Raw genomic sequence first — 144179 nt, 5'->3', positions numbered from 1 at the left:
TTTCTCTCACGCTTGATAACAATTCACATCATTGACCATAATCAAGCGAATTTCTAGCATGTTAAACTTTGACACATCTATTCACATGATAGAATTTGTACTTTGACCGGATCGTGTTGAAGCGCAAAACCCTGGGCTCAAATTACAAAAGTCCAGGTTGCGAGGTGATATGACATGATCATGCTTACATACATGTCTCTTTCATATGGATGGTTGTGACCATATCATGAGTCTGTATATATGTGATCCTTCTCATTATTGGATGGTTTTGACCATACCATGAGTCTGTTATATGTGATCCTTCTCATTATTGGATGGTTACGACCATACCTTGGGTTAGATATGATTCTTCTTACTGGATGGCTGCGCCCATACCTTGGATCCATTTACATGATCTTTTTCTGGATGGTTGCGTCTATATAATGATTCATGTATCTTTTATCAAAGATTTCAGTGATGTATATGTATCTATGCTTGCTTGTAGGTTTTCCGATGACAGTTTCCGGTTCCATGCATCTACTCATATAGAATTTCACCCCTCACTCTTGTTCAACCTTCATGCTTTAGGGGGCATCTGTTACACAAAATTTTATCATTGTCCCTGTACTCCCTGTTAGCGCTTGGAATTCACCTAGGCTGAGATAGACAAACTCTCAAGGCTACATCAAACCATTTCACCTCGTAGCTAGCCCTACGAGGTATGAGAAGGCTCTCTCGGGTCAGATTCGGTAGATCTTTCAATACGATAAGCTGACCAATTAGGGATAAAGATTTTAGGCTAGTAAATTGATAAGGGAGGTTGATTTAAAGATTTTTGGGGTTTTTGGTGGCAATTTGGAGGGAGTGCAATTCAGGGTGCGGGGATTGGGCTCAGTTTTTGCAGGGGGATCTTTGGGGCAAGGTAGGAGTGAGTGCTGATGCCTTAATCTGAGATGGAGGATCAGGAATGATAGAGGAGGAGCTAAAGAGGGCAAACAACAACTTTGAATCCTCTTTAGACAGTGGAAAACATAGATATTGAACAAAATTAAAAGCTGAGCATGGCATGCATGAATTCAAACTTTATCACTTCATCTGTTCAATTAGCAGCAAAGAAAGAGATGGAACACATAAACACACTTACAATAACATGTATAGAACACACCATCAACACAACAATCCACAAGAATCCACAATGATGTCTGCAAAACCCTGGCCTTCCTTTTCCTTAAATTGCAGTAATAGATGTACAATATGCAATAATACTTCTCCCACAAGAGTCCAACCATGAAAATGAGCAAGAGAAGGCATAATATAGACCATCTAACTCCTTTCCCCACCTCTAGGGGTCGAGCTCAGCTTCCTAGGAGCAGTTTGAACTAATTCTAAACTAAGCACTAGATAATAGGAAGTCAAAACAACTTGCCTCTAAAACTTAGCTAACTCATCCATGCATTTAATATTCACTATTTACATCAAGGAAGCTTCTAGAAGGGTTAAGAGAGATTAAATCTATCAATGTGCCATGAAAATTATCCATACATCCATCATTTACAAGTACAAATGATTAACCAAGGTAAAAACTGAGTTTTGCAGGCCGAAAAGTCAAAACTGGCAATTTTCAGCTCGAGTGGTCGCGCCCCCTGCTCGAGTGGTCGCGCCCCTTTGCAGCACTTTTTGAGTGGGTTCCAGTTGTCCAAATCAAGTGCAAGATGGCTCATTGGAAAGCTCTATGTGTCTACTTTCCATCCCAAGTGGAATTTCTGGATTTGGAGTTGATTTGACCCCTCAAAAGTCAATTCTCCCAAGGTCACTTTCTGCAACTCAAAAGGTGGGCAGAAAGTCAAAATTTTGATGTATTTTGAGCTTTTGGAGGCCCAAATCTCAAAATCAAGTTGACCCCAAGTATAGGTAATTCTAGTTTTTGCATGCCCTTTCCAAAAATGTCAACTTTTTGTGATTCTGAGCAGTCCTCCCGAGTGGTCGCGCGGGGGGTGAGACCACTCCATAGGCAAAAACCTGTAAATTTCCAAAAAATTTCCAAAATGCTCCAAAACTCTCAAAATTTTTTTGATTTTGCTGCTGGATGAAAGCTAATGAGTACCATGGTGAGTGAGGGATGCCTCAGCCAAGATACGGAGTGGGTTTGTCCTTTTCTTCCTCTTACGGGCCTCGGACAACCTCCTTTGGAACATCTTCATTTTTGCTTTGCAAACATGCATCCTTCTTCTCTTTTATGATGACCACCTTTGCCTCCCCTACGAGGCCTCCGCTGTACCTCAACCCCTGTGGAAGAAGACCGGTCATCACCTTGCTCATAGGTTTCAGTGGTTGACATGGTTCTTTTGAGCAAAGTGGAGAAAATAGATAAAGTAAACTGCTGCCCTTCCCTGCAAAAATACTGAGCTCTATGCTGTTTCAAGGGGGAAAAAGACACGAGGGAAATGTTAGGGGAGGGATCTTTCAACAAGGAATGGGAACGCGTGATATGACAGGGAATTTTTTAAGGGAAAATTCACAAATTGTCATGCATATAGAATCTCATTTTCATCATTGGGAAATCATTTGCAAAGAACATCTTGTAAGGGAAAAAGCATGTATGATAATGACTATGGAAGGAGCATACATGTGTGAATAGGGACATAGGAAACCATACACAATTTACTTATTGGATTTTCATGTGCATCATAAGGCAAACTTTTGGTCATGTACATTTTTGACATAGGGGGAAGGGTTTTATTAAGCAAAGGATGTCAAATGGATACAAGGGGAAAACAGTATGTACATGTGTTTTTACAATATACACAGCAACATGTTTTGTAATTTTATTGTCACATTACTCTTTTCTTCATTGCACATATATCTTTTTCTTTTGGCTTTGTTTTTTTATATGTGTAGGGTGTTGGTGTAGGGAATTAGGGTTTGCATATGCTTGGGGGAGGGATAGGGTTTTAGGAATTTGGGATGAGAGATTTAGTATTTATTGCAAATGAGATAAGATATATATGACATTTGTGAATTTAATAGGAAACAAGGAGGGAATAAATAGGGATTTAAACCTTGAAAAAACATCAACCCTAGCATAATGCCTACATGAACAAGCAACTACCAATGTCTTCTTTCCTTGCATTCTTGGAGGTATAATCACAAGCATGAGGATCCACAACCACCATCAACCAACAAAACAATTTGTAGAGAGCCTACCTCAACCCAATTTGCAAGTTTGAAGGAGATTTTGAGTGAGTTGGAGGTGATTTTGGCACTTACAGCCTGAGTGGTCGCGCACCTCCTGAGTGGTCGCGCACGTTGTAATTTAACACTGCAGGAGAGCCTCTGAGTGGTCGCGCACATTGAGAGGCCTGTTTGGGGGCCTTCCCGGTGTTGGAATCGGGCGCAGGATAGCTCGTTGGAAATTTCTTTGAGTCTAATTTCCAACCCAAGTGGAATTTTTCAATTTGGAGTTGATTTGACCTGTCAAAAATCAAATCTCCCAAGACTGGTCAAAAAGTGCCCAATGAGGCTGCCTCAAGGAAGAGTGTTGTTGCAGTCAACTTTTGAATACCTTCCTCAACCCCAAATTGAGCTCATGATAGCTCATTGGAAAGATATTTGTGTCTAGTTATCATTTTACCCATCAAGAAAGTCATTTGGTCAACCAAGCTAGTTGAAAACTTGATTTTCCCAAGGTCACTTCAGAGGTGCCTTTGATTCTCCTGAGGCAACGGTATTCTTGACATTTCTCTCAAACCATGACACCTGTGCAAAAAGTGAAGGAGGTTTCTCTTCCTTGGCATGTTTTGGACAAAAACCTCTCTCAGTTTTGCAAAATTCATCTTTGATTGCTCAGAACCATCATTTTAGTGAAACTTGCCCCGATGTGTGAAACAAGGAATTTTGTCGAAATGGAGCGAAATGAAGGGGATAAGGGGCTTCTAAATTCTTGAGGAAATTTTTGGGAGTAGGGAGGGATGTTAGGAAGCAGGGGAAAGTGGAATCTCAGAGATTGAGTGAGGGGAAGGGGTCCAAAAGGGCAAAACACAGGCCCAACCTAGAAAATTGCCAGGTTGTAGCTAGAAACTAGGGTTTGTGCAAAAATGAGGAATTTGGCGGATCTAAGGGATGGGAAGTGTTTGATAAGGTACTTTAAGGATAGGGGAATGTGTATGAACATCAGGAAACAATTTTTTCCGGTGATTTGGCCGCCCAAGAGAAATCGCCTTCAAAAACCTAGGAGAGGGAAATGACCTTGCCTGGGCGCAACTGAAGCATGAACAAGGTATCAAATGACCCATTAGACACTGACATGATAATGACAACCCTATGAATGATGATAGACTCAGCTGAATAGTGACATAGACTGACATTTGGGCAAACCCTAGACCTAATGGCTAGTGACCAAATTTTGCTTGAAGACTCACTGAAATGACAAAATTTGACCTTGACACTTCAAAATCACTATGTAAGAGCACATTTGATCACTGGAGGAAGGCTGTAAAGACTGACACTAACATTGGCTCCAATGGGGATGGCAGCTCCTTGGAGGTGCCAAGAACCTTAGACCTCTGGGAGAGCAGACCAGTGCTTTACTCATTGGGCAATGGAGTCATTATTTACACCTTTGACACAAAACTTTGACACATTTATTGAATGAAAACTTGACTGGAAACTGACTGAAACTTAACTGAAACTTGACTCAAACCGACTCGATGGCAAACTGAAATAACTTGAAAAAACTCACTCAATAGACCAAACACAAATGACTCATGACTGACTTAACTAAAACAAGAGAAGGGCAGCAGTCCATCAAGATTTGAAATCATGATGACAACCACCTGTGTTTCTTACAAGACAACATACATCAAACTATATCAAAATGCTAATGCAACCAATCAAGCAGATGCCTTCTTGATTGATTCTCCTGATTAGATCTTCTGGTCAACAATACAAACCTATAACTGAGCATCCAAAAACATAGCTGACCATATTCTCCTTCATCACTGAACACTGCAACAAAAACTATCACTGCTGGCTGCAACAAACTTGCTAGAGGATCGTGAAAAACATGAAGATTTGCCACTGCCACCTCCTGCTGAAAGAACAAGGTGTCTTTTGCTCCAAATTCTGATCTACCTTCATCATGTGCTTCGGTAAAAGTATGCTCATGGGCTTCAAAAAACTCTGAATAGGTAGATGAGCAGATCTCCTCTTGTAAAAACATTTCAGCACATGAGACATAAGAAGAGGAATCTGAATGGAAATCCTGAATGTTATGATCTTCGGTAGTCAGATAATATGGTAGGTGATCTTCAAATGATATGACAGCCGGATTATCATCTTTGTGAAGGAAAACATTATCTATTTGCTGATCTACAAGACAGTCATCTTTTTCAACAGAAGAAGAAGCTTCCCCAACACTTTCCTGACTATGTGTGCATTGCAAATCTGCTGTAGCTTGACCTTTCAAAAGCTGATCTATCTCCTCTTCAGACAAAGGAGACAATGCCTTTTGTTTTCTTTTGCTCAAACAAGTCTTGTCTTCTTGAAATAACATTTCAAAACATGAAAAATCCGAATGACAATCCTGATCTTCTGAAACTTGGAAACATTGTTGATCATCTTCATATGACATGGCAATCAAACTATCCAAATTATGATTGAAAAAAGAGTTTTCACTTACTTGAACAAAGATCTCATCTTGCTGTTCATGAGCTGGCTGAATTACCTCCTCATGCAAGCTCTGTTCTAATGGCATAAGGACATTTGGATCAAGAACTTTGTCCATGATCTCAACAACAAAACTCTCCTTTTCAGGATTCGGCACAAGGTATTCTTGGTCACCATGATCTAAATTTTGATCTGAAATAGCTGAGTTGACTGCATTACATTCTTCAATCTGCATGATGTCTTCTTCTGTGGGCAGATCTGAAACAAACTCTTCTCTTTCATCAATTACAGCCATATGGCCATCTTCAACTTGCTGATCTTGACAAGTATCCTCTAAGATTTCTATGTGCTGCTGAAATGTATTTTCATACAAGGCTTCCATGATCTCTTCATCCATGAAATTATCATCTTCATAAAACTTCTCAAGGCTTTCAATAAAACTATAGGCATGCTTGCAACAGTCTTGAACTAAATTCAATGATGGATAAGAGTCCTTATATCTTTCAATGAACATAGCATGAAAATCCTTTAAATAGTAAATACAAGCAGGTGGCAAACTTTCATACCATGATTGAGATTTACCTTCCAGAGTGGCCAAGAATATCTTCATCAAGCAATCTTCAGGAAAATCCACCTTCAACTTGCGAATATGCATGTGAAATCTAACTAGATGTAAAGCAGCATCCTTCTTACCATCATCATTAAATATAGGCAGATTCCTTGACCAATCTACCTTTGGAATTTTATTTGGAAAACCGGGGATGTGATCTCGGCTCAAGGGAGCATATCTTCTTGCGATTAGGTCCATCATGAAAATCTCACAGCTACTGATCTTCCTGCAGTGAAGTCACCATGAAGCATAGGTTGCTGGATTCTTCAGTGAAAGGAGTCGCCAAGTGAATGATTCAGCCTTGTCAGTGTCTGATCGTTGTCCACTATCAACAATCAGATCTGAACTTGATATATGTGCTGGGGTAAAAGGAAAATGAAGTGCTGTATTCACAAGCTCACGGAGATTGACTGAAGCAGCGTTTATCTACTAACGCTGATGTAAAACAAGAGCGTGTTCAAAGGCTACCTGGCGTGACTTCAGGCTCCGTCTAAGACTTGCGAAACACACACATCAACACACAAACAAGTTTGTTCTCCCCAGTATGGTCGCCAATATGTTAGCGCTTGGAATTCACCTAGGCTGAGATAGACAAACTCTCAAGGCTACATCAAACCATTTCACCTCGTAGCTAGCCCTACGAGGTATGAGAAGGCTCTCTCGGGTCAGATTCGGTAGATCTTTCAATAGGATAAGCTGACCAATTAGGGATAAAGATTTTAGGCTAGTAAATTGATAAGGGAGGTTGATTTAAAGATTTTTGGGGTTTTTGGTGGCAATTTGGAGGGAGTGCAATTCAGGGTGCGGGGATTGGGCTCAGTTTTTGCAGGGGGATCTTTGGGGCAAGGTAGGAGTGAGTGCTGATGCCTTAATCTGAGATGGAGGATCAGGAATGATAGAGGAGGAGCTAAAGAGGGCAAAAAACAACTTTGAATCCTCTTTAGACAGTGGAAAACATAGATATTGAACAAAATTAAAAGCTGAGCATGGCATGCATGAATTCAAACTTTATCACTTCATCTGTTCAATTAGCAGCAAAGAAAGAGATGGAACACATAAACACACTTACAATAACATTTAGAGAACACACCATCAACACAACAATCCACAAGAATCCACAATGATGTCTGCAAAACCCTGGCCTTCCTTTTCCTTAAATTGCAGTAATAGATGTACAATATGCAATAATACTTCTCCCACAAGAGTCCAACCATGAAAATGAGCAAGAGAAGGCATAATATAGACCATCCAACTCCTTTCCCCACCTCTAGGGGTCGAGCTCAGCTTCCTAGGAGCAGTTTGAACTAATTCTAAACTAAGCACTAGATAATAGGAAGTCAAAACAACTTGCCTCTAAAACTTAGCTAACTCATCCATGCATTTAATATTCACTATTTACATCAAGGAAGCTTCTAGAAGGGTTAAGAGAGATTAAATCTATCAATGTGCCATGAAAATTATCCATACATCCATCATTTACAAGTACAAATGATTAACCAAGGTAAAAACTGAGTTTTGCAGGCCGAAAAGTCAAAACTGGCAATTTTCAGCTCGAGTGGTCGCGCCCCCTGCTCGAGTGGTCGCGCCCCTTTGCAGCACTTTTTGAGTGGGTTCCAGTTGTCCAAATCAAGTGCAAGATGTCTCATTGGAAAGCTCTGTGTGTCTACTTTCCATCCCAAGTGGAATTTCTGGATTTGGAGTTGATTTGACCCCTCAAAAGTCAATTCTCCCAAGGTCACTTTCTGCAACTCAAAAAGTGGGCAGAAAGTCAAAATTTTGATGTATTTTGAGCTTTTGGAGGCCCAAATCTCAAAATCAAGTTGACCCCAAGTATAGGTAATTCTAGTTTTTGCATGCCCTTTCCAAAAATGTCAACTTTTTGTGATTCTGAGCAGTCCTCCCGAGTGGTCGCGCGGGGGGTGAGACCACTCCATAGGCAAAAACCTGTAAATTTCCAAAAAATTTCCAAAATGCTCCAAAACTCTCAAAAATTTTTGATTTTGCTGCTGGATGAAAGCTAATGAGTACCATGGTGAGTGAGGGATGCCTCAGCCAATATACGGAGTGGGTTTGTCCTTTTCTTCCTCTTACGGGCCTCGGACAACCTCCTTTGGAACATCTTCATTTTTGCCTTGCAAACATGCATCCTTCTTCTCTTTTATGATGACCACCTTTGCCTCCCCAGGAGGCCTCCGCTGTACCTCAACCCCTGTGGAAGAAGACCGGTCATCACCTTGCTCATAGGTTTCAGTGGTTGACATGGTGCTTTTGAGCAAAGTGGAGAAAATAGATAAAGTAAACTGCTGCCCTTGCCTGCAAAAATACTGAGCTCTATGTTGTTTCAAGGGGGAAAAAGACACGAGGGAAATGTTAGGGGAGGGATCTTTCAACAAGGAATGGGAACGCGTGATATGACAGGGAATTTTTTAAGGGAAAATTCACAAATTTTCATGCATATAGAATCTCATTTTCATCATTGGGAAATCATTTGCAAAGAACATCTTGTAAGGGAAAAAGCATGTATGATAATGACTATGGAAGGAGCATACATGTGTGAATAGGGACATAGGAAACCATACACAATTTACTTATTGGATTTTCATGTGCATCATAAGGCAAACTTTTGGTCATGTACATTTTTGACATAGGGGGAAGGGTTTTATTAAGCAAAGGATGTCAAATGGATACAAGGGGAAAACAGTATGTACATGTGTTTTTACAATATACACAGCAACATGTTTTGTAATTTTATTGTCACATTACTCTTTTCTTCATTGCACATATATCTTTTTCTTTTGGCTTTGTTTTTTTATATGTGTAGGGTGTTGGTGTAGGGAATTAGGGTTTGCATATGCTTGGGGGAGGGATAGGGTTTTAGGAATTTGGGATGAGAGATTTAGTATTTATTGCAAATGAGATAAGATATATATGACATTTGTGAATTTAATAGGAAACAAGGAGGGAATAAATAGGGATTTAAAGCCTTGAAAAAACATCAACCCTAGCATAATGCCTACATGAACAAGCAACTACCAATGTCTTCTTTCCTTGCATTCTTGGAGGTATAATCACAAGCATGAGGATCCACAACCACCATCAACCAACAAAACAATTTGTAGAGAGCCTACCTCAACCCAATTTGCAAGTTTGAAGGAGATTTTGAGTGAGTTGGAGGTGATTTTGGCACTTACAGCCTGAGTGGTCGCGCACCTCCTGAGTGGTCGCGCACGTTGTAATTTAACACTGCAGGAGAGCCTCTGAGTGGTCGCGCACCTCCTGAGTGGTCGCGCACATTGAGAGGCCTATTTGGGGGCCTTTCCGGTGTCGGAATCGGGCGCAGGATAGCTCGTTGGAAAGGTCTTTGAGTCGAATTTCCAACCCAAGTGGAATTTTTCAATTTGGAGTTGATTGACCTGTCAAAAATCAAATCTCCCAAGACTGGTCAAAAAGTGCCCAATGAGGCTGCCTCAAGAAAGAGTGTTGTTGCAGTCAACTTTTGAATACCTTCCTCAACCCCAAATTGAGCTCATGATAGCTCATTGGAAAGATATTTGTGTCTAGTTATCATTTTACCCATCAAGAAAGTCATTTGGTCAACCAAGCTAGTTGAAAACTTGATTTTCCCAAGGTCACTTTAGAGGTGCCTTTGATTCTCCTGAGGCAACGGTATTCTTGACATTTCTCTCAAACCATGACACCTGTGCAAAAAGTGAAGGAGGTTTCTCTTCCTTGGCATGTTTTGGACAAAAACCTCTCTCAGTTTTGCAAAATTCATCTTTTATTTCTCAGAACCATCATTTTAGTGAAACTTGCCCCGATGTGTGAAACAAGGAATTTTGTCGAAATGGAGCGAAATGAAGGGGATAAGGGGCTTCTAAATTCTTGAGGAAATTTTTGGGAGTAGGGAGGGATGTTAGGAAGTAGGGGAAAGTGGAATCTCAGAGATTGAGTGAGGGGAAGGGGTCCAAAAGGGCAAAACACAGGCCCAACCTAGAAAATTGTCAGGTTGTAGCTAGAAACTAGGGTTTGTGCAAAAATGAGGAATTTGGCGGATCTAAGGGATGGGAAGTGTTTGATAAGGTACTTTAAGGATAGGGGAAGGTGTATGAACATCAGGAAACAAGTTTTGCCGGTGATTTGGCCGCCCAAGAGAAATCGCCTTCAAAAACCTAGGAGAGGGAAATGACCTTGCCTGGGCGCAACTGAAGCATGAACAAGGTATCAAATGACCCATTAGACACTGACATGATAATGAAAACCCTATGAATGATGATAGACTCAGCTGAATAGTGACATAGACTGACATTTGGGCAAACCCTAGACCTAATGGCTAGTGACCAAATTTTGCTTGAAGACTCACTGAAATGACAAAATTTGACCTTGACACTTCAAAATCACTATGTAAGAGCACATTTGATCACTGGAGGAAGGCTGTAAAGACTGACACTAACACTCCCCATTCCTCGATCCTGGAGGATCTCTTAAGTGACCCTCATGTGTTTTCCTATCATGAAGAACATGTCTTTACATCACTCTTCATCTACAAAACATTTCCCTCTTACATCATTTCTAGAGAATATTGCATCAAACTCAGTTTTCAAGGCCGACACTATCCCTCAGTTTCTTCCCCGCACAGATTTGTAGAGTTTAACACTAAGCCTAGCATCGATCGGCGCTAGTATCCATCCATTACCCACACCAATCCTCTTTTGGAAAGTTTTTAAAAATGGATTCGAAGCTTCCAGGTCTAGAAGCTTCGTGAATGGAAGTCTAGTAAATGGTTAGTTGAGATAGAGCCGAGAGATACTGTTTGGGCTCCTTTCCCCTAATAAAATGGAACAAACCAAAAGGGATAAGATGTCCCTCATCATGATAGGATACATGTCCCCTCTCTCAAGCTATATAAACTCCTCCTTTTCCAACCTCATCTAGCCAATGAAAGCGCTGGAATAATCTGCAAAATCTTGATAGCCAAAACAGTTCTTGATAGACTTAGCCTTCTAGTTTGTGCTTGTAAAGGGAGAATAAGTTTTTAGTTTGTTTGGTTTGGAGAAAAGAGGAGGATGCCTTGAACTTCCATTTTTTGAGGTGAATCATGAGATGCAAACAATGGTGCTGGAACCCAAACATGTCGAAGGAAACCTGCAACGCTAAGGTGAAGGTTGTACTTTCCTTTTTGTCATAATAATACAACTGATATTTTGCTTCCTATATCAATTGCATATGCTATTTGGTATCTTAAGACTCCTTAGCCTCTTAAGTAGGTTGAATCTATTGTATGTTACCATTTTTGCTTTGGGTTCTTATTTATTTGTTTCAGGTGCTTGATTAACATTAAGGAGTTGATCACTGGAGCAAAGACACAAGGACTTCATCAAACAAGGATTAGCAATACAAGATGTAGGATCTTATCCATTCTCAATCTAAGGGAACTTATGTCAGATTGTCTTGTTTGTGGCTAGACCCTCTCCCTTGGGCTAGATTGATTGTCTTTTTCCGCGGAGAGAATCTTCCTACTCCACACCCACTTATGACGTAATATCGCTCCTATGACCTGGTTGTCACAAACCCTGGAATTCCATCCCGATCACATCATAAGCGAAACAAAAAATGAGAATATTACAAGTCCTACCCCGAGATTTCTTACCCTTAAGCAATCCACATCTTTCAACTATAAAGGAATATATACATCAATACCAAGATCCCATATGAACCATTGTGTCGCATCATGCTTCTATGTGAACCAATCATGAATGGATCCCTTGATACTTGTATCCCAAACAAGCCTCTTACTCATCCTGCCACCAATAGATCCACTTGGATCCCATATCCAACTCATGCATATTATATCCCTCATGTACAATGGTTCCTATTGTGTTATGCCCCTGACTAAAACTATCATCCCAAGAATCACCCCATCAACATAAAACCTACTCATAATATCTCGCCAATCCATTCTGTGGAAAGGATCGAATGCATGAAAACTTGTACACTGAATGAATCCACTATGACAATGTTTCACCATACTCAACTCATGTTCCTCTACTTGGTCAACCCATAAGATCCATCTAGAAAACTCAACCCCTCTCTCTAATATACATAGGATAGTGTTGCAAGCCCTATCTATGTACTCTTAAAGAGGGTTACATTGAAACTCCAGAATATGCTCCCTTGGATGCCTAGTTAGGGATGTTAGTTATTACCCAATGATAGATATCTTGGCCATTAACTTGGAACACCTAACTCCAATATCCTCGAATTCAATGATTTGTTGCAAGATGGTGACTCAGACTGTTTGGGTCTTCTTCTTCATTGCCATAAGATTTGTCTTGAAATGCTCAATCATCTCCTAGAATCTATCATATGGACATCACTTAGCCTTGTTGGATACCTCTACATTTACTTGCACCTCATCAATGGCTGGCCCCAAATATAGATGCTCAACTTCCTTGACCACGGCTCCAACTTGATCCTTTAGCAAGCTCTCCAAAGATGGCTTATAATGCACACTATGTATATCATACTCCTCATGTTCATGCACCTTTGACTGCTCTTCATGTTGGATCATCACTAGTAGCCCATCCCTCAAGTATTGAGTATCAATGGACAGAGTCATGGTAGAAGGACCCATATTATTATTGTTAGGATTATCAAAAGGAATCTTCTCTTGCTCTATCATTTTACCCAAGCATGAGTGATTAGACACCGAAGGTCCCTTGCGACGAAAGCAAATATTTTTCCTCCTTAATTCATTCTTTCTGCTTGTTTGAACCATTTCACAGGAAGCATCCTTATCTTCACCACACCACTCAAGTGATCATATGGACAAATTTTCTCCTTCACCCTCATTAGTTCCTTCTTATTCAACTTCCTTCTAAACAATCTCTTGTTCCTTCTCAACCAAAATTTCTACTAGTTCATAAGCAGCAGTGAGACAATTTGTTCCTTCCTCCAAATGGCCAACAAATTTCACTACAACAACTTGCAAATGGAATCATGGTTACCCATAACTTCGGCCACGATCTCTAAAATCTTGAGTTTCTTTCCCCAGGTAGGACCCATGGTGTTATGCAACCCCTGAAAGTTGTCTACTATCAGCTAGATAAAAATAAATAAATAAATAAAAATAATAATAATAATAATAAAATAAAAATTCATAATGTCATCCTTTTAAGGAGGTATAGTTGAAGTTATCATTATGATCTCACTGAGACAGGAAACAACCATAAGTCTTACCCCTTCACAAGGGTGTTCTAAGAAATTTTGTTGTATCAAGGCAAACATGGATGGTTTTAGGGCCAAATTTAAACTCCTCAAATTTGATTGGCTCACTTTGGAAAGATGGGAGTCTAATTCCTTTAATTTTAAAATAGCTTTAACTATAATCTTCATAATCTTCAAATCTGACTAAAGTGCAAGAGCTTGTTTCCTATTTCATGTTCTTTCTTCATATCCCTCGAGTGCTCCTGTTGTAGAATAGCATGGACCCTTGAGAAGGATTTATTGTTCTACCTTTTTGTCTGGTCCAAAGGACCAACAAATGTAATACATTGTTGTTACCTTTTCTCTAAGTTATCCATGATATTTCTGAGGTCTTCTAAAGTATTTTTCCATCTATCACTCTTGAGCAAATTTTCAGCAGCCATCTAAATTCCTATTCTTTTTAAATTCTTCTCTAATATGGAACAAACGTATTAGCTAACAACTTCAACATATATCATTAACAACAACCTCTCTACTTATCAAACCCCCAACATACACTATGTGACTCATACAACCATATATCAAACCCTAGTACAGCTTACTAGCACCAACAACACAAATACTACTAACATGCAACTCATTGTCAACTCAACTAGCATCATACCATGACTACATAGGCAGTTGTCCTCTCAAAAGCATTCACCTCTGCAACTCTCAGCTCATTACATGACATTACATAAATGCTCTAACAACTTCTCTCACACTCAGATAGACAAGACAATAACACCATCCATAAAATCAACATACAACGCCATGGCATCGATGGATCTCAACACCATCATCAATACTAAAATACCAAACCTCTAGACACTTAGCCATACAACTTTCACACAACTATATCTAGCTCTTGCTCAACCATAATAGTAACATAGCATAATCGTGAGCTCTCAACCTCAACTAAAGACATCAATATTCAGTCAATAAAAAGTGAGCACTAGAAACAACAAGTCATCAATCAACACACTAATCTTAGTTTCATTATTGTGCTAATACCCCACTAGCTATACGTGGACCCTTAGTCGCACTATATCCTTAATGAAATAATGCACACAAATTGTCTTTAGGGGATCACGAAGGATATTGACGCACAACAAGCAATCGACTCAGAAATCCACTTGGAAATTTAGACTCCTACAGGGATTCATGCCCACTGAAATGTGATATAACTCCACTTATATAATCAGACCCTTCTATTCATAAAATTTGACCCAAAGAGCCACTTGATTTGGCCCAACAGCTCTAGTGAAATTCAATTCCTACTAAAAAATGGCTCGACTTGCACTCAACCCCAAGAAAAAATTATTCCAGCCATTATTTGGAGATCACGACATTACACTCTTGTTGAATGCACATAGGTTCACATTCAACCTCACTTCGATCTCACACAACTCTTATATAAACAACGCACAACCATAGCATTATGATCCACCTTATGCACTACCTACTCATATTTCATTACAATACTAAGTGCAAACAATATTCGATCCAAGGATGAAAAAAATGTCAAGCATCTAAAACTTCAAATCAATCCATTGTTATGTTAAGCTCAACAATCAATCAAACCCCCATACACCACCACGAGTATAGAAACACAATAATGCATAGCTAAATTACATTATCTATCCATTGACCAACTACACACATGAATTATATAATCAATCTCATGCACTGGATGCAATCCTTAGTTCGATGCCCAACATACAATACAAGTGTATTTTCATTTAATCGCTATATCTAATGCACTCTCAAACCCTTATTCCATACATAAGCAACATTGAACATGAAAACAATGTGTACTTCGTCCATCAACACGCATTATTCTTATCCATCAATACAAATCGCAGAGCATCTTAAACCTTTTTGGCTCCCATGCAATTTTTGGCGACACTTAACGACAATACTACAATCCACATAAGTCTCTTGAAATTGTAACAATACACAATCTATGTTGGGAATCACAATTATTGTTACACCAAAACACGTAGGTGTTAGTCAAAGACCACATCACCAGAGAGATCCATGAGAGGCAGTTATGTTGATTTTTGAGTAGGTTGGGAGGTACTCCAAGCCCAAGGGTTCGGGGATTGGAGAAAAAATTGCCACAAGAGTCACCTCTGGGCTTGGAACCCAAGGTAGGGGTTTTGCACCCATCGATATTTGGGTAAAAACCATGATTAATTTGAGCATGATAAGATTTGAGGTGTAGAATTTGGTGTGTAGATTCCAACACTCCAAAGATCACTCAAATCAGAGCTCTAGAAATGAAGTTATGAATTTTTTAAGTTGTTACTAATATTTGGACAAGACAAGTCATGTAGGCTTGAGGAATTCATCTAATAGACATGATTCTTCATCAATCCGTGGAGCCTTTCTATTGGTGTATAAATAGAAGGTGATGGAGGAGTCATTTCCTCATCCATTTTGGGCAACGCAAGGCAGAAAGGGAGCATAAGAAACTCGGAATACCTACCTTAGATTGGGTCGCAACTAGGAGACATCCCAGTGTGGAAGAGTGGAGGGTTACCACTGTTTGGACACAGGAAAATAAGAAGACCAATGAAGAGTTAAAGGATTGTTTGGGCATCCTTTTGTGACTGTGTGGGCGTTGTTTCATCTTGTAGGAGGGACGAGTTAGAGAAGTTGAGGAACAAGTCTATTAGGGCATCGTTGGAGGGATAAGGAACTAGGATTATACTTCCAATAAGCTACAGGAATACTGTGTGTTAGGCCGCATGCCATAACACTACAGTGAAGGCTTACGTAGGGGTGTTTTGGGGCTTATACATGCCCATATAAACAACATAATTAAGGAGGTGTCCTACGAGGTAATGTCGCAAAGTTTTAGGGTTGTTTTGATGACTGATTGAGGGTTATTACAACATTGTTTGGTACCCTAACCAGTCACTGTGATAACAACAGCAAATCAGACTTGTTGCAGCAACTGAACTTGTGTTGGGTCAAGGATATTCACCAGATTGGATCGAATTATATTGCAGCTTGTGGAAGCCATGTATTGGAGTTGACTTGGTTGGCAAGAAGACTTCAATTAGGAGTAAATTATACAGTGAAGGATTGGGCATCATTGGTCTGGTGGAGGGCAGTGTGTTGATAGCCAAAAGTAGCCCTAGATGAGCTATCTTGAAGTGACAAAGAGGAGTTAAATATTGGGTGAATTTTGGTGCCGAAGTGCAACACGTTGATGGACAAAGGTGGTTGCTAGCCTGGAAGATTGGATCTCGAGAATTGGCCAGCCCAGAGAATAGATTGGATTAGCCCATGTACTGTGAAAATTCGTAACTTGGAATCCCTATTGCAGCGGCTAATGATATTACTCCTATTGGTTAAATTCCTTTAAACAAATTACTTGTAGTTTCCTATAGAAAATATCGTAATACATACACTACAACCTTCACTTAATTAAATATTATGCGGAAACAAGATACTAAGAAAGAAATAAAATACAACACAATAGACACCGTTATTTTTGGACAAATGTCCCCGTGAAAAACCAATGTGGGAAAACCAGTGCCGAAGATATGAGGGTTTATTATTATTAAGGAGTAGAAAATTTAGAATACATCTATGAATACCTCTCTGGTTATTCATTTATAGAGAGAAATACTAGCAGAAATATTTGTGAGATTACCTCACACAATCACTGAGAAAATCTCGGTTGATCTAGACTCTGGATGAAGTGCCTCTAGCAGGCCCTACACTTCCTATGCACAGTCCCCACACAGTCCCTGTGTTAACCTCTCGAGGCACTGCATCACCCAATTTGTTGATCAATTTGCTACCTAGAGTCTTTGATCTTAGCCTCCTGGTCTCACACCCTGACTCCCGCTTCTGAAACTGACTCTCCCCAACAAAAACTCGGACTCTCTCTCACCCTCCAAATTGCCTCTACATGGACCTTCATGGCCCTACTTCAGCCTCTGCACCTGGGCTACTGGATCACTCTCTGACTCTCTCTTCTGATGATTCTCTGGCTAAGAAAATCTCTCTCTCTCTTCGTATGCTATCCTTGCCCCTCAATTGCAAGAAATCTCCTCAATCATAACTTCCTCCTGAGAACTTATCACTTCATAAATTCAATTTCTTGATCTCTCAGTGTCTTCTAGAAGTTACACCCACAATTAGATTAATACCCATTAATATTTTTAATTTCCTAAGTTTAGACTTAGGGTCCCATTAAAAAAATATTAATTATTTTAATAAAATTTTCTCTGGGTGGAATTTCCCAAAACGCTTTCTAGGTTCTTTGAAATACATGTGCCCAAGCCTCCCTAAAAAATTTGAAGCCTAGAGAATATCCTATGCTACCCCAAATCAACACTCCCTCTTAGCGAGGAATGTGCTCTAGCAATATACGTTGTTGCATATTGCTCTGACTCTGAAACATCATCCTCTGTGCTGCTAATGTCTGACATGTTGTCCACCAACTACTGCACTCTACTGTTGTAACTGTACTACTACCTTTGACACTACCCCTGCCAATGCTACATTTGTACTATATCTCCCTCTCAAATGTTGCATATATTATGTTGCTAGCACTACCACTGCTAACACTGCAAAACAGTGGCTGAGAGAAGAAACTGAAAAAACATCCAAAATAATTGAAATAAATGTGTTCAGTATGATACCATGTGAATGTTGAACCCTGGTTGTTGCTAGTCTCTACACTGACCCTCTAAATATACTACGTTGTTGTTGACCTTTGCTCTGTGTCTTTTGCACTGCTTCCAACTCTGCTCTACAATGTTCAATCTCTAGCGCTCATATCCACTACAACTGTCTCCCCGACACTTCTCAGCACCATCCGATACTAGTGCATCCTGCTACTGCAAAACTGGGCTCCCATAGAAATTTATTGATCCAAGAGGTTTACTTCTCAAGGATCATGCCCATTTCTATCTCTTTCAAACTACAACTCCAAATCAGCCCACCTCCCTCCTAAATGTATCTCGGTTGTCATGGAAAAATCCTCTTCTTTTATCTTCATGAGCGCATCCTTTGGATCGTATTTCTCATCCTTGTCCTTCTTCCTGAGAGGAAACTAAGTAGCATAGTGACCCATCTCACCACACCTAAAGAAATTTATCTTCGAGACGTCCTTCTTACATCTCCACTACTCCTGATGTCCCTTCGATGCAAGGGCTGCATTCTCCTCCTCCTCCTTGGGCTTCGACCCATTGCTTCTAATGCTTCCGTCAAGTTTGACCTTGACTAAGTCTCTCCTCAGTTCCTCTTGTCTTATATTTTCCCACATCTCATCCCAATTTGACAATGTTGCTATGCCCAAGATACTCTGGACAAAGACTTGCCACTCATCTGAGACAGAATTGAGGGCCAGTCTAACCAACTCTAAATCCTGAGGCGTATGCCCCGCAGCAGACAACTCATCATGGGTTTCCTTCAACTTTGTGAGGAATGGATCCACATGCTCTCCCTTCTGCATCTGAGCATATCTCAGCTTCTGCTCCAAGTACATATTTCGTTGCTCAGAAGATCCCTGATATAACGTGGCTAAGGCATCCCACATCTCCTTAGCAATCCCTCTGATAGCAACGTGACACACCATGTGATCCTTGACTCCATCCAGGATCATCCTCTTGGCCTTCACCATATCATCGATGTACTTCTTCAATGGATCTGCATCTGCAGGGATAGCCACCACGATGTCGATGTATGTCTTAAGGGAATGCTCATATAGAAGGAATGATATTCTATCCTTCCGGATGACGTAGTTGGAGGCTTTGTCCAACCTGTCCTGATCCCTCAAGCCACTGGTTTCCATATCTGCCACAAATGTCAAAAATATCCTCTCTGCTTCTCACTATTGTTGCTCAACCAATGAGAAAATAGACTTCTTGGTGGGAAGTATGCTTGAGGAAAAATTCCCTCACTGTGTTTCTCTTCTCTATTCTTACGTTTTTCAACCCAACAATCTGCGTGCTGAAGATCTGTCTCCCACCAACTCTGTCATGCTGAGGCTTCAACGCTGCTCCCTCTGCCCTGACAAAAATTTGAACTAGGAGTCCTTCTCTTCGTCAACTCACTCGGAGAGAGACTGCCTCAAAAATTTTCGCTTCAACTAAGAACTACATCAACCCTCTGGGGTTTCAAATTGCTGCCTCCTGTAGCTTTTTCAAACTCCCTCTTCTGCTCAGCACTAGATCTATTGGCTTTGTTCTTCTTGCTTCACCTACAACTCTGACACCATGTGAAAATTCCTAACTCGGAATCCCTGCTGCAGCAGCTAATGATATTACTCCTATTTGTTAAATTTCTTTAAACAAATTACTTGTAGTTTCCTACGGAAAATATCGTAATACATACAATGAGCCTTCACTTAATTGAATATTATGCGGAAACAAGATATTGAGCAAGAAAGAAAATACAACACAATAGACACCGTTATTTTTGGACAAATGTCCCTGGAAAAAGCCAATGCAGGAAAACCAGTGCAACAAATATGAGGGTTAAGCAGTAGCAAATTCTAAATACATCTCTGAATACCTCTTCGGTTATTTAGTTATAGAGAGAAATATTGGCATTAATATTTGCGATATTACCTCACACGATCACTAAGAAAATCCGGCTGATCCGAACTCTGGATGAAGTGCCTCTGGTAGGCCCTATGCTGCCTCTGTGCAATCCTCACGCAATCCCTATGTCAACCTCTCTAGGAGCTGCATCACCCAATTTGTTGATTGATTTGCTGACTGGATTCTTTGCTCTCAGCCTCGCAGTCTCACACCCTGGCTTCCGGCTTCTGAAACTGACTCTCCCCAGGAAAATTTTGGACTCTCTCTCACCCTCTGTGCTGCCTCTGTGTGGCCCTTCATAGCCTTGCGTCAGCCTGTGCATCTAGGCTACTGGATCAATCTCTGCCTCTCTTTGTTGATGATTCTTTGGCTGAGAAAATCTCTCTTCGGATGCTATCCCTGCCCCTCAACTACAAGAAATCTCCTCTATTAGAACTTTCTCCTGAGAACTTCTCAATTCAAAAATTTGATCTCTTGATCTCTTAGTGTCTTCTAGAAGTTACACCAACAATTAGATTAATACCCATTAATATTTTTAATTTCCTAAGTTTAGACTTAGGGTTCCATTAAAAAATATTAATTATTTTAATAAAATTGTCTCTGGGTGAAATTTCCCAAAACGCTTTCTGGGTTCTTTGGAATACATGTGCCCAAGTCTCCCTGCAAAATTTTAGGCCTAAACCACATTCGATGCTACCCCAAATCAACATGTACATGCTACAGAAGTGACTTGTAGCAATGTTAGGTGGTAGCCCTCTTCGAGTCTCAATGTGTTGTCCTTTGAAGGACTAAAGGGCAGCTAGTGAGTAGTACGAAAGCAAAGGACCAACAGGACAAGATACAACATCGAGTTTGCACAACATGTTTGTCACTGTATCTTTTATACCATAGATTGTTGTATTATTCAAATTTGGTTTAATATAAGGAAGATTAGGGTTATACATAATGTACAATTGGTTAAAATTTGTGTATGTTTGTGCATGTGTGATTTATTACTTTATATTTCCGTTGTGCAAAGTAGTTTATGGTTGAGATTCTTGGTTTGGTAGCATCAGTGATTTTAAGACTCTAACCTAGACCCAAGGTCGTGGAAATTCAACATGGTATCAAAGCATGTCTGAGCTACTTTGAAAGTCAGTGAATCAAAATTGTGCACAATGAAGTACAACTTAAGAGGAAGTTGGTCACAGTGTAGGTGAAAATGTCGAAGTTGCGGGCTCGTATCCAATATGAGGACGGGTTGGAGGGGTTGTCCAACTATATTCCATCGAAGGAAAGGATCGAGTTGGTCTTGCAGGTCAACATGATCTAGGAGTTTTCTGAGAAATCCATCAAGAAGCCAACTGACCCAAAAGGAGCTGGAATTGTACGAAGATTTGGATACGAGGGCGAGATTAATCATACTAGATAGTGTGAAGGATGCCCTAATACCTCATTTGTTCAGGAAGAACACTGCACATGAGATGTGGATGGCTCTTCAAAATTTTCTCCAGAATAAGAACGAGAATTGGATATTGGTATTGGAGGATAAGTTATAGTCCACCAAGATGATAAAGGGTGAAGGCGTGACTTCATATCTGACAATATTGTCTCAGGTAAAAGATGAGCTTGTTGTTGTCAATGCGACTATTTTATATGGAAATATAGTGAGGATTTCCTTGAAAGGCTTCACTAAGGAATGTAATCCCTTCATCAAATCGGTTGTTGCTAGAGAGAAGTTGCAAGACTAGAATAGGTTGTGGGACAACTTCATTCAGGAAGAGTTGCGAGACAAGGATCTTCATCCAAAGAAGAATACTTTAGATAATGACACGACACTTGCAACGCGAATGAAGGGTAAGTAGAAGAAGGACTTCAATAAGGTCAATTGTTTCAACTGTGGCGAGATGGGTCATTTTTCATCGATATGTCCAATGAAGAAGAAGGGAGATGATGAGAAGAAGGAAAGTAGGTCGTCTGTGTTTCCACTTCTGTTGAGATAAATGATCTCACCAAGAGATTGGAGGAGGAGTATTTTGCCATGATCTCTCATTTCTCGCAGGGTATTGTCGATGAGGATGGATGATACATGGACAGTGGTGTGACAAAACATATAACAAGGTCACAAGAGGTTTTTGAGACTCTAGTTGAATGGGACTCAAAGTTGCACATGATTTTGGGTGACAAGAGTCAGTTGGAGATCTGAGGATCGGATGTTGTGCCATTCAGGATGGAGACATGATGTGTGATGCGGGTCCAGGATGTATTGTTTGTACCAGGACTCAGATATAGCATGATTTATGTCTCTATGATCGAGAGGAAGGGGTTTTAGGTCTTGTTCCAAGATGCAAAGGAAATACTCAGTCCTAGAGGCTCTAAGTCCGATGGCATTGTACTCGGAGATAGAGGGCATGGTCTCTACAGGTTGACGGGAAGCCTATGGATCATGGAAAGAAGCAAGTGGAGCAGGTGCAGGCGCAGGCTTCATAGGAGTAGGTACATATTCTCGAGAAGAAGGTCCAGATTTCACAGACTCAGAGGGATTCGAGCTCGAGAGGGAGCTTGCAATTTCAGAGGGATTAGGAGGTACTCCAAGCCCTAGGGTTCAGGAATTCGAGTACAAAGCGCCACAAGAGTCACTTGTGGGCTTGGAACCCAAGGTAGGGATTTTGCACCCATCGGGATTTGGGTCAAAATCATGATGAATTTGAGCATGAGAAAATTTGAGGCAATAGAGTTTGGCATGTCGATTTCAACACTACAAAGATCACTCAAATCAGAGCTCTAGAAATGTAGTTATGAATTTTTTAAGTTGTCATTAATATTTGGTCAAGACAAGTCATGTAGGCTTGAGGAATTCATCCAATAAACATGACCCTTCATCAATTCGTGGAGCCCTTATATTAGTGTATAAATAGAAGGTGATGGATGAGCCATTTCCTCATCTGTTTTATGCAACGCAAGGCAAAAATGGAACATAAGAAACTCGGCATACCTTCCTTAGATTGGGCCACAGCTAGGAGACATCCCAGTGTGGAAGAGTGGAGGGTTACCACTGTTTGGACGCAGCAAAAGTGTAACAACCCTAGCAAAAATTTCATGTAAAAATATATAAATACCACAGATCATGGGACATGTATTCCAAGCTGAATGTTGAGCAGGACATCCTAGTGGGTGTTCATTTGGTTGTTTATGGTTAAGGAAATTGGCAAAGGCAATGACTAAGGCATTAAAGAGGCAGAAGGTATTTTGGCACATTTATTAATGAAAATAATGGAAATTAGGAGAAAAATGAGGTGAAAGGTCACAGGTTTCATGTGAGGAGGAAATTGAAGGAAAATAATGAAAAATGAAGAAAATAGAGGCTTCATTAATAAAAAGGATTCTAAGGATCAGTTGGCAAGCTTCTTCCTTTCAGTGTGAACATTTTGTTAGTTCGGTTTTGGAGATCCCTCATTATTCTCTCTCTCCCTCATACTCTTGGAGACTTAGATTTTTCTTGGAGCACTCTTGGTGGGTGTGGCATACTTGTATTCTTGGAGCAAGAAGGCAAAGGAAGAGTGGGAAAGTGCAAGAAGGAATCGGCATCAGCAACCACATCAGATTTTCTTGTAGGTACCGAGTTGCATGTATGATTTCTTCACTATTTTGGCATGCATGGCACATGCATGTGGTTTCTTGGTTGTGATCTGTCATTGGCATGGAGGATTGCTTGGTTCTGTTAGTGTCAGTCTTTCCAGCCTTCCTCCAGTGATCAAATGTGCTCTTACAAAGTGATTTTGAAGTGTCAAGGTCAAATTTTGTCATTTCAGTGAGTCTTCAAGCAAACTTTAGTCACTAGGCATTAGGTCTAGGGTTTGCCCAAATGTCAGTCCATGTCATCATTCAGTTGAGCCTATCATCATCCATAGGGTTTTCATTATCATGTCAGTGTCGAATGAGTCTTTTTACACCTTATTCATGCTTCAGTTCCACCTAGGCAAGCTCATTTCCCTCTCCTAGGGTTTTGAAGGCAATTTCTCTTGGATGGTCAAATCACCGGAAAAACTTGTTTCTTGATGTTCATACACCTTCCCCTATCCTTAAAATACCTTATCAAACACTTCCCATCCCTTAGATCCCCCAAATTCCTCATTTTTGCACAAACCCTAGTTTCTAGATACAACTTGGCAATTTTCTAGGTTTGGCCTGTGTTTTGCCCTTTTGGACCCCTTCCCCTCACTCAATCTCCGAGATTCCACTTTCTCCTGCTTCCTAACATCCCTCCCCACTCCCAAAAATTTCCCCAAGAATTTAGAAGCCCCCTATCCCCTTCATTTCGCTCCATTTCGACAAAATTCCTTGTTTCACACATCGGGACAAGTTTCAATCAAATGATGTTTCAGAGCAATCAAAGATGAATTTTTCAAAACGGAGAGAGGTTTTTGTCCAAAACATGCCAAAGAAGAAAAACCTCCTTCACTTTTTACACAGGTGTCATGGTTTGAGAGAAATGTCAAGAATATCATTGCCTCAGGAGAATCAAAGACACCTCTTAAGTGACCTTGGAAAAATCAAGTTTTCTCCTAGCTTGGTTGGCCAAATGATTCTTTTGATGGGTAAAATGATAACTAGACACAAAGAGCTTTCCAATGAGCTATCATGAGCTCAATTTGGGGTTGAGGAAGGCATTCAAAAGTTGACTGAAACAGCACTCTTCCTTGAGGCAGCCTCATTTGGCACTTTTTGACCAATCTTGGAAGATTTGATTTTTGACAGGTCAAATCAACTCCAAATTGAAAAATTCAAGTTGGGTTGGAAAGTAGACTCAAAGACCTTTCCAACGAGCTATCCTGCACCTGATTCTTACACTGGGAAGGCCTCCAAAAGCCTCCTGAAAGGTGCGACCCGTCAGAGGCGCGCGACCCGTTGGGGATTTCTCCACAGAACTTTGCCAGTGAGCTGCCAAGGAACCACAAGTTGTTAAATTTGTTCAAGGTAGGCTCTCTACACATCATTTTGGTGGTTGGTTATGAATGTAAGCCCTCATGCTTGTGTTTTAACCTCAAATCATGCAAGTGAAAAGACACTATATGGCTGCATTGTTAATGTGTAAATGTGCTAGGGTTTGTGTTGTTTCAAGGTATTCCCCTTGGTAAATTGTTTCCCTCCTTCCCTTTTTACTCATATTTGCATTCATATCTATTTTCCCCATGCTATGTTGTAAATAATTGTAAACCCTTTCCCCCTCCCAAAGCATCAAAAACTCAAACCCTACTCTTGCTTCACCATATGCATGCTATAAACATAAAAATTTCTTGGCGAATATGTGAAAGGTTTTGTAAATAAGTTTCCAAATGTCCCCTTGTTACATACATGTATTCCCTTATGTTCACTGTTTATACATGTATTCCTATATGCAGTGATTTTGTAAATGATTCCCTATATCCTTGTTATGTACATGTATGCCTGTATATATGCAAATATTTGTTTGCAATGTATTCCCTAAATTCCCTGTTATTCATATATTCCCAATTCCTTGTGCAAGAGGTCCCTCCCCTAACATTTCCCTCATGTCATTGTCCCCTTGAAACAGCATAGAGTTCAGCACTTTTACAAGCAGAAACAGCAGTACATTTTGTCCACTCTGCTCCTCAAACATGTCAGAAACCGAAACATATGAGCAGAGTGATGACCAAGCATCAGTGTCAGAGGTTGAGGTACAGAGGAGACTAGAGGGTGCACAATGGACCATCACCTACCTTGAGCAGCGCAACAAACAGTTGGAAGATGAGCAGGCACTTGATGAGTTATGGAGGATTTGTAGTGACCGAGTCTTGAATCGAAGAAGACCCGGTGATCCATTGCCCGCTGACCGAGAGTCTATGCTTATCTAGGAGAACGCACACTTGGAGAGGCTGTTGGCTAAGGCCAACCAAGATAAAAAGTTGCTGAGGAACATGAAAAACCATTACTGGGCAAGAATGCATGTGTGCAAGGCCAAAATGAAGATGTTTCAAAGGCAGTTGTCTGAGGCCCTGAAAGGGAAGAAGAAGACCAATCCACTCCGTATCTTGGCTAAGGCTTCACTCAAAGATCATGGCACTCAATAGCCTAGCCACAACTCAAATCCCAAAAAAATTTGAGAATTTTGGGTAATTTTGGCATTTTTTGGTAATTTACAGGTTTTGGCTCTTTAACGGGTCTCACCCCCCGCGAGACCCTTTGTCATGGCAACTCCTTTTCACAAAAACTCAGCATTTCCTGATTTGTTATGCAAAGTTACATATGCCCATGGATGGACTTGAGTTTTTATGGAGTTTTGGGCCTCCAGAAGGTCAAAATACATGCAAAATTTGACTTTCTGCCACTTTTTTGAACTGCAGAAAGCTATCTTGGGAGAATTGGTTTTTGACAGGGCAAATGAACTCCAAATTCAAAAATTCAAGTTGGGTTGGAAAGTAGACTCACAGACCTTTCCAACAAGCCCACTTTTTCTTAATTTGGCCACCTTCAAGTATCCCAAACAGAGCTCCAAAGGGGCGCAACCCGTCAGGCAGGGGGGCGCGACCTATCAGGCAGTTTTTTGCCAGATTGCACTGTACAGCCCAGAAAACGCAGATTTGACTCAGTTTGACTTTTTGGGGTTGAAGATGATTATCTTTGATGTAATTATTGTAACTCTAAGATACTTTTACTCTTGTTTAACACTTCTAGAAGATTCATTCATGTAATGGATAAATATGTAATGAATGGATTGGTTTCCAAGTTTATAGAGGCAAGTTGTTTTGACTGCCTAGTTTGTAGTGCTTAGTTTAGAAGTGGTTGAAACAGCTCCTAGGATAGTGAGCTCGACCCATGGAGGCAGGGAAAGAGGTTAGATCATCTATATTATGTACTTTCTTGCTCATTTTCATGATTGGACTCTTGAGGGAGAAGCTATCATTGTATTATTTCACTGTATCTCTGCAATTTTTGGCTAAGGAAGACCAGGGTTTTGCAGTCCTCTTTGGGATTCTTGTGGACTCATGTGTTGATGGTGTGTTTCTCAATGTTCTTGTAAGTGTGTTTATGTGAATCATTTCCTTTCCTTTACTACTGCACATTAAACAAATGAAGTGTTAAAGTAAGAATTCATGCTTGCCATGCTCTGCTTTTAAATTTGTTTAATTTCTATGTTTTCTACTGTTTAAGGAGAATTCAAAGTATTATTTGCTCTCCTTAGCTCCTCACCGGTCTTTTCCATCCACTCACCTCAATCAAAGGCATCAATACGGTCTCCTACCTCACCCCAAAGAACCCCCTGCAGAAACTGTGTCCAATCCCCGCACCCAAAATTGCAATTCCTCAATTTGCCACCAAAAACCCAAAAAACCCCAAATCAACCCTTTTGATCAGTTTACTAGCCTAATATCAGTGTTACCTTGTTGGTCATCTCATCCCATTGAAGATCTGCCGAGATTGACCGGAGAGAGCCTTCTCCTGCCTCGTAGGGCTAGCTACGAGGCTAAATGGTTTGATGTAGCCTTGAGGTTTACCTTTCTTAGCCTGAGGTAAAATTTCAAGCGCTAACAGGTTCGACAGTGAATTTCCTATCCTTGCCATTTCCTAGATAGCCATGGTGATTGTGGGTTTACTTTCATTGTTTTGTTTTGGTTGGTTCTCATGTTTCCTTAGCTTGGGTTGAGTTATTAGTCTTGGAATCCCTGGTTGAAAAAATGCTCTGAAAGCCCTGTAACAGCTTGGGTTGATTTACTAGTCCTAGAAGCCCTGGTTGGACAAACACCCTGGAAGCCCTTGGTGGGTTGAGTTACTAGTCCTGGAAGCCTTGGTTGGTCAAATGATCTGGAAGCCCTGTATAAGTTGTGGGTTGAGTTACTAGTTCTAGAAGGCTTGGTTGGACAAATGCTCTAGAAGCCCTGGAAGGCTTGGATGGAGACTAATCTAATGATCGTTGTTTTTGGTGATGTCTGACCGTGGGGTGGAATCATTTTTTGATAGTTTGAGGTGGATGGCCTCTAGAAACCCTGGATGACTTTTGATTGATATTTTCTATGAGATCCCATATTCATGCTTGGAATATGGCATGGGGGTGAATGGCTGAAGAGAGATTTGGCTCAACCATTCTATGGTCGGGTGGAACGTGGTAGTCCCATCTTTGGTTGGTCCATTACATTCATTAATGAGATATCCATTCCCTTTATTTTCATGTGTAAATTTATTGATGTATTTATGGATTTGACGGTTGATATGTTTATTTTATTTATGTTCCTATTATGTGGGTTATATGCACATTTTATGACAACAACTATGTATGGCTCTCATCACGTTTTTACTTGTATGTGAATGGATAATTTTTCTATGACTTAATGGAAGATAATGCAACAAATAGCACGAGGGAACAATGGTTCATGGCGATTTTCAGATAAGTATGAGATCCCTACACTTAATTCTGTTATTTACGCCTGTAGATTACATATCGATGATATGTTTGATGAAACGACTGTCATGGCTAATGGGGTTCTTGTTATGACCTTGTTCAGTTTATTGTTTTTTTAATTCCATTTCCTTAAAGTCACCAAGGAGGTTGAATATTATCCATAGTGGCCTCTTGTCGCACGTTTACCCTAGTTGGACGACTGCTTGAGTAGATATGGGAGGGTGTTACAAAGTGGTATCAGAGCTTCCAAGTTCAAACACTTGGACTGGATGGGCTCTATCATAGGTGAAATGAAGAACAAAGGTTTAAATTTTAGACCTTTCTTTCATATATGTTATAACTTTTCTTCTGTGGCATATTAGAAGTTGAACCAATACTTTAGGAATTATGATCTAAGGAAGATGACCTTCCTTAATGCACCTTTAAACAGGTCATGTTGGCATTTCTGCAATAACATATCTTATGTAGGCTTTCAGAAGCTGAAAATTTGTCCACATTTATGGGACATACCACTTATTATGTGGTAGAAATTTCAGATATTGGGTCGCAATATTTTAGGAGATAAGAGTATAGGGAGTCAAGCCTTCTGAATGCTCCTAAAATCAGGCCTCAAACAGGTCACATTGAGAGCTTTGTTATAACTTTTCTTCTAGGAACTCTCAAGATCTGAAATTTTTTCCACAATGAGAGGAAATCCCATTGATATTTTGATAAAAATTTCATACATTTATTCTCTATATTGTAGGAGTTATTACCAGTGGAAGTCGAGATTTCTGGATACTCCTAGAATTGTGCACCAAATAGGATTATGTTGGTATTTTTGTTATAACTTTTCATCTATGAAATCTCAGAAGTTGAAACTTGAACCATAGTGAGGGAAAATACCATTGATCATATGGTTCAGTTTCCATAACTTTTACTACTACATTTTAGGATATATTCATTGAATCATTCGATATATTAGTTTGCATGCAAAGTGTTTAATGAAATGCTTCAATGGTTCAATGATTGATTGAATACAACTATTTGATGAAATGCCCCAATGAGTATGTTGTTTGTGGTTGGGGATAGTATTGATATGTAATATTATTTACGTAGTTTATATATGCTTACTTGTATGCAAATAGTTTGCTATATTAGTTTGCATGTAAAGCGTTTGAAGAAATGCTTACATGCAAATGTAATAGTATAGTAGTTGTTTGAAGAAAATGTAAAAGTATGGTAATTGTTCGAAGAAAATGTTATTTTTTTTGGATGGGATAGTATTGTAGTATGATAATATGGATGTAGCTAATCTATGTCTATTTGCATGCAAATAATTTGAAGAGTTACATGTAAGGAATTTGAAAGGTTGCATGCAAGGAATTTGAAAAGTTGCATGTTTTTAGTTATTATGTTACAAGTGGAATAATTGAAATGTTTTGAATTAATCTCATACAAAAATGTATGAGAAATGAAAATTGATTAATTTTCAAGTGTGGTCAAATTTAGTAGAGCTTTGAAGATCCCATTTCCATAGTTCGAAATTGGAGATATGTCCATTATGGTAGCTTCCTCCTTCTACCTTAGTGTGGATCATGGATAGTAAGGGGGTATTTTTATAGGTTGTTTGAATGCTTGATTAAGTGTGTGATATGTGTTTGTGCTTATAAAATTGTATGAAGGAATGCTCTTTTTTTAATATGGTTGTACTAACACAATATGTGTTGAGACAACTGATATGCACTTGCGCGCAAGTGGGTGCTAGTTTTAGTATTATGACTATGATTGTGAGTTGATTACCGACTATGACATTGTTGTTAGTATTGGTGAAGGATGATTTCAAATTAATAGACACGATGTCTTTAATTTTGGAACATGTGATTGACATGTGTGAGCAGTTGTAGGGAAACGTGTTTGGTATTATCTTGACAAGGTAATAGTTGATTTGTTTATATAACTAACATATTGGTGAATGTGATAGAACATAATAGGACTCAAATACATCAAGATAAAAAGGTAAAATAAAGGAATTGGGTGAGAATTCCTTTGGCTATGTTTGGAAACCGCAATTCTAAATGAATGAGTGCTTTGCATGAATACAAAATGTTTTCTTAACCTTGATTTTGTTTGACATTATGTGGATATGCGCTATATTCATGAATATGTATTTGATAGGTTTTTATCTTAAGGTTGATATTTGAGATAAGAGGCTGAGTTCTAATATTGTAAAGGAATGATTAAAAGCATGAGTTAATGTTGCACGATGTAGGGAATCAAATGACAAAAGAGACTGTCACAGATCTTGAAGAAGGCTCGAGCTGAAATTCCACTCATGAATCCTTGTAAGTATTGGGAAATCATGGGGGTTGAGTCATGGTGTTTTTTGGAAGTCTTGTGCTTTCAGTGTTTTATGATTTGTTTATGCTTAATTTGCGGTTTTTATTATGTATGGTTCATGGCCATGCCACTTTGTTTTTGGTGTTGTATTGTTGTTGGTTTTCCATGATCTTCTTCTTGTTTGTTTCTTGACCTGCCTTTTATTGTTTCGAGTCTTGGGAATTGGTTGGGAAAGAGGAAAGTTAATGGAGCTCGGGGAGAGTTGTGTGGTATCCGATAGGTAATGAAAGTAATGCAAGACCCGGATGAAGCTCAATGTATGAGTAAGCGCAAAGGAAGGTAAGATTATGACAATCGGATTAGATTGGTTCGGTCCATTGGTGTAAATGGACAGTGGCAGTATAGTCATGAAAAAGGTAACCATAAAAGGTAAAGTAAATGAATCTAAGGTGTCATATGCCATGGCTGTGTTGGGAATTATTGTTCTCAATATCGTGCATGTTGTGTATGCATAATGGAAGTTCTCTTAACCTTGACCTTGATAGTTGGTAATTATTTTATGATAATGATTATGTTGTTGTTTATATATGAATACATGTATGTATGTATGTCATATTTGACAAGGTGATCATGAATCATGATTACTTTATGTTAATGTTTATATGTACATATGTATCTATGTATGACGTTGACTGACGATATCATTATTATTTTATGGTGTATGTATGTGTACATGTATCTATGTCACTGTCTTACAGGATCATCAAGAATCATTCTTGTGGAGGAATTATTGCTTATGCACATGAATGGCATGAAGAGGTTCCTGGTCTCATGAGGAATCAAGTGGAAGAGCAGCCATGACAAATATATGAGGTCAGTTGATTTGAATTGGAGCAGATTAGTAATGTTGTGCTAATTCAGATTAGAAATAAACCCAAGATGCTTATCATTTTCTTTTTAAAGTGCTTAAGGATTCAAAACTTTTTCATACTTAACATATTCCCATGAGAGTTTCTTATGTAATGTTATAAACAGTTTAACATAAAAACATATGCTAAACAATAGTAATATAACAGCAAAGAACATCAAAATATAACACACAACAAGCACATGATAAAGGATTTCACCCCTCCTAGGCTACATCTCCTTGGTCCAGCTTCCAATGGCTTGGGCCTCTCTATTATGCTCAAATTACATCAAAAGTGTGTTTATAATGCTCAGATGCCTCTAAAACTTGTCTCAATGACTTTAGAATGCTCAAAACTATTAGGATTGACTATTTTTGCATCAAATTTGGATAATAATTGAAGGAGTTATGACTTCTCCTAGTTCTCCCACTATTCTTTCCACAAAACGTTCAAAATCCGGTAGAAAAATACAAATTAGCTCCAAAATCTGCTAACCGGACAATAATTTCTCCGCACCGTGGGCCATATCCTGTCGGTCGTATCATAAATCTCAATTGGTGAGTTCAGGCAAGTGGAAGGTCTTGTTTAGCGATGGAACAACGCGATGCAATATAGGCGAACCCAACAGAATATTAAACTGTGGCATAAAGAACCATCGCGTCTGGGGTCTTATCACTCATCGCATTCGATAATTATCTATGAGCTCTTTAATATAGTGAAACATTTGCGATGCGATATCACGGACCCGTCGGAACATAAAACTGCAACACAATAATATATCGTGTCTGAAACTCACACTTGTCAGGCTAGGAGTAACTCCAGTTTGGAAGAAAACTTATTCGATTTATTTCATTAGGTAGCTATTGTTATATACAAAGGATGTGACTGCTCAGTTCATCCCCTGGTGACTATTCACATTCCTAATTTAACTATTTACACAAATTCACCCAATCGCAGAGGACTAGGTTTCAACATTCCCCCCCTTAATCTGAAGGGATGTTAGTGAGTCCAAGCATCGTTTTGAATCTTTCAAGCTTTTCTCTTCCAAGCTCTTTGGTGAAGATGTCTACAATTTGCTCATTTGTGGAACAATGATGGAGATGGATTGTTTTGCACTCAACATGATGTCGGATCAGATGATATTTAGTATTGATGTGCTTTGTACGATCATGGAACTTTGGGTTCTTGGGCAACTTTATTGCAGAGGTGTTGTCAATCATGAGTGGAGTTGATTGTACTTGTTTTACCTGCAAATCTTCAAGAAATTTCCTGAGCCACACAATTTCTTTTGTTGCTTCAGTTGTTGCCACGTATTCTGCTTCTGTTGTGGAATCTGCTGGAACTGATTGTTTGCGTGATCTCCAGGAGACAGCTCCTGATCCAAGACTCATAGCATATCCCGAAGTAGATACCCCAGTTTATTTGTCTCCATCGAACTCTGAATCAGAGTATCCAATCAAGTTGAAGTCGTCCACCTGTCTATACTTGATTCCAAGGTCTTGAGTTCCCTTCAAGTACCTTAGAACCCTTTTTGCAGCAGACCAATGTCCCTCACAAGGTTTTTGCATAAACCTGGAGAGGATTCCAACAGCAAATGAAATGTCTGGTCTAGTAGTAGTGAGGTAGATGAGACTTCCTACAAGCTGTCTATACTTTGTTGCATCCTCAAATTCCTTTCCTTCAATAGATGTGAGCTTTAAGTTTTGTTCCATTGGAGTAGAAAGAGGATTGCACTCTGTCATGCCAAATCTGTTTAACAAATCTCCAATGTATTTCTTTTGAGAAAGAAATATGGATTTTGGATGTTGGGTTACTTCAATGCCAAGATAGTAATGAACATAGCCCAAATCATTCATTTCAAAACTTTTCCCCAATTCCTTCTTTATGGATGCAATGTAGCTTTCATTGTTCCCTCTCATTAAAAGATCATCTACATATACCACAAGATATACAACTGTTTTGCCAACTTTCTTGACAAATAAAGTTGCATCATCAAGATCAAAATGGTTGAAGTTGAGTTTCAGAAGATGCTCAGTTAGTTTTTCATACCAGGCTCGCGGTGCTTGTTTGAGGCCATACAAGGACTTCACAAGTTTGCATACTTTATGTTCATGTCCTTTCACAGCAAATCCTTCAGGCTAGGACATAAAAACATTCTCTTTTAGATCTCCATTGAAGAAGGCAGTTTTTACATCCATTTAATGGACTTTCCAACCATTCTGAGCTGCTAGTGCAAAGAGTGTCCGGATGGTGGCCCATTTTGCTGTGGGGGAAAAGTTTCCTCATAATCGACCCCTTCCTTTTGTGCAAAACCTTTTGCCACAAGCCTAGCTTTGTGCTTGTCAAGTGAGCCGTCAGCTTTGTACTTGTTCTTGTAGACCCACTTGCAGCCAATTGGTTTGGTTCCAAATGGAGGATCAACCAGCTTCCAAGTGTCGTTCTTTATGAGGGCATCATACTCCTTTTGCATCGCTTCTTTCCATTTATCATGAGAAGCAGCTTCTTTGAAGGAAGTTGGTTCAAAATCTGTAGACAAGTTCAATTCACAATCATAAGAAACATCCATATCAACAGGTGAATTAGGGTCATCTACATCACCTCCATTTTGTCAGTTTGAATTTCTGGTTCCTGTTTTTCCAATTTCATCAGGATGAACACTTTCAAGTGTCTTTGTCAACCACTTTGGGGGACCTTTCTGAGATGGTCTAGGCTGCTCTGTTGATTGAGTTGGGACTGAATCAAGATTGAGTCTCCCAATTCTATCAATTACATCACTTAAAGCATCATCCATTGTTGGAGTTTCATTCGGGAGAGAGTGTTCTTCAGAAGAAGATTCCACATGTTGATCTAGAATAGGAATCCCCCCTTCAAGATGTGGAATCTGATTATCAAATTCTTGAAATGATTTTGTTTTAGCGAATCTATCCAAGCGATCAAATTGCCGCTCAACAACATTGTCAGTTTTGGATGATTCAAGAAAAATTACATCTCTAGATACAACAAACTTTTTATTTACTTCATCATAGAGGCGGTATGCTTTGGAGGTGTTTGAATACCCCAGGAAGATACACTTACGACTTCTAGCACCAAGTTTGTTTCTATGTACCTTTGGTATCAAAGCATAACAGGGGGAACCAAAGACCCTGACATGTTTTACCGAAGGAACATGTCCATACCACAATTCATAAGGAGTCTTGTTTCTTATAGCATTAGATGGACATCTATTCTTTATATATGCAACACATAGAACAGCATCAGCCCAAAACATTATCTTTACATTTTTGAAGAAAAGCATGGATCGTACCATATTCAAGATTGTTCTATTCATTCTTTCAACTACACCATTTTGTTGGGGATTATAAGGCACAGTTGTTTGATGTTTGATCCCATGTTGGCGAAGATAGTTTTCAAATTCATTTGATGTATATTCTTTTCCATTATCAATGCGAATAGACCCAATATGAGATTGTGCATCATTTTCAATCCATTTATGAAAATTCTTGAATGTTTGAAAAGCATCAGATTTGTTCTTCAATAAATAAACCCAACACATTCTGGTGTAATCATCAATAAATGTCATGATATATTTATTTCCATTTTCAGAAGGAACAGGCATTGGACCACATAAATCTGAATGAATGAGTTCAAGCTTCCTATGTGCTCTTGAATGTGAATCATGAAAAGACTGTTTGCTATGCTTTCCTAGAATGCAAGCATCACATTGCTTATGTTTCCTAGGAATTGTAGGCAAACCAGCAACACCATTGTTCTTCAATAAGCGGAGACTGTCATAGTTTAAATGTCAAAATCTAGCATGCCATAATAAACTTGATGGAAGTGTACCTTCTTCATGATGAGAAATATATGAGAAATGTTGTGCATGAGCAGAGGTTACTTGCAGTTTGAGAAGCCTTTCTTCTTCTATTCCCCTCATGACAAGTGAGTGGTCAGATGCTTTTCTTACCTCAAGCTTGCCATCAAACATATGAATGGAGTGACCTTGCTGGCGGATGTGGACCAAGGACAGCAAGTTTCTTTTGAGCTATGGGAGATATAGAACATGATCCAGAAGAAAGTCTGGAAGACCATGCAGTTTAAGTCTGATTGTGCCAAGCCTTGATGGCTTGATTTTTGACTGATCTGCAAAGTATACTGCTCCATCAACATTGTCAGTGAAATCTTCAAAAAAATATTTTCTATGAGTCATGTGACAGGTTGCTCCTAAATCAAGCAACCAATCATTTTTCAAAGAAGCAAGTGAAGCATTAAACAAATATTCATTTACTCCAATGTTACATTGTGCCTCAATATAGTGAGCGGATTCAGGTGCTTTACCTTTGTCTGTATCATCAGTTTTACCTTTCTGTTGGTTTCTTTTCTGCTCAATTTTGTCCGATGGTAGCTTGCATGTAGAGGCATCATGTGATCCATTTCTTTTGCAGCGAATGCAGTGTAAGTCTGTCTTTTCTCCTTGAGAATGTCTGCCCCCCCCCACCTCTGAAATATCTTCCTCTTCCTCTTCGTCCACCTCTTCCTCTTGTAGAATCTTGAGCAGGATGTTTTTCTTTATGAGCAAGGCACACAGTCTCTTCAGAAGATTCACGGGTTGTCTTCTTTCCAAAGGCTTTCTCTCTTTCAGCAAACTTTTTCACAAGAGAGTCAAAGGTTATATCTTTAAGATTTCCATTTGCTTGTAAAGACTCAAGATAATTGGAGTAAGTAGGATAGAGTGCCTTGAGAAAAGCAATAAGAGGGATATCCAGCTCAACCTTAGTGGATTTGATATCATGCATTATAGACTTTACTTCAGATGCAAGAGCAAGAGGATCATTATTTTTCAGTTCAAGAGTGAAGAGTTTAATCATGAGCTGAACAACTTCAAGTGCAGAATGTGAGTCATAGAGTTCTTTTAGCTTTTGTAAAGCTTCAAATGCAGTTGAATATGATGAAATATGGCGACTCACCTCTTCATTTACAGATGCTGCGATTAATGCATAGGCTTTTTTGTTCTTGTTTTCCCAAATGACGAGCTCTTTGTCTGATGTAGGTTGTACTGGGTCATTGTCTCCTTCTCCGACACACACTCCTTTCCACAACTCATTGAATATGAGGGTGTGTTTTATCATCCGGGACCATTCAGGATAGTTCTCCCTGCCAATGAGAACTATTCCTACCATAGAGTTGATTGAATGCATTCTGTAAAAAAATACTTCTGCTGATAAAAAAAAATACTTTTGCTGATATACAGTGAAATTGTACTCAAAAATTTCTGTGGGAAACAATTTTGGTTGTTTAATTCATATCACAGTCAATAATCAATCATTCACCGCGAGCTCTACAAAGTTGGAGCAGCAACGGCATCAACCGCGAGCTCTACAAAGTTGGAGCAGCAACGGCATCACAATTTCAAAGCTCACTGAAAAGACTAAAAAAATCACCATAAATCCCTTTGATTCTCTAGACTTTGAAGCCAGTAATAAAAATATGGCAGCGTTAAAGTGTTGGACAGTGTTTAAAATATGGGACAGCTTTAAAGACGTTTTAAAGACATACTAAAAAAATGCGCTGTCCAACCATATGCCAATCAATATATACCATTCAATATACCGCATTCAACGCATTCAAATGGGAATGCAGAAACCCTTCCGCACTCAACTGATACCATATACCGCATTCAAATGTCGATACCAGGTTGTAAATGCTTCGTTGAACAGTTTGAGAATACCTCCGGAACTGGTCGCACAAATAATAGCCGCAGACCCACAGTATTCAATATGATTTAAATATGGAATAAGCACCTCTTCGCTCGTGTTTTGGTTCCTCCGTGCCCTGAATTTAACCGCATCGCATTCCAAATCAGGCTTTCATCCTTCTCTTAATCGGATTATTCAGGAGAAAGAAATCGGATTATTCTCTTAATCTCTTATTCAGGAGTTCGATCAACGGCAGCAATAAAATGCAAGAAAAAGGCGGTACTCTACAGTACCCTGCTCATCATTCAGTCGTGTTGTTCTGCTGACAGCACGGGGTAATGTGAGGTTTCCTCTCGCATTTAACAATCTTTGATAGTTATGCTCTGAATTGATTTGAGACTCAACGGCGCCAATTTCCAACACAGCTCGGAGAGACAGTAGTTTGTTTTTCAAGATTTGTATGCTATAGACTTCAAAGCCTCATAATCATATCAAACAGCAGAATGAGAGAGACGAATAGACTACGCAGAGATTGGAATCTAGAGAGGGCTCGTAGACTGCAACTTTCTAGCAAAGCCTGCGTCCATGGCAGAAACGTTTATGAATCAGTCATCCGCACAGTCAGGCAGGCAGGCAACGCATTCAAACGGATGATACCATGTCAGGCAAGCACTCAACGCATTCAAACGGATGGTCAGTGGTCAGAGAATATGAAACGTTTATGGAGTCTGAGCGTATTCAACTGAAGAGGGTGCAGGAATCATAAATAGAATATGTCAGGGCAGCGCAGGTGTGGCAGACAGAACGCAGGTATGGCAGACAGAATTATAGAGAGAGCAATGGAGCAGATCAGGAGTTACAAAGACATTAAGACTAAACAGGGAGCTGGCTCTGATACCATGTCAGGCCAAGAGGAACTCCAGTTTGGTAGAAAACTGATTCGATTTATTTCATTAGGTAGCTATTGTTATATACAAAGGATGTGACTACTAAGTTCATCCCCTGATGACTGTTCACATTCCTAATTTAACTATTTACACAAATTCACCCAATCGCAGAGGATTAGGTGTCAACAACACTGCGTGGGTGTCGGGGTTGATACCTGTTCGTCGATCCCTTTCACCGATTGTGATTTTGATTTGATCGCATCGCAACCCAACCTATCGAGGGCCGATTTGAGACACCTTTTCTGCCTACCGCTGTGATATGCGATTTGTGATGGCCAATGGCGGGCTGCCACTTGGCACCTCCTTATTGGCTGGATACCTTGCCACATCATCCCATTCCCTCCATGTAGGCAAGTCAAATTTGAACTTTGACTTGCTCTAACTTCTTCATACAAACTTAGATTTCAGTTTCATTCTCACCATTAGATTTAGAATGACGAGCTCTTCAATCTGAAGTTGAATTTGACAAGATTCTCATACTTTGATTTTTTAGCATAATTTTGAGCACATGATCACTCCTCCCCACTAGAAGCCTTTTGGACCTAAAAAGGATCACTTTTAATTATTGAATAGATGAGTGTATTATTCCCTCACCTTCCCCACTTCAATCCATTTGGCTTTTGATGGATGTGTATCTTTGAGACCCACCCGAAGATAATCAATACTTCCCATATTTGTTGTCCTTGTCCTTTTGTCAAGTATAGTGTCTTGCTGAAGCACAAGAATGAATTTTGGAGAAAAATCTTCAATAGATGGAATTTGAACATTCTCTCCTTGATCTTCAACCAAAGGAGGTTCATATAATTTCAAATTTTCAACATTAACAACGGAATAGATTTGCATATATGAAGGCAAATCAAGCTTGAAAGCATTATTACCAATCTTTTCCAGAATTTTAAATGGACCATAACAAATTGGTTTCGGCTTTTTACCTTCACCTTGAAGCCTTTCCTTGCTAATGTAAAGCCAAGCTTCATCACCTACTTGAAACTGGTGATTCACACAATGCTTATCATGCCTTGCCTTATACGTGTCTTGACTCTTTTCTAGTTGTGCTTGAACTGTTTGGTGAATCAACTGAATTTTCTCAATGAATTTCTTTTCTCTGTCTATGTCACTATGTCCATCTACAACTACATCTTTCTCAAAGATGAAATCCAAAGGCTATTTAGGCAAATAACCAAGACATGTTTCAAAAGGCGAAGTTAGAGTAAAAGAGTGTTTTGCTCAGTTGTAAGCATGTTGAATATAATGCAATTGTTCATCCCACAACTTAGGATGTTTGTTGTAATATTCTCTTATAAAATGAATGGTTGTCACATTAACCACTTCAGTTTGACCATCTGTTTGCGGATGAAATGATGTACTTTTTTCCAACTTGGTGTGACCCATCAAGTTCCATAAAATTGACCAAAAATTCCCAACAAATCGAGAATCGCGATCACTTACAATGGAAGTAGGCAATCCAAAATGAACCCATACATTTTGAAATAAAAGTTGAGCTGGTTGTTCAGCTGTAATTTGATTTTTACAAGGCATTAACATGCACATCTTGCTTAACTTGTCCATAGCTACATACAAATAATCATGACCTTTCCTTGATAAAGGAAGACCTCCTACAAAATCCATAGAAACACTTTGTCATGGTCGTGAAGGTAATGGAATTGGTGTAGACAATCTTAGTTTCCTATTACTGGGCTTACTGACTACACAAAATGAACAACCTCTAATAAAATGTGACACACTTTCAAACGTACGAGGCCAGTAAAAATATTGTTGAAGATTTGCCATTGTTTTACTTACACCGAAATGTCCAGCAATAAGGGAAGTGTGCACTTCCCTTGTGACATTTACTCTCTCTCTCTGTATAACACAAATTTTTCCAAAATGAGATAACATATTATCATGTACATGGTAGTCTAATTCTTCAACTTGTTGGCCTTGACTCAAGTTTAAATACACCTCTTGAAAGTCAGCATCCTGTGTGTATTGTTCGACATAACTTTAAGGCAAAACAAAATTATTCTTGAGTAAAATGGCTACATTTACAACCGGTCTAGAAAGCATATCAGCAACTCTATTATAAATACCTTTATTGTACCTGATTACCAAGTGGAATCGCTGTAAAAATCCCATCCAACAAAAGTGCCTTTACTGTTGTAATTTGATTTGAGATTGCAGAGGTTGATGATCGGTGTGAATAATGGTATCTTTTCCCATCAAATAATGCTTCCATTTCTTCACACTTTGTACAAATTCATAAAGCTCTTTATCATACATAGGATAATTAATAACAACACCATTAAAAATTTTAGAATGAAATGAAATGGGCTTACCATGTTGTAAAAGAACTGCACCCATGGTGTAGTCACTTGCATCTGTTTGTATCTCAAATGGTTGTTTCAAATCCGGCAATGCTAAAACTGAGGTTGAATTGATCTTTTGTTTCAAAGCATCAAATGCTTTTTTGTGTTTGCCTCCCCACAGGAAGACAACCTTCACGCTAGTCAACGCATGTAGTGGAGCTACTATGGAGGAGAAATTGGAAATGAACTTCCTCCAGTGCTGCGCTGCTCCTAAAAAACTCCATACTTTTGTAACTGATTTGGGTATTGGACAATTCACAATGACTGAAACTTTAGAGGGGTCAATCTTCAGCTCACCTCCTCCAACTATGTGGCCCAAATATACTAAGGAAGTTTTCCTGAATTCACATTTAGACATCTTCATAAACAATTGTTCTTTCCTCAAGACATCAAACACTTTCCTAACATGCTTGACATGCACTTCTCATGATTTGTTGAATATAAAAGTATCATCTAAATAGACAATTACAAATTCATCAAGAAATGATCTTAAAATGCCATTCATAACTCTCATGAATGTAGCTCAAGAATTACAAAGACCGAAAGGCATAACCAGCCACTCAAACAATCCATGTTTGGTTTTAAAAGCAGTCTTCCATATGTCCTCCTCATCTATTCTAACTTGATGATATCCACTTCTCAAGTCTAATTTAGTGAAATAATTTTCATTTTTCAACTGATCTAGCAAATCATCTATTCTGGGCAGTGGGTATCGATTCTTTATTGTAACCTTATTTAAAGCTCGATAATCTACACACATGTGCCAGGTTCCATCTTTCTTGGGTACCAATAAAATTGGTGAACCACATGGCGAAGTAGAAGGACGAATTACTCCTTTATCTAACAATTCCTAGACTTGTTTCTTAATTTCTAAGCTTTCCAGAATTGACATTTGATACATACCAATGTTTGGGAGTGGACAGTCCTATTGTAGCTTAATTTCGCGCTGAATTCCTCTTTGTGGTGGCAATTCTTTTGGTTCTTGAAACATGTCTCCATATTGATTGACCACATCAACCAATTAAGCTTTTAACTTCACATCACAGCCTGAAAAGGATTCCTACTTCATGTCATTCTTTTGCATAATCGTAAGGAGAACAAAATTCTTACTAGAATAGACTGGTCGCTTCATTTCCCCTACACTTGCCAAAGACAGACTAAGATTTTTTCGATGAGCTCTCACAATGTACTCCACTCCATCTTTGAACATTGGTATTTGTTCTCAAATTTGTGGAAAATAGCTCTCCTGTGTCATACATATGCGGGCTTCCCAATACAATCCCTGAGATATCTAATGGCACAACGTCTAATTCAACTTCATCAATGAAATTAGCGGTGATTGCAAACCTAAAAACACATTTTCGTGTGACCTGCAAATTAGCATCCTTGGTTATCCAACCAAATGGATACGGTTTATGATGAGGCACGGTTTCCAGATTCATTTTCTTAACCAAATCCATAGAAATTAAGTTGGCATGAGATCCACTGTCAAACAGTGTATCGATCTTCGTATGTTTGGAAATAACTCGGATATAGAACAGCTTGATTTGGTTTTCCTCATTTGAAACGCTATGGGAATTACTTTTTGCGCTGGTGCTTGCCACCACTGTCTCTTTGCTTTCTTTTGCAATGGATTTCCCTTTGGTGACTGTGGTTGTGACCTTGGTTTCAGCTCCTGAGTCAGAACCCAAGTCTTGTTGTGTAACAGCGTTGGTCCTTTGTTTCCCTTTATTGTTGAATTTCTTCGATCGTAATTTTGGATGAAGCTTCCAACAATGAGATTCATCATGTCCCTTCTTGGAACAATTCTTGCACATGGGCTTCTCCCCTTCTTTCTTAACAGAAGTAGTTTTCTTTTGCTTTCTTTTAAACTTCTTCCCTCTTTCACCACTTTGAAATGGCTTCTTCTTACCTTCTTCCCGTATATTTTTCCCTCCTTCGAGTTGTGTAACATGAACTCATACCTCATCAAGATTCGTGGGACTGAACATAAGAATGGTATGTCAAAGATAATTATGCAACCCTCCTATGTATTTCAGCAAGGTATCTTGTGAATATAAGTCTACTCCTAGCATAAGAGCTCTTTTCCTAAACTCTTGAGTATACTCTTGCACATTTTGACCTTTCAACTGTCTGAAATTTTTCCAATTCATAATGCCTTTCTGCATATGAGCTAAAGGGTAGAACTGTCTTTTTATAACAACAATGAAATCAGACCAAGAAATAGAAATCTTACCATGTTTTTTGATCTCGTCTTGAGACCTTTCTTCCCACCATACAAGTATTGCACTCTCCATTCTCAATGAAGCCAACTGAATTTTGATATCATCCTCTTGAAGGTTCTGAATTCTACCTGACAAATCCAGTTATCCAGTTTCTCTACATTAACTTCACCATTGTACATAGGTAACTCGAATTTAACATCAAGCTTCAGAAAATGTGATTTACCAATTCCTTTCGAAGAATGATGATGAGTATGAGTAACGGTGGTATTTATGGAAGAGTGTGAATATGCTTTTGAAGAAAAAGATGAAGAATGTGGTGGATATGGTGGAGGTTTGCCTCCATTCCCATTACCTCATTTTCCATTACCTCCTCCTAAAGAACCTTCTCCATTAGGAAGCTTGGAGCTTTCTCTTTGCAATCTGTTGTTCCTCTCTTCATAGAGGACCTTAACCATATCTCTCATATCAAAGAAATCCTTTCTAAAGGTCTTCTCATCTCTTGTCATAATAGGTTCTCCTTCATGAGACATAGTCTCTGAAGACTCAACTACAACTTGAGGTTGTACTAGTATTGGAATCGCAGGTGCAATTTCTGCAACTTGAGGCTGAACTGGTGTAGAATACTTTGGCAACCTTTCTCTTCTTCCACTTGACCCAACTTCAGGACCTTCAACCAGCTTTCCTTCACCTTTTTTTGAGCTTTAACCTTGTAAGCATGACATAAACTTGCAAACAATTAAAACCTTCTTTCACAAAGAAAATCTATAAGAAAAACCAGAGCTCTGATACCAACTTGATCTGAATTGCAGTAGATTAGTAATGATGTGCTAATTCCCCATTCAGAAATAAATCCAAGATGTTTATCATTTTCTTTTTCGAGTGCTTAAAGATTCAAAACTTATGCATAATTAACAGATTTCCATGAGAGTTTCTTATGTAAATGTTATAAACAGTTTAACATAAAAATATATGTTGAACAACAGCAATATAACAACAAAGAACATCAAAATATAACACACAATAAGCACATGATAAAGGAGTTCACCCCTCCTGGGCTATGTCTCCTTGGTTCAGCTTCAAATGGCTTGGGCCTCTCTATTATGCTCAAATTGCATCAAAAGTGTGTTTACAATGCTCAGATGCCTCTAAAAAATATCTCAATGAATTCAGAATACTCAAAACTACTAGGATTGACTATTTTTGCATCAAATTTGGATAAGAACTGAAGGAGATATGACTTCTCCCAAATCTCCCACCATTCTTTCCACAAAACACTCGAAATCCGGCAGAAAACTACAAATTAGCCCTAAAATCTGCTAACTGGGCAAGAATTTCTCTGCACCGTGGGCCATATCCTGTTGGTTGTATCACAAATCGCAATTGACGAGTTCAAGTAGGCAGAAGGTCTTGATTTAGCGGTGGAACATTGTGATGCAATATAAGCGGACCCGACGGAATATTAAACTATATCATAAAGAACCATCGCGTATGGGGTCTTATCGCTCGTCGCATTCGGTAATTAGATATGGGCTCTTTAACACAACGAAACCTTTGTGATGCGATATCATGGACCTGTCGGAACATAAAACTAAAACACTATAACGTATCGCGTCAGGAAGTCAAACTGCACATGTGTCGGGGCCGATACCTATTTGTCGAACCCTGTCACCGATTGTGATTGCGATTGTGATTTGATTGCATCGCAACCCAACCCACTGGGGGCCAATTTGAGACACTTTTTTTGCCTACCGCTATGATATGCGATTTTCGATGGCCAATGGCGCGCTGCCACTTAGCGCCTCATTATTGGCTAAATACCTTGCCACATCATCCCAATCCTGCGATTTTGGCAAGTCAAATTTGAACTTTTACTTGCTCTAACTTCTTCATATGAAGTCGGATTGGAGTTCCATTCACACCGTTGGATTCAGAATGACGAGCTCTTCAATCTGACGCTGAGTTTGACAAAATTTTGACACTTTGATTTTTTAGCATAATTCTAAGCCCCTGATCATTAGTGTTATGTGAAAATGAATTTATATGCTTGTATTATTCCTATGTTTATGTTATGACAAGCAACGTTGAAAGACACACCAACGGAATGAAAATAGTGTGATTTGCGACATGCTAAGACAAGCATGGATAAGACACAAGAAGCAAGGTTTCTTGGTAAGGACAATGTGGTTTTGGATGTGTGGTGCTACTATTGTGCATATGCTATATATGTTGTACATGTTTCATATATGGTGTGTGCACATGCGGTGTTGTGTATATATAGTGTTTGTACATGTTTATGGAGTGTTATGTACAAGATGGTACAGATAGTGTTGTATGAATATTACATATGCAATACTGGGTATAGATGGTATTATGTACATGTTGGATATGTGGTATTGTGTACATATTGTACGGTGTGCATGATGGATATGCGGTGTTGTGTGCATATGGTGCTATGCGCATGTTGGATACGCAGTTTTGTGTACAGATGATGTTGTGTACGTGTTGGATATGCAGTGCCATGTACAAGTGGTGTTGTGTGCATGTGGTACATTGGTAATATGTACATATGGTGTGGTGTGCATGATTGTACAAGTGGTGTCGTGTTCGTGTAGTGGTGTACATGTTGTACAAGTGGAGTTGTGTGCATGTGTTGCTATGTACATGTCGTGCATGTGGCGTTGTGTACATGTGGTGTTGTGTACATGTCGTGCGTGTGGTACTATGTACATGTGGTATTGTGTACACATTGTACAGTGGTGGAGTGTACATGTGGTCTTGTGTACACATTGTGCAGGTGGCGTCGTGTGCATGCGATGTTGTGCACAAGTTGTGTAGGTGATGTGGTGTATAGGTGGTACTATGTACATGTTGTACATATGGTACTCGTGCACGTGTGGTATTGTGTGCATGTCATACATGTTTTGAGGGCATGCGATACTATGTATGTGCATTGTGTAGGTGCATGTATTGTGTTATGCACTGGGTGTAGAAGTATGAATTGTGTTGTAGATTAGGTATAGGTGTACGAGTTGTGTTGTATACAAGGTGTGTGTGTATGCATTTTGTGTTGTCGCACATTGTGTGTGGATGTATGTCTTATGATGTACATTGTGCATGTATACGTACGTACATTGGGTATAGGTGTATGTGTTGTATGTCAAGTATAGGCGCATGTGTTGCATGATGTTGTATGGTGTGTGTAATGCACACTATGTGTATGTGCACATGGTGGAGGAGAAGGAACTGGGTGTTTGTTGGGTGTGGCAACCGATCCGGTGTGTGTACAGAAAGAACAAAGGCAGAAGTAAGGATCAATGAAGGATAAGTATCGGTATTGTATTTCGGTTTTAGTATGCATGTGATTTATGATTTTGGTCTATGATGATTACATGTGATCTATGATTTTGAGTTATGATGGTAACATGTCATTTATGATTTTGATGGTTATGTTTTGAGCTAACCTGATGTGATATTTTTATACATGTTGATTTGGTCGAATATGCTAGTTGGACTTGTTGTGACAGGAAGCAAACATGATTGTAAAAGTACCTTATTGACGAGCTACCAATGAGGTATGATGTGAATTTATTTCAATTTATTTCAAATCTAATGGAAGTTGTGTTTTTAATATAGGAATGCATGAAATCTCTGGTTGGGCAATTGAAATTGACTGCATGAATTGGCAACAACAACAAAAGAAATTGGAACATGCAGCAACATGCTGGTAAAGTATTCAGGATCAGGGCCATTGTGGGACACTGGTACCCAATAGTGTCCATTGACTTCCATGAGAATGTTATGATCAGTATGATGGTTTTGAGGCAGGGATATGCCTTGGTTGTTGTATCTTCTGATGCGAGGAAGCCTTGCCAAGGGATGGACTGCCTAGGATGAGGATGCCAGCGGAATTCGGAAGGTGAGTGACTACACAGAAGGGGTGACCAGACTCCCGAGGGACTGTGTAGCAGAGAAGGGAAGGTCACGGATGGATTTGTTTTGGTCATTAGCATTACCAGATGGAATCAGATACACATTGGGAGTGCGCCCTGGAACAAAGAGCCGTAATTGTTCGCTGAGAGGACAAGTGGTGCAAGATTATAGCGCTGGACATTGGATGCAGATTTGACTTTGTAGTGGATTTTGGACTTCCTGGGAAGGAGGTGAATCATGTTATTACATTGAGGGTTGGGGTGTGAGCCTCCAGATTCCCTTGTTGATTGATACGGGCATCGTATCCTTTATTTGTTGGTCAAGAAAATGTGTATATGTGTATATCATTGTAAAAACCATAATGATTTGTGTTATAAAGCTCCAATATGCAGTATGGCTTTTATCTGGTCATGTTGTCATGATGTTTTTCTTTTGAGAGGGTCATTCTTTGTAAATACTGCAACGAGCTGTGTTATAAAGCTCCATGGGCAATATGTTTTGTTTTCAACAATCATGTTGGTTATAGGTGTCATTTAACACTGAGGACAGTGTTCCCCCAAGTGGGAGGGTTCTGTAATAACCCTGGTGAAAAATCCATGTAAAAATATATAAATACCACGGATGATGGGAAATGTATTCCAAGCTAAATGGTGGGCACGACATATTAGTGGGTGTTCATTTGGTTGTTTATGGTTAAGTGTTACACAGTAATTTGTCACCATCTGTCACCGTCCATGTTACCTCTTTCCCGCACTTTGGAAAACTCATTCCGGGACCTGTGAGAAGTGACATAACTTGAAAACACTTGCATTATGTTCCCCTAAGTATGGACTTCACATGCCTTGAATACATCTCCTGCAGAATATCCTTAAAAAGTCCCATTTTTCCATTAGCGCGGATCCACAGTGTATCACCCGCGCCAATGGGGGAAATTCTCCAAAGAGGGCGCGCCAGTTGGCGCTCTATCTCAGAGTCTTACCCGCGCCAACCAAGTTTGGGAAAGCTTTTTAACAAACGCACGCCCGAAAGTTTTTTCCTTTCCACTCATGAAGCTTTTCAAGGATAATGCCAATCTCATGGATGTCGAGATTCATCGTATCTCTATCCATAATAGCTTTTCGAGGATAATGCTAATCCCATGGATGTCTGGATTCATTGTATCTCTTCCTCCTCCTCCATCTATAAAAGCTTGTTCTGGTGCATTTGACAAGCTAGTTTTTTAGCATAGAGAGAATGATACTATCAGGAGTCTGAGAGATTGCTGCAAGAGTCTTCTTTGCATTCATAATCAAAGAGAGAGAGGCTTGTTCCCAATCCCGACAAGCTTTGCAAGACATATGTAGCTGATCACCCAGCCAAAGGAGGATTTGACGTCAGAACTATGGTTGTATACTCCTTTGTTGATTATCAATAATAGATGACTATCATTATGGTTCATTCTTGTTGTTCATTGTGATGATGTTTGAGTTATATCTTTTCTGACCGATATATAGTTGCATCTATTGGATTTTATGCTTGTATTCGTGTCGTTCTTTACATATGCAGGTGTCCATTCACGGAGATTGTGAGGATCGTGACGCGCTGGAGCAAAGGAACGGGAGTGTCAACTCTTCTACAACACTAGCGTTGAAATCCAAGTAGGTTCTCATAATCCACCTTTAATTTGCAATTAGGAACTTGCGTGATAGCATTGTTTGATTGTTGCTAGACCCATTTTGGGCTAGTGGGGATCGCCTCTGTCTGTAGAGGGGATTTACCTCTCCAACATTAAGGAAATTGGCAAAAGCAATGGCTAAGGCATTAAAAAGGCAGAAAATGTATTTTTACACATTTATAAATGAAAATAATGGAAATTAGGAGAAAAAGGAGACCCAAAATGTCACAGGTTGCATGTGAGGAGGAAATTGAAGGAAAATAATGGAAAACGAAGAAAATAGAGGCCTCATTAATAAAAATGATTCTAAGGATCAGTTGGCAAGCTTCTTCCTTTTAGTGTGAACATTTTGTCAGTTCAGTTTTGGAGCTCTCTCATTATTCTCTCTCTCCCTCATACTCTTGGAGACTTAGAGTTTTCTAGGAGCACTCTAAGTGGGTGTGGCATACTTGAATTATTGGAGCAAGAAGGCATCAACATCAAAAACTACATCAGATTTGCTTGTAGGTACCGAGTTGCATGTAAGGTTTCTTCACTGTTTTGGCATGCATGTGGTTTCTTGGTTGCGATCTGTGATTGGCATGGGGGATTGCCTGGTTCGACAGTGGATTTCCTAGCCTTGCCATTTCCTGGTTAGCCATGGTGATTGTGGGTTTACTTTCATTGTTTTGTTTTGGTTGGTTCTCATGTTTCCTTAGCTTGGATTGAATTATTAGTCCTGGAAGCCCTGGTTGAACAAACACTCTAGAAGCCCTATAACATCTTGGGTTGAGTTACTAGTCCTGAAAGCCCTGGTCGGAAAAACGCTCTAAAAGCCCTTGGTGGGTTGAGTTACTAGTCCTGGAAGCCTTGGTTGGACAAATGCTCTGGAAGCCTTGTATAAGTTGTGGGTTGAGTTACTAGTTCTGGAAGTCTTGGTTGGACAAACTCTCTGGAATCCCTAGAAGGCTTGGATGGAAACCGATCTGATGATGGTTTTTTTTTGTGATGTCCGACCGTGAGGTGGAATCATTGTTTGATGGGTTTAGGTGGGTGGCCTCTGGAAGCCTTGGATGAGTTTTGATTGATGTGTTCTATGAGATCCCACATTCATGCTTGGAATATGGCACGAGGGTGAATGGTTGAAGAGAGATTTCGCTCAACCATTCTACAGTCGGGTGGAACATGGTAGTCCCATCTCCAATTGGTTCATTGCATTCATTAATGAGAAATCCATTCCATTTATTTTCATGTGTAAAGGTATTGATGTATTTATGGATTTGATGCCTCATATGTTTATTGTATTTATGTTCCTATTATGTTGGTTATATGCACATTTTATGACAGCAGCTATGTATGGCTCTCAGCATGTTTTTACTTATATGTGAATGGATAATGTGTCTATGACTTAATGGAGGATAATGCAACAAATGGCATGAGGGAACAATGGTTCATAGTGATTCTCAGATAAGTATGAGATCCCTACACTTAATTATGTTATTTACACTTGTAGATTACATATCTATGATATGTTTGACGAAACACCTATCATGGCTAATGGGGTTTTGGTTATGATCTTGTTCAGTTTATTTCTTTTTCAATTCCATTTCCTTAAAGTCACCAAGGAGGTTGAATCCTATCCATAGTGGCCTCTCGTCGCATGTTTACCCCAACTGGCTAATTGCTTGGATAGATATGGGAGGACAGTGTTACAAAAAGATGCAGACCAGTGAGGAGTTAAAGCATTGTTTGGGCATCCTTTTGTGACTGCATGGGAGATGTTTCATCTTGTAGGAGGGTCAAGTTAGAGAAGTTGAGGAACAAGTTTGTTGGGGCATCATTGGAGGGACAAGGAACCAGGGTTATGCTGCCATAAGCTATAGGAAAATTGTGTGTTAGGTCGTAGGCCATAACACTACAGTCAAGGCTTGCATAGGGGTGTTTGAGGGCTTATACATGCCCAGATCAGCAACATGATTAAGGAGTTTCCTAGTGAGGTAATTTCGCAGAGTTTAAGGGTTGTTTTGATGATTGGTTGAAGGTTGTTACAGCATTGTTTGGTGCCCTAACCAGTCACTGTGATGACAACAGAAATGGAGACTTGTTGCAGCAACTGAACTTGTGGTGGGTCAAGGATATTGACCAGTTTGGATCAGATTATTGGTGGGCTCCAGTATTGCAGCAATAATGTTGCAACTCCTGGGGCTCCCTTCTTTATTTTTATCAACCCGGTAGTTCGTAACAAACTTGGAAGCGACAGTGCTATATGCACAAGTACTAGCTCTTGCCGCGGTTGTCACTTGATCAGCTGACACAAGTCCGCTAGGAGCTTAAGCCAACTTCTATGAGCTCTTAGAAGAAGCTTTTAACTAATGGATGAAAGCTAACTCGAAGGAGGCTAATCTACTTGCAGAAAGAAACTAAAAAGCTGAATGGAAATGCAAACCCTAGTAAACCCTAGTTTTACCAACTAGCCCTACTGATGCAAGAAAAAGGATGAAAGCTACTGGAAAAGATGCCATTGATTCTTTGGAAGGTTAAGTGCATGTGTCTAAGCTACTTCTGAAGTGAAATCTGAAAAGAAACATCTTTTTGTATTTTTGAGTAAGTTGGCAGAATTATTATGCATGTGCTTTAACTGTTTTTCACTGTGCAGAGGTTGTTGATGAAAGGAAATGGTGAGGGCGCTTGCAGGAGGTTGGGAAGGTGAGAAGAGGGCCTAAGAGGTCCCTAGCACCCTTCCAGAGAGTTTCACAGTGATCGGATCCCAAGAAACAGCTTTCGTGAGCTTCTACAGGAAGTTTACAGGGGTTCTACAGCATGTATTGTAGCTTCTACAAGATGTTTCTACAGGAAGAGCCGAGAGAGGATTTTTGGGGGTTTATGGAGGAAAAACCAATGGGAAAATGGAAATGGAGGTTAGATGAGGCTGTGAAGAGGTCTAGGACCTGGTGCATGAGGATGAAGAGTGGTTAAGGCGATTGGGTCGGTTCGAAGATAAGAGAAGCAATGTTGTGCAAGAATGTAGGAGCTAGGGCAAAGTGAGAAAACGTGGCGAACGAGAGGCAAGAACCTGAGTTAGAGGATGAAGCAGGTTGCATTGATGGGGTAAGGGTAGGAGAGGAGGTTTCACAGGTGCTCTGCACGTTATTTTTCAAAACTAATCAAACAAAGACTAAGAAAACCAAAGATCTAGCTACTTTAACCTAATTTGACCTAGAAACCATAAGCATGATGAACAGAAGTTTATTGGTAGCAAATCATGTAAAACAACTATGGAAACCAAGCAAGAATGGATCTAAGCATGTAATCACAACTAGTACTAACTTTTGCAACTAAGAATCTAACACTAGAAATTGCATGAAGAAGCAAGAATAGTGTTTTTGTGGCAGCAAGGATGCCTTGGTCTCAGCTCATGGTCCCAAGGAGGGAGAGGTGAGATCAAGGGTTGCTTGATGGCCTTTTCTGAAGATATTTTCCTTTACCAAACTGTCAAATCAACCTGAAGCATGAAAAGCTACTTTAACCATCAAAAACAACCTAAGTAACAAAGCAAGATCTTATTCTAAATAACAGATTTTATTCTAAGAATGCAGCAAAGACACATTAAAGTACACAAAGGAGGTATTGGGCACTTTATTTGGGCCCAACCCCAAGAGCTACAGCCTCCTAATGAAGATTAGAGCTGGTGCAAAGCTGGATTCATCTTTATTGATCAAAGAATAATAGTTACATCCCAAAAACTGTCTACAAGAAAAAGCTTGAAAAGGTGTTGAAATGCAGAGCTAACCTACTGCCTAAAAAATGACTAAAATCGAACTACCAACTAGCTAACTGAAATGAGTCCTAAGCCTTCTTATTTATACAAATTTAGGACCCCAACAGTCCTCCTAAACTTTAGGGACTCGGCTGCCAAAACTTGCAGTTAACAGCGACTTTACTAGCCCTTGCTCGGCTGTCCTTGTGATAATCGATGTGGTGGCCCTTGAACTTCGAGCTGGTGGTGGAGAATTCGAGGTAAGAGCCCATAAGTGAAGGGGACACCTTCCTACAAATCCTCTCCACGAATTTGGCTGCCAAGTGCTCATTTAAACCTTTGATTTTGTCTCAAAATTGACTAAAAATCTGCATAAAGCACACATTAGACTTGTTGGCATAATGACTAACCCAATTCACTCAATTAGCATAAATATAATCAAAAACATGCAATAAACTAATGATAATGGTGGATTAAGTCAAATTAGAAGGCTGAATGAGCCCATATAATTACTCATTTTTGGGGCTCATCAATTATATTGTAGTCTGTGGAAGCCATGTATTGGAGTTGACTTGGGTGGCGAGAAGACTTCAATTAGGGGCAGATTTCGCAGTGAAGGATTGGGCATCATTGGTCTCGTGGAGGGCAACGTGTTGATAGCCCAAAGTATCCCTAGACGAGCTATCTTGAAGTGACGAAGAGGAGTTGAAGATTGGGTGAATGTTGTTGCCGAAGTGCAACACCTTGATGGGCAAAGGTGACTGCTAGCCTGGCAGATTGGAGCTCAGGACATGGGTAGCCCAGAGAGATGATTGGATCAACCCGTGTACATGCTACAAAAGTGACTTGTAGCAGTGTTAGGTGGCAGCGCTCTTGGAGTCTCGATGTATTGTCCTTTGAAGGACTAAATGGAAACTAGTGATCAGTACGAAAGCGAAGGACCGACAGGACAAGATATGACATCGGGTCTACGCATCATGTTTATCATTGTATCTTGTATACCACACTGTTGTATTATTCAGATTCGGTTTAATATAACAAAAATTAGGGTTGTACATATTGTACAATTGATTAAAAATTGTGTATATTTATGCATGTGTGATTTACTGCTTTATATTTTCGTTGTGCAAAGTAGTTTATGGTTGAGGTTCTTGGTTTAGTAGCGTCGGTGATTTTAAGACTCTAACCTAGAACCATGCTCGTGGAAATTCACAAGTTAGTCCATGTCACAAAACACATGAGGAGCGTTGGTTCACCCAATGTCTAACAATCTCACCTCAACGCGAACCTAGTGTATCGAACTCGTGACCTACGCTTTAATACCACTTGCTGGGAATCATGATAGCCATTACACCAAAACCCAGAGGTGTTAGTCAACGATCACATCGCTAAAGATAAGGATCCATAAGAGGCAGTTAGTCCATGTCGCGAAACACATGGGGAGCATTGGTTTATCTAATGTCCAACAATCCGGACCACGATCACTCCGAAGGGGCAATCAAATTTCCCCTGATACGCCCTACTCCCTTTATTGGCTCCTGACAAACAAAGTGTCCTTAGAAGTGTGGCCACTCTAACAATTGTAATGGCACCCAAGATTCACTCAGTCGTGTGACTATCCCTGTGTATAGATGGGTCTCGGCTCTTATATATCAATCTCGATTTCAACAATTCAATGAAGCTCAACCTAGAGGTTGGCTCCACAGTTTAGTCTCACCAATAATAAAACTCTTGGCTACTACTGGGAGGAAAAATCAAATGAGCAGTCTACAAAATGAACTTAATCTCACCACATAAACTAGCCCAACAAATTGACAAAAAACTTAGGCTGGTAGGAAAACCAGTTCCGATACCACAGAAATATTCCTTTCAGAATATTTGGCTAAAATATTCAACAATCCATTCTAGAAAAATACACCATAATAAAATTGCACAAATGTATTAACACCAATGCAATTTTATATATGAAAAGAAACCATAAATGTTGCAACTTAGAGTAAACATGAGACATATGCAGTAAAAGTCAACTTTATTTATTAATTGAAGCAAGATTACATGTCAATACCATAGTTGAGATAATGGCCTCAAAATGATTGCGCAATACTAAATCTGACCTCCCAAATTGAAATTGGAACCGGTAAACGCACTTGTAAATTCTAAATGAATTCACCAAGGGATTGGTAAAGATGGGTTTTCATCTAATCTCACCAATGTACCCAAATATTTTCATCTCAGGCACAAGAAACTATGACAATTTCCCAAAAATTCTCCATTCTTCACGATGACAAATGAATAACTCTCGATGTTCCAAAAGGCTAGCTCCCCCTCCCCTTCGCCCTCTTCCTCGCCTCCTTTTAAAGATTTGATGGATCTCCCTTTTACCTTCTAGAAGCACTTTTATTTTATTATTTTATTTTTCATTACAGAAGCTTCTCCCCTTGCGCTTTTATTTTATTTTCATTCTAGAGGCTTCTCCCTTTTATTTTTTTAAAGTGACTTTTCATTTGTTTGAAATCACTTTTAACCTTAAAAAATGATAATTTTGCCTTTGATTTTTTCAACCACTAAAAGTCACTTTCCATCATCCCATCCTATAGATTTCTTCATCCTTGCTCCAATAAGCTATTACACTAAGGTGTTTCTCTAGCTAATATGTTCCAATAACACCTTTAACGTATTTAATTAAAACATGTCTAATAATAACCTCGTTTTACGAGAATCTTTGGAATGCAACGGAACCAAGAGCAAACTATGCGAAACTGACCCTAATGATGAAATATAACAAGTGAACCCTTTTGGACCCCATAAAAATCCAAAACTATGTCTGCCCAATAATGACAATCTCACTCTTGTGACCTAGCGATAACCAACCCTGGAAGTCCACCCTGATTGCATCAAAAATGGAGATATTACAAAAAGAGACAATGTCCTTTAACAAATAAATCGTTCCTTTATGAATGATAGTTGGGGTAATCTTAAGTTGCAAAATATCTTTCTAAAGGGTAATTGCACTATATACTTCCACTTGAAAATTCACAGATGCTCTGCAAATTGGTTATAAGATTTCCCTTATTTCCCTTTACTTGTGATCACTCAGTTTAGCCTTGTGCATTGGTAGTCAATATATTGTTATTATACCTTCCACAACAGGTATTATGCATTGAGTTTATGCTAACTTTGAATTAATTTGGTCAAAAATAACAAATATTTTTCTATTTACTAAAGTTACACTTTAGTATTTTATTTTTTTATTTTTCATTTTTTTTATTCATATTGATCTCTTATCTCAGAGTTACACTTTAGTATTTTATTTTTTTATTTTTTTTATCTTTTTTATTCATATTTATCTCTTATCTCATTGGTTGTCTATTTACACATCTTATTGGCCATTACTTGGAAATTTGTGTGTGCATTTATGTTTAATATTACATGTGTACATGCTCATTTTTATGAGATTCAATAGCGCTGATAGATCCATAGGGCTTTTAAGTCATAGCCAACCCCATGAAATGACCTTAACCTATGTGTAACCTCTGTTGGACATTTTCTCATCAACATCTTCAACCATCATTTCACATTTTGTCAGTATTACTTGCACCCCTATGATTTTAATAAAAAGAACAAAGACTTTGTACAACCCACCTTCTCTATCATAAAAATAGAGGTAATAAAAGTATAGGTGGCACATCCCAACACAACAGTGTCGTATATACAAATTATTTGGTGCAATTTTACACATCCATTGAGTTATGAATATCGAAATCACACGTGTAGATTATACAACGTCGTCATTCCCATACTCCATGCAACTTGGCAACTTTGATAGTGTTGTTAATTAGCTATGCAAATCAGCATTATTATTTATGGCCTGATAGTGGGCACGGTGCATGGTGGGGAGAGCATTTCAAATTGCAATAAGACTAATTTTATGGTGATAGGGTACAAATAATTCACTTCACATCTATTAAATTATATTTTAATACATAATTTTTTGATAGGGTACAAATAATTCACTTTACATTTTTAAATTATATTTTGTTATATAATTTTAAACTTTGGTGATACAGATTTGGTGATTCAATGATATATTATTACATAGTTATTGCATAATTTAAAATATTAAAATTATATGGAAATATAGAAGTAATTCAAGGTTTTTTTTTTTAATTCTAATCCTACATTTTAATGAAATCTCTTTATTATTTTATTATATGACTATTTCTATGTGAAGAAAAGAAAATGTCTATATGTGAAGTTTGGAAAATGCCATAAATATATCAATCAAATAAACATATATTCACTTGTTAAATACAAGTTAGAATAGCGTGAAATCTTTGTATTACCAGAATTGAAACAAAATCTTGTCAAGCATCCCAAGAATGTTGAAATTTTGAATTACACTGATAGAATATTAGCATTATAACATTGTTGTCAGCATTGATTTAGTTCAAAAAATTAATATACATTCCCAACAATTAGAAACATAGAAATATATTTTCATTTTATATATATATATATATATATATATATATATATATATATATATTATTTTGTATTGCTTCAAATTTTATATTAATAATCTTTATTATAAAAATAGTTTTCTAAATTTAATAATTTAAATTAAATTAAATATAAAATAATTATAACTTAAATATAAGCCTATAATATATTAAAAATAATAATAATAATAATAATTTTACATTTATCTAATCAATGTTTATAAATTCATCACTTATCAAATTGCAACCTTATTATATTTAAACTAAACAGGTACTAGATACTATCTAACATCAGTTTCAAGGTTTCGAACCATGTAGCACCAGTTTCGAGGTTTCATTCGAAACCGTTATTAGGGGAAATTGTAAGTTCTACCTACTTCTAAATTTTTTTTCAAAAAATCAAGTGTTAACTCTGTGACGACAACTTGCAATGATTGCAAATGTGGTCACTCCTACACGAAATTTATATGGGTTTTAGGCAGCCATTACTATCAGATTTGGAACCCATGGTCATAACATGTAGGAGATGAAAATTTGGTAAGAAAACACCTAAATATTTATTGAGCTTATTTTTGTTCTTTCTGGATTTCATCTATATGGGAGAACAAATGAATGTTGATTGTCCTTAATCAGTTTATTTGTTTCCATTATTTATGCTTGGAATATATAAAAATAGAGTTAATCCCATGCCTATTCTCAGCCTATAATTGGTGGTGTTTTGTGAATTTTTTTTGACATAGTTTTGGGGACAATACACCCTTAATCTCTATGGAAGGAGTCTCCCCTGAGCCGCATTTGGATGTTTAAGGCTAGTTGCAAATAACTTTTGCTATCAGTGTAATTGGTTATTATTGATTTTTCTTTGTGGCAACACAGTTGTAACTTTACTTTCCAATGAGTTCCGCATACCCTTTTTCTCAGGGACAACTTTACTTTCTAATGAGTTCATCATACCCTTTTTCTCAGGGATTGGTAGTGTTTTTAAGTAAAAATTAGCCACTCCTGCGAGTTCACGGACATGCTTTCTTCAGTGATGTTGAGTTAGCTTCTGATTTGAAAATCACCCTTGAGTGACCTTAGTTAGTTAATTAATGAATGAAGGTATTACAGACTCGCGCTAGTGTGTGTCTATGTTATTTTAGGCAACAGATCGACCAGAGTGCAAAAATACACAGACACTGGAAAATGGAAAACAACATAGAAACATAGTAAGCAAATACAAGAACACAACAATTAATAAGGAGTTCACCCTATCCTCCAGGGCTACGTCTCTAGTCCAGCTTCAATGGTTGCCTTCTTTTATTGTCTTTAAAGCAGAAAATTACAATGAGGAGCTCAATCTAAGTCTCCTGAAACAGAATTGCTTGGCAAGGTGGTCCTTGGATTCCCCAAGCCACTAGAGTGCACAAAGTCTTTTCCTTACCAGCTCTTGACCTTTCTGGTCTTTAAGGGGAGGAGCCCAATATGGTACTTGATTCCCAACAGATCCCCTCAGGGGTGGCTTGAACCTCTCAAGCTCTCTGGTGCTCAACGCTGCCTGTGGTCAGCTCGACCCTCTGTCTTTCTGCTTTTTGCTTCATTGTTTTTTCTTTTCTTTGTCTTTGTCTTCTTCTCTTTGATTCTTCCTCTCGGTGTTTTCTGTTCATGGCTTTAAAGCCAGTCGATCTCATGACTGTTCGATTCCTTTTCTTCCTCCGTCGGGTCGCCTGCTGCTGCTCGCTTGGAGTTCCCTGTCTTGGCGTCATCATCAACGGCTCACAGGGAGTGGCCACTTGTCCTCTTGCAAACTACGCCAGCTCTTCCTTGTCAGTTCGGTTCTTCGGTTTCATCGGGAAATGACTCATCCGCCACCTCAGCAGTCAAATCAGACCTCAAATCCTTATAGATCACGGCTTAGTCCCCTGCCAAATTCGATTCTTTCATCGGGCGCGTGTTCAGCGGTTAGATCTGGAGCCCCCAGCCAACGTCATTCGCTCATTTCGCGCGGTTGACTTGCTCAACCATTAGCGTGCGATGAGCAACGGTTTTCTCTCTCCTCCGCCTGCCACACATCAGGCGTTGAATGGAATCGCTAAGTTTCAGCGAAATCCGCTTACCGCCCAAGGGTGCCCCCGATATATACCACCGCTTTTTGGAGCGTGGGTCCCACCTTTAGCCTTTTGCGCTTTTCCCCACAGTTCTCCCGGCTTCCATGCGATCAAGCGCTTCGGAGCCTTTCCATCTCAAGGGGTTTTGCCCACCGATGCGCAATTAGCACTAATCGCACATCAGAAACTGCCTCATTTTCCCGATCCGGGCTTCCCAAGTGTCAGTTTCGCTTCCTGCGCAGTCTCCATGGGCCTCGGTCAGCGCGCTTTGACTGAGGTCCTCGTCATTCTACGTTGGCTGCCAACTGCCACTGTTCAAAGGTTTTTCTAATTGCTCTGTGCTTTTGAATTCGAAGTTCGTCCCGATCTAATACAGTCATGGTACTTTGATTATTCTTCATAGATCCAATTCGAATCACAGCCTTCCCACTAAAAAAGCTTTTAGACCACCAAAAGTTGGTTTTCAAGCATCGACTAAGTGAGGGTACTGTTGTCTCACTTGTCCAATCTCAATCCACTTTGCACTGCTCGGCTTCGAACCCTTGAGCCCTAATTTGAGGTACTCAACATCTCCTATGTGCGTCGTCCTCACCTTCCTATCCAGAACTGTGTCTTCCTGCAATTCATTAAGATATTCAGGTAGCAGATCATCAATAAAAGACAATTAACTCTGCACTTCGGGACCCTCAATTAGAGAGGGTTCAAACAATCTCAAGCAATTTGCATTTACGACTGAGTAGATATGCATGTAAGTTGGTAGATCAAGGCGAAAAGCATTTTCACCAGTCTTCTCAAGTATTTTGAAAGGTACATACCTTATGGGCTTTAGCTTTTTACCTTCACCTGCATCCTATCCTTGTTGATGTACAGCCAGACTTGGTCACCAACTTGGAAACTATGCTCCATCCGATGCTTGTCATGCCTAGCCTTGTATTTGGCTTGGCTCTCTTCCAGTGGTTCCTATACTCCCTGGTGGATCCCCTGGATTTGTTCAATGAACCTAGTTGCCCTCTCCACATCATTGTGTCCCTCAACTGTGGTATATTTACCAAAGACAAAATCCAAAGGAGACCTTGGGGTGAAACCAAAACATGTCTCAAAAGGAGATCTCTATGTAGAAGAATGTTTTGCTTTGTTGTAAGCATGATGCACATAACACAAATGTTCATCCCAAAGCTTAGAATGTTTGCTGCAATATCCTCTGAGTAACTAGATCACTATCATGTTAACTACTTTTATCTGGCCATCAGTTTGTAGATGAAAAGTTGTGCTATTTTTCAGTTTGGTGTCCATCAGTTCCCACAGACTTGACCAAAACTTCCCACAAATCGGGTGTCTCGATCAGATACAATGGAAGTGGGTAATCCAAAATGAACCCATACATGTTCAAAGAACAGTTTTGCAGTTTGTTCAGCTGTAATCTATTTATTGCAAGGTATCAATATACACATTTCATTGAATCTATCCACAACAACTTATAGATAATCATGACCTTTCCTAGATTTAGGCAGTCCTCCAACAAAATCCATAGAAACACTTCCCAAGGGTGAAAAGATACTGGTAATGGAGTGTACAAGCCTAGTTTTCTGTTGCTGGGCTTGCTTTAGCACACATAGTACACCTTCTTACATATCTAGAAACTGTCTCATTCATTTTTGACCAATAACAAAATCTTTGCAGCTGTGCAACTATTTTACTTACCCCAAAGTGACCTGATATCAGAGAAGTGTGTGTTTCTCTAATTATCTTTACTCTCTCAGTTTGTGGGATGTAAAGTTTCCCACAATGGTATAAGAGTCGGTCCTTTACATGATAATCCAATTCTTCTACCTGTTTGCCTCAACTCAAAGTTGCATATACATCTTTGAAATCTATATCTTGAGCATATTATTCAATGTAACTCTCATGTAACACAGAATTATGCTTAAGTATAGTAGATGCATTTATAATGGGTCTAGATAAAATGTCTACAACTTTATTGTGTATGCCCTTTTTATATCTGATGACTAAATGAAACTATTGTAGAAAACCCATCCACCTATAATGTCTTGATTGTTGCAACTTAGTTTGGGAGTGTAGATATTGAAGTGGTTGATGATCAGTGTGTGTTACTGTCTCTTTTTCCATTAAGTAATGTTTCCACTTTTTCACACTCTGAACTAATGCGTACAATTCTTTATCATATGTAGGATAGTTAACTACTGCAGGATTAAAAGTCTCAGAATGATAACATATCGGTTTACCGCGTTGTGTCAACACTGCTCCCATGGCATAGTCACTGGCATCTGTTTGGATCTCAAATGGTCTTTTCAGATCAGGCAGTGCTAGTACAGGTGTTGTACTAATCTTTTCATTCAAGGTGTTGAAGGCTTTCTAATGTTTGCCTCCCCACTTAAACACCTTGTTCAATTCTGTTAAAGCATGCAAAGGAGCTACAATTGAAGAAAAGTTAGAAATGAACTTCCTCCAATATTGTGTTGTCCATAAGAAGCTTCTCACTTCTGTAGTAGACTTGGGTTTAGGCCAATTTACAAGGACTGCCACTTTAGAGGGATCTATCTTCAATTCACCACCCCCTACTATATGACCCAAATAATTCAAAGATGTTTTGCCAAATTCACATTTTGAGAGTTTAACATAAAGTTTTTCTCTTTTCAAAACATCTAGTGTCTGTTTAACATGCTTTAAGTGTTCTTCCCATGTTTTACTAAAAATCAGAATGTCATCCAGATATACAATAACAAAATCATCAAGAAAAGGTTTGAGTACATCATTCATTAATCTCATGAAAGTAGCAGGAGCATTAGTTAAGCCAAAATGCATAACCAGCCACTCATACAATCTCTGCTTTGTTTTGAAAGCAGTCTTCCATGCATCTTGTTCTGCAACTCTGACCTGATGGTATCCACTGTGCAAGTCTAGCTTGGTGAAATAAACAACTTCCTTCAATTGATCTAAAAGATCATCTATGCGAGGAAGGGGATAACGATTTTTTATTGTTATCTTATTGAGTGCTCGGTAATCAATGCACATTCTCCACAAGCCATCTTTCTTTCTCACCAAAACGATTGGTGACCCACATGGTAATGTCCTAGGCTTGATGAACCCCTTCTCGAGCAACTCCTCCGCCTGCTTCTTGATTTCAGCATTCTCTAAAGCAGACAACCTATACATTCCAATGTTAGGCAAAGAAGCATCTTGCTACAAATAATATCATGTACTATTTCTTTTTTGGGTGGCAGACCTTTAGGTTCTTGAAACAAGATATCATATTCTGAAACAACCTTTTCTAAATCAAATTGTTGTTTAGAATTACAGCGCTCAAATACATTGGTTTTATCAGGTTTTTTTTTCCTTTACAACCATCAGTGAGAATTGTTTGCATGAATTTATCATTCTTTTCATCTGCCCTGAGTTTATGAGAGTATAATTATTCTTGAGCTTATGAGTTCTTACAAAGTATTTGATTCCCTCTTTGACAAGTAGATACTTATTCTCAACTCTATAGAAAATAGCTTTTATATCATACAAGTAAGGACTTCCTAAAACAATTCCACATATATCCAAAGGAATTATGTCTAACTCAACCTCATCTACAAATGCCGACCCAAAAGAAAACTTGAGTTTGCACTATCTAGTCACTTGCAATTGTGCTTTATCATTCAACCATCCTAATGGGTATGGTTTCTTGTGAGGTGTAGTTGATAATCCCAATTTCTTTACAATTGCTTCAGAAATTAAATTTACTTGTGAGCCACTATCAAACAAAGTATCAATCTTTTGATGTTTGGAAATAACTCGAATATGGAAAAGCTCATGTCTTTTTCTCTCATTTTCTTCATTAATAATAGATTGTGCAAAATCACTAGTAGATGCTTCAGAATTCTTACCTTTTTTACCTGTCGCTGCAATAGTTGTTTCATCTCCCGAGTCTAACCCCAAATCTTTCAGAATAGCTGCAGCAGCCTTCTTCTTCTTGCCCTCGAACTTCTTAGGTCTCAGCGCTGGATGCAAAATCCAACAATGCTCATCATCATGCCCATCCTTTTTACAGTGAGTGCATGAAGCCTTGCTTTTCTGTGCAGTGTTAACCTTCCCTGCTTTCCACTTCTGCTTTCTTTTCTCCTCGCTCTTACTTGCAGTGGGTTGGGATGGTCCCCAACTTCTGGATTTCCATTCTTTCCTCTAGCTTCTAAATGAGTAGCTTGTACAGTTACCTCATCTATACTAGTGGGATTGAACATAATGATGGTATGTCTCATGTAGCTGTGTAGACCACCAATGTACTTCAACAGAGTCTCTGGTGAATCTAATGACGTTCCTAGAATCAATGCTCTCTTTCTAGATTCTTGAGTGTACCCTTGCACACTTTGCCCTTTCAACTGTCGAAGAGTTTGCCAACTCATCATGGCTTGTTGCATGTAAGCCAATGGATAAAACTGTTTTTTTATTGCAGAAACAAATTCACTCTAGACAAAGATAGTCTTACCATGTCTCTTCAGGTCAGCTTGGGTCCTGCCTTCCCACCAAACCAAGGTAGTGCCTCCAAGGCGTAGGCTTGCGAACTAAATCTTGCTCTTTTCTGAGTCCATGTTCTTCACTCTGCAATACACATCAATTTGTTTAATCCAATTGTCCAACTTTTCTGCATTTAATTCTCCATCATATATAAGCAAATCAAATTTAACATCTAGCTTGATCAAAGATGCTTTCTTGTTATGTATAGGGCTATTAGGAGGTGTGAGAAAGCTTTCCTCTTTCCCTTTTCCTTTTGAGTGGTTGTGGCTGTGAGACTCATCTTCTCCTTTGTGCTGTTTAGAGCCTGATGAATCTTCATCCCTATGTTTTCTAAAGTCCCTATACATTTCTTCTACCATGGACTTTATGGCTAGGAAACTTTCTATGAATTGAGGATCTGGACCCATAGGACCTTCCTCTGACATTGTATTCCGAGGATAGACTCTCCCAATTTCAGGATTAGTTTTGACAAAATCTCCTTCTCCTAATTTGAACTTTGATCTAGTGAGCATTCACAGCTAAACCAACACAAGCTTATCTAACCTTAACAGCCTAAAGCTCTGATACCACTTGATCTGAAAATCACCCTTGAGTGACCTCAGTTAGTTAATTAATGAATGAAGGTATTACAGACTCATGGGCTGGTGTGTGTCTATGTTATTTTAGGCAACGAATCGATCAGATTGCAAAATACACAGACACTAGAAAATGGAAAACAGCGGAGAAACACAGTAAGCAAATACAAGAACACAACAATTAATAAGGAGTTCACCCTATCTTCCAGGGCTACGTCTCCGGTCTAGCTTTCAGTGGTGGCCTTCTTTTATTGTGTCTTTAAAGCAGAGAATTACAATGAGGATCTCAATCTGAGTCTCCTGAAACGGAAATGCTTGGCAGGGTGGTCCTTGGATTCCCCAAGCCACTAGAGTGCACAGACTCTTTTCCTTACCAGCTCTTGACCTTTCTGGTCTTTAAGGGGAGGAGCCCAATATGGTACTCGATTCCTGACAAATCCCCTCAGGGGTGGCTTGAACCTCTCAAGCTCTCTGGTGCTCGACGCTGCCTATGATCAGCTCGGCCCTCTGTCTTTCTGCTTTTTGTTTCATTGTCTTTTCTTTTCTCTGTCTTTGTCTTCTTCTCTCTAATTCTTCCTCTCGGTGTCCTCTCTCAGTGTTTTCTGTTCATGGCTTTAAAGCCAGTCAATCTCATGACTGTTCAATTCCTCTTCTTCCTCCATCGAGTCGCCTACTACTGCTCGCTTGGAGTTCCCTGTCTTGGCGTCATCATCAATGGCTCACAGGGAGTGGCCATTTGTCCTCTTGCGAACTGCGCCAGCTCTTCCTCGTCGGTTCGATTCTTCAGTTTCGTCGAGAAATGACTCATCCACCACCTCAGCGGTCAAATCAAACCTCAAATCCTTATAGATCGCGGCTTAGTCCCCTGTCAAATCCGGTTCTTTCATCGGGCACGTTTTCAGCTGTTAGATCTGGAGCCCCCAGATCCGACGTCATTCGCTCATTTCGCACGGTTGACTTGCTCGACTGTTAGCGTGCGATGAGTGGCGGTTTTCTCTCTCCTCCGCCTGCCACGCGTCAGGCGCTGAATGGACGCTAGGTTTCAGCGAAATCCGCTTACCGCCCAAAGGTGCCCCCGATATATACCGCTGGTTTTTGGAGCGCGCGTCCCGCTTTTAGCCTTCTGTGCTTTTCCCCACGGTTCTCCCGGCTTCCATGCGACTGAGCACTTTGGGGCCTTTCCATTTCAAAAGGTTTTGCCTAGCAATGCGCGATTAGCGCTAATCGCGCATCGGAAATTGCCTCATTTTCCCCCGATCCGGGCTTCCCAGGTGTCCGTTTCGCCTCCTACGTAGTCTCCATGGGCCTCGGTCAACGCGCTTTGACCAAAATCTTCGTCGTTCCACGCTGGCTGCCAACTGCCACTGTTTAGAAGTTTTTCTGATCACTCTGTGCTTTTGAATTCGAAGTTCGTCCCGATCTGATACAGTGATAGTACTTTAATTATTCTTCATGAATCCAATTCGAATCAGCTCCACTCCTGCAAGTTCACAGACATGCTTTCTTCAGTGTCACTGAGTTCCTTGATGTGGAGCCCAACTTCATATGATGGCCTTTTTAGCTTTTAGGACTAGGACTTTCTTTGTTACCATGGTCTGTATACGATGTATAGCTTTTCGAAGTCAGAAAGATAATTAATAAAATGAAAAAAACCAAACCGTTAAACGACAAAAACAATCTTGTAATGTCTGCGCATGTTTGTGTTCCACTTTGAAACCCCATGGCCCCAACAAAAGCAACACCTTAACTAAACAGTGTGAAATGCCCTGGAAGCGTTTTGACCCTACACTGTCAACAATCCTCGATCTTGTACATGTTTTTCCTGTAAATACCTGGAACCTGGATGCTACCGAGTTTCTTTAATAGGATTGTGTTTCGCAAACTTTGACGCGTATATTTTCCCTTGATTCCATTAATATGCATAATCATAATATCCTTGGACTTTGTCAACAATAAAAAAATAAAAATAACCGCATGTAGACACTGCCCTCAAAATATTCCCTACATTTTTCTATACCTGTAAGCATATTATACTTACGACTCGGAATATGTCCGTCAATGGTCCAGCTCAAGCCTTCATAATGCAAACATAACTTGTAGGCACCCCTGCAGGAACGAGTGTAGCAATTAAGGAATTGTCGAAAGGACCACAATTAAAGGGAGGCAATCATGCATACACAAGAAAGAAGGAAAGGTAGGAACAAGTCCGGATACAGGACTACTTAATCCGAATGTTGTCGAAGAGTCTATTTGGTCTTTTGAATTAAAATTTCCCGAGGCTGCATAGTCTCTTCCATGTGATACAGCATTTCATTAAGCCAAGAAATAAATTGATTCTATAGGAAGCAAATGAAAACTTGAGAGACAATAACAAAGTTCTACAGCTCTTCTGAATATCCTTCTGCTCTCCTGCAATTCAGCATGCATGTTTTAAGAGTATCATGCGCAAACACAATAAATACATAAGGCAATGAGAATATTGAACAAGAGTAGAATTTATTCAGAAAATGATAGTTACCCTTTATTAAGGGAAATGAAAATATAGCAAGCTCCATAAACAGCTGAATTACAGAGAAGCATATGCATATGGCTCCATTATAGTCATCATGATGCTCGCTAAGTTTCATTTCTCGTGTTAGTTCTCTAATCCTTTGCAGTTGGTGTTCCAGATGGTAACAAGCAAATGTCTGCATTTGCAAGAGAATAATGAACACAGAATACAACAAACCCAGAGCCAACATGCAGATCCGTCTCTGACGTAACAAGCCCTTCTGGTCAAAGTAAAGGAAAGTTTACAAATTAGGCAGAAGCTCAAATTAGCTCATTTGAATGTGGCACTCTCCTCTGTCCACAGAAAAACAAGGAGGAGAACAACAATATCCACCAGAAAACCGCTTAGTTTATTGTTGGAAACTCTTCTCATCTCTAACTCGTGTAAGATGATTCCGTCCCAATATTGTGCTCTCTCCTGCAATGTAAGCGTGTGACCATTATGTAGGCTAATGCATCTCAACTAGAGAGATTGGCTACGATAATCACAATAAAAGCACGAGCCACAACTATTCCCATGAATGCAGTAGGTGTCTGGAGGCATTTAATTACAAGTTAGCAAGTGTGGTAAGCAATGCCCTTTCAAGCGACTTAACCACACATCCAAATTACATAAAAATAAAATAAAATAAAATAACTTCCGGCCCACCAAGCATGTCCAACTCCAACCACGGTGACCCTCCAATGTAAAGCATGCATACATACAATTGTACCATTTGTCATAGGTCTCCCACACTCAGCCTTGACTCAGACCTCAGCCCCAAACCCAGACAGGCCTTCCCCTTCAAATGTCAGAATAAATCTATTATTTAAATTTTGTATACCCATGAACCTGCAGCTGCCTGAACCACTCTGCCACTATAAACAGGACACAGACATTTTTATTTTACATCCAGCTGATATCCATCTGTACTGAATTCGCTTTCTGCTAATCCCACCCCTTCCTGTTGCTGCAAAATCACATGAACCCCACATTAATTAGAAAAGGTTACTAGATCAATCATTGATCATTACCAGAATTCCAAGAACAACATGACTTTCACACGGCTCTACAAATTACCAGGAAAATTAAAGCAACTTCTGATCCTTGATAAAATTATTTTTATCCCATGCATTTGCATGGAAACTTCACAAAGATGATAATATTATAAATTTCATTCTAACTGAGAAAACAAACAGACAATGATTAGAATATGAAAACGAAACGATTACAGAAGAAATAAAACCTGTTTGAGGAGGACACTCATAAGATCTTCTTGCATATAATGGTCATTGAGCAATCCACCCTCAAATTTTGCAATCGGCATTACGCTTGATAACCCATCTTCCTTCAATCTCAAAGCACTGTCGGCTGATTGCTCTCTTTGAAGTCGAGTTCCTGTCCTTGTGTCTCCAGCATCTGTTGACAGTCTGCTAGGAAGACCCAACCCTTTGCCACAAGTTACAAAACCTCCCACTTGTCCTTTATTTTGTGTGCTGGAAATGTTCATGCTCTGGCTTGCAGGAAAGGGTTGACTGTACCGTGAATTAGGGACAAGATTACCTGTTTGGCTCAACACCGAATTCTGGGCCAGGCTTTGGCCATGCCAGCCTTGTTTGCTACTCTGGCTTAAGTTCTGCCCAAAGCCATTCAGTGTACTAAAATTTGTGTTGGAACTTCTCAAAGTATGTGAATTGACAATTTCGCTCATTCCACCAAGGTTTCCTACCCCTGCCATACTCATATCACCACAAGTCCCTACTGATGCCAATGGTGTAGTTGTACCAACAGCTCTTGCAAGAGAATAATTATTCCCTTGCATAATAGGATGGTAATGGTTCTGGTAATCTACAGTTGGTGTGCGGCCATTTCCAACAGATGCATTAGATTGAGGCAAAGTCAAGCCATGTATACCTGTTGGTATCTGATTTGCCTGACCTGAAACTGACGTGCCAACAGTGGTATTGCCTAAGAGTGTACTGCTGTTGCCTACAGTAGACAATGGATTAGCAATTGATCCAATGTCATTCGACAGCATCTGCTGCTGCAGAAGATTAGGTGATGGCATGTTTAGAACCTGAACACCTTCAAGTTGTTCATTCTGATTTTGTTCACCGGATTGCTGCTGCTGTCTTGAACCTGCTGGCATCTGCTGTTGATGGTGATTTAGTGGATGTTGTTGCTGCCCTGCACTTGTTGGCATCTGCTGTTGATGGTGGTTTAGTGGATGTTGCTGCTGCTGTTGCATCATTTGCACCATCAGAGAATTGTTATGAGGATTCAGAGCAGTATTGTTGTTTATGCTACTAATCTGACCCATGCCTCCGAGTTCGATAGAAGCTGTTGGAAGCTGCTGCTGCACTATCGGAAATCCTGGAGACGAGTCATCCATTGGCATACCCAGATTTCCAAATGAGGGCATATGCTGGTGTGATTGAGAAAGTTGTTTTAATTCTAAACCAGTAGGCAATCCCTGCAGTAAGTTCCTCTGACTGTTTAATAATGGTTGTCCAAACCTTGCTCTGTCTGTCAGACTGCAATTCAAGCCTTGAAGATCTGGTTGTAAAAGGAATGTCGGATCAACTCCCGACATTCCGACATCGTTTCCATTTACTCTACCTAGAAGCCCCCCCTGAAATGCTGCTAGAGTTTGACGCGATATCTGACCTGATGCTGCGAGAGCCTGTAAATCAGACCTATCGAGTGACGAAATGGAACCAAAATTTGCTTCCATAGACCCGCCAAAGGAGGAGTTGAATCCACTTTGCTGCTGTCCTACTCCACTCAGTCTTCTTAGATAAAGCCTGTATTTCTGCAACGGGACATGAGTTATTATCAAGCTAAAGAAGTTGCATATCTAAATAGAAGCATGAAATAAGTTATATCAAGAGATTCTGCCATGATGTCTTTCTTTCTATCTAAAATAATATGGATCCTCCACAGGATGCATGCAACTTTGGAGATTGAAATATTCTGGAGAAAAAGGAAAGAAGCGAAATAAATGCACAAGAAATATCTCCAGGACGTAATGATTGCACGCTTTATAATAATTAGTATCAACCGTGAAGGTAGACCATGCTTCTTGAGTCAACTGCAAAAATGAAAACAGATCAATCATACTACGAGTCCTGGAAATATGAACCAGTATGTCAGTAAGCTGATGATAAAAATTTATAAGACAGATCTACTATAGAGTAAATTTTGAGATCAATATTTCCCCGGGAATAGCTTGTACTCTCAGAAATTTTTCCAAAGTGCTGGAGATTGCAGTAGTTCTTGTTATATGTGCTATAATAATGCAATAACAACGATTCATATACAACACCATAGCTCTTTTGGGAATACTGAGCAGGTTCCTTCAATACGTAAGTCCATAGAGACTGTCCGTGGCCTAGTGTGGTACAGGTAATGAAACATCACAAAAAAGCTAAGCTGCATGATACGGGAAGAGGTAAATGGAAACTTGCTATAAATGTGACCCTCAAAAATTTGGAAATAGCAAAACAATATATTATTGAAAAATATATATTTATATTTTAAATGAAAGTCAGTGTTTTACAAATGTTTATATTGAGATCTTAATCATTAGTATCACCCTTTGCCCTTTATCTAGCCTTTTCTTCTACCCTGATCTTCCAGGAACATCAGTCAACACCATCCAATTTTGGTTAACTCCTTAACCCAAGCCTTAAAATATGATACAGTAGAAAAAGATTAATATGCCTAGTCAGTGATTTTGGCTTTGAATGAAGGGTACTTTTTTTGCTAAAGGTATGATGGAGGAGTTCAACAATCAACGCCATCAACATTGAGGTACATAGAGTGTCTGGTGATCACGATTATATGCCAATCCCATACCCTCCAATCTAAATGTTGCAATCCTGTCAACCCTGAAATCCAGAAAACTGGTAAGTCTGCTCAATTCTGAAACAGATATGAAATTCTACTTTCTCCATGTAAAGTCTGATAAAGTTGGAACCACACTCAAAAATGCTAAAACAATTAATGGTAATGTTAAAAAATTAAGTAGATGACGGTACTTATCTTCCCTTCTATATCCTTTTTCTTTAAAAAGTTGATATTACCAGTAATTACCAGCATTTTTGGTCAAACTCCGCCAAAAACCAAGTCAAAAATAGCGTCGGTACTTATCTTCCCTTCTATATCCTTTTTCTTTAAAAAGTTGATATTACCAGTAATTACCAGCATTTTTGGTCAAACTCCGCCAAAAACCAAGTCAAAAATAGCGTAACTGTTTTGGAGACACACCGTATGGACCCATGGTACAGCCTTGAAATGCATTTGAAGGCGTACAAAACATGTTTGCAAAAGTGAAATGTGTTTCAAGCCAGATGAAACACTTTTCCAAAATGTGAAATGTGTTTCGAACTTTCAAGCCATACCACACACATTTCAGGGCTGCACCAAGTGCATTTCTGTATGTGGTATGGCCCCCTAGGTCACGTTTCCTGCAGCTTAGGAAAAACATGTTGCTGGTGTGTCACATTGGCATCATATGGGATTTACAACTTGAAGACAATTGGACAGGCTCTACCACTGCCATTTTTCAGAGGTTGAGTTAAAGGTGCATTTTGTCTTCTGCTGCCCATTTACTCAAGATTTAAGGATGGTTCCATTGTTTGTTTAAGGAGTCATGGACCCTCTACAGTGTCTTCCAATAACCTGACCAGAGAAGCTTGCCTTTATACATGAGGGAAGCCCTCAAGCTCCTTTTCCATACTCTTTAGCCACCTCCTACCTAGTCTCCACCAAAAAGATCACTTTCCTATTTTACAGTGCTCCCATCTGCCAGGGGGGCCAAGAGGCAGACCAATAGTAGCCTAGCTTCTGTTTCTAGATCTGTGAGGACAAAGAGGCTATCTCTACTTCCCAGAGACACCAGCAACAGTTCTGATCCAGATCCCACATCAGCAGTGAGATGCATTCTTCCAGGCCTGAGCGGTGAACTGCTTCTTCCAGCCAGCAGCACATCGCACAGTCCAGATCTTCCTCCAGCTTGCCTTTCAAATAGTCTTCAATATCCTCCATTCAGCTTCAGATGTGAGGGGATCCAGCTTTAGCAGACCCAGATATACTTGCATTATTTTTATTTATACTTCAGTGAACATTTGTCAGACATTAATGCATTATCTTTATCTTATCTTCCTGTACGTTCTTACCATATCAGCTTGATGCTATCAATGTTTGATCTTCGGGTTCTTGCTTAAATCAGTGTTTTGCATTCTGCATTTTATTTTTATAGTAACCGCTTTTGCACTCTAACATTGTATCAACACCTTTGCACTTAGCAGTCCCATTGACCCACTTTTGTTGTTGGACATCATTGAATTTGACTCATCTTACGTTCCAGCTTTGAATTATCTGTTTCGCATATGCATCTTTGACTGTGGACCCTAGCAATCATGATCCATTTTGCTCTACTTTCGTCAACTGTGAATGCCAAATAATGAATTTTTAACCAGTTCAGGTACGATGAGTAATAGTTACCACTACATTCTTCTTTACTTGTTCGGAAAGTATTCAACATTTTGACAGAGCAAGAGCAAAACCCTAATAAATCATACGGATCTCTAATGCGCTGCAACTATTGTAAAAACAACATTCAGGATTTCCAATTCAAATAATACAGGCAAGGAAATGATCCAGAAACCCGTGAACAAATAAATCTGAATGGATGAGGTTTTTTGGTGGGTGTTTTAAGCTAGGGTTTAGCGTCAAGGAGAAAGTAGGCAGTAAAACTACAGGCAGGCTACTTGTGTGGTCTGTTCAGATCCTCGTGGATTCACACTGCAAGAAAGAAGACATCTGCAACTTCTCCGAAGAACCAGGTCTGTTTGAATGGCAACCCCTCCCTCCATTTCTTAGCTCTCAGTCTGCTTCAGCAAAGGTTGAAAAAGTTCTCTCAGCACAGACTTCTAATTCTGAACCAAATGGGAATCATCTAAGAAGAACCATTCCTTCAAAGCTGTTACTATTTCTGCAGGCAGCCCCCGTTGCCAGGTTAGGCAGTTCCATTCACTGGGTAGTTTGATAGTTACAAGCACTAAATCTACACCAATTCTGACAGTTCTTCCATAGGAGATTAAAGATTCTACCAGCGTATATAAAATTAAAAAGAAAGCCGCTGATCTTAGATTTAACGGCCTTTGGCCATCATCTTCAGCACTTTTAGATTGGATATAAGTTGCATGGAAACAGTTACCATTCAGTCAGACACCTCTCCTTTTATCATGGAAGATTTGAATAACTTTAAGTAGGAGTTGACATTGTTTGTAAAAGTCAAACTCCGGTTGGATGGAACAACTCCATCCATGTTCAGAGGACAACTTGGGTTAGAGGTTGCTCACAGAGACGGTATAGCATCCCTCGGTCAATTAGCCATCTTGGTGTTTTCTGTCCCGAAGTTGAATCCTTTTTTTCTTGGTGTTACTTTTTCTTTTCTTCTTCCTTTTTCATTTTTTCTTTTTCAATTTTTTTGACATATTCTTGGTGTTCATGTAATATGATTTTTTTATTCCAAATTTGTTTGTGGGAAAAGGGGCCCACTTCCACAGTGATTTGACTGCTAAGTCTACGAAGGCATACATACTCTACCCCTCTAGTTTTGAACCTATGACTTCTTAGGAAGAACACATGCTTTTAACCATTAGGCCCACTCAAGTTGTCCTAGTATGAGGTTTTCGAAATCCATAAACAAATCTCGAACAAGTCTTCCAGCACCTTAAAATAAACAAATCTACCAGCGCCTTCAAATCAAAAGATGTATAACCAACCTATTAAAATGTTGAAAATGCAAATCCGAACCCCTCTGCAAGCAATGTTCTGAGGATGCATCCCAGGGTGGGGTGAACTTTCCATGTCTCCCAAACTCTCAGGGTGGGGATATCTCGAGAAACATTTCCTCACATTCTTTTTTTGCAAAAATTTGGGAAAACACTCCCTAGGGGATGCGTTTTTCCAAAAAAGGTGCTTGTGGGCATCCCCCTAAAAAAAGGGGTCTTCTGGGTATCTGAAGGGGGAAATCTAGGGCATCCCCCTAAATTTTTCCCAAAAACAATAATTTATGAATCGGCAAACCTAATATTCAACCCTAAGGCCCTACTAATACTATGTAATTAATAGTAATGTTAAATTCTCAATTACATAAAATCTTAACATTACCATTTATTGTTTCAGGATATTTGAGAGTGGTTCCAACATCAAAGGATTTCATATGGAGAGAGTAGAATTTCAATTCCACTCAAAATCCAATAGACTTAATAGTTTTAAGGTTTAGGATGATTACAACGTTTCTATTGAATTTTATAACATATCAGGGTAAGGAACTAACATTTTAATCAAAAGCACCAAGTCCTCTATGTACCTCAACGTTAATGGCATTGATTGTTGAACTCATCTGTGACGACCCTAGTAAAAATGTACCCATCACTTAAGAAAATCTCAATTTGACATGTTGAGTTTTTTCCATCTTATTTTAATGCTTAGATAGTGATAGTGATGAGGAGGATTCCACTATAGACAATGACTTTGATGATATGTAGGTATATGGTGTAGTATAAAAAAAAAAATTGGACTACAAAGGCCATCTAGGGCCTCTTTGTTGATGTATTTTTGGTTCAAATATGGAGTTCACTCTGTGCTATTTTGGTTATACTCTCTCTCTTTGTGTATATATATGAGAAACTTTGCATATTTGTATATAATGGTTTGGATTCATATAGATGGACATGAATATTTATGCATTTATTTTCAAAATTTCAATATTTATCTATTTTTTGGTCGATTGGTTTTTTGGTCCCTTTCTTTTCAATTCCCAGTTGAGGATTCCACTATAGACAATGACTTTGATGATATGTAGGTATATGGTGTAGTATAAAAAAAAATTGGACTACAAAGGCCATCTAGGGCCTCTTTGTTGATGTATTTTTGGTTCAAATATGGAGTTCACTCTGTGCTATTTTGGTTATACTCTCTCTCTCTCTATATATATATATGAGAAACTTTGCATATTTGTATATAATGGTTTGGATTCATATAGATGGACATGAATATTTATGCATTTATTTTCAAAATTTCAATATTTATCTATTTTTTGGTCGATTGGTTTTTTGGTCCCTTTTCTTTTCAATTCCCAGTTTTGGGGTCAATTGGTTCGATGATCAATCTGGTTCTAATAATATTGGTTCAATATCCATTGCTCATTTTTCAATATTAACTTTTGAGCGTTGACTTTGGGTACTAGTGACATTAGACCAAATCTTGGAATTATCACTCTTTACTATATTTGAGTTTAGTTAATTTCAATTTACTATTCCAGTCTTCAGACTTTAGTATCTACTATTTTGGTTAATATTAAACAAATTCTAGAATAATGAATGATGAATTTAAATCAATATAGATTCTAGAATGATGAATGATGAATTTAAGTCAATGTAGATTCTAGAATGATGAATGATGAATTTAAATCAATGTATATAATAGTTTACTATTTTTATTTCATTGAATCATTTATGATGTATGAATCAATGTATCTCACTATTGAATATGAATTTGAATCACACACCAATGTCCCCCCACCCCCCAAAAAGAAAATTGCTATAATTTAGGGGTGCTCCAACACATCCTCCCTATGCATCTCCTCGTTCCTGCATCCCCCCGTCCTGGAAACTTGGTGGAACATTGTCCACAAGTGGATCTCTAGCCCACCATCATTTCATTTTCCTGTCAACTTTCAAACTTGCTCTGTTCGAAATTATCCTTCGCATAACCTTGTGCTTCATAGCTTCAGTTTTCAACAACCCTAATTAGGAAAGCCTCCCTTGAGTCAGAGAAGAGGAGAGTTGGCAAGATGACAGTGGTCAACCTCCTAGTTACCCAAATCTTTCATCTCAGTGCTTGGAGATTTTGCACATTCAGGATGACAAATTGAGTTGTAACATTGGCCAATTCAAAACAACACCAATGAATTCCAATTTGGGCGGTCAATTCCCACCAAAAACATTCTAAAACCAATCAAACTAGCAAGTTCATCTGGTTTTGATCTAGTCCCGATAATATTAGTTTGTAGCACCTCCTGTAATCGTAAATTAACCTCTTAAACTTCCCCTTCATTCAAAACCCACCTAGGATGATCTCTAACTAGCTTACCTAAAAACCTTATTTTCTTTATGCCTCTCTTTATGTGCGGAAAGGTGCATTCTACAACCTAGTATAGGGTAATGTGTCATGGATGTTTGTAATGCTAACATGGCATATGTAGGCCAAAAATATTCTTTTATAAAATAATACTATTAATGAAAAGGCCAACATATTATTCCCAATTAGCCTATATCAACCTTAACCCTAATCTATCAAGTGTTGATATCAATCAAGGGACCCTAGGTGCAAACTTTTTGAGGTTGTAGAGAATGTAAGTTAATGTTTGCACCTTGAGAGATTTGACCTCTCTTGATTCTTGATGGATCCAAAGTTAAGATGTATCTAAGCTAGTAGTTAACTCAATGAAAGTTCAAAATTACTTCATGACTAGGTTATCCACTACCTCAAAATTGTTTATACCATGTTAACCCTCAAATTTGCACCAGACAACATGTTTTCTTTCCCAAATTGTCCCAATATCAAAGTTGATCCTATTGCACACTTTTGAGCTAATGTTTGAGCCCAGTGTTTAATGAGTAGTGGTGCTTTCATGAGAATTTTGTGGTGTATCATGCTGAGCCAAAAGGTGTGATGATGTATCAATTACATTTTCATCAAACCATGCTTATTGTCTATGTGAAACGTTTTTCTTTTTTTCTTTTTTTACTTAGGAGGTTACTCTAGACTTTTGTGGATAATCCTAGCTCATCCTTCTAGGTTGCATTCCAAGACTAGTCCTACTCTTCTCATACTAACCATCTTATAGAACTCATTTATGGTCAAGGTGTGTGTGCAAAGGTCTTGGGATGGGTATATTGAGACACATGATTTAACTTCCCCTAGTCTTTTCACTTTACCATTGTAAAAGTTGTGCTATGTTATTGTAAAGGTTTTACACCTAGACACATACTTCTCCTTTAGCATACATATGGATCTACATATTCACACTTTGGCCTAGGTTATTATTTCCCTAACAATTTGGGTTATTTGATATGTATTTAGAACTTTAGGTCATGTGAAACACCTTTTTGTGGAGCACTCCCCCTTCTACATATTTTGATGGACTTAGATAATTGCAAAGCTCTCCTTCAAGCACCTAGCCTTTTTAAGGGATATTTCATGTGGCATTAGACTCTGAGAGGTTGACTCACCATCCCCATTGGAGCGCTCACTCTCTTGGCACATGTTTGGAGGCATGCATCCCACTTCTAAAGGAAGCCTCCCCTTATTCATGAGGTCTTCGACATTCTACCTTGGGTTTAGAGCTTGCTTAAGGAGGTTTTGACCCTCACTTCTTGGATGTGACTATTGGCATGCTTTGAGGAGGTAGTTACACCTTTGTAACTACATCGTCGAGTTGTTAGACCACTTTTGGAGTCGTCCACCTTCTTGGAGCCACATACACCACTTTAAGGACTTCACTGCTTCAACATTTTACCTTTTTTGAGAGGACGTCCACAATTGAGGAAGGTTGTTGGACCTTGTTGACCACTCTATGTCAACTACCCTATAGCAGTATAAGGGACATCATGTTCGAGCATTCAGATCATCCTGGATTCATCAATAGTCATCAATTTGACTGAGTTATAAACCCATTCTACAAAATGTTAATGTAACTGAAGCTAGTAAGACCGTGTATGTATGTAACAACTTAGGTAAGCCCATTATCTTGGCGACGAATTTCATCCTAGGAGGTTTTTCATCTCATTGATTCATTTGTGTTTCTATACACGTATGATCGGTAAAGTTTTTCCCTCCAGCCTCACCCCAAAGCTAAGGTGGAGTTTATCGTCAAGTCAAGGTTTTAGGTGAGCCCTAGTGTTTTAGTCAAGTCTTTTGTAAAAGTGATTTGGAAATAATTTAAGTTAATTGGATAAATTATTTTATTACAAATCACTTGGTCTACTAGATCATATGAGTCACAAAATTGGGTAATAATTTGGGGGTCTATAACGAACGGGTGTTCTCCCTTTGAGGGTTGAAATGTAATTATCTTATGTTAAAGAGCAGAAAAAGTTATTAATTCTCTCAAGTGTCAATTAATTAAATTTTCTGGCGAAAATAAATTAAATTCTTAAGCCATAAATTTAATTAATTAGAGTCAAAATTAAAAGTCCTAGAGAAATTAAATTCTCCAATGGAAAAATTCGTGGGTCTTAAATAAACTAATTTTTGGAGGTCCTCCATTAAGAGAATATTGGAGATTTCAAGAAAAATTGAACACTTGGGCCTTGGTGGTTAAGTCAAATTTGGTTTTTATGAAAAAATCGAAAATTCCCCAAAAATACAGATTTTCGATGGTGGAGATTGAAAGATGATCAAATATTTATCAACGATCGACATCATTTTGATGAAGATCAAGCCAAATAGCCGTTATTTTCCACTTCGAAGATTTGTCTATAAATTAGAAGTCATTTGCTTTTCAAGTTACAAGAAAATTTTGTAAAGAAGCTCTGAGACAAGTTCTAGTGTAATATTTTTCTAGAAATAATAAAGACGACTTTGGGGTTTATTCATGGTAGTGTTCCTCTTCTGCTTCTTGTGATAAATTTTGTATCATGTTCTTAATGCTCTATTGAATAATATTTTACAAGTTATTTTTTCTTTAGCCATTGAGTGGATTAACTATTTGCACAGATATCTTACATTAATTACTAGGTTTGAACAGACATTATAACTTGATTGATCTAGCAAGATTTTCTAGATCTTGGAGGTTATGGTGTTTATCTAGCCCCTGTTGATATAATAACTTGATCTTAAGTGCGTAGAGATTTCAAGGATTCATATCTTGGGCATGAGGGAAGTCTTCGATTGGACCAGCCAACTCCCAAGACAAGAAAGCTTAAGAGCCCACTTTGTTAAATTTCAAGCCTTATCTAACGATCGGTTTTTGCAGAGATCTTGGCCATTGCACACCAATTTAAAATATTTCACTCATTTATTTTTATCTATTGTGCATTTAACGAATAGATCTATTTATAAGAGCCATAGATCATTGTGAATATTGTAAAATAAATTTATAATTATTTTATTTTCTAACCCGTGTGTCGCTGGGGTTTATTTTCATTTTCATATTTTTTTTTAATTTTTTTTGGGCTTGTGAAATTTTATTTTTGCAAGTAGACTTCAAGCCAGATTTGAAAATATTTTGAGGCTTTCAAAGGTTTTAGCCCTTGGAAAATTTTAAGAGGGTTTCTAGAGGTGGATCTGGGCCTAGAAAGGAAAGATCCACCATCTATTCTTTCCTCCCAGCCTAACGCACAAGCACAAATTGAGAACGTCAAGCTTCAGGACATTTTTTGCAGATAAATTCCAGATCTGAAACAATTTTTTCTGAATTTGGTGAAGGTTTTCAAGGAATTTAGGGCTTCCAAGCCTAGCATGGCCCCTAAGACTTGGCCACAAACCTCCCCAGGCGTGACCGCAGCCCCAGTTGGCCGTTCCTAGCCCTTCGATGGCCTTTCTCTTCTCTGTCGTGGCCCTAAAACCCTCTCCAAACCCTCCACAGCCCTTTTTCTCTCCTTATCCCTCCACTGTGACCCTTTTCCTCTGCCTCTACCTCTGCCTCCGTCCAGCCCCTCTTCCATGGCCACAAGGCCTTCCCTGCCCCTCTACTCCTCTCAGCCTTGCTTGTCGTGGCCTCTAAGGCCCTCACCTCATCAACACTGCCTCTTACCCCTGTAACGCAGCCTCTTTTTTGCCCAACGTTGCCCCTTATTTCTCCTTTGCCAGTGTTCATTTCCTTTCCGCCTTGCCCTCATCCTTCATCACTGTAACAACCATTCAAATTTTCTGAGTTGAATCATCGTTGTATGTAGAGAACTTGGGAGTGATTTGTGTTGCAGGTGGACCCGCTTTGGGAGAATTTCAATTGACAACTTTGACAAGCACCTCCAAGCCCAAAGGGCTGAAGGGTTTGATCTTTGAAACTTAATCATTTCACTGTTTGCTACAGCTGCCTAAGATCTTTCTAACAGTGGTTGAATACATAACTAAGTGTAATTAAACAAGTTGATAATTCATCTAATACATTGAAGAGTCATTAAACACATTGGCCCATTAATTGTTTAACTTAATCATAAGTTCTTTTATGACTGTCATAAGCATTTCAAAGGTCATAAGTTCTTTAATGGCTGTCATAAGCATTTCAAAGGTCTGAAATACATAAGTACTACAAGCATATTTTCTCAGTTTTCTCTCTAATCCAAGCAAAGACAAAGAAATAAGCAATCTGGAATATTTTGACTTTTTTAACATAAAAATTGTTCACTGTTGTCCTAAACTCATTTACTGCTTTATCACTGAAACACAAGTAGTTTACTGCGGTCCTAAATAACTTATTTATGTTATTTGGAATCTGAATACAAAAGTGGCTTTAAGTAACTCATAAGATTGTTAACAATGGATAGGGAATATCTTGTTGGGCATCTTGTTTCCATCATTTGCCTTTTGAGATTTCATGGTCTTCATTGATACAAGAGCATTGGTATAATTCTCAATTTTGTTTCATTGCTAATATACATTATTGGAAGATAGTTTTACATTGGCACTTCAAGATCTAGGGATTTATAAGTCTTCTTGTCTCAATCGAGCATCTCTTTAAGTTAAATGGTCATTGGCATTTTCTAATTAACTAGGGAACATTGGCTACATTATCATTGGCCGAGTAGAAGGGTGCTCTAATTGTTACTATTAGCTTATAGTGATGCTATCTTGAGCATATTGACATGTCATTTTTGTTGTTGGGCACATCTTGATATCATATTAGCACTTGTTTTATGGTTACGATTGTCTCTTGAATAATATTGTCAAGTACTTGTTTTCTTAATTAAAAATTTGATCATAACTTAAAGTACTCAATCATTAAGAGAATCTTAGCCTAAAACTCAGTCTCCATCCTTGCATCGCATTCTAAGTTAACTTGCATTAATAACTTACCTCCAAGCGTAAGCTTAGTTGATAGACATTTATGGCCACCCTTCTCATCTAGGTTGAGGAGCTTATCAACTCTTCTATGGTTAACACGGTGACCTTGCAGTCGTCAAAGCCACAGTCTCTGCAACTCCGGAGGCATCGGGTGATAGGAGCCTAACAAAAGGTATCATTAATCAAGCCCTTGTTTGCTTCCTGTTGGCCTCCTTCCCACAACCTACCTTGGAGCCTGGCTTCAAAACAGTAAAAGGAAGGTAATATTTAGATTAGGCATTTAATTAAAACTAACCAAGATCTTTGCATCACACCTAGGATTTAGGATTTGCATTCCATTTAGGTTAGTGAAGCATCAAAGCACCAGTTGTCCATCCGGTACTCGGTCTTAATTATATAAAGCAAGAGTGTTGACTCCATAAGGCACTGGTCTCAAATATAAATTCAATCTAATCCTTAAAATCTCCCGAACTTGTTGGTTCCCAACTTGTCCTTCATCATTTCATTTCCACAAGGTCTACCGCCCATAGCCTGCTATTGAGAGGTTGGAGATCAGGGTGATAGCCCCTGACCTGAGTCATTGTTGCAATGCATGTACATTTTGAGCAACAACATTTTTTGGCACCGTTGCCAAGGACCAGTTTATTGGACCTTGGCTTTGCGACATTCGTCTTAATCATCTTCATCTTCTCATCTCGCATATATTCATCCCTTGCCAGGATAAGTTCATTGTCCTTGGTTCCCTTTACTAACTTCCTTCCTAGCATCTTGGGTTTCTCAAAGTTAGATTTATGTTCGAGTGGTGATTCCATTTCTTTGATCTTCTACAGGAGCATGTATTAGGAGGCATCCAAGTAGCTTGGTTAATCCCACTCCAGTTCTTGAAAGGGTTCTTAGAGTTTGATTACACAAGCTCTCTTCCGGTACACTTCTTGTTAATCTTAGACAGGAAGCTCTCTCTAATATACAGTGGCTTTTCCATGACCCAACTAAGCAAGACATCATGGATGTGTCTTCGCCCCTTGTAACTTTGCTAACATTCAAGGTTATCCCCATGACCTCCTGGAGAATGGTATTGATAAGTTGCCCTCTTTCCAAGGCAATAATGTGGTTAGTGTTAATGCTCATCTAAAAGCTTTTGGCTCTCGGTTGGGTAAATATGCTAGAGGTGTTGACTATAATCATGAAGATGTAAAGATGAGCCTCTTTGTTCTTAACTTGGAGGAAGATGTTTCGGATTGGTTTACAAAAAAGCCTGATAATTCGTTCAATTCATTACAAGCGATTATTAATGCCTTTAAAGACAAATGTGGAGATAAGAGAGAAGAAAGACATCTGGTTAAAGTTATCAGTGTCATAAAGAAGAAAGAAAATGAAACCGTAGAGGAATTTAATAAGAGGTTTAATGTTATTATTAAAGGAATTACCTCAAGATTATAAACCTCCCGACAAATCTCTTTTGGACTTTTATATTGAAGCCTTTAATGCTGATACTTCTTATGAATTGAGATGTGCAAGAACTAACGATTGTAAGGTTGCCCAAGTTTTAGCTCAAGAATTGAAAAGGATAAGAAAGCATCTGGGAAGTCTGAAATTCTAGGTTTTGATAGGGTCCAAGTAAATCAAAAGAATTTGATTATGACCCTATGCAGAAATTATTGCAGAAACTTGAAAGCATCAAACCATGCTAAGGAAATGAGTGTCATGCAGGCTAGGTTGGTCCAAATGGAAAGATCTCAAGCACAGAGTTTCCAACCTAGAAATAATAATAATCAAAACAATAATGCTTGGCAAAAGAAGGGCCCATATAATGACTAGAGACCGCCAAATCCACTTGAATGTGCCAATCTTGTGGATGAAACTCCGCCTTATTGTAGGGCATGTGATGTTCTTCATGAAGAAGCTACTTGCCCCCCTGTAAAGAGGATCATGGATAGTGGGACGCTTGGGGCAAGTAATCAAATAAATGTTGTTGGCAAGGAGTATATCATTTATCTATGAAGAATTAGATGGATGCTAAGGAAAATAGTCATGATGTGAGGATTGTTACATCCTCCTATAGTATCAATAACTTTAATTAGGAAAGGGACTTGATGGTTGAACTATTTGGTGAAAAGCCTTCTCCAGAACAAGTCTTACAGATTCTAAAAGATAAAGGGTTAACTTATCAAAGGAGGAGTAAGGATCAAAGCAATAATCAGATTACCCGTCGAAGTTGTAACCCCGGTTCAAGCTCTGAATTGAATATTGATTTGGGAGGATGGTTGAATAATGCAAAAATTTAGGTTCCTGTCACTGAGATTTTGAAGATTCCCTCCCAAAAGGCTAAGTTATTGAATGCCATTGAAGCTCCTCATGTTAATATTTCTCAGGAAAAGGCTCCTGAAACTGTCTATCAAGATGCCCCCATATATTTGCAAAGTATGGATTCGGATAACAAAGAGCATCAACCATATTTATAGCTTTGTTGGTTAATGGTTATAGATTATATAATTGCATGTTGGATTATGGTGCCTCGACTTCTGTTATGACCAAGAGGGTCATGGAGCAGCGCAATTTGAGAATTTCTAGGCCTTACTACAACATATGTGCCATGGATTCTAAGAAAATTGAAGTTCATGGGTTGATCAAGGATTTACAAGTTCATTTATCAGTTTACCCTAACATAATGATTGTAATGGACATAGCTGTAGTTGATGTACCAGATGCTTGGGGAATGTTATTGTCTAGGAAGTGGGCCTCTGATCTAGGAGGAAGTATTCAAAAGAATTGGTCATATGCTATGGTTCCTTCTCCTACAGGTTCTGGATTTCTTGGACTTAATAGAGGCTGGAAGAATATTCCATGTTAAAGATCCCAAGAGCCCCCATAATGAGATAATAAAGGAACAACCTAACCTTGGGAATTATGCCATTTTGTCCAACTCCATAATTCCTTTAGATGTTAAAGTTGATGAAAAGTGAAGTGATTTAAAGGATAAAGTGTGGTCTATGAATTTCGATGGTGCGTCTTCTAGGCATGGTAAAGGTGTTGGAATAGTGTTAAAATCTCCCCTTGCTCACATTTTCAAATTTGCCTGTAGATTGGAATTTGAAGCAACCAACAATGTTGCCGAGTATGAAGCTTTATTTTTTGGTCTTGAATTGGCAAAGGATTTGAAAATTAATTTGCTTAGTATCAAGGGAGACTATGATTTGATTATCATGCATATTAAGAACAAATTTACATGTAAAAATCAAAGATTAAAAAACTATCGAAATGTTGTATGGGATACTATGGAATATTTTGATGCTCTTGACCTCGAAGTTATCCCAAGAGAAAAGAATAACTTGGCAGATGAACTTCTTGTAGTGGAATCTACTCTGTAGTTGTCTGATGAATTGTTACAGGGTAAGGTTAAAATGGAAATTATTTTTAGACCTTCTGTACCTGATAATATGGAGCATTGGCAAGTCTTCGATGATGAGAAACCATTGATTCGCTTTCTTAACAATTTGGATGGATTTGAAAATTTTAGATTAGTTGTAAGGAGGATGGATTTGATAACCATGAAGATATAACAAATCCTACTCCCAGGAACATTGTAGCTTTGGAGCAACACTTTGATCGACATGATGCCATAAAGAAGAAAAATGAGAATAAGATGGATCCAGGGGATTTCATTGAAGTAAACATTCCTCTAGTGACCTTAAAATTGCGAAAAATGGTAAAGGTACTAGTAATGAAGAAAGGAAAAAGTTAATTGATTTAATTCATGAATATAAGAATGTTTTAGCATTTTCTTATGATGTGTTAAAAGATTATAGGGAAGATGTCATGGAACACACTATCCCTTTAAAAGATGAAAATGCTAAACCCTTTTGACAAAAACTTTGGTAGAAAAACCCTAAGTTGGCTCCCTCAGTCCAAAAGGAACTTTCAAAGATGCTTGCAGCTGGTATTATTGCTCAAACTAGGCATTCTACATCATGTTCTAACTTGGTGATTGTTAGAAAAAAGAATGGAACAATCAGACTTCTTGTAGATTTTAGAAACCTTAATCTAGCATGTAAAAAGGACAATTACCCTTTGCCAAACATGGAGACTATGTTGCAAAGAGTAACGGGTTCAGGAATGATGTCATTGCTAGACGGATTTTCTGGATATAATCAAGTATGGGTTAAGAAAGAGGATCGACACAAAACTAATTTCACTATACCATGGGGTACATTTGAATACATTAGAATGCCTTTTGGATTAACTAACACTAGAGCTACCTTTCAAAGGGCCATGGACTATGCTTTTAAGGGTTTAATTGGTAAAATTATTTAGATATATCAAGATGATCTTACGGTCTTTTCTAAGGATGGTATCAGTCATATAGATCATCTCAGGCAAGTTTTTGACAGATGTAGAGAGTTTGGAATCTCCTTGAATCCTACTAAATTTGTATTTGGAGTAACTGAAGGGAAGTACTGAAGGGAAGTTTCTTGGTCACATCATCTCCAAAGATGGGACCAAGATAGATCCTGAAAGTGTTGAGGCAATCCAAAAGATTTCTCTTCCTCATAATCTCAAATCCCTTCAAACTTTCCTTGGAAAGATTAACTTTCTTAGGAGATTTATTCCAAATGATGCAGAGATAGCCAAGCCTATTCAAAGTATTCTTAAGAAAGATGCTAAGTTTTTATGGAAAGGAGATAGTAAAAAGGGTTTTCAGGAAACCAAGGGTGATATTGCGAAAGCTCTTGTTCTAGCCAGCCTTGATTATTCGAGAGATTTCATGGTTTTTTCTTTTGCTTCAGAGGATACAATTGTTGCAAAAGAATAAGGAGGGTCACAAGGAACCTATTGCTTTCATGAGTTGGGCACTTCAAAATTCTCAGTTAAACTATACTACTATGGAAAAGTAAACATATGCCTTGGTCAAGTCTCTTAAGCACTTCAGGACTTATGTGGGTTATTCCAAAATCCTTGCCTTTGTCCCACATTCTGCTATTAAAGATATATTGACTCAAACTAATTGCTTAGGGACTCGTGCTAGGTGGGTTACTAAAATCCAGGAATATGACTTGGAAATTAGACCCACTAAGTTGGTCTGTTAAAATTGGCAACTAAGGTCAAACTCCACATGGGTCATCTTATTTATGACAACATATTTTTCTTGGATTCCTCTCTTCGAGAGGTGTAGGATTGATCTAAAGATCATCCTATTCTGACATGTACAAATGAAGTTACGAATTTATTTTGATTATGGTCAAATTGTCAAGGTCGGTAAGCAAACTTATGTAGGATCATAAGCCCAACAGTGACGTCTATTCATCTTCAACATTGGATATAAATAGAAGATGACTTAGCCTCATTTGGACACACTCATCTTCACACCTCTCTCTCTCACCTCATTGTCTAGGTACGGATTTCTGGGCCCCTCTCTCTCCACACATCCGAAATTTCAAGAGAGCGAAATTTCAGGAGACCAAAATTTCAAGAGGCCAAATTTCTGGACAGTTTAACCAAGCGTTGACCAGCATTGACTGCGTTTTTGTGAGGGCTACCTCTGTTTGGGCAAGCCGCATTTCTGGGCACAGAAATCGAGGCTAAATATTCACTGTAGCTAGGTTGACCGCAGGTGGGCTGTTTGACTAGACTTTGACTGGGTTGAATTTCACTGTTTTGAGGGTTGTTTTATCTCACTGTTTGGAGGCCGAAGTTGACTGAAGTTGACCAATTTGTTGAGGGTCAAATCTACCCTATTAACCAGCGTTGACTTTTCTGGTTCGGGCTCTTTTGTTGCTGTTATAAATTATCAGATTTATAAATTGTACTATCTCTCTCTGCTGAACTATTGACGACTAAAAGAAAATTTGATCAAGGGTTTCACCACATTGGGGTTTGTCCCTCGCTGGTGCCACACCTTGTGTCCTCTTGTCTTGGCTTGTCTTCTACTGTTTATGTTTATGTTCTATCTGCATTTTACTATCATGTTGATGTGGTTGCTAATCTGAATATTAACACTGGGCTAATAAAGAAATTGAAGTGAAATTGATCTAAAGCATAAAACATACCATTGTTGCCTAAAATTAACATGGTCAAAGGTCAAGGATTGACTAAGATGTTGACTAATGGTAATGAAAAAGCTATTGGTGTAATTTGCCTAAATGATTTATCTTTACCTGAGTTGCAAAGACTAGTAGAGCATGATTGGTACAAGGACATCATTTATTATTTGTTAAATATCATATGTCCTGACCATTTAGTTGCCAATAAAAGAAGGGTCTTAGATTGAATGCAACTAAGTATTGCCTCATGAAGGATGACCTCGGATGGAGAAATCCTAAAGGTATAGTACTTAGATGTGTTGATGAAATTGAGTCTAAAAAGCTAATTTATGAGTTTCATTCAAGATTTTGTGGTGGTCATTATGCTGCAAAAACTACCGTTCAAAAAATTCTTAGAGCTAGCTATCGCTGGCCTTCAATCTTTTCTAATGTGCATAAGTTTGTTAGGAGTTGCCAAGCCTGTCAACTATTCACTAGGAAACTGAAGCTAGTTGCCCTGCCCTTACAACTTGTGATTGTTGAGGCACCTTTTCAGCGGTGGGGTTTGGATTTCATTGGGAAATTTCATGAAAATTCTAGCAATGGTTGCTCATGGATTTTCACTGCTACTGATTATTTCACTAAATGGGTAGAAGTAATTCCTGCTAAGAATGCCACTGAAAAGGTTATTATGAACTTTATTGAAAATCACATCATTACTAGATTTGGCGTCCCAGCTAAGATCACCGCTGATAATGCCAAAGCTTTTAGTTCTACAGAGTTCTCATCTTTTTGCTTTAAGTATGGCATTATTTTATCTCATTCATCTAACTACTATCCTCAAGGCAATGGCCTTGCAAAATCAAGTAATAAAAATCTTATAACCATTATCAAGAAGATAGTAGGAGATAATAAACGGTCTTGGGATAGCAAAATCAAGTATGCATTATGGGCAAATAAGATTACAAATAAAAAAGCTACTGGTAAAAGTCCCTTTGAATTGGTTTATGGTTTGGATGTTACTCTGCCTGTGCACCTTAAATTGCCAACTTATCAACCCCTTCAACGTTTTTCAACTAATAAAGATGTTGATTGGTAGTGCAGAGCCTTAACGCATTGTTAGGGAAAATCCATTCTCTATGTTAGTCACTTTTATTGAACTAAATTTGGTTTCTCACTATGTCGAAGAGTGAGAAAATTGCCTAGACCATCATGCAAGGGTTCAACATGTCTCACCAAACCAAAGAATGACCCTTTCAATTGGCAATTTTCTTCAATAATGTTGCACTTCTCATTTGCGATGAGATAGATACCACAAGATCTATTCAGATCTCTCTATAGAGAACCTAAAAGAAAGTCCCATTGACCTGTAAAAGGCAAGCCACTTGGCTTCCAACCATTACCACTCTAAGGGGGGTCATTGTCAACTTGCCATGGGGTCTTCATGTTCACTTGAGGTAACATCGTTCTTACTCCCACTTGGCCTTGAGTTTGATAAGAAGTTTTAATCAATTCTCGTTATCTTTGAACTAATGGGACCCCAAAGGAATAAGGGGCATCATCATAGTTGGTAGGTTAATCCCACTTGATCTATGACCATTCACTTACCTAAATCCCTCACCATATGAATAGTGAGTGACTCCGTCCCTCTCCCCTCGGGCATTGGGGTGGGTAGTTATCTTTTTATGATTTTGAGAGTTTGTAAAAAGCTTTAGGGCTTAAAGCTTGTTGGGCCCGACCAAGTTACTCTAGTTTTTTTCAAATTGGTTATCCCTTTTCGAGCCAATTTGAGGCAATCTAGGTCTATGCAACAAACTCAAAGTGATCACCACAAAAGCCTCATCCTTTTAGACTTGATAGGAAAGGCTATTCTCTTGGAAGCAATCTTTACTTATGCATCTGCTATGGGAATCAGCGTTTCCACACTAGCCTTGAGTTGAACTACCCGCTAGGAATGTTTCTATAGTGTCCAATGCACTTTGGTCCACCAATTCCCATGTCTTCAACACAACAAAATGATTACCACTATGAAAATTGCACTTGACCCTTTACCAAGAAGTTGAATATCAAACCAAATAGTTAACGCATAATTTAATGAGCCCTACTACACCTCAATGGAAATCCTTAATTAAGGTATAAGTAGCATAGATAGAAGAAATAGTGAATCATTTACCCTTTTAGTAAGCAGAGTGATTTTTATATCGACTATCTCTTTTTTAATAAAAAAACATGAGTACCATTTACCCCGTTATATGTAATAGTCAATCAACCTCTCTCTAGAGCATTTCCCACCAACGACTAGAGAACGAGATCTTTTAACTAACCTAAACATTACCAACCCAACATATTTTAACTATCTTAAACATTACCAATCCCACTCAACAATGAAATAAGCAAATTACAATGAAGAGCAACTTTGATCTTTCCCACATTCAATGCCCACTCACAATATCTACCCAAACATTGCCCATCCAAGATCTTTTAACTAACCTAAACATAACCCATCACACTCACTAATTAAAGGGATGAGTTCCTAAATATTCCCAATCCTGCTTACTAATAAAAGAGGCGATTTGTAATAAAGGGCAGCTTTGAACTTTCCCACATTTAACGCCCACTCACAAGTTTTGGCTCAATCACATATGTCAAATTTAATTCATACATATGCCAAATCTAATTCATACGGTTATTGAATTCAAAAAGATTAGATGAATTGTAATTAAAAACAACTTTAATCCCTCTCTCACTCGATCACATATGCCAAATCCAAATCATATAGAATTCAAACAAATTTCTTTTCATCATCTATCAAAAATCCTACGAATCTCTTTTCATCATCTATCAAGAATCCTAACTCCCTGCCCCAACTCCAACTCATACATCCATGGAATTGATACCAACCTCTTTTCATTGTCTAACTAAAGCATCAACTACCCCACCCAAAATATCAATAAGAGTTACCGTTAAATAAGGAGTTTGTCATATAGGCCCCTCACAAGGATAAACCTTTGAAAATATCCCCATAAATTTCCCATAATTGAAATCGCAAGCTTTAAGTTATAGTTGCTCTCAATGCTGATAACCCACTCAACCTCCCGATTTTGAAAATGGGATATTGTGCATATGGTGTATATGTATTATGAATATGTTTGATGCGATATCAAGTTAAGGGTCTTATTGTCGATATGAAAAATATGTGTTTATTTTGTATATCCATGTGTAGATGCTTTGTTTCAAAATTGTTAGAGAATGTATAAATATTGACGAGGCTACTTTTGAATAGGTAAAATTTAGAATTTAGAAATAATAAACTTAGTATACATAATAAAATTGTGAATTTTAGAATTTAGAAATAATAAACTTAGTATACATAATAAAATTGTGAATTGAATTTAATTGAATTTATTTTAGATGATTAGGAGAAATGATTAAAAAAAATTCTGCCAATTCAATTTCATGTCATAAAATGCTTTCAAATTTGATTATTGAATATAATAATCCTAAAAGCCAAAATATATATAGTCATCGTTAAAAAAAATATAATAATATAAAAATATTTTCCACAGAAGGGGCTATAAACTAAGACGTGGATAAGACCAAATGGGGATTAGAACATCCCTAATGAGCCAATATGATCCAATGGACATTAGTTTATGTAAAGTGAGCTTTATAGTTTATGTCGAGAAAGTATATGGTCAATATGTGACATGGCTATCAAGTTGCCACCTAACAAAGACATGCAAGATTATGCAATAAGAAGAAATTTCAACTTTGGTATCACTGCGCGTTATTCCTGGTTCTCTTTCACATTTGCATCTCCTCCCAAGAACGCAGGCACACCCCATCATCCATGAGCCTCTGTATCAGCCATGGCTACGAACTCTGAAAAAAACCAACATTCATAAAGGACATAGGCTCTCTGGGCAGTGTTGGGTGATGAGAGATGGCCACGTGCGGCATTCGTAAGCAAGTTTCCAGATGAAGGTGGGCATATTTGGATTTTGTTATTCTTACGCTATTATAATTCTCTACTTCCGAGGATGGAAGGTAGTGAAAGGCAGAAATGGGAATGTTTATAGTAGTTTATGGCGTCCCACTCTAGTGAGTAGACTAGCAGGATATGGGACTTTGAACAGCGAATAGGCTGGTAAAAGAATGCTTGGTTAGCGAGGAGGCTATGGAGCACCCAGCTAATTGCCATGGTAGTGTTTCTACGTATGCTTCAGTAGTGAGTTCTCCCATTCCAGAAAGTAGATTAGTGAGTTACATGGGCATTTTCTGTCCTGTTGGCTGAGATAGTTTCCGAAGTCCAAAACCCTTTTAAGCTTTGCCCATGTCGGTTCATAGCCTCGGCTTGGGGTTGACAATCATGAATAATCAAATAATCATTACTGAAAATCATGATTACCTATGGTTGAGAAAAAGCATTGCTGAAAATCAGTGATGAAAATCATGATTGCCTATGGTTGAGAGAAAGCATTTCTGAAAATCAGTGATGACTTTCAATTAGAAGACTGGCATAGCCATCCAGTATTTACAACTGGAAAGCTCATTTAGAATTTTGTTGTTGGTAGAAAGCCAAAACAAGCACTATAAGCTGAATTGCCGGTAGTAATCATGCACAGTCAGCTTATAGTTCCACACTCCCGTGTCGTAGGGTACCTATGCTTCTGCTTTACATATACTATTTTCATACTTGATCTTAGTTTCTTGTCTTTGGTGTGAATATTGTGTTCTCGCACTCCCCATTCCCTTCACAGACTTAAGAGAGGATCGAATTGAGGCGCCTGAGAGTGAATCGGAACCTCCAGTTTTGGCACCATGCCTCTAGGGCAAATTACTAGAGAGTATCCATAGTTTCAGTTTTAGCACATAGGCTTTGGGCAAAATGTGATGTTGATTTGAAAATTTGGCAAAGAAGTATTAGATGTGGCTACATTGTGTGTCAGATTTGGAGGAAATCCATGACAAAACTGTTCTTGAGAAGTCACTGAAAAGAGCGGAGATTTTTGTGCAGATCACCGTATCAAACCCACTAGAGTGCAAATCTGTAGAATTTCAATGAGCTCGAGTTTGAATCTGGCTAAATCCCATTGTAGAGCCAGAACATTTCAAAAATTCTTCCAAGTACCTGAGCTCCAAAATAGTTTTTGGAATTCAACTCTCGAGATTCCTGAGAACGGAAGGCAGCATAAGGGAATTTCAAGTAGACTTGAAAATTGTCTAAAGTGACAATGTGCTGCTCAAATGATGGTGCTGATGGTGCTTGGACCTTGAGAAGGCAAAATTACCCAGAGAATTCCGAGAAGAAAAATCCAAGTAAAGGAAAATACAAAGTTGCAAGCAACAAACATGAAGAAAATGGCGAAGCAAGAGGCTCAAAGCATAACGCACAAAATAATATGCAGAATTAATTTCTGAGAAATTCTGGAGCAGGAAAAGGAACCAAACCCCAGGTTTTCATGTAGTAAGTGCCCGGATGTTAGTTCTCAGAAATAGCTTTTGGGATTTAATTCTCAGAGAAATATGAAATATAAATCTAGCAGACAGAAAGAAATCCGGGAAAGAGAAATCCAAGAAAAGAACCCCCAAGCAAAGTAGATGTGAGCGGGACAAAAATTCGACAAGTATTGATGCTGGCAAGCCATGAACTCATGTTTAGCAAAAAGGTTTGGCCGAGAAAAGAAGGCAAGACACATTAAGAAATATTAATAAATCGGGCCTTATCATTTATCTTATCATTTATCATTTAGAAAGTAGCTTTTTAAAAATTAAAAATATATATATATATTTCTATTTAAGGTGAAAAAAATATATATATATTTCTATTTAAGGTGGATGAGGATATGTTGATTTTTTTTTATTTTTTAATTGAAGGTGTAGATTAATTCTCAAGGGAATATGCTTAGCATATGCTTAAGTCTTAATGCTTATCAACTGTTGTAGTATATTAAAGAGTTTGTTAAGTTGCATTGACTTTTCATAAATTTAAAAAATTATACTTGTGCCCCGTGGTTCCCCGCCCACCAATTTCAATTTCCTAGGGAGTTAAAATTATTTCAATTCTAATAAGTTCCTCCATGATAAGTTCCTCATTATTAATTATAATATTCATTTATATATAAACAAATTCTATTTAGCAAAATGGACCATTATTTTTAATAAATTTAGAAAATTATATTCGTGCCACGGTTCCCCACCCACAATTTTTTACAGATTTGAGATTATTCTAATTCTGATAAGTTCCTCATGATAAGTTCTTCATTATTATTTATAACATTCATTTATAATTCCTTTTTTTCTTAAGTTAAAGTTGACCCATAACCCTTTTAGACATGGGTAATCAGGTAAATGTGTGCCTTAGTAAGACATTCTTCATGTTGCAATAGTTTTTTGGTTATATTTATGAATTCTTCAGCTATATCAACCACATTAATATTTTTAATGTGGTTATACTAATTACTAATATACAAATATGATTAAAGCCATTCAGACAGTTACACTTACAAACAATTAAAAGATTGTTACAAATACAAAAATACAAATATGATTATCTTCGTGAATTTGGCTTTACCATTCAGACAATTGCATTATCTTAGTAAATTTAGCTTTACCATTTAAACAGTTGCATTAGTAAATATGGCTTTACCGTTCACACAGTTGCATAACCATAGGAAGGCTTTACCATTAAGACAATGGCGTAACTATAGCAAATTACATAATGTAACGATGTCTTCTTATTAAAATGAAATGAAATGATGTTGCTCGAGAGACTACTTGTATGTTTGGAGAAGGAGGTTCGTTGTATATTTGGAGCATAGTTCGATGAAATTCCATTCGGTTTGTTCAAAGTTTTGTTCATTTGAGCCCCTCCTCAAAGCAACAAATACTTCGTGTTTTCTAAGGAGTTAGGAGGTGACTCACCGTGGTTGGAAGATAAACCTAATCTTAAAGTGAATCAGTCCTCCACTGGTTTAATAACTACTAGGCCAACTGCCTGCCGCATAACTAAGGGGTGCATGAACCCCGGAGCCTACCTGATTGGTGCATGAATCATTTGATAGGGCCTTGATGCGACATATACGTTATTGCAAGAAGAAGAAATATCTTCTCCCTTGAGGGAATAAATACTAAATACAGGTGAGGGTGCTAGCTTTGGATCTCACCTACTATCATAATTGGTTAAGTCGCTTACTTTGTTACTAGTTATGTTGTTGGGTACGAGTCTAGATCTCGTGTGGGTGGATGCCACCCGAGGCCGAAATTGGGCTTGAAGCGCGTTCTCTCGCCAACCCAATGAGTCCACTGATGGTTGTTCGCTTCAATTTTTTGTCCTGAGATGAAACTGATATATATGCTTGGATCATGCTGCTCAAGATGTGTGGGCATATAATGCTATAGTCTTAACACATATAGATAACGGTGTGTATTTAGAAAAGTTACATAGAAAAGAAAGGAAAATAAAAACAATTGGAAAATTTATACTTTTGAAATTCGTTCTTGCTTTGCAAGCTCTGAAAGTCAAGAAAGCAAGAAAAATAAAGGGATGAAAGTAGATTATTATTAATTTTTTAAATATATTTTTATTTTGACAAATGTTACATAAATAAGTTTAGGAGCCATGATATTTTTATTTTGACAAATGTTACATAAATAAGTTTAGGAGCCATGTTAGATTTTTTGGATTTTAGATTTAAGTTTTCCAGAGAAAAGTAGGTGTGATTTTTTTTTGTTTGGGTGAATTGCATCTCTAAGGTTGTTATATTATCTAGAGTTATTAGAAAGTATTCAAAATTTAAAATGAATTAGAAAGAAAATGATTAGAATATCTCATTGTTAGAAAAAATGAAGTATATATATTCAAGTCTTGAAAACGTATACTAGAGAATTTTTTCCAAATTGAAAACTTTTCATTCGAATTTTTATCATATCTATCGAATTCGAACTAGGTAACTATGGTTTGGAAAGTAATTGTTGACCTTGAATAATTAGAAATTCCAATCTCTTGCTCCATAAAAGTTTCTTTGACACACTATCAATTTTTTATCGGGTAAACTCTTGGATCTATTGTGTGAATTCAGTGCAGATTTCCTTGGTACACTATCAATGTTTTACCATGTAAATTCCTAGATCTATTGTGTGAATTTAGTTCGTGTAAATTCAGTTTCTTGTTTCTTACGTGCATTTTTCTTTCTTGTTTATGAAATTCACAAGCAAAAAGTGGTATCATAGCAAGGTTGAGGGTCGTGAGGTAAATGAGAGCAATCTGTAAATCTATCGAAGTCGCAGAGAAGAAGCTTGTCGCCGTTTTCTAAGCCGAAAAAATTATAAGCAGCCACCTTTTATTTAAGCTTGCCGTTGTTTTCTAAGCCGAAAAAATCATAAGCAGCGGCCTTTCATTTAAGTCGCTGCCCGATTTCAAGTTAAGCCACCTGTGCAGAAAAGCCAAAGAATTCAACCGTCACAATAAGGATTTCTCGGCTTGATTAACCTCTTGAGGTGGCAGGATTCGGAAAGACGCTGCAATCTTTTGCAGGGCCGCACGGATAGCCAAGCCCGAAACAGTAAAAAAATTGACGGGCTGCAGGAAACCGCCCCGTCTGATTTCACAAAAAGACTGCTGCCTAAGTGGAGCCGCATAGAGCAAATACAAGAACAATTTCAAAAAGAATCAATTGAAAACAAATTTTTGAATTCTGGTTTTCTAGCAAATAGAAATATATATTTAAAGTTTTGGGAGTTCAATTTTTTTTTGAGGAAATAAAAACCTAGTGGAAAAATCAAAAGAAGAAAATTCAGAGAAACAAAAAAGGCAAAACCCTAGTTAAAGACCGTGTACGAGGAAAAATGGGGAAAATGAGTAATGCTAAGTTTGAACTGGAGAAATTCACCAGTAAAAACAATTTTGTATTGTGAAAATTGAAGGTACGAAATCAACAAGAATTGCACAAAGCATTAGATGGGGTAAAAAGGAAATTTATTGGCATGACAAATTTAAAATAAAAGGACTTGGATGCCCGAGCTCTTAGTACCATCATAGGTCTGGCAGATAAATTTCTCTTCAACATTGTTGAAGAAACCTCACAGATTTGTGGAGAAAATTGGGAACTTTGTACATGATTAAGTTTTTAACCAACAAAATTTATTTGAAGACATAGTTGTATAGCCTCTAGATGAAAAAAGGCACTAAAATTACAAAACACCTAAATGTATTTAAAGCACTTATTTGCCAGTTCACTGATATGGAGATCAAATTTGAAGAAGAAGATAAAGCCATTATTTTGTTATGCTCCTTGCCCAAGTCTTGGGATCATTTTGTGACATCTATCAATTTGAGCACACTTGAATCTTTAGAATTGATTCTGTTGTGGGAACTTTGTTATTTGAAGAAGTATAGAGGAAGTCTAGCATTGATACTTCCACACCATAAGCCACGGTCACCCGATGTCGTTCCAGGGAGAGAGGAGAAAAGTCAAGAAGTTTCCAGATCAAAGTCAAGAGGCAAGAAGTGTAAAGCCAAATGTTGGTTCTACAACAAAACAAGGCATCTCAAGAAGGACTATAGGAAAAAAAGGAGTCTGGTGAAAACCAAAGAAGGAAGCAAATCAAGTTGAGTCAGGTATGATTGATGAGGTTTTGTCTGCTAAATCAGGTACGATAGATGAAGCTTTGTCTAATCGCAATGTTTCTTAGCATTTTGAAAATTGGTTGTTAGATTCCGGTGCTTCTCATCACATGAGTCCGCACAAAAACTAGTTCACTTCATATCAAGCTGCGAATCGGAGTGTTGTGTTTATGGATAATAATGTATCTTGTCACACTGTTGGGGTGGGAAATGTCAAAATTAAAATGTATTACAGTACTATTAGAACATTAGCTAATGTTAGACATGTCCTTGAGTTGAAAAAGAATTTGATTTCTTTAGTAGTATTGGATTCAGAAGGTTACAAATTTACAAGTCAAGGTGGAGTGTTGAGAGTTTCAAAGGGCATGTAGTTGTTATGAAGGCAGAGAAGATCGTAAACCTTTAAAGACTAGAAGGAAGTACTCAGGTCAATGAGGCAGTGATTGTATCCGAGGAGGCAGGAGAAGAAACTCGCCTATGGCATCAACGATTGTGTCACATGAGCAAGAAGGGCCTTTAGGTACTGATGAATCACAAACTACTTCTTAATTTGAAGTTGTTGAGTTTGGATTTTTGCAAACGTTGTGTATATGGAAAACAATGTAGACAAAAATTTAAAGATGGTAGTCATAATAGTAAAGGAGTTTTGGTTTATATTCATTACAATCTCTAGGGACCATCTCTTGTAGTGTCTTATGGAGGTGCATCATATTTTGTAACGTTTATTGATGACTACTCCAAGAAGGCTTGGGTTTATACGTTTTAAAAAAAGTTGATGTATTTAATGTTTTTAAACAATTTAAAGCTATGGTGGAAAAGAAAATAGGCAATACAATTAATATTTAAAATCTAACAATGGCGGTGAATTTACTTCCTTAGAATTTGAACAGTATTGCAAGAATGAAGGGATTGTCAGACACAAAAATGGTGTCTATACTCAGCAAAATGGTGTTGTTGAATGTATGAACAAGATTCTTATGGAAAGAGCCAGAAGCATGATCATCAATGTTAATCTGCAGAGGGTTGTGGTCAGAAGCAATATCCACTGCTTGTTATTTGATAAACAGATGACCTTCAATTACAATTAATTGTAAAATTCTTGAAGAAGTTTGCTCAAGTTAGTTTTTTAATTAGTCATATTTAAGAAGTTATTGTTGTAATGCATATTTTGTTATTCCAAAATATCAGCTTTCTAAGTTAGACCCAAAAGCAAAACGTTATGTCTTTGTTGGGTGTGAGAATGTTGTGGAAGGATACAGGGTGTGGGATCCTTCTACGCATAATATCATCATTAGTAGAGACATAACGTTTGATGAATCTTCTCTTCTAAAATTAGATGTTGAAAAAGTTGAACAGGAACAAGGATCATCGAATTAGCAAATTCAGTTGGAGACTCAACCTTTTTCGAAAAGTCTGAAGGACGAAGAAACTTCTGAAGAAAAAGGTGAAGAAGATATAAAGGAAATTGTAGAAGTTCAAGAAACAATTCAACGATCCATCACTCTTAGGAAGTCTATAAGGGAAAGAAGAGCACCCAAGAGGTATGAAGATTTTGCTTCATCTGTTGCATTGATTATTGAGGATGGGAAACCTTCTTGTTATCAAGAAGCAATGGACGATATAGATAGTGAAAAATGGAAGAAGACTATGGATGAAGAAATGAATTCCTTAACCAAGAACAAAACCAGGGATCTTGTAAAACTTCCGAAAGGGAGAAGTGTTGTCAGATGTGAATGGGTCTTCAAATTGAAGAGAAATGTTGATGGAAGTATTGAAAGATACAAGGGGAGATTGGTAGCAAAAGGGTATTCTCAAATAGAAGGTATTGACGTTCATGAGCTTTTTTCGCCAATTGCAAAACTTGTTTATATCCGTACAGTGTTGGCACTCACTGCAATACTTGACCTTGAGTTAGAATAGTTAGGATGTTAAAACATTTTTTCTTCATGTAAATTTCGACAAGGAGATCCATAAGGAATAACCAAAAGGTGTTGTACAAGGTCGCAACAAGGGATTAGTTTGCAAGCTCGCGAAATGACCTGAGACAATCACCCAGGCAATGGTACAAGAAGTTTAACTCCTTCATGGTGAGAGCCAGAATTTCACTAGATGTGAATATATAATTGTGTGCATTTTAAAGATTTCAATGGTATATTCATTATCTTGGTTTTGTATGTTGCTAATATCCTTATTGCAAGTAAAAACATGGAAGAGATCAACAGGTTAAAGGCTCAACTTTCTAGGACGTTTGACATGAAGGATCTTGGAGCCGCAAAACAGATCTTGGGCATGGAGAAACACAAACAAGAAAAATCGAAAACTTTGGTTATCACAACAGAAGTATTGGAGAAAATACTAGTGAAGTTCGATATGAACAATGTTGCAAAGTTCAATATGAACAATGTGCAACCTATTACTATTCCTTTAGCTTCCCATTTTAAGATTTATTCGGGTTTGACTCCTAGAACTGATGAAGAAAAGAAGTATATGTCTCGTGTTCCATATGCAAATGCAATAGGCAACTTAATGTATGCGATGTGTCTACAAAACTTGACATTTCACATGCAATTGGAGTTGTCAATGGATTCATGGAAAATCCAAGAGAAGAACATTGGCGAGTTGCGAAATGGGTGCTTTGGTATTTGAGAGACATAAGCAACCATTGTATCATCTTTAATTGTTGTGGAGATTCAGTATATAGATCTGTTGATGTTGATTATGTTGGTGACATGGACAAAAGGAGATCTACAACATGATATGTCTTTACTCTTGCAGGTGGAGCGATTAGTTCGATGTCAAAGCTTCATGAAATAGTTGCTTTGTCCACTACTGAAGCAGAGTATATAGCTACTTTAGATGCTTGTAAAGAGGTAATCTGGTTGAAAGTTCTATTTGATGAGCTTGGAAGAATGTAAGAGAAAGTGAATGTATTATGTGACAGTCAAAGTGTTATTCATTGGCTAGTAATCCGACTTACCACAGCAAGACTAAACATATTGATGTAAGATACCATTTTGTAAGACATGTAATTGATGGCGACAAAGTAGCTCTCAAGAAGGTCCACACATAGGAAAATTGTGCAGACATGTTCATGAAACCAGTATTGGTAGAGAAGCTGCAGTGGTGTTTGCTTCTCTTGGCTTGCAAAAAAGATTATGAATGGGCATGGGCAAGGGATTAGGAAAATTGTTGTCAAGGTGGAGATTGTTAAGAATGTTTTTAAAATATAATTACCTCAATAATCAGGGTTTATCATTCAAACAATTGCGTAAAGATAGGAAGTTATGTAACGATGTCTTCATATTAAAATGATGTTGCCTGAGAGGCTTGTTGTATGTTTGGAGAATCATTATTGATCTTCAATAATAAGAATTCCAATCCCTTTCCCGTGGAAGTTTCCTTAGCACATTTTCAAGGTTTTACAATGTAAATTCCTGTATCTATTGTGTAAATTCAGTTTCTTGTTTCTTATGTACATTTTCTTTCTTGTTTATGAAATTCACGGGCTCAAAAAACCAACAAGAAACCAAGAAAAACTCCAAACAAGACAATGGAAAAAGACGAGTAACGAAGTTCCAAAAGCTAATTACGGAAATTAGTGTTAGGAAAATCCAAGAGCAAACGACAAATTGGAGTTCTGAGCAAAGGATACTTAAGTGCCAAAATTTCCGGGGCATGGAATCAGAAGATGGTGGGGAAATTGAAGGGCAGAAGACAACTTGGAGTTTTACTAAACGCTAGCTCAATCAAAGAAAGAAATTGGTTGAGTGTTTGCATACTCAGAAGACAATGCTAGAAAATACAATTGGTAGGATTTAGGGGCACGTAGTAAAACAAACCACCTGCTTAAGGGCACACCTAAGAAAGGAAAAAAGAAAGTCCAACAGAATGAAAAAAGAAAAATGACAGGGCAGATTGTAGAATCTCCGCCATCAAGGATTCATTTAATGCACGAAACCATAAGGTCGGTGACGTTGATATTGCAGATGCGGTAGAACGTTCCAAAGAACAATGAAATCGAGAACCTATTAATTTGGCACACATTTTGAAAATTCTCGTTGAAAAGATGATTACAACTCAAGAAGAGCAAAGTTGCGTTAATAATCAAATGTTACAAAGTCTAACACAGATACAGAAACAAAAGTAGAGTTAACAATCAAATGTCACGAAGTCTAACAAAGATGTAAAAACAATTGAAAAAGAAGAACAAAGAAGATGACTTTCGAGATTCCAAAGAGAGATCTCAAGAATCTAGAAAGTCACCTCTAAATTCAGCCTTATCAGGATGAATGGCAATCTACAATCTGAATGGGAAGGTTGTGTTATAGGGGAAACATCACTGTCAAATGAAGAATCTAAGTGGAAAGAAAGTTACATGGAAACATTCAATAGATACTTTAAGCGAAGATCTCTCAACGTATTGTGACGAAAAGAAGTCAAGGAATCTCATGACCTTAAAAGCAAGGAGCAATGTTACTTAATGATACAAAGAGAATTTCATGAAGCTTCTAGAGTATATGTTCTACATAAAGGAGAACCAACTGAAGGGGAATTGTTTTCTGATTGGCTACAGATTCCTATTGGAAAGAAATCCAAGTCATAGACCATATGTCGTCAGTAGAAACTGTGATGAAAGAAAATTATGGCGAAGATATGATATAGAGAGAATTTCATGAAGCTTCTACAGTATATGTTCTACGTAAAGGAGGACCAACTGAAGGGGAATTGTTTTCTGATTGGCTATAGATTCCTATTTGGAAAGAAATCCAAGTCATAGACCATATGTCGTTGGCAGAAACTCTGATGAAAGAAAATTATGGCGAAAATCAATTGAAGGAGAAACAAGATTTCCTTAGTAAAGAGATAGAAAGAGAGGGAGACACGGGAGAATATGGGAAAAGGTTATAGGTCGTCAATCTATTGGAATAATCAAAGTATGCCACTTTCTAATCAACAGACACAAAGCAAAACCTAGAATGTGGATACTTCTGAAAGAAAATCACGGATGTCGTGATGCTTTGTGTGTGTTGAGACATTATGCCAATGATGCAACATAGGATAGGTGGTGCCAAGATGGTTAGTAAATACTCAAGAAGCTGCCAGGATGGGAAATGTGGCTTGTGTGTCTAGTTTGTTGCGGTCGAGTTTCAAGGTAAGATTGAGAACCAGCCTATTCTACTTTAATTAACGTCAAGGCTAGCCAAAGCTATGTTGCAACCAAATTTGAGATTTACAGCCTAAAGCATGCTGGAAGCCATGATTAGGTCAGCTAGCCACCGAGACACTGCGGTGCAAAAGTGAGATGGTGGAAAAAAATTGCCTCAAGATGGATGGGCTTCTTATACAAATCTAAATATAGTACTCCAAGGATCATATGATGTGCTGTGGGTATGAAGTAGTTAAAGTCACACAGTGGCAAGGCAGAGTCCTACACTACAATAAAAGTTTACAGTACATGTGAGGACAATGCATGGCACTCTAAGGTCTATCTCTACAAGGAAGAATTCAGCGATGAAATTGAAGAAACTTTTTATGAATGGTCTCCAAATGCTTATGAAAGGTTTCCAAATGTTTGCAGCTAATATGATAAACTCAGCTATGGACAAGGAATCCTAGCTTAAGACTTATTAAATGGTGTAGGATTGTGAGGATGTCTGCCTAGAGGAGTTGCCTACACTTTCTCCCAGGAGAGACTTGGCTTTTTTAATTGAGTTGATGTTAGGAGCTAAGCTAGCTTCCAATGCCCCATATCCAAATAGCATGCTAAGATACAACTGCAAGAGTTGAACAACAAGGGTTATATTGAATTAAGTGTATTTCTGTGAGGTGCACCAATTCGTTTCATAATAATAATTAAGAAAAGAAGTAGGGGACATGACCTTGAGGATGTGTATAGATGACAAGCAAGTTGAACAAAGCAATTATCAACGGCAGAGAATCAATGTCTTCTTCGATCAAATGAGAAGAGCGAAGTTATTTTCAAAGATAATTTGAAGTTTAGATATCACCAAATCAAAACAACAAAAGGAAATATAGTCAAGGCAACCTTCAAAGGGTGATATGGGTGTTATGAGATCATAGTCGTGCCATTGGGGTTAAATAATGCATCAGCAATGTCCTTGATGAACGTCTTCTTCAACATGTACTTAGACAAATTTGTGCAAGTGTTCTCAGATGATATTCTTATTTATGAGTGACTGAACATGAGGAGCAGTTACAAACAATATTACAAGCACCAAGAAGGCACAAGCCATACACTTATTAAACAAGTGAAAGTGAAAATTCTCTCATAAGTAGGTCCATAGTTTGGGGCATATCATATTTGAGGAAGGTACATCAATGGATCCAAAGAAGATTAAAGCCATTATATTATGGGCCTACATTGAAGAATATGACTCTTGCCTGGTACCACTGGAGATTCATTGAAGTATTCTCCAAAATCACATACCTTATTAAAGAAGGGTGTTTTGTGTGGACCCCAATGTGCAAAAAAAAGTTTCTAGCTATTTAAGATTCTTATGCTTCTTATTATGGCATCAGTATCAATGTTGCGAACATCGACATCGGGATAAAATCGGCAAGAGTCAAAAAAAAACAAAAAGTCCGGAAAATTGGGAAAATATCGGTAAAAAATCGACAAACATCGGAAAAATTAAGATACCATAAAAATATCTTTAAAAATCAGCAAACATCGGCTAGGCAAAAAAATCGTGATTTCGAGATAATATCGGGATGTTATCGAGATGTTCGCAACACTGATCAGTATTGAAGAATGCAAGTATGAACCAAGATCTTATTGTGTGTACAAGTGCATGTAAGGAAGTTACTGGAGGGATCCTTACCAAGGATCCCATGTGGTTTGCTATGAACCTCAAACACTCAAGGGGCATGAGATAACCTTCACATGAACTGGCGCTAGTTGCAATGGTTTATGCATAAACGATGTGGAAAAACTATCTCATTAGTGTAAAGTTGAGACAATGAAAACAATATATAAAAGTTTGAAGTATCCGTTAAAGTAAAAGTTTAAAGGATCCCATGTGGTTTGCTATGAGCCTCAAACACTCAAGAGGCATGAGATAACTTTCACAAAGCGGGCGCTGGTTGCAATGGTTTATGCATAAACGATGTGGAAAAACTATCTCATTAGTGGAAAATTTGAGACAATGAAAACAGTCTATAAAAGTTTAAAGTATCTGTTCACCCAACTCCCACTAAATGCAAGAAAAAGAAGGTGATTAGAGTTCCTTAGTGGGTACATTTCAAAATCAAGCACATAAAAAGAAAAACGAACAAAGTTGGTAATGGGCTTAGAGAAGATGATATCTAGCTGCCATCAATACCATGGGTCCTAGAACTCTCGTGAAGACGAGTGCTTGAAGCCCTTATAGCAAATGGGTATTACCTTCAAGTGAAGGGGGAATTATAAAAGGAAAAGATAAAAGCACAACATGGACATAAAAGATTTTAGTTTGAGACTTTTGATCAAAAAAGGTCACACATATGTGCCTAACTCTAAAGAGTTGAAAAGGTTGCTCCTAACATAATCATTTAAACTTAAACTTGAATCGTGATAAAATCGGACTTTCATATATTTTAGACTCCTTAAAAAAAATCAGACAAATCAGCCTTTCATATCTCTTCAGTGTCTATTGAATTCTATGTGGGATGTGAAGAGCATGTTTCTTTCACAAGATTGGCGTGCTTTATCTAGTAGCCGCAAATCAAAGGGAAAGGGCATATGCAGACAAGTTTCATATGATCAGAGCTTTTGGGCAAGAGTAGAGGAGGTGTGTGCCATTTCAAAACTTTTGGTAAGGGTTCTTCGGTTGGTTCATGGAGACAAAGAAGCCAAAGAAGCCATTCATGCCTATTACAAAAATAAGAGAGACAAGGGGTTAGAGAAACAACAATTGGTATGGAGAGTGATTGATGAGCGATGGAACAATACCCTCCATCACCCCATTCATGCTGCAGGTATCTACCTCAACCCTGCATTTTCTTACTTCAGTGGTTTTAGATTTGATACTGAGGTGATGGATGGATTCCTCAATTGTGTTGAGAGGATCGTGGCATCTGAGTAAGAATGTGAAGAAACTTCTAAAGAAATGGAGATATATAGGATGGCAGGTGGCACATTTGGTTTTACCATGGCTATTAAGAATACAAAGACCAAAATGCTAGGTAAGCTTCACTTGTTTCAACTTTCAACTTTCATAATTCATGGTCTCTTCATAATTTGCTTCAAGTTTAGAATTTCGATGTTTTAACCTTTTTCTTTTTTAACATTTCTCATTTTTCTGTTAACTTGTAGATGCTTGGTGGACAATCTATGGTGGCAAAGTATTCCATCTCCAAAAGCTTTTCATTTGAGTGCTCAGCCAAACATGCAATTCCTCTGGGTGTGAGCGCAACTAGTGTGTATTTGACAAAATACACAGCAAAATGCGCAACAAATAAAAGATTTTGAATTAAATTTTTGAATTCATTTAATTATTTTTAATATCTAAATTTTCTATATACTAATTTACAATCTATGACCTTAATATAGATTGGAGTCCCAACGCCTCAATGACATGGTCTACGTTTACAACAATCTCTGATTGTGCGTGAGACAACTTCAAAAAACTCTTGATGTGGAAGTCATCTCATTGGACAATATTGATACCACTGTTGCATGCAGGTTGAGACTGATTTGGTTAGATGTGGATCCAAAGGCAAAGGAGGTAGCAGATGCAGGGGAGCGACAGCCAGAGGTGGAGGAGGCGCAGGTAGAGGTGGCACCATCTAGGATGGGCGGCAGCAAAGGATAGAGGTCACCTCTTTTTTTTGCTTCTAGAGGACGACAAAGTCCATTTGTAGCCCTAGGGGCAGGGCCTTCTTCCTCTAGAGGAGAAGGCAAAGTCATTCCCTATTCTCGTAGAAGGGGCAGAGGATCTCAGTGACTGATTACTTTATGACATGTTGATGACTCATGATATACATTTATTATATTTGTTGTTGATATTTTGACTCTTGAAAGTTGAGACTGAGTCAGGACTTGGGTTTCAGGACTTGATTCACTATTTTGATATGTGATGTAGCAGTAGACATCTTATACATATTGTAAGTTAGCTTTCTTTTCATGTTAATGTGGAAATGCATTTATTTGATGTTGTGGATACTTTAGATGCTAAAAAATTAAAAGAAAATGAATAATTTAGTATTTTTTTAATTTTGCCAATTTTTTCAAAAACCTCCCAACTTTAATGACTTTCAATTTCTGGACCCTTGCCCATTTATTCCTGAGATAGACTTTTTCCACATTGATCTAAAATAGTTACTCTATTCATGAATAGGAAGTAAATACGATCTACCTTCTAACTATTATAATAATGATGATAATATATATCATTATAATAATTAAAATTAAATAAAATTGATTTTGATATAAAAATTAGTGGTTAAATACTATTACTAAGGAACATAACCCTTCAATCTTTACAATCATTTACCGTTAGCTATTTTTTTTCATCTGAGTTCACCACAAGTAGTCCTGGAGCTTCTAATGAATAATTGGCAGAAGCAATACACAAGTGGTACTGGAGCTTCTAATGAATAATTGGCAGAAGCAATAATGTTTTTAATTGTAAGCATAGATCAGAAATGAAATACTAACATTTAATATAACCAGTACGTCAGACTTCAAATTATATGATCCATAAAAAATGCTGAAATACAGCCATGGCCAAGGCCAGTTGATCCACACATGCCTGAGCATAGAAGAGATGTTTTCTGGAGGCCAAAGGTAGATACCAAATATGGGAAGAAACGTAAATGGACATGCTATAAAGACATTGATACCTCCAAAAGAACGCAAGAAGCTACAAGGTTTGATAAGCCTGAAAGTGAGAACTAGCTATTGTCCATGAAAATGTAAAATGAGAACTTCCTAAATTTCACTGATGGTTCAGTTTTTCTACATTCGTAGACATTATAATCTTCAGAATAACACACAAATTTACATATGATGTTTTTGTTCGGGAATGGGATCGTATGAAACCCTATAGATGTAAATTCCTTTCCTAATGCTGCAGTTTCTTAGCAACAGATGTAGCATGCCTTCACAGAATTCCGATTTGTGTCAACACCTTTCACATCGATTCCTTGTTAATTTTTATGTGAAAAAACAAAAATCTATTATTTTCTGTCATGGACACCTCCCAATCTTATCAATAAAACACTCGCCTTCAATTCCTCTGTTACAATGTCGGTAGGTAATAGTTTCTACTGTCACTACAATCATTTTCGTTCGATTGCCAAATACCTATTATTTATGTAACATTCTTCCCGCTATATATTCATGCATAGTACATATATTTTTAGAATTTATTTAAAAGGAAAAAAAAGTTAATACGGAATATGACAGCATTGCTACTAGTTTACATAATTGGGTGCATATGAAAAGGGAGGAAGAATGATTGTTGATCCAAAAGAAGCAAAAACAGTTCCTGGTGTAAATTGTACTGCATTACCTGCAAGTGACTTGCCACATTTTCCCTTGTAAGGCCTTGAACATTCATGAGTTCGAGTATTCTCTTTGGAACAGCTTCTGCATTCATTGCATTTAATTCAGTTATTCCGAAAGAGAACCTTTAACCCAGCATTGAAATTTTCCATATCCGAATAATAAACATAAAAACAGGGGATATTCTGTAAATATTTAATGAAGATGGCATTTGTCCTTACTGTCAATCCCTAGCTGGTTTACAGCACAGACAAATTGCTGATGGAGCTCGACAGACCAGACAACTCGTGGTTTTTTCAGGTTAGAGGAATCATCGTTATCCTGCTCACCATCATCTTCATCTTCCCTGGCTTCCTTTCTTTTCTTTGAAGGCTTCCACATGCCATTATTTCCTTCATTTACTGACGATGCATATTCCACATCGTCCGATCCTTTTTTATGCCTATCACTGTCATCTACACTGCCTGAATGCTCCAGTTCCTTCGATTCATTACGTTTTTTCCGAATCACATGTTGCCATATATTTTTGAGAGCCTCTATGCGTACTGGTTTTAGCAGGTAGTCACATGCCCCATGTTTGATCCCTTTCATTACTACGCTTGTTTCACCATCTGCTGACATCACTGCAACTCCCAAACACTATGTTAAATACCATAGCTCCTACTGAAATCATAAGTAAATAAACCATAAGATCTCTACTACTCTAACAGTGAGCAACCTGGCATAGAACACTTATTGATGACAGGAAGATAGCTCCTGCAATCATAAGTAAATAAACAATAAGATCTCTACTATAAGTGTGGGCAACCTGACATAGAACACTTACTGATGACAGGAAGGTCCATCTCCAGTCCAACATGTTCAAGGAGTTTGAATCCATCCATGTCAGGCATGTACACATCACTGATAACTAGATCAAAAGCACCCCTTCTCTCTCGAAGCATGGATAACGCCACCGTTGCTCGAGAACATGTTGTAACTGCAAAGTACGAGTAAATCATCACTCTATATATATTAAATGCATTTACTATCTAATGGTGTATTCTATAAAGATGTTGTCATATATATTATCTTTATATTATCTTAAAAATTTTATAAAAATAAGTCATTATGAATAATAAAATAATATTAAAACCCAGATATGGTTACCAAATGAAGTGGCTATCCTTTAATTGCAGAGGGTTGGCTAGCCCTGATAAAAAATCTAGCCCTCAGAAGATTAATCGCGTCTGAAAGATTGGATGTAATTTTTCTTCAAGAGACATTAGGGTATAGCGAGCAAATTGTATCAATACTTGAAGTTATGAATCCGGGGTGGACATTCCATGCCCTAGATGTAAAAAGGCAATTGGGAGGTATGGATATGGGGATTAATGGTAGAACAATGAAATTTCTGAATGTTTGGGGATAGGAGGGTGCGCTCGTGGCAGACGTGTTATCAGAAGAGATAGGTTTGGAATTCTGGTTCATCAATTTATGGCCCATGTCACAACAAAGTGGAATATTGGGAGGATCTCTTGGGTGCATCTTTCATGCAAGTGGACAATTTAATCCTTGGGGGCGACTTAAACTTTTCCTTGGGTCTTGCTGAGTCCTAGGGACATAACGCTCAGGTTGACTCTCTCACTGAATTTTTTGAACAAATGATCGAATCCAACAAACTCATCGATATTGAATCTGCACGTACCCTACCTACTTGGAGAAACCGTAGAATAGGCACCACCTCATTGGCCAGACGCTTGGATAGATTTCTCATCAAGGAACCCTTGATGGAAAGTTCAATCGGATTAGACAGTGGGTCGGATCGAGGGGTATTTCAAATCATTTTCCTATTTTTCTGGAAATTGTCGAAAGGTCTCCTAAGCCATGTGCTCCATTTAAGCTTAACTCAACTTGGTTGGGAGATGAGGATGTTCACGGTTTGGTTAAAACAAAGTGGCAGGCATGGACCCCTTCTGTGAATATCTCACCGGTCCAGCATTTGGCACAGAATCTTCATCGTCTCAAAAAGAGGACGATTGAGTGGGCAAAGGCAAAGAGAAAAAAAGATGAGGAAGCTCTCTGTAAAATTGAAGAGGAATTAGCTAGCCTAGAGGACCCTGTTAATGGTGGATTTGTATCTCTAGAATCAAAACAACATGTCACCCAGTTTGAGGCAGACAAAATCAAGTTGTTAAGGGAAAGAGAAGAAACGTGGAGACTTAGAAGTAGAGCAATATGGATACACTCCGAAGATGACAACACCAATTTTTCCAACAGTTTGCCAGAGGTAGAAAATCCATTAATACTATTTGGTCCCTTCAGGATGAGGATGGTAATCCTGCTCAGACATTCAGGAGTCTTGCTAACCTTGGCATTCAACACTTTGGTAATCTGTTTAAAGCTCAGCAGGAGGCCTCTCTGGCAAAAATCATCAAGGTGGCCAACCTTTTCCCCCAATTTGTTAATGAAGAAGAAAATGAAGATTTGTTTGCTCTGGTTTCGATGGGTGAATTGGAGGCAATATTGAAGTGGTTCAAGAACGACAAGACTAGGTCTGGATGGGTAGCCGGTTGAATTCTACCTTACCTTTTTCGAGTTGATTGGGCATGACCTACTAAGAGTAATCGAAGATTGTAGAAAGAATGGGAGAATGTATGAGGCCTTCAATGCTACCTTCATTGCTTTAATCCCTAAATCTGATAACCCTGTTAGCTATAATGATTACTGCATATATAAAATCATTGCTAACAAAATCAAGCCCATCTTATCCCAGCACATTTCTATGGAACAATTTGCCTTTTTAGAAAATAGGCAGATCCACAAAGCCATAGGTATCGCACAGGAGGGCCTCCATTCCATAAAAGTAAAGAAACTCAAAGGAATGATTATGAAAATCGATTTATCAAAAGCCTTCGATAGGACAAGTTGGTTGTATCTCTGGATGTTATTGACTCATGTAGGATTCCATAATGATTTTATCAATTGGATTATGTGTTGTGTCTCCACAGTCTCTTACAGCATTTTGATCAACGGATTGGCTACAAAATTCTTTCATGTTGAACGAGATCTCACGCAAGGATGCCCATTATCCCCTTTACCTTTTTGTTAGTCACGGAAGGTTTGAGCACACTGATAATAGCCGATAGGGAGCGTGGGAGATTTAAAGGGATCAAGATTGCAACAAACATATCGTTGTCCCACCTTCTATTTGTTGACGTTCTCATTTTTATGAATGGATTTATTAGTGACTCAAATGTGCTTTCCAGTATTCTCAATATTTTTTGTAAGGCTGCAGGGATGGAAACTAATGAAGGGAAATCCACATTATCAGCATCAAAATGTTCTCCATATGAAATCGCCTATGCTTCACAAAGGTTCCCCTTCAGGCAGTTAGAATTTGAAGAAGGATTGAAGTATCTTGGTTTTCGACTGAAACCAAATAATTACAAAATAGCATACTGGTCATGGCTGATTGCTAAGATTGAAAGCAGACTAAAATTTGGCATCATAGATGGCTTTCCAGGGCTAGGAGATTGGTCCTTATTAAATCTATCCTGGAGGCCATTCCAGTATATTGGATGTCATTATCTTGGATTCCAATAGGAATCCTCCACAAAGTCCAGCAGATCTATTGCAGATTTCTATGGCAAGGGAAGAAAGAAGGCAAACTATTCGCATGGATTAGATGGGAGCAAATAGCTCTGCCAAAAAAATGGGGTGGATGGGGCATGAAAAATCTTCTCAGTTTCTCAAAAGCTTTGGCTGCCAAAATGGGGTGGAATCTTATATCTACAAATAGCTTATGGAAACAAGTGGTAACACAGAAATATATTTCCCCTCTACAGGTCGAGGAATGGATCAGACTGCCCCAATGGAACAGATCGGAGATATCCTCGATGTGGCAAGCGGTTTTAAATTCTTTTGAATATATCAAGGCTGACCTGGCATGGAGGGTGGGGACAAAGGAACGGGTTCGCATTGGGATGGATGCTTGGTCTAAAAGCAGTAATGCACATATCCTCCCACAAGACCTGCAGCAGTTTCTCATGGAAGCTAGTTACAGAACCTTAAATCAAATTGCTAATAGTGAGAACTCTACCCTGTTTGGTCAAAGTAGGAAGTCAGCACATGGTCTGCAAATACCGGTTCAATGGCATCAGGGCTGAAATATATACATCAACGCCCTCGCAAAAGCTCATATCAAAATTGAGGAGAAAGAGGATGAACTCATTTGGGCCCTCGCCCCCCATGGCAGTTACACACCAAAAGATGGTTATCTTTTCATCTATGCATAAAAAGAACCAAGTAACAATATTTGGTGGTAGACGTTGATTTGGAAACTCAAAGGCCCCCCAAGAACTAAGTTGTTTATGTGGTGTATGTTATGAAATAAGGTTCCTATAGGTGATAATCTTCAACATCGATCCTTTCAAGGTCCAACCTGGTGCACTTTATGTAAGGAGAATGCAGAATCTATAAATCATCTTTTTCTTGAGTGTCCCATCACCATCCAAGTATGGAACCAAATTTATCATTTGTTGGCAATTAATATCAGGTGGCAGGGTCAATATGTATTAGAAGCATGGGAATCATGGTGGAATCAAGGTCACCCTACTAAACTTAGGAATTTGCCCCTTCAGGTTTGCGGGGCCATCTGGTTGGGCAAGAACAAAAAAAAAATTAGACAAAGACCAGAATTGGTCAATAACTAGCTCCCACGCAGTGGATACATACCAATTGATCCTTGAAGATGATCATCAACGAAGATTCGAAACATTAGTGCTGAAGTCATAGACAAATCCATCCGATGGGCCTATTTTGACGAATCCGCTCGACCAAATGGTTGTGGTGGTGGGGCTGCCCTATTCTTAAAAGAAAATCATTTTTTTAATTAAAAATGGGTTTAGGGAGAGGTACAAACAACTACGCAGAACTGAACAGCCTTAGATTATTGCTAATTTTCTCCCTAGAAAAGGGATGCCGGCAACTTCAGGTTTATGGGGATTCTAAAATCATCATTAAATGGTTCAATCAAGAAGCAAATTGTCACATGCACACACTCAGAAATCTGTTGGATGAAGTTATGATATTAAAATCACAATTTGACTTGGTGACATATCATCACATCTATAGGGAAAGGAACCAAACCGCCGACGGTCTATCCAAAGAAGCTGTGAAACAACATTTGGGCACTTGGTTGATACAGGAGTAGATGGAGCAGGAACATCATGAGTACTATCACAAGCCTTTCATCAAGACACAGGTTCCAGCAACTGCTTGACCCCTCATGGATTAAAGACAGGGCTTTTTTTGATAATTTCTGCAAATAACTTATATATGTTGTTTTACTTTTCTGTACATATTTATGTACACAGATACTTATATGCAGTATAATTTCTTACTGAACTTTATGATGTATGTGGCAAATGAGACCACCATCTTTTAAATATGCTCTTTTGCAACATTTAAAACATGTAATTGTCAATATATTTTTTTTTTCTAAGTAAAATTGATCTATTAATAAAAACATAATGTACAAAGAGGCACCAGACTCTGCGGTACTAGGTCAACTATATGACCATTTTAAACAGCAAGCCTAGATATCGCAATTGCCCCTATTGGGGAAACCAGTCCGAGAAACTAGATAAGAAGAGTTCATTTTACCCACACAAGGGTTACAGTTCCAGAATTCAAAATTTTTAACCAAAAGACTGCAAAATTCAATAAGAAAGTAAAACCCACAGTATAGTTCAAAATTCACCACAGTAAAACAGCTCATGAGAACCGAAACTCAGAACCTGTGCTGGACTCGAGACTCAAAATTAACCTTAGTAAACTAAAAATAAACAGAACCAACCTCAAGACCCAACACGTGATCTGGCATGCAGCAGCTAGGTGGCTTATGTTGGAGGCTTCTCCTCCACGATCGGACACCAGCCATATTCTTCTGAACCAGTTTCCGTTGATTGCCCGCCACCTGCATTGTCCTCCACTTGAATTCCTTTGTCTTTACGGGTGGCGTCGCCTTCCAGTTTCTGTTGTCGTCCGCTGGACGGTTGGTCCATGTCTCTCAGTGGGTGGCTGGAGCTCGGCTCCCCCTGAAAGTTACCTAGCGATGGAGGAGCCTAGTTCGTTTCCGGGCTGAGCTCTGGTTCAGGGCATGAGTCAGTTGCCTCTCAGAAATCCACCGCGATGGTGGCAATGATGACCGGCCTATCCATGGAACAGCGAAAGCGGAATTGAGCTTGCTGGGAAGAAGCTGTGGAAGTGATACGCTAGGCGATTCCACCTGAACGCCGAACCTCGTTGGTACCCATTCTTCCTCGGCCACTGCGGGTGTCCGGGTATCTGCCAAGAAAGCGGGAAGTGGAAGGCCTTGGAGGTGGGGAGGTGGACGTGGAGGTGGGGACAGAAGGGGGCAGAGACGAAGGGCGAGTGGTGCCACCCCAACTACCAGCACACCTGCACCTCATTCTGTGACGTTGGCGCATGATTCTCTGATGAGAGAGATGCAGCGAGCGATGAATTGCAGGGTCAGGAGGTGGGGCAAGAATAGCAGTGGGGATGCTGAGAGGGAATTCAAATTCGAGCCGGAGCGAGGGGCCAAGATCTCAAAATGCAGGTTGCAGAGAAAGGACTAAGAAAAATGATGACCATTTCCCAGGTCGATGCAGCAGAGGAGTCTGCAACGTCTTCCTGTGGCAGTGCCTACTAGGTCAGCAATATGACCATTTTAAACAGCAAGCCTGGATATCGCAACTGCCCTTGTTGGGGAAACCAGTCCGAGAAACTAGATAAGAAGAGTTCATTTTACCCACACAGGGGTTACAGTTCCAAAATTCAAAATTTTTAACCAAAAGACTGCAAAATTCAGTAAGACAGCCGTAGTAAAACCCACAGTATAGTTCAAAATTCACCACAGTAAAACAGCTCATGAGAACCGAAACTCGGAACCCGTGTTGGACTTGAGACTCAAAATTGACCTTAGTAAACTGAAAATAAACAGAACCGACCTCAGGACCCAACACGTGATCTGGCATGCAACAGCTAGGTGGCTTATGTTGGAGGCTTCTCCTCCACGATCGAACACCCACCATATTCTTTTGAACTAGTTTCCGTTGATTTCCCGCCACCTGCATTATCCTCCACTTGAATTCCTTTGTCTTTACGGGTAGCGTCGCCTTCTAGTTTCTGTTGTCGTCCGCTGGACGGTTGGTCCATGTCTCTCGGTGGGTGGCTGAAGCTCGGCTCCCCTGAAAGTTACCTAGCGGTGGAGGAGCCTGGTTCGTTTCCGGGCTGAGCTCTAGTTCAGGGCATGAGTCAATTGCTTCTCGGAAATCCACCGCGACAGTGGCAATGATGATCGGCCTATCCATGGAATAGCGAAAGCGGAATTGAGCTTGCTGGGAAGAAGTTGTGGAAGTGATACGCTAGGCGATTCCACCTGAACGCCAAACCTCGCTGGTACCCATTCTTCCTCGGCCACTGCGGGTGTCCGGGTATCTGCCAAGAAAGCGGGAAGTGGAAGGGCTTGGGGGTGGGGAGGCGAACGTGGAGGTGGAGACAAAAGGAAGCAGAGACGAAGGGCGAGTGGTGCCACCCCGACTACCACCACGCCTGCACCTTATTCTGTGACGTTGGCACGTGATTCTCTGATGAGAGAGCTGCAGCGAGCAATGAATTGCAGGGTCAGGAGGTGGGGCAAGAACAGCGGCGGGGACGCTGAGAGGGGATTCAAATTCAAGCCGGAGCGAGGGGCCAAGATCTCAAAATGCAAGTTGCAGAGAAAGGACTGAGAAAAATGATGACCATTGCCCAGGTCAATGCAGCAGAGGAGTCTGCAACGTCTTCCCGTGGCAGTGCGAAGGCTCAGTGCTGCTGCAGCGAGTAGGCAAGAGCAATTGAGAGGCCGAATGGGTGAATGCAGGGGGCTTTGCTCCATATGTCTGTAATTGCAAAGAATTTCTCAGTTTTCCCAACCGGTAAATGTCACCGACCGAGGCGCCAAGACCTGCCTTAAATTCCCACGAGGGAAGGCGCAAGTTGCCATAAGGATTAGCCACCTACTTGTCCAGTGGCCAATGGCCATTAATGATTCATCTAACACCCGCATCCAGGGATGTAATTTTCAATATTATATATAATAGAAATTACAATTTTTCCCTGAAGAAAAAGATAAAATAATATTATATATCAATTAAATATAAATATAAATTATGCAATTGATATAAAATTTTATTATATAAATACTAAATTTACATCTAATAAAAATATATGTAAAAAAGATATTCAGCTTTCATATAAATAATGGTATTACACATAAAATACAATACAAATATATAACAATATCATTAATAATTATAAATATAATTTTATATATTTAAATAAATTATAAATTAATATGAAATAGATTTTTTAATTGAATAATATTATAATTCATTTTAAAATTAAGTTTTTCAAACTCTTTAATAAATTTAAATTTATTTTATATATTTAATACATTTTCATTTTAAAAAGTTTTACGTATATTTTGTATATATGTTCATATTTATAAACTTTATTCTTAAAAACTAATTTAGAATTATATTCTGGCATTCCTATCTTAGTTTCACAAATTCACGATACAACCTAAATGAACATAGTTACATATTAATATCATAACTTTAATCTTAAAAACTAATTTAGAATTATATTCTGGCATTCCTATCTTAGTTTCACAAATTCACGATACAACCTAAATGAACATAGAATCCAAAAATTAAGTTTTTCAAACTCTTTAATAAATTTAAATTTACTTTAAATATTTAATACATTTTCATTTAAAAAAGTTTTACGTCTATTTTGTATATATGTTCATATTTATAAACTTTAAGCTTAAAAACTAATTTAGAATTATATTCTGCCATTCCTATCTCAGTTTCACAAATTCACGATACAACCTAAATGAACATAGAATCCAAAAATGCCGGTATAGATGACCATGGTTCCAAATTAAGAGCATAAATCAAATAGATTATTAAACCATGCACAGTAACTAATACCTAGAGAAACACGGGAACATGGACATTTGCCACAAGTACGTATCCGAACCCATTCCCTCACTTTCACAGAGAGAACTGCACTTTAGATGTATTTATTAGGATATAGTATACTAAGATAGTGAAACATAAATTAACAGATTGAGAGTGAGAATAAGAAGGTCAAATATTATAGGAATTTGATTTTTTTGTATATGTTATTATTATAATATGGTTATACAATTTTTATTAAAATTGTAATTTCAATTTTAATAACATTTTTAATTTTAATATAAAAAAGTATTTAATTTTTTTAAATATATTTAATACAATAAAATATATAATATATATAATTTTGTTAATGTGAAATAATTTTTCAAAATTAATAATTTATATTTTTCAAATTATTTTATATAATTAAAAAACAAATTTATAAAGTGACATAATTAGACGTCTAGAGCGCAGCTCGTGGAGCGCGTAAAGAGCCATAGACCATGAGACTGAGCGCAGCTCTAGAGCCATGGCCCCGGGAGGGGGCCGCAAAAAGGAAACTCCCTTGCCATCTAAGCTAGCTGCATTTCGAGATCTGGTTGCAGCATGCAATAAACGACCAGCAACCAAAAACCAGCAGAAGTTTGTAAAAAAAATGGAATCCATCCCCATAGTAGCTCTACCCAATGAAGAACCTTGCAAAGCGCTTTAAACCCAGCAAAACGAGGATTTATTGCCCAGTTCATAGGCTTAGGCTTAAGGCAGTAGAAGCCTGGGTGCAAAGGAACTGGCGTTCACTGGTCAAAGAAGGAATAAAAAGTCATTTCGTCAGCAAAGGCTTCTTTGTATTCGTATTTGAAGTAGCGGAAGACAGAAATCTAATATTCAGAAACAACCCGTATTTCATGGGGCCTCAAGGTCTCTATCTGAATCAATGGACACCAAACTTCGACCCGACTCAAGATGTGCCCTCGATTGTTCCGGTCTGGGTGCGATTGCCCCACCTACCTCTGCACTGCTAGAACCCTAAATCCTTAGAAACCATAGGCAACAAGCTAAGCAAATACATCGACCGAGCAGAAAGAAAAGACCAATACTCCTGTGCAAGAATTTGTGTAGAAGTAGACCTGGAGGAAGGTCTCCCTGAAGCCATTAAACTCACAGTGGTTGACTGGACAAACACACAAGTGCTAGACTACGAGCAACTCCCATTTAAATGTCGGCACTGCCATGGCTAAGGGCATTTTGCCAAGCATTGTAAAAAAAAAAATCAGAGGATGGCGCTAAGAAGGAGAAAGGAGATCAATGGACACAGGTTCAAAAATCAGGACCAACTAAGCAGAGCAACAGGAACAAAGGGAAAGTCGTCTCCACTGGGAGGGTTGCGCCCCCCGAATACCAAGCAGAAGGAAGCTTAGTCCCACCAATAGCAAACATATCAACAAACCCCTTTGATATACTCAGCGCACTAGAAAAACTCCAAGATCCAACAGATAAAGAGGTTGAACAGCAGGCAAACAACATGGAAGGAAACAAAAGGCAAGAGGAACCAGTCCAAACCCCAAAAGGTGCCTCTAGCTCCCCAACCTATGCAGATATGACAAGAAAGAAGAACCCTAAGATATCGGAATCCTCGAAAGATGAAACATCTGAGAGGCCCTTGAAAAGAGTGGGGAGGAAATCTCGCAGAGAGACTAGAGAAGAAGAAGCAACGAGACAAAAAATGCAAGGCAGCCAAGCCACTATGGAGATGTCTATCAGCAAAATACTAGAACCATGCCTCCCAAAGGAGGTGCTGCCTCAACCCCTACCAGTAAACACTGCGATTAGTCTCTTGGAATTGCAGAGGACTGGGGAACCCATCAAAAGCTGAAGCAGTCAAGAGCCTTCTAAAATCATAATTTCCCGAGATCCTCATGCTCCAAGAGACTAAAATAGAAGGTGAAGCCCTTCTGGAACTCAACAAAGCAAAATGGAAAACAAAAGCTGGAAAAGCGGTAAGTGCTAGAGGTACATGCGACAGGTTAGCCACTCTCTGGGAGGCTGACAAATTCCAGCTTGAGAGCTCCTTTCAGACGCAGCACTGGATTTACACCGAACTCCGACACCTATCAAGTAAGTTAAACATTGCACTCTTTAATCTCTATGTACCTATTCTCTATGCAGAAAAGGAACAATACTAGCGAACTTTGACTGATTTTTTGGAAGCATACTCCCTCAACAATATAATTATTGCCGGAGACTTCAATCTAATCCTAGACCCAAAGGAAAAAAGAGGAGGAACCAGCTGCAGGGACTGCTTCCTTCCCTTAGTGGAAAACCTAATTCAACAATGGGATTTAATGGATTTCAAGCCAAAAAAAGGGCTATACACATGGACAAATAATAGAATAGGGGAGGAGCATATTTCAGCCAGACTGGATAGATTCCTTCTTCAGAGTTCCTTCCTCTCCGAGAAGATGATCATCTGCACAAAAATTCTTCCAAAGTGGAACTCAAACCATAAACCCATCCTCCTTCTGCTGGAAGAAGAAGAAAACCTCGGACCAATCCCCTTCCGGTTCAGCCCACTACAGGCAAACAGAGAAGGGTTTTTGGATACAGCGAATCATGGTCCATCCATGTTCTTGGATCACCCGGCTATGTTTGGGAGCAAAAGATAAAAGCCACCAAAATAGCCATGAAGCAACGGATAAAAAAGCCCACAGCCTCTCCCACTACCCAACGAAAATAGAGCACAAAGCAGTTGTTGGATCTCCAAATGGAACTGGAGTCACAAGACATAACCAGAGCAGAAATCCAGAGGGAGCAAGAACACCAAATCAGAGCCCTCCGGACATTTAAAGAAGAGGAAGAATATTTGAGGCTCAAGTCACGCAATCTCTGGCTTGTGTCTGGAGACAAAAATACAGCCTTCTTCCACAAGAAAATTCAAACCCGCCTCTCTAGAAACCACACCGCTGAAATCACCTCGCCGAATGGGACTGTTCTTAAAGGCACAACTTGAATAAAAGAGGTGGCAACCTCTCACTTTAAGTTGTTGTTCAAAGAAGAAGGCGCGGAGGATGATGAGGAAGCTCACAACTTCCTCAAGCACGTTCCAAGGATGGTTAACGAGGAGGACAATGCAACACTCATGAAGCCATTCACTGAAGAAGAAATTAGCAATGTCATATGGAAGATGGAACCAAACAAAGCGCTAGGACCTAATGGATTCTCAATACACTTCTATAGACTCTGCTGGGACATCATCAAGTCTGATTTGTACTGAATGATCAACGGATTCCTATGAAAAGCCAAAGTGGGAGGAAGCACAATCTCCACCTTCCTAGCCCTAATTCCCAAAGAAGCCAACCCGGAGACATTTGATAGATTCAAACCAATCTCGCTTTGCAACGCATCCTACAAAGTACTCTCCAAGTTACTTGCTAATAGAATAAAGCCTCTGTCGGACAAACTCATTTCTCCAAATCAAGGAGGGTTTGTCAAAGGTAGGCATATCCTCGACAATGTGATTCTGGTGCAAGAAATCATCCATTCCAGCCATCAATGCAAAGAACAAGGTATGCTCATCAAACTGGATATGGCGAACGCCTTCGATAGAGTAAGACACTCCTTCCTTCTCCAAGTTCTTTCTGCATTTGGTTTCAATTCTGAATTTGTAAAAATGATTAAAACATGCATTGGAGAACCTTGGATCGCCCCTTTAGTAAATGGTAGGCCAACAAACTACTTCAAAGCTTCGAGGGGAATCAGGCAAGGCTGCCCTCTCTCCCCCTTCCTGTATATTCTGATGGCAGACTCTCTAAGCCGAAAGCTCACAGATGAGAAGCTCAACGGGACACTCCCTGGCATTAGGGTGATACTCGGAACAACCCCAATCAATCATGCCTTGTTCACAGATGACTCTATCCTTATGGGAGGAGCCTCCATTAAAATAGCAAGAGCCTTCAGTGGAGTTATCCAAAGCTTCTGCAGAGTCTCCGAAGCTATGGTCAACAAGAGAAAAAGTGCAGTGTATCCCAAGCCCTGGACTTCACGGGATATGTCTCTTGGGAAAAATTCAAGTATCTTGGCCTGCCTATAACCTTGGGTACCACTAAGGCCCCTCATTGGATGGAAATTATCAGCAAAATCAAGGCAAAAATGACTGCTTGGGGCGGTCAATGGCTTACCTCAGCCGGGAAGCTCACTCTGGTCAAGTCAGTTCTCTCATCCCTTCCTATCTACTAGGCTTCATTCCTTTTAGCTCCAAAAATGATCACCGAACAATTAGCAAAGTTGATTCGAAAGTTTCTATGGCAAGGAGGAAAGGGGAACCAAAAAAAATTCCATATAGTAAGCTGCAACATAGTGAAAAGGCCAATTTCAGAACGCAGACTTCAAGTAAGAGATCTTGTGTTGACCAACTTGGCAATGGGAGGGAAGATCCTCTGGAAAATCTTCACAAACCAATTACACCCCGTAAGTCAAGTTCTAATTAAAAAATATCTGCACAAACTCTCAATAAAGAATATGGAAGAAGGAGCTACCCACAAAGGAACCACGTCGTGGAAGTTGTGCAGCAAAGGCTGCAAATTCTTCAAAGAACAGCTCTACAGAATCCCAGGAAATGGGAAAAGAATTAGACTGTGGGATAACAAGATCATGGGTCTCCATCTCCTAAATCTTGCACCAGAAATAGCAGATTTGCGTAACTGGGTCATCCAAAAAGGTATCCACAAACTTACTGACATATGTACATGGGATTCAGCAGAGAACTGGAGTAGCTGGGCCCTCCAACATCCCCCTAATTGGATGCTCCCTCAACGCCATCAATTATTAGCTAAACTCACTGATCTGGCACCTGTGCATCTCTGATTCTCCATTCGAGGGACAAGTGGGGTTGGAGGAAGACCGAAGCTTACTCAACTCGGCTGGGTTTTGCAACTCTATAAGAACAACAACGTCAGATCCATACTACAAAGCTTTGGCAGCATGTCTGGGACCCATTTGGCCTCCCAAAAATCAACTTCTTCTGCTGGACTCTGGCACCTGTGCATCTTCGATTCTCCATTCGAGGGACAAGTGGGGTTGGGGGAAGACCGAAGCTTACTCAGCTCGGCTGGGTTTTGCAACTCTATAAGAACAACAACGTCAGATCCATACTACAAAGCTTTGGCAGCATGTCTAGGACCCATTTGGCCTCCCAAAAATCAACTTCTTCTGCTGGACTCTCATGCATAGAAGGATTCTCACTGGGGACAACTTAGAGAAAAGAGGAATCATTGGTCCACACAGATGCCCTCTCTGCTGCAAGGACCAGGAAACGATCAATCACATGTTCATAGACTGCCCCCTTTCTCAAGAGGTCTGGTTGCAAGCAATTATGGGGCTCAATGCCCAAATCCCTCAGCAGTCTTCAGTTGTTAGTCTTTTCACAACTTGAAAATAAAGCTAACCTCACTCCTTGAATAGCAACTCAACATGGACTAAAATTTGGAATGCAATCCCAAAATATATCTGTTGGGGAATCTGGTTGGCTAGGAATGAAGCCATCTTCAACAATAGACTTCAATCCACCAACTCAGTGACTGCCAAGGCCAAAGCTTTGCTGCTGGAAACTTTCGAAAATAGACCTCATAAGTTAGACAATTCCCTACTCCCTGAAGAGCTCAGTTGGCTAGGTGAATCCCTGAGACGGGCCAGCATCAAGAAGAATATCTCCTTGCCTAGCCATAATCCAGAGTGGCGTCTTCGGATCTCTGAGGCGGACTTTAAAAAATGGTGGAAAAATCAGGGCAAAGTCACAATTTTCTTTGACGGAGCCTCCAAAGGAAACCCAGGGATATCTGGGGCAGGAGGAACAATTTACTCCACAGATGGACAAAAACATGACAGCTTCAGTTGGGGCCTAGGTCAAAGTACCAACAACCAGGTCGAGATCCTCGGACTGCTTAAAGCGTGTCAGCTGGCTCTGAGGAACAGAGGGGAAAACCTTCAAATCTTCGGGGACTCTAAAATCCTGATAAAAATCCTTAACACGTGCGACCAACTCAATAGTTCTGCTCTAAACAAGACCCTTGAAAGAATAAGAAAGTTGACTCAAAACTTCAAATCCTGCTCATTCTACCATGTCCTGCGAGCTCTAAACAAGGAAGTTGATATAATGGCTAACAAAGGATGTCTTTTTACTCAAGGTATGCTAGTTAAGAATGATGAAGAAGCTGAAAGGCACCCAATTCCTTAAGAGATAAGGAGAACAAAGGCTGGCACACACTGACTTTCACTAACAAGAAAGTGTGGGTCACTCCTCGATGGTTTAACATCGCGAGGAGTCGACAGGTAATTGGTTTTCCGCTTGGGCCAACAGTGTTGGGTGTTTTAACAGGGCGCAGAATTGAATTCAAACAGGGAACGGTTTTGAAGGACGCGATGCGTAGGATCGAGCAGGGAATGATCCGACGATCATCGCACGTTGGAAAAGGTAGGGTGTTAAAGACGCGAGAAGTGGTAAGCGGTATACATCGCACCGCTTCTGGCTGCTGGGTAGTATTCCATGAATCTGACGTGATCTACCTTAGGGCCTGACGCATGGCAGGACAAAACCGCCCATATCGCGCGCTCCCGAGTGGTTAAGGGTTGGATAGAGAAGGACGCGATAAGTGTTGGAGCTGGGCGGGGGAATATCTGACAATTAATGTGCGTTGTATATGGCGAGGTCTTAATCTAGTTGTGGGGCCAGGTACGCAAGATTTAGGTTAAGGGTCAGACTGTGAGGGACGCGATAAGCGTCAGATCTAGGTGGGGGTTGATTTGACGATCATTGCGCATTATCAATGGAGGGGCATTAATTCGTTGGGATTGGTAAGTGATTTTCATCGCACCGCTTCTGGCTGCTAGGTAGAATTTTATGAAACGGACGTGATTCCACTTAGGGGTCGACACTTGGCAGGTCAATACCGCCCATATCGCGCACCCCTGAGGTGTTAAGGGACGGTTTGCAAAGGACGTGATAAGTGTCAGATCTAAGCAGGGGAAGATCTGACGGTTATCACGAGTTGGTTATGACAGGGTTTAACCTTGAAGTGGGGTCGGGTACGAATGAGAAGCTTGGTACTACGAAGGAGGGGACAGGTTATACATTAATTCGGTTTAAAATATGCGGGTTCTGTTTTATTTGGACTATGGATTAAAGTTTATGTGGGATTTAACTTAAGCCACGAAAGTTTCAAAGTATCAATGAAAAGCGGAAATTTAAGAGAGGACACTCAAATGCCATTAGCAAAGCAAGGAACACTCGGCCACACCAAATGCATCAAAAGTAGCAACTAATCTCTGATACAAAACCCAAAATATGAGGACTCTATTGAGTTAGAATTCTCTCAATTGACTGTCATCGAGGTTGTTTGGCATGTCCAACCTCTTCTTATAAATAAAACTCAACCATTTCTGTTAAAAAAAAACAAAAACAAATTTATAAAACATTATATTTAATATTAATAAATAAATAAAATAAAAATTTGACATAAATAAATAGATTTTGACATTTTATACCAGATCATTCTCGAAAATTCTTGAACAAATTTATTAAACATTATATTTAATATTAATAAATAAAAAAATAAAATGTGGCATAAATAATAAATAAATAAATTTGGACATTTTATATCAGATCATTCTCGAAAATTCTTGAATTGTGTTCCAGAAAAAGAAAAATGTAAAATCTGAAACGAAAACTATGCCTTCAATTGCCTAAATAACTTAAAAGTACGTATTCTTATCTGATACGTACACTAGTTTGTATGGTCCTCTTGGTAGGAGATAGCTATATTAAAGTGGAACAAAACTTTGAAGAAGGGGCCCATTCTATCAATTTCGAAGAGAGAGCTGCACCTTTGGATGCATTTCATAGGACATAGCACATTAAGGTGAGGTTTGAAAACGATGTTATACCCTAAAATGGATGCAAGCTACCAAATGCTTAGCGAGCATCAAAACGAAACGTGAACACTCTATGTGACGTCATATTTGAAATGTGTTTGAAAAGATATATAAAATCATAAACGAAGACAAGACTTTAATTTTTTAAATAGCTTAAATATGTAGTTGCAGTATTGGAAACTTTATCAGTATGCTGGATTTCACTGTTTTGGATTTCAAAAAGAATATTGGAGAAAATTATGAAATTGGGTTATAAATTCTTCTGATCGAGAAATAACAGAAAGAAAGGTCTCGTACTGGCTTCCTGGAAAATGTTGGCAGCTCCAAAAGCATATGGAGGATGGGGCTTAAAAAGCTTACTCCTCTTCTCCAAAGCTTTATAGGTGCAAAAGCTGTTTGAAGAGTGATACAAGGGAAAGGCGTCTGAGTGTAAGTAATCAGATATGTACCCAGGTACAGTTGAGGAATCGGGTAGGAACCTGGTAAAACAAGTGCGTAATGTATCAATTATCTGGAAAAGCTGGTTGGCACAGTTGAAAAATGAGTTAGGAACCTCGTCAAACAAGTTTATAATGCATCAATTATCTGGTAAATTGTTGGCATGGTTGAGGAATGGGTTAGGAACCCCATCAAACAAGTGCATAATGCATCAATTATTTTTGGAAAGTTGTGGTGAATAATGCATCAATTATCTGGAAAGTTGTGAACTCTGCTTTCCAGCTGGTTGGTTACTAGCTAATCTGGAAGGTGGGCAGAGGAGATAAGTTCAGATTGGGCTTGATCCCCGTATAGGAAGTAAAAGGTGGGTAGAGGAGATAAGTTCAGATTGGGCTTGATCCCTGGACAGGAAGTAATAGTCTCCACAAGTTACCCCAGGGTGACATAGGAATTAAGAAACAAACGAATATTTTCACTAATAGAAACCGTGAGGTGGGAAAGATCTGCAAATTGGCAACAAAAATGGTTCATTTGGGAGGAAATTGGCTTGGGATAGACATGGCAGAAACATGGAAATCATATACAGAATGCTTTGGAAGATAGCTATGTCAAATAGGGGAAGAAGATGACCAGCTGTTATGGTCTCTCTATCCTACAAGGACTTATGTGCCAACACTAGGCTACAGAGCCCTTGCTATGAGTAAGTAATGCTTGGAGGCATAACCGGTTAGGTGGTAGAAAATCATCTGGAAGCTAAGGTGGCCCTCTAAATATAGATTCTAGAATTTTTATGTAGCTGGCCTTAAATACAAAGCTCCACCGCGGGAGGGTCCACACAAAAAGATTTGTATTGGTCCAGGTTGGTGTAGTGTGTGCCCACAGGTAGCAGAAACAATTCATATTTATGACTTGCCCTTTCTCTAAATTGGTCTGTCCTTTCTCTAAAGAGGGTCAGGATTGCATGACAGGGTTGGGGAATGCATGGGAAGGCAGAATTACTTAAGAAGCCTTTGGGATTTGGTTTATAAACAAAGATACAAAGAATATCCAAGCTCTTCCCATAAAATATAACTTGAGGGATCTGGCTTGCAAAATACTTGAAGCTATTTGAAAGACAAGAGACACACTTCCCCTCAAATGTGCAATCTAGTCTCTAAATATACTAAATGTATGTCCAAAAACAAAAGAAGAAGAAAGAAACACAAAAGAGGTTGACTAAAGAGATTCCCTGGACATATTTTGATGTTGCTTATCAAGGAAATCCCCCACAGGAGGCTAGGGAAGGATCCTTTATTTTTCCTTAAATCACAATATAACCTTCAAAGATAAGAATGGGCAAGAATTGAGAACTGGTATCTCTCAAATTAACCCTACATTTGGCTCAAGAATATGATGTTATACAGTTACAATTTTTTGAGAGTTCTCTACTGATTATTCAATGGTTATGAAATGAAGCATCACTCAGAAATTTCACATTTCACTTTACAGTAACTTTATGACAATATCGCATAACAAATAACAGTAATCTCACACATTTTTTGTCTCATAATGGGTATTGGGATCAAGACATGAAATTATGTATGATTTCGTTGGCTAGTTACAATTACACCAAACTGGGATCAAGACATGAAATTATGTATGATTTCGTTGGCTAGTTACAATTACACCAAACTGGGATCAAGACATGAAATTATGTATGATTTCGTTGGCTAGTTACAATTACACCAAACTTAACACGAGTAAGAAGCCTAATATCTTTGAAAACGGTCCATACCTAAGACCAAAGACCAAATTGCTTACAAAACTTAGAAAGGATTAGATTCATCCTTGAAATAGTATTCAGTGCATTAATCGAACGGATTCATTCTCAAGTCTTCTTTAATACTCGTACATCCAGTTTGCTTTCCAAAATGAAGCCCTCCCTGTTGGTCAATTTGTTCCCTTCTCCCACAGTCAACTCCTAACGCAAGATGTAGATTTACAAGTATTAAAGCAAAACTTACAATGTCGAGTTTTAGGCCACGACCTGGCCTGGTGGGAACGAAATGACGCCCTAAAGCCGGCATGCAAACCCCTGCCTGCCTAAAGGTGGAGGAGAGACGGAATGCAATCTCTACCAGGTACAGGTACAGTTACAGTCCTGCCCCGCTATAAAGGTATATCATAGACCGTTTTATTTTTGGTTCTGGAGTATGGTGTTTTATTTTTGGTTCTGGAGCATAGCAAACTAGGGTTTACTAGTAAATTGGGGTTTTATTAATTAGGTTTAGTTTGATGGGTTGGAGTTTTATTAATTGGGTTTTGAGTAGTCGTAGGAGTAGCTCAATCCTATATCTCAATTAAATGGCTAATAAAGATTGAGGTATATTAATCATGATAAATATTTAAACGTTTATTTAATGATGTGTTTTATATTGTTAAAATTTTTAAAATTATATAAATTAAATAAATTATAATTATATTTTAATGATATATTTTACATGGCTGAAATTTAAAAAAAAATTAATTAAATTATAATTTTATTTTGAATTATTACTAATTTTTATTAATTATAAAAAAATTATTATAGGAGTTAAACATTTATATATCTCTCCATTTTATTATAGAGATTGTTAATTTGTGAATAGACTTTGTTATAACACTATCACCAACATTATGACTTATCAATATCTCATATTCAAAACAACCATAATTCATTTCATACAATACTTGTTCATATGATATTTTTATTAATTAATCAGTTTAATTAAATAGATAAAATAGACATAACTACTTTTAAGATAAATCTTAACCTTTTAATTTATAAATACTATTAAAAATATTTCAAAATACTCAACAAAAATTAAACCTTATTATCCACTTAATAATTATTAATAATTAAATTTAAATTTAAATAACTTTATTAAATTTATTAAATTTAAAACCTAAATCTAAATTTTAATTTCATAAACAATATGTCACCCTCCTTCCCAAAGTAAAACAGAGTTTGTTTATTTTTTATTCTTAAGAAAAGAGAATAATACTTAAAGCCGAGGAAATAAATAAGCAAGGAGATAAAGAACAACAGCGTACTTGTTTCCTTGACTCGCTGGCAGCCACCTAGTGTATGAATCAAAAGAGTTCATTTGAAGTCTATTCCTGTTTGTTTGTTTATTTCCAATCTCCCACTGAGCTCTTAAGCTCCGAACGGAAGATGTAAATTTACAGGTATGGTTGACGTATCATTACTGGAAGGATAGTGGAAAGGCAAGGAATTGCAAGCATCCAATGGAACAGATATCCATGTTCAATTCCAGGTCATGGCGACCATTTGAAATATGCCTGTGTCGCATGTGCATGAAGGCAGTTCCATCACCATGCCAGTAAATAACAATCACCACCCTTCATCGGTTTTAGTCACACCATTCAGATGTATTTATGAAAGTTTATTTATTTATAAACATTAATTTAAGGTATTTATTATATGGATTAATTTAATTATTATCATTATTATAAATTATCACTTATTATATTATTAACATGTTACAATAAAACTATTATTAATTTGATATAATACTAATTTCCTCTGTAAGTTAAACTGTCTCTTGACATTATTTTTAAAATTATTTACAACTTCATTTATAATAAACCAAAAAATTGCATTGTTATATTTTTGAGGTCCGAAAAAAATATTTTGTAACTGGAATGAGCATAACAGCTCTGTATACTTGCATTAAATATTATACCACTAAATTAAAAAGGAATTGTTCATTAAGTGCATAGATTACATCTTTTCAGGATCTCAAAATTGCCTATCACAAAACCTTAACCCTATACTGTAACGAAATTATTGTTATTAGAAAATATATGATTAGTATTGAATATCCAATCTTTTAATAAAATTTTACATAATTTTATTTTTATAAATTTATTAATTTTAATGTATTAAATCTATACAAATTAAAATCTAAAATTTATCAAGCGTATCAAAGTAAAAATCCAAACATATTTAAAAATTTAATATTAAAATAAATTCATATAACTTATTAAAATTTCTATGAATCAATTTAACATCCTATTAAAAAATAATCATATGATAAATATTTATTCCGTTTTCTCAACTTGTTTCATATTAATGAATATTCAAATCCCTTTTGGGTGAGGCCGACAAGTTTAATAATCCACGGGGAAACAGCAATGTCAAGGGTATCATTTTTATGCCAATGACTGCAATAGTTATCAGGTACAAGTAGGCAGATTCAGACAATTTTAGACTTCCAAAAAAGTTCCAAACGCTAGAAAAAGACAACGTATAGGATTATACTTCAATTAAACTTTATCAAATTATATTTAAATTTGTACATATCAGTCGTAAATTCGGAGATGGAGGATATACTAAAATACAGAGTATATACGAAATTCCATCCGGACGGGTTCAGCCGCAAATGTTCGGGATCTGCTGCACCTGGTAAGTATGGTGACTGCCAGCCAAATTGCAGGCTTAAGTCCCTGCACCGTGGGGTTAATTATATCTAGGGCCTGTGATGCTTAGGCAACTGTCCTACAACATTTAAAAAAAAGGACTAAATAGACAATCTGCGGCATTAAAGACGTGACAAATGGAACGAAAAATCAAGTGGAATTCGACTTGTTCTTTCAAGTTTAAATGAAAGAAAGGGAATAAATCACGGGTTTTCCGAAAATTGGCACAAACCGGTAGTTTTTCAGTGTTGAGAAAGAAAAACGAAAAACTAATGCAGTTTACATTGTTTTTATAACCTTTCGAATGAAACTAAATCACCAGATTTCCAGCATTATAGATAATATCAATGGACCAAATAAGTAATTTTTTCAGTACTAAGAAAGATAGAAAGGGAAAAGTAGTGGAATTTACCTTCATATCGGCAGGTTTGCAACATTTTCTCCAGAATTTTTAGGCAAGTCGGATCATCGTCTACCACCAGAACTCGAAGACCAGCGGGGAACTGATCCGGGACGCCCTCCATTACAGGACTGGTAACCGAAACGCTGTTGACCGGGTTCACACTCGAACAACTTTCTTTCTTCGCGAATTCTGGCAAACCCTGCGAGCATTCGAAAGCAGGACCAGTTGCCATGGCCGCTTCGGGATCCAAGATTACGGCTACGGATAGGGCGAAGAGACCTAGTTAATAACAGAATCAATGCGGCAGCAAGGCCAAGACCGCTAAAAACTTTGAAGAAGGGCTGATGTTTGCAAGAGAAAAACGGCCGATTAAAGGACGGGGCAAAAGCGAGGTAAATTTGCAGTATTTCTTGAATCCCATACTTATGTAAATAATAATAATTTATCTAAGACATATTAGGAAATTTCACGGGACCATAACAGTACGGGATGTATATGAATTTTAGCAGGATTCGGGCTTCGGACCGTGATCTGAAGTATTCGACCACGATGGGCCGGTGAGATCGCAGGACCCTCTACGGCTTGACTTCTAGGGCGATTCGAGCCGAATTTAGGAATCGGAGTTATCAGGATTCGAACCGCAGATCTCTGCTACAAAGAGGGTCGAAGAACGGATCGATCCAGCAGGCAGGCAGGCAGGCCGCGCACAATTACGCTGACACACAACGCCAACTAACGCGTGAATGAAATGAATGAACAAACGGACGGTACGGCGTTAACACTCTTCAGTAGCACCAGCATCAACATCGGCATAGTCCATCCATCCACTCACCGTTAATTGACGGTGGGCGGATGTCCGTCGCCATGAAGACTCTTTTAACGAAAAAGAAATCCTCATCCAGGCGGTAAATTTCTCCGTCACCGTCGGCCGGCATGAATTTCTGAATTCCCGTCTCTGATACCGTCAGTGTGCCTGTCAAAATAAAATATCTGCACGCTGCCAGTTCTCCATCAATTGGCGTGACCTCAGAATGTGAACAGCGTGGCCCCTTCTGATTCCCTCGCCACTTCCCTTCCTTTAACGGGCTTTAAATATATAAATGTATTGGTAGTATACGCAGTGTGTATACATCTCGAATTCGCAGATACACATGGTGTATATATTTGTGCTGTTTGCATGTGGAGGAGGTTCGATATTAATTCTGCCAAATCGGCGGGCGGGATCACTGCTTAGCCAACTGTGTACGTTAGTAAAGATGAACACCGAGCAATCTTCTTCGTATCCGTTTTGCCACCTGACTAAATTGGCAGACTCCTTCCTATCCACGTTGGCAGTTACTAACAACCTCCTTTGTTAACCCAAAAATGACTACGAAACACGATGCGTAATCCCGGCATTAAATATTACCGTAAGACATGTGTTGACCTGTAAATCATTTTTGGGGAGACATTTAATTTTTATTCCGCAGTTGTTGACTTTAGAATAACAACCACGGCTTTAAAGCACATCGTGAGTTTTAAAGAAAGCCATCACGGGACAGAACATTGGAAAGGCAAGAATATGATCAAGGATCAAAAGTCTTAACTACTTGCTTGGGTTCGCTTAACTCGTTGGTTGGGTTTGGGTGAGATGTGAGTCGACTCAACTTTGGATTAGGAATATTTCTTAATGCATGTTTTTCTTTTGAAGTTAAAAGTATGGATGTGGGGGGTTATAAAGTTGAATGAAAAGGTTTTGGGAGTAGGATACAGAAACTTTTTAAATATTTTAGTATATATATTTTTCCGGACATTATGTATATGGATTACATTAGAGTTTGGAAATATTTATTGAATTTTAAACTTTCATAAAATGTTTTAATAATAAATAATGTATTATTAAAAACATATTGATTTAAATTTTATATAATAAAATTATAAAAAAAATTTTTTGTGTTCAAGTTTTTGTCATCCATAATGAATTAAACAAAGTTTTTTTGGTAGAAATTATATAGACAAATTTTTGGCCGATGTGTTTCGAACTAATGAACCACACTTGTTGGTTTGAAATGAGTTGGCCAAAAATTTATCTTATGTAATTTCTATAAAAAGACTTTGCTTGATTACAACCACACTTGTTGGTTTGAAACACGTTGGCCAAAAATTTATCTTATATAATTTCTATAGAAAGACTTTGCTTAATTACAAAATTATTTACAAACATGGAGAAAATTTTGGATATGAATTATATTGGAGTTTGAAAACATTTTTAAAAATATTGAAATAAAATTCCATATAATTATAATAAAATAATAATAAATAATATGTTTTTAAAATATATTAATTAATTTAAAAATGTAAATAAAAAATCATAAAATTATAAATTATTTATAATTAACTAAATTAAGATATAAAAGTTTTAAAAATTTATAAAATTTTCAAAATTTAATTTATCATTTCTATTAATAAATTTCAAACTAATTAATATGATAGTATATATAAATATTATATATATATTGGATTTTGAGTATATTGAAAACATGTTAATTTTGTGTAAATTTTGTTTTTATTACATCATATACATCTTAATACATAAAGTTAGGATTGAGATTGAAATTCACATTAACACAATTGACACAACTCAATTAACATAGCATAATTATGAGGAGAAACCATAAGTAAGGTGGAGTTGATAAAAATTGTAATGAAGGACCTAAGATCTTTTACAAAATTTGTTATACATTATGAATTCATTTAACATAAATAGGGTACACATACAATGAAAAATCTAATTAATCGCAAAATCTAACATTCTTAATGCAAATCCTCACTAGGCAACCTAGGTCTTATGGAAACAACAAGATTGGCTAACATTTTCACCTTAGTGGCCTCTCTCTTGTTGTTTATTGGTGGATGTTATCCCCACAAGGTGTGCTTCCCTAACAAGGCTCAAAGGGACTTTATCTAAAGAAAATGAATCTCCAAGGGACTCGTGAATAATAAAATCCAACAAGCTCGTTAATAATTAAGGGCTCAAGGGTGTCAAAGATTTAGTGTTTATAAAGGAAAGCACTCACAAGGCATTGATGGTGGTTATAAGAGTTGCAAGTAATCAAGCATACTTTCTACCAAACCTAGTGTACTATAAGAGGGTTGTTATAAACTAGGGTTATTATAGTATACAGGTTTACAACATGCAAATATCATATAACAACCAAGAAATAGCCTTTAACGGATATATTCATCCAAGAATCAAAGGTTATTAAGAGGTAATTAAGGGATAAGGAAACCTTAGGTTTTAATGGTTTTGTATGCATAAATAACAATAGAAGTCTAGATGCTAACCCTAATTTTAGGGATAAAAATGCAATTAATGTTAGATTTTGTCTTTTCAATTTATTAATTGCAATCTTTATCGATGGAATAATCTCATATAGATGCAAAATTACCATAAAATGAAAATTAAAACAAACCCTAACCCTAGCTACCAAGAAATTAAAAGAAGTAAAATTTTAAGATGATCACCACTACTAGATTAGTGCCTTTACTCAATCAGGCAATGGAGTCAATCAGGGCAAGGTCCATGATAGAGGACCTTGGATGAAGAGGGTGAAAGATCAAAATTCTTCTCTTCATAACCCTCGTTACTTCTTTATGTGGAAGATTTAAGATTAAGGGGTGCATGCACCAAGTTCATTTGATGGATTATTGAATGACAAATTGTGCATAACCATGAAGAATTAATATTTCAAGAAAGATATTGCACTTTTTAATATGGAATAATAGAAACCTTAATTTCATAAAAATAGCATGCAAAATGGAAGAAAATGGCAATAGACTTACAACGTTTCATCATGAATCATTTCATCAATCCCAAAATAGTCTCTTCGTGCAAAAATCTCCCTCCCAAGACAAACTGCTCCATTAAATATTCATTGCGTCTAAGAGAAAAGTACAAGAGAATTAGTGTGCACTCCTTTTGAGAGAAAGAAGTGAGTGAAATGTGATGATGATGAAATGAAAGTGACTTCCCTGTATTTATATGACAACAACCAAATCAATTTTCATAATTTTACAACAAAATCCCTAAAATTTTGCATGGACTGTTCAACTAGGCCTAACAATCACAATCCAGCCTTAAGATATCTTTCAAACATAAGAAATGCATCATAAATATCCCACAAATGTGGGAATAAATGTTCTCAAACATGATGTCATCCTCCTATAATAGACATCTCCATCAAGCATGTGACAAAGGGGGTCCAAGAGTGATCCTCACTCTAAGGTACATCATCAAAGTGCATGGGTACATCTCTAAGCAACATCTCCTCCACTATGACATCATCAAAGTGCATGGGTACATCTCTAAGAAGCTTATGTCACCTTTAAAGGACATGTATGGATTACATCGCAACCTTAGGAGCAAGTGTTGGCATCTAGGCATGATGTGTTAGTCCTACCAAGCCATCTCAATGGTCTCCATCGTCGTTTGGCTCTAGAACATGCATCGTACATCAAACGAGGTCAAGGTCAACTTGGGGGCTTCATGGATCCATATGGGCACATCATCAATCAAGGCAATGCATTGGCTTCTTAAGTCAATGTTTTAGAATCTAGAAGTGTACCAAGGGGCATACAACCATGCGGAGGCTTCTTAAAGCCCAACATTCATCTCAGGAGGGCAAAGATCAAGTTGCAAAGTTGCATGTGCTCTCAAAACTAGGTTAAACATCCTCTGAATGGTGTTGGAGAAGTGTCAACCCATCCCTCAAGGGACCTCTCCTACATGTGTAATGAATCACCTTAAACATACCCTTAAGATCAACTAAGATGAACATAATTAGGGGAAAAACATTAGAGTATCATAATGGACCATATTTAATGTCAAGGACATAAAAATAGTTCACACAAACCTTACCTTCAAATGTCTTTCTAGGTTAGGATTTGTAAGTAAGTTACCACATTTGTGTTAGCGATGATTATGGCATTAATGCTATTAGGTGCTTCTAACCACCAAAGGGAAGGGCAGTTCACATGTAGACCCATTAATCCATAGATGCATGTGGTAAAGGTGGTGATGAAACGATAAATAATTTAAGGAAGATAGCCATAGCCATGGTACCAACTAAAGGAGGTCCAACACCTCTGAGTGTTATAATGAGAAAAGGGAGAAATCGTAGAGGCAAGAGTTACCCCTTTTCTTGGCCTACTTTTTCCACCCATGTAGTGCGCCTTTGACTTTAATCATTTCTCTCTCTTTCTTTCATAGCAAAGGAGGCCCAACTTGCTTTATGCTTCTCCAATATCCCTTAAAGATGGAGTATTTTTTCACTCATCAAGGTTGGGACATCTATGAGTTCCTTTATGTAATAGAACATGAAATGGAAAGGAACTGGGTGATGGCTAATGAGGGGGGTGGAGCTCATGTTAGGATTTTTCCCACGTGCTTACTATGTCACAATCATCTTTTATTTTTTTCTTTTTCTTAATTTTTGACTTCATATGCTTTTATCTTTATTTTGGTTCCATCAACCTCTTAGGGCAAATTTATGGGCTTGAATTAGAGATGAGAATATAGTATGTCAATCCCAATGACAAATGTCAATCAGCCCAAAAGGAATGGACGTTGATAACAAGGGAAATATGGAATGTGGCATGTATGGATTGCCTTAGGAATGTTATATCATTCGGTGCCTCCTATTAGTGCCCCTTATGAAGGAAGGACCTTAGGAGAGGTCACACTAGAATAGGGGCAAAGGATAACCTCCTAGGTGAAGCATGGGAACAGGGATACAATTGGGAGTGGTCAATCATTTAGCTTGCCTTGTAATCCACATTAATATGGCCCAAAACATTAAATAACATCACATGAAAAGATAACTGGTTATTATACCTTCCAATAGATTACGCACCATCCTTCAAGAAGCATGCCAAATGGGAGAGAGCATTGACCGGAGCATATGTGGAGAGCTCTAATGTAATGCTATTTGTGGATCATCATAGGGTTGTCGGTTGGTTGGCCAACCAACAGGGAGAAATATTTTCTCCTAGGGGCTATGTAATGTACATTTTTCTGGTGTTCCTCACAACATGGTTAGGATGGACTTTCAAGGTTGGGCCAAACAGGTCACAAGTGCAAGTTTATTTCATCAGCAGACCCAGCGGCTTCAGGAGGTGTTTCATGGGGTTTTGAGGAGTTTTATGAGGTCTGATGGCATCCGCTTGGTATAATCCATCATCCGCACAATTTTCCTTTCGTTCTGTTGCATTCCGACAACTTTCAAAAAACTAAGTTATTAATGGGCCTAACTCAAATAATTACGCTTAAAGTGGCATTTTAGGAGGAATACTTGCCAGGACACCTTAGTGTAATAGCTGTCAGAACCGGAATGAGAAGATCTATAGGATGGGATGGATAGAAGTTATTTTCGGAGTCTTGACGAGGCATGGTGGCCAATTTACCATTTTCCGACATTAAAAATAATATTTTAGTTAAGGGAAATGTGCTAAATGATTAAAATAATAATAAAATAGGAGCTTCTAGAGGGGTCCATCAAATATATAAATAGAGGAGGAGAAGGCCATTAGAGGACATCTTGGATTTGATATTTCTTCTTGTACGAGAGGTTGGGAACCCGATTCTCTACTTCCTTGGCAGCCCCAGGGCGGAAACCCTCGGGTGATTTAGTGAGATTGGGCGAGTACCCATCTCCCCTTGGTGAATTCATCCAGAATTCACAGGAGAGCTTAGCAGTGGCAGTTCAGTTCAGCTTTGGTGGAGGGCCCGTGCAGCATTGGAGCAGATGCTTGAGGCTAGTTTGATCTCAGTTATATCAGCTATTCTGTTATTTCAACATGTAAAACCCCAGTTATATATTATAATAAAAGCTAAGATTATTTTTGCTCATTGTGTTGAAAAATGTGCATCAAGAAATGCTAAAAATAGAAGTGCTAAAAATAGCACTGCTAAAAATAGTAGTTTGGCCAATGAGCATTTTGGCCACCTTGGGTGAGAGGTGAAACTGCTAAAAATAGAATCTTCTAAAAATAGCATTTCTGGGTCCCTTCCTATTTATAGCAATCCCTGGTCTATCTATAGGAAGTAAAATCAAATTTGGTCTTAACAGCAGTTTGGAATATTAATTAATTAATTCTCCATGAGTTAATTAGTTAAAGGAAAAGCAAACTTGAAGTCTTTGTGAGAACATGCAATTATTTCTCCACTAATTGGGGAATGCGTCCTTGATTTGCTCCACTAATTGAGGAATTAAGGATGAGTTCTATATTGAGAGAATCAGTTGACTTAGTGTAACTTAGTCAAGTTCAGTTAGATTAATTTAACAAGTTGTTAAATTAATGAGATACAGTTTGTTGATGCTTGCATGCATGTGACAACTGTTATTTTCAGATAACTTTGTATATGCATGTCAGTTCTGTCAGAGACCTAGTTGAGATTAGAGAAGGGACATTGTATGATCAGTTGGATGAATATTTTTCCTATAAAGGAAGCTCATCCATGATGAGGATTTATCTCCTTCAGGTTTGTGTAGTTATTTCAGAGGTTAGTGTTGTGTGTGAGGTGAGAATCACACAGGTTGCAGGCGGAGGACCCAGGAAAAAATGTGCATAGAAATAGGAGGCTTGGAGGGTAGAGGAGAAGGTTTGTGAGAAGCCTTTGACTGTCTATGAGCAGCAGAGGGATTGTACTGAGAGCTGGATAGCTTCCGAGCTAAGGCTTTATGTAATCCAGACTATATTTCCACTTGTATGATATATGGGGTTTTAGACAAGTGCTTTCCCTGGGTAAATTCTTCTGTGTTATGTGTGATTGATTCCTTCTTATCAGTTATATGTGTTCTTGTTGATGTTGCTCATGGTTGATTAAGCTTCCGCTAAATTGTTTGTAGAAGTAGATCAAGTGTTTTGCTTTAGTATATTGCATTACCAAGTTGATCTACAATGGGAATTTCTACATGGTATCAGAGCTAGCTGATTTGTAGAAAAAGTTCTACATGGTATTAGAGCTAGTTGATTTGTAGAAAATTTCTACAAAATTATACATGGTATCGGAGCACAGGTGATCAAGGAAGAACAATATACTAGAGGAGATTTCAAAGTTTTGAGTTTTGGGCTGAGAATTTGCAGAGCATATCTGAAAATTTTTGTACAAAATTTTCAGAAACAAATAACATATTGGGATTCCTAGCGGAAAAATACCCAAAATAAAAATAAAATAAAAATCATCTGAATCGGAGTTCGGATGAGGGAGATATCGCTGATTTAAAATCAGCTCTTTTTCTAGAAAATTTCGTGACGGCGGGAAAGTGGAAATAGATTGGTGTGCTAGCCAAGAACCTGTATGCACTTGAGGTACAAGATGCATGCAAAGCCTTGAGGAGCAAGGCAAAGGTTAGAGACTTGGTGGTTGAGAGGGAGGGTATATTACCTCTCAACATGCAGAGCCAGAAGAAGTCTTAGACAATTGTGGAGGAGCCACGATTGGTGCAACAGCTTCAGGAGGTTGTGGAGTAGCCACAACAGGGGAAGTTGAGTGGAGATCGAGTAGAGACATCTACTCATGCAAAGACCTCCAGTAGGGGGAAACTTCGAGCCAGGTGAGCAGAGGGATCACATGCAGCCATACCTCTAGGTAGGATGTGGGGCGATATAGAGTGATCGTCCCAAGGAGGAGGGGCAGGATCCTTGAGGTACCAAACCTCTTGGATGAGACCTTGTTATGGGAGCCCCGATGTGGAGTAGCAGGAACTAACTAATTGAGTAGAGACATATGCGGACGAGCGGCAGAGAGAGCTACAGTGCAGGGAATCCCAGGACAGCGCATAGCATGCAGGCTGCAACAATGCGAGAGGCATAAGTGTTTTGTATAGTGCTAGGTGCCACAGAGAGGTGTGCAATGGTGCAAGATGCATGGAGATGTTGCAGTAGCACAGATGTCAGAGAGGGAGCACTTGTCAGCAGCAGGTAGAGCTTCAACATCAGAGTATGTTTCTAGCCCAACAGAGTGGTCAGTTGGGAGTGATTTTTGTTTGAAGAGTTGTTGGAGCAAGTGGACCTGGTGGATGTGTTGCATGCAGAACTTTCCAGAGTTACATGATCGGGTTCAAGAGGAAGCCTTTCTTGTTGAGAGGGAGTGTTGAAAAATGTGCAACAAGAAATGTTAAAAATAACAGTTTGGCCAATGAGCATTTTGGCCAACTTGGGTGAGAGGCGAAACTGCTAAAAATAGAATATTCTAAAAATAGCATTTATGGGTCCCTTCCTATTTATAGTAGTCCCTAGTCTATCTATAGGAAGTAAAATCGAATTTGGTCTTAACAGCAATTTGGAATATTAATTAATTAATTCTCCATGAGTTAATTAGTTAAGGAAAAGCAAACTTGAAGTCTTTGTGAGAACATGCAATTATTTCTCCACTAATTGGGGAATGTGTCCTTGATTTGCTCCACTGATTGAGGAATTAAGGATGAGTTCTATATTGAGAGGATCATTTGACTTAGTGTAACTTAGTCAAGTTCAGTTAGATTAATTTAACAAGTTGTTAAATTAATGAGATACAATTTTTTGATGCTTGCATGCATGCGACAACTGTTATTTTCAGATAACTATGTATTTGCTCATGGATAACTGATGCATCTCAGTTTTGTCAGAGACCCAATTGAGATCAGAGAAGGGACAATGTATTATCAGTTGGATGAATATTTTTCCTATAAAGGAAGCTCATCCACGATGAGGATTTATCTCCTTTAGGTTTGTGCAGTTATTTCAGAGGTTAGTGTTGTGTGTGAGGTGAGAATCACACAGGTTGCAGGTGGACCCAGGAAAAACTGTGCATAGAAATAGGATGCTTGGAGGGCAGAGGAGAAGGTTTGTGAGAAGCCTTTGACTGTCTATGAGCAGCATAGGGATTGTACTGAGAGCTGGATAGCTTCCGAGCTAAGACTTTGTGTAATCCAGACTATATTTCCACTTGTATGATAATATAGAGATGGGGTTTTAGGCAGGTGCTTTCCCCAGGTAAATTCTTCTGTGCTATGTGTGATTGATCCCTTCTTATCAGTTATATGTGTTCTTATTGATGTTGCTCATGGTTGATTAAGATTTCGCTAAATTGTTTGTAGAAGTAGATCAAGTGTTTTGCTTTAGTACATTGCATTACCAGGTTGATCTACAGTGGGAGTATCTACATGGTATCAGAGCTAGCTGATTTGTAGAAAAAGTTCTACATGGTATCAGAGCTAGTTGATTTGTAGAAAAATTCTACAAAATTCTACACATTGTATGTGTTATCACTCCAGGAAACTCTCATAGGTTGCAGATCGGAGATGCATGGTAACATATAATCTTCAATATTGTTCTTTGAACTATTGGAATAAGTGATGGTTTGGATCAAGTTAGATAACCATTTCAGCTTTGTTTTCACTCAATGCATGCATGAACGCTCTCACCAATACAAGGCTTTAGACCACTAATGCTCAATAAGTTATAAATTCAATGGATAGATGGAGAATACTGACTATACCAACAGATTGCATACATAAGCATACATCAATGGCTAGCTACAGGCAGCAAAAGAGAATACTGACTATACTGGCAGATGCATATATGACCACATATGGATGGCTAGCTACAGGCAGCGAAGAAGCTTGAAAATCTAATATATCAATGCAGAGATAAGATGACAGTTATCTGGCCTTAGACACAAATAAAACATGAACAAATTGTTTAAGTGCAAGCATAGAACAACAAAGAGAATGGACATTGAACATATAATGGCAAAAGATGCTTATATTGCTAGAATGAAGATGAGAATCTTGAATGAGAAAAGGAAGAATAATCTCCAAATGTTGAACCCCTATTACATCTTACTTTCAACTATTTATAGCCTGTTTACAATGCTCCTGAGCTCTAAGAGGCTCGGAGTCTTAATCTGCCTGATATGCATTGTTCGCTGATTTGATGCCCTCTAAGCAAGCATGGGATCGAAGTTTTCTGCTTCTGACAGCAGAGTAACCACTTTCAGATATTTTTGGTGGCTTGTTGCGATGTCTGGGAGTTATCGTGTGCCGGAGATGCTCCATAATGTTTGTTGGTGTGGCTGTTGCGCTATCTGTGTTGTTGATGCTCCCTGATTTTGTTTGATTTGGCTGTGTTGCATTGTTGATGCTCCATGATCTTGTTTGATTCGGGTTGCAGCGTGTTGTGGCCCTTCTCTTTCCCTTTCCGAGCTCCTGTTTCCCGGCAATATGTCTCTCGGGCTCTGTTATAAGGTGGAATGGGTCTTCAGTCCCTTATAATCCCTTTAAATGGCCCCTTTCTGTTAATACATGATTGTTTTCTATTTTAAACAGAAACGCAGCGACACTGTGAAAATCTCGCCCACCTCTGTCCTTTTCGGACTTAAGAAATCCTTAGAAATGGCTTATTTTCCTCTTGGTTCCACCTTCACAGTGACAACACATCTCCACCGTTGATCTGGGAGTCCCAGATCCAATGGTGATGATCCATTTTAGGCACCTTTTTTATACTAGAGTTAACCACCTGATGAGGGCGGATTTCTCTCTCCTTGTCTTGGACATGTGGCAGTCGTTGTATGGCATTGGGCGGAGCTCGACCTAAACCATTTACCGCCCACGACCCGCCCGAAATCTTGCCTGTTTTGTGATTTTTCCTTTATATTGGAAATATGTCGAATCATTGAAAATTTATGAAAAAATGGCCCTAGCGGACTTCAAATATCATATATTCCACTTCCTGGACCCTTTCGGATCCAAGGCTCATCGCAATCGCACTAGCCAATGCTCGCTTCATATTTTCATTATACAACGAAAATATATGAAATACATTAAAAATGGGCCTTCCGCGGACTTGAAAATATATCCACTTTGCTTCACGAAACCCTTTCGGGTCCGGGTTATATCTCATCGGCGTTGTCCCTGTTTCCCTTTGTATTTCGAAATACACGGGAAAATACATTAAAATGGCCTGGGTGTAGACTTCAAATGATATCAAATATTGTATTACATAACCATCAGTTCCGGTTATCGCATCGCAAATACGTATGTGCACAGGCCCCGACCCTTGATATAGCGTTGATGCGATAAATCGCAATCGCGAGTTGCTTAATCCTCAGGCCTCTATATATATAACATATGCTCCTGCCGATGCGACCCGCCGATCTGATCATCGGTGATCATTGATCGGCGGTGTCATGTGCTCGCCTTTAAATTGTCCCCTCTGCTCGGTCGATTGCGATTAGCCGCCTAGATCTGGGCCGTTGATCGGCCAGATCTAACGACAACTGTTCATTCACTGTTTAAGCCTGCGTTTGTGGGTTTTTCATGGTTTTTTAAGCATTTTTTCCTCCCGATAGTGTATTTCCGCCCTTCCAAGGGCTCTCCTCTTGCGCGGATTTTGATCATTGGATGATATTTAAGCAAAAATTGAAGATTTCAAGAGCATAAATTGATCATTGGCATGATTTTAAGCAACTTTGGAGACTCTAAGAGCCTATATGGATCCATTTGTGGGCTTTTTGCCAGTAAGGCTAACACTGGCTCCTTCTGGGGATGAAATCCTCCCTGTGAGGTTTTGAGGATCACATATCAATGCTTTTCCTGAAAAACAAATTCAAATCTTCCATCTAGTGTTCCATTGGGCATGGAGTCTATTTTGAATGAAATAAAAACTAGAAAAACATATTTACAATGACAAGGCTTTTAAAGCCTTAAACGAAATAAAGTTTCAAGAACCACCCATTTATTGGGCTACCAAAAGTATCTCCTCCTTCCAACTGTGTAGAATGAATGTATTGTTTTGCTGAATTTGAGCGATGACAAACGGACCTGTCCAAAAGGAGTCAAACTTGCCATGATTACCTTTTTTTTCCTTAAATGCATCCCATTTAAGCACCCAATCACCAACTTGGAAATTGTCCACTTTCGCCTTCTTGTCAAAGGTTTCTTTGATTTTCTTCTGATGAGCTTTTGGCTTCTCAACTAGCTGCTCTCTGAACTGTTGTACTTCAACCAAGTTATTAATTCTTCTTACCATATCATTCTCTTCATCTTGTTCTTCTTGCAAGAACTTAGCCACAGGGAGAATGAGCTGGATGGGGAAAAAAACATCAGCGCCATAAACCAGTTTGAATGGATAATTCCTTGTGGACTTTTTGATGGTAACTCTGTCAGCCCATAGTGCAAACTTCAGCTTGGAATCCCAACTCTTTTTGTTGTCCTCTAACATCTTTTTTATTACCCTTACCAAGCTCTTGTTAGATGATTCTGTCAGGCCATTGCCTTGAGGATAATATGAGGTAGAATGCACCACTTGAATGCCCATGGATTCAGTCATGTCCACCAATTATTTTGCCTTGAAAGATGCTACATTATCAGTGACTAGTTTGTTGGGGCAACCAATATAGTGAAAATATTCTCATTCAAGAACTTTATGACAACTTGATGATTGACATTCTTAGTGGGTATAGCCTCAATCCACTTGGTGAAATAATCAGTGGCTACTAAGATCCATTTGTGTTGGCCACTGGAATGTGGGTTGATCTCACCTATAAAGTCCAAGCCCCACTGCTGGAAGGGACCATTGACATGTATTGGCTTTAAGGGCAAAGATTTTAGCTGTTGTCTTCCTGCAAACCTCTAGCACTTGTCACAAGCTTTTACAAAAGAAAACACATCAGAGAACAGAGTAGGCCAATAATATCCAGTCCTCAGGATTTTGTGAGCTGTGGTTTTCCAATAATGATGCCCTCCACAGATGCTAGAATGGAACTGGTGTATGACTTCCACAGATTGTTCTTTATCTAGACACCTCAAGAGGATTCCTAATGGGTCTTTCCAATAAAGCAAATTTTTATCAATATAGAATTTGGTTGATCTGAGTTTAATGGCACAAGCTTGACTTGAGCTAAGCCCTGGAGGGACTTCTAGCTTTTGCAAAAAATGAACTATGATGTAATACCATTCACATGTGGCTAGATTTTCAACCTATGACTGATTCTGCTTTTGCAAAAAATGAACTATGATGTAATACCATTCACATGTGGCTAGATTTTCAACCTATGACTGATTCTGCTTTTGCTCTTCTGCTTCTTCCTCTGGCTACTCATCATCTGAATTTAGACCCATGGAATTTATGTCTAACAAGCTGCAATTTTCTTCAGCCATAAGTTTAGCCAAGCCCTGGCCTTTGACAAGCTTAGTGGGCTTCACCTCTATGTTAAACTCTATGAATTTTGCAATCCATTTAGCTCTCTTCCCATCAATATCTGGCTGAGTTAAGACATCTTTTACTGAAGCTGAAGGTACATATGCAACTACTTTGGAATGCAGAATATAAATTATGAATGCCTTTAAAGACTTTATGAGAGCATAAGCTTGTTTTTCAATAAGGTCATACCTTAGTTCAGCATCCCTTAAAGTTTTGTTGAAAAAGGCCACGGGGTGCTCTATGCCTTCATCATTTTTCTGCAACAGAACTGCTGCAAGTGTATCATAAGAGGCAAAAGAGAAGATACAAAACTCCTTAGTGTAATCTGGGCTGATTAGAGTGGGAGCTTCCATGATAGCTTGCTTGATGGCTTCAAAAGAGCTTCTTGAAGCATCTGTCCATTTTATTTCTGCTCCTTTCTTCAGCATGGAAGTGATGTGCTTTACAAGCTCTGCAAAGTTTGGAATGAACCTCCTTACAAAGTTAATCTTACCCAGGAAGGATTGAATGTCCCTTTTTGACCTTGGGATGGACAATGTCTGAATGGCTTGAACCCTTGTTGGATCGATTTTTACACCTTCAGTAGAAACAATATGTCCCAGGAGTTTTCCTTCTTCTAGAGCAAACTGTGACTTCTTTGGGTTCATTGAAATTCCAAACTGTCTGCACTTTAGGAAGACCTTCTTCAAATGTTGTAAATGGTCTTTGTGGCTGCTGGAGAAGACTGTTATGTCATCAAGATAAATAAGGACAAACTTGTCCTTCTCTCCCACAAAAGCTATGTCCATGGCCCTCTGAAAAGTAGCGCCAGCATTCATCAGTCTGAAAGGCATCTTGGAGTACATGAAAGTGCCCCAAGGAGTAGTGAAGGCGGTCTTTTCCTGATCTTCAGGATGTACAACAATCTGATTGTAACTTGAAAATCCATCTAAGAAAGACATGACTCTAGCCCCTGAAACTCTTTGCAGCAAGTGTTCCATCTTAGGCAGGGGATAGTTATCTTTTTCAAAGCACTTGTTTAGATTTCTGAAGTCAACACAAAGCCTGATTTCTCCATT

General features: G+C 38.5%; 1 protein-coding gene across 1 annotated transcript; it reads right to left on the bottom strand.

Annotated features, from left to right (window-relative positions):
• Positions 1 to 66396: 66396 nt before the first annotated feature.
• On the bottom strand, positions 66397 to 129958 carry LOC149174637 (uncharacterized). Its single transcript, XM_089419366.1, has 6 exons — positions 128908 to 129958; positions 107510 to 107662; positions 106905 to 107306; positions 106691 to 106767; positions 67696 to 69261; positions 66397 to 67419 (listed from the first exon to the last, which is right to left on the bottom strand). The coding sequence occupies exons 1-6, from the start codon at positions 129128 to 129130 to the stop codon at positions 67351 to 67353; spliced, it is 2490 nt and encodes an 829-aa protein (XP_089275492.1). The 5' UTR covers positions 129131 to 129958; the 3' UTR covers positions 66397 to 67350.
• Positions 129959 to 144179: the final 14221 nt, after the last annotated feature.

Source organism: Pinus tabuliformis, chromosome 4_1, assembly GCF_031772625.1.
Source record: "Pinus tabuliformis cultivar Carrire ecotype Pingquan chromosome 4_1, CPIR1, whole genome shotgun sequence".
In the NCBI taxonomy this organism is placed as follows: domain Eukaryota; kingdom Viridiplantae; phylum Streptophyta; class Pinopsida; order Pinales; family Pinaceae; genus Pinus; species Pinus tabuliformis.
The sequence above is the reverse complement of the archived record's forward strand: the minus strand, read 5'-3'. Positions and strand labels throughout refer to the sequence as shown.

Bases quoted from the DNA above. Each gene is read 5' to 3' on its own strand.
- LOC149174637 (XM_089419366.1), bottom strand. From the start codon at position 129,130: ATGGCAACTGGTCCTGCTTTCGAATGCTCGCAGGGTTTGCCAGAATTC. The intron at 106,768-106,904 runs GTAAGGACAAAT...CAATGAATGCAG, and splicing joins AAACCAGCTAGGGATTGACA to AAGCTGTTCCAAAGAGAATA. The intron at 69,262-106,690 runs GTAATGCAGTAC...GTCCCGTTGCAG, and splicing joins ATGTGGCAAGTCACTTGCAG to AAATACAGGCTTTATCTAAG.